The following is a 125,045-nucleotide window of genomic DNA, read 5'->3' as shown; positions in this document are numbered from 1 at the left end:
ACTTGCTGTCTCGGTTGAACCTCAAACCTCTCCTCACCCCTTCTCACGTTCATTCTTGCCTCCTGGGTCTGCCTGCAGTGGCTGCTCGAGAACACCTGTGAGTTGGGTTGGACGCTGCTGTGGGTGGAACTGGCTGTTCTCAGGACAGTGAGTGAGGACTGAGGCCACGGCTCCTCTCGGCACGGGGACCTCCAAGCACTCCCTCTCTTCTGGGACAGTAAAGGAAAATGTCTTCTGCTCTGGTTAAAAAAAAAAAACAAAAAAACAAAAACCAAAGACTTTACAATGGCTTAGAAGGCCATTCTAAACCTCCCACTACTTGCCCTTCTCACCATGCTCCAGCCACAGGGCCTTCCACTGGCCTGATGGCCTTAGCTCTTCGTTCCCTCCGCGTCCCACTGGGCTTACTGTTCACTCAGATGTGATCTGAGCCCCCACGACCTGTAAGCTCCGTCGCAGAACTTCCAAGGCCCTGAATTCTTGCTCTGCTCTTTTGTCCATGGCATAGGATATAATTTACTTATTTACTAAGTTTATCGCTTATTGCCCGTCTCCCCACTGCCTCACCAAGAGGGCAGGGAGATCTGTCTCTCCATGGTCCTCCACGCATATCCCAAGTGCCGAGGAAATGTCAGGTATGATGTAGCGACTCATTTTTTTCATTATTATGTGAATAAATTAATGAGAGGGGCATGGGTATAAAAAAGCAAAAATGCATTAATTTTAATTCCTGTATAAGTGGGACGCCTCAGTGGCTCAGCAGTTGAGCATCTGCCTTCAGCTCAGAGCGTGACCCTGGGGTCCCAGGATCGAGGCCCATGTTGGACTCCCTGCAGGGAGCCTGCTTCTCCCTCTGCCTGTGTCTCTGCCCCTCTCTCTGTGTCTTTCATGAATAAATATATAAAATCTTTAAAAATAAGAAAAAAACCCAAACCTTTAAAAAAAATTCCTGTACAAGTAAATTTCAACTGGTTGTCTTTTCTTTTTTCTGACAAACGTCTCCAACTCTACCTAGTATCCTCATGTTGTTTCACAGCTCAGAGGAAAACTGGTGTTCGGAAAAACAACTGAAGAGTTTTGATTGCCAGGAAGTATAATTTGGACAAGGGATCGTGTGGTGGGGTGAGCATGAAAAGGAGAAGTGGGTGGCACCCCAGATGAAAATATGAGTTGCAGGGAGAGAGACTGAGCAGATAGCCCTGAAGGGTGAAGCCGCAGAATGGCGCACTGACCCACTGCACGGCTGGGCAAAGGGCAGGGAGCAATCCAGGGTGAACTTTGTTTCTGGTTTGCTGAGGGCCCCAGGCTGGGAGGTGTGCTGCTGCTGCTGCGGCTGCTGCACGGGCTTTGCGCTGTGAGGGGCCTCGGTCAGGCCAGCAGAGCCAGAGCCAGAGGGTCCGGAGACTGCGCCAGTTGTCCAGGTCCGGGGACCAGCTGACCTCACGGAGGTTAGGCCTCTCTTGAGAACGTAGCAACACGTTCGCGGTTGTACCCAGGTCGTGCGGCTCTCGGACACTGGGGCTCCTGGGGGTGAGCGTGTTACGGTGTTGACAACCAACTCACCCAAGAGTTGCCTTCGCCTCTTAGCACCGTCTGGCCTGGAGCTTGTCACTCTCAACTTCCCCAAACTGGGAACGAGAGCGTTACTGAGCGGGGAATTGAGCCAACCATTCTGGAGCAGCTTCTCTGTGCCAGACAGGTGCGGGGCCATGTGAGACATGGGCAAGCCATCGGGATGGTAGCTGCCCCCGCTTCTCCTTGAGGGAGAAGACCCCTGTGATCAGCACAGCAGCCATCGGAGATGGTAATAAAAGGCCTCCTGTCTGGTTGTGGAGAGGTTGTTTCTGTCCGGGAGAACCGGGGAGGCTCTTGTAGAGCAGGTGGTGGCTCAGCTGAAATAGGAGAATGGGTGGGACCCTGGTGGGTGATGGGTGGCTCATCCCCGGCAGAGTGGCCCACGTGGGGGAAGACGTGCTGTCGGGAGAGGAAAACACGGCCGAGTCTCATTCAGTGGGAAGCACAGGGCTCTTCACAGTAGAGCTGACAAGGAGAATATTCTCAGGTCCAGCTGCTGTGACGGATGTGGGACCCGAGAAGGTCACCGGGACGATCACAGAAGCCCCCTGGGCCACTCCCTCTGCTCCGAGCTTTCAAGCACTCCAGCCAGGCCTCCCTCGGGCCGCGCGGACGGGCCCCGGCCCTGAGCCGAAGGGACCATCTCCAGGCCCGGGAGGAACTGCAGTCATAGATCCGAAACTCAGGTTCCCCGGATAGATTTTTTACCTCAAATTATTTCTGCCAGCTTGCCGATTTCTTTTTCTGCTTTACATTAAGTCAAATGTTGTGTGTTTTTTTTAATACAATCTTTAAAAGGAAACCTAATAGACATACCAAGTGAAAAATAAGCAGAAGGGAGCTGTAAATCATCTTTCTAAAAGTAGTAAGATAGAATAATCACATCCATTTGAGAATCATGGTCACAAAGGCATCCTCTAATGTCTGATTGCATAGTACCCTTCGAGAAATAAATACAGATGTTGACAATTTTGTTGCTTTCTGTGCATGTCTTCCTAGGCCTGACTTCTTCAGAGGTTACAGGGCACGAGTAGAAAAATCACTCCAGAAATTATCCTCTGTCATTTTTCAATTTTTAAATAAAATTGGTTACTTGGCTCGGAAAGTAGTGCACTAGAAATAAATCACTTTTAAGAAACGCCGAACTGCTATTAAGTTTTTTTCTTTATGTGGTAGACATTCTCACTTTAAAAATAAATATATACTTTACAAATTAAAGCGTAGCAGGAGCATTTGTTCTACCAAAGTTGACAAGAAAACATGTTTAAAGGAGCATACCATCTGTTTCTCTGCCTTGTGTTGACACGTCCCCGTTCCTTCGTATGTACCTACACGCCTCGATGTACATCGTGTATTAATAACAGTGTGACAGATGCTCCCCCCCTTTTTTTTTTTTGCTGCTTTTGGAAAAAATGTAACAGATTGTATTTAGCTCTTCACGATTATATTGTCTAGTGTTGAACAACCACTGTAGATTTACGCTGCTCTGTAAGTAGCCAAAGCTAAGCACCAAGCCATGTCTTCTTACCTTTCCTGAGGGCTCTGGCTGTGGAGCTGTATCCTAAAACCATGAAGACTGTTCCAGTCCATTTGAGAAGCTATCGCAGGACACCTTAGAGCGGGTGGCTTGGAAACAACAGAAATTTAGGTTTCACTGTTCCGGAGGCTGGGAAGTCCAAGATGAGGTCGCTGGCAGATTCTGAGCCTGGCGGGAGCCCACTTCCAGGCTTGCACACTGGCATTTTCCTTCTGTATCCTCGCACGGTAGAAGAGGAGAGAGCGCCATGGGGTCTCTTTCATAGGGATACTAATCCCATGCATCAGGGCCCTAACCTCATGACCTCAGCACTTCCCAAAGGCTCCACTTACAAATATCATCCCATCAGGGGTTGGGTTCCAACATAAATTTTGTGGAGACCCACTATTCAGCCTACAGCCTAAACACATCGCAGCCTGTCTGGCCTCCTCAGACACCTTCGTTCTCTCTTCTGCAGTGGCCTTAGTAGGAATCTGGGGTTGTAAGATTTTTATGTACTTTGGTTGACTGCCATATGTCTGGAAATGCTCCATTCTTAATTTTAAGATGTTGTGTATATGCACATGTGTGCATGCTCCCACACATGCACACACACCAGGATGAGGTTGCATTTTTCCTTAAAGATATTTGGCACAAGTCCACAGGACCATTCCTGTACTGGAGATAAAATGCAGTTTAAGCTTCAATTGAGCTACACATTTTGTTTCACTTATACTCACACACCTTTGTCTTTTCACAGGATATCTCCGGAGTGTTGCTGCTAAGTTAAAAAGCAATGCTTAATGAGCTTCACTGCTTTAACATGGCTACCAAATAGAAGCTCAATGTGTGTCTGCTGGTGAGAATTTATAGAGCTGATTTGACAACTCTGCCCCTCTACAACGTGTAGATATTTTAGAATGTGTTATTGGATTCTGGCTTATTTTGCAGCATAAATGCATTTATTAGTTTACATTAAGGATTCCCTGTTTACATGCAATCATAGTTTTATTTTCTTTTTAGCATAAACACCATGTTTATGGTGAAACATCATGTATCCTTCAGTGAAGCGGGACATTTCCCCGCTTCCCTTCCTTCCTTCCGCCTTGTCTGACTTTTCATGGATCCACTGGCTACTGTTCCACTGCAGGGAATAGCGCTGCCCAGGGCATGACGAATCCACTCAGAGGAGTGTCTGTAGAGAACATGGAAATACCGAGGCCGATGTTCAAGGAGGAGCAGGGGCGTTCGGGAAGCTGGAAGGAAGAAGGAATTAGGGAGCATAGGCCATTCTGACGGGGGCGTGCATGTATTACCCGAGTGGCCTACCTTACAGTTCCGACCCAACAAACCTAGCCTCCAGGGAACTGTATTTTAAACACTCTTTACCCTCCTAGGTGATGTGCAGAGGAGTCTAGAAACTGCCACACGAAGAACAAGGAAAGTGTTGAGGACTCTTCCCTGTCTTCCCTCCCTCTAGACACACACACACACACACACACACACACACACACACACACACAGAAGTGGTCAACAGAAAAGGAGGGAGAAAACTGGTCCTGGGTTGTTCCTGGGAACAAGTTAGTGTCAAAGCAGGGAAGTAGAGAGGGGCCACCTTTAGCATTATAATACTGGCATGGAGTTTGTACGTAAATTTGCCCACTCATGGAACGAATGGGCTCGGGAACTCCATGGCATTGATGCTTCCACAGAAACCACTGCTGTTCTTCTCTATCGGATAGAATTGGCCAAGATCAGTGGGTCTTGTTGCTGGCTGTCCTTCAAAGTAACCTGGAGAATTTCTTTAAACTGAAGATTCCTGGGCCCTACTTCAGACTTACTAACCAGAATATCCAAGGGAAGGCCCTACAGATATGTCCTTTCATCAGCTCCCCAGGGACTCAAGCGTGCAACCAGCATTGGGTGGCGCTTGGAACGCAGAACTCTCAAACACCGTTGTTCCACATTGAACTTCCACCCACATATCCACAACGATTGCAACGGCGGTAACAATCATAAAAATAATACCTCAGTCACCATATATCTGTTCCTCTTTCCAGGCCCAGGCTCTGCTTTCCTCCATCTTGGTTTCGCTTGCTGCCAGGATCTCTCCAAGGGATGATAAACTGACAACCAGCACATGGCTGCTCCCAAGTAACACTCATTTGCCAGAGTCTTATATTTCTTGTAATATGAATAGAGGGATAGAACTAAGCAGGAAGGGATTTTTAAAAAATTATGTGCTGTTAACCTTTGCACTGGCAAAGGCAAATGACGTTTGGTTCAGACACAAAGGCAAGCACCTTGTCACTAAAAGGCATCACACCTGGAATATGCAAACATTTCCTTCCAGGGATCTCTGGAAAGCACGTGGGGTCCTACATGCCCAGAGAGGACTGAGTCTTGGCTTTGGGTCACAGACTCTTGCTACCCTAAATTTTGTGCTCTTAACCCCTCAGTGCATCTGCAACTCCAATAGCGTTTACAGGTCTAGCTCCAGGGTATCTCTCGGATAAGGTGTGTCTGTACCTGGTGCCAGGGGTGGTAACAGTAATGTGACCCAAGGCCTGGCTCCAGTTTTCACAAAGAGCCTTTATTTGCATGTTTTTCTTTGAAAGCAGGGCATGCGCAGATGATTGGACTTTTGTAGTTGCTTTGTTCATTCTTTTAGTACTTAGCTGCCCTTTTTAGAATGAGAGAGTTATTTTTTTAAGGATTTGTTTATTTATGCATGAGAAACAGAGAGGGAGAGAGAGAGAGAGAGGCAGAGACACAGGCAGAGGGAGAAATAGGCTCCCTTTGGGGAGCCCGACATGGGACTCGATCCCCGGACCCCGGGATCACGCCCTGGGCTGAAGGCAGACGCTCAACCACTGAGCCCCCCGGGTGTCCCTAGAATAAGTGAGTTAAACTGGTTTGATTGGCTCAAGGATGTATATCCAGTACCTATAACTTCTGTTCAATGAATAAATCAGAAAAATAATTGGTTTGAATACTGGAACAGAAGGGAGACTAGTGGCCGAATCATAGATGCTGCTTACCTTCTCTGCAGAGACTTCGCATGCACTTGCGCAAGCTGACCAAACACAAGGTCTCTCTCTTTTCCCTTCTGGGGAGAGAAACTCTGGGCAGGCGACCCCCAGAAAGATAAATACCAAAGTTGTAGCAAACGTTATTTCCAAACCTGTTCTAACAGTTAATTTCTTCTTCTCCTCCTCCCCCTCCTCTTGTTCTTCTTCTGAAAAAGGCGTGTTTATTGTCCAGAAATATATATTAAAAAGTTCCCCACAGAAGATGCTGTTCTCTCATTGCCCATCTTCTTCCTCTTCTTCAACATCCCTGATACAAAAAGCATTATTATACCTTATAAAACTTCACCCAAATGTCCGGACACTGCTCCATCTATGTATCCTTCTGAGTTCGCAAGCCGCATGTTCACGTAGCGACCTCAGGTACCAGGCAGCCTGTACTCCACTCCTCACTTGAGTTTCACCGTTCCTGGCTTTCCCGTGAATCCCCTGAGGAAAGGTTTGGGACTGAGGGGCAAGCTCATCTCAATGACAAGCACATGCTGTGGGCCACTTGCCACCAACCCACCTGTCATCTGTCCCTCGTGACTGCGGTAACTGCAGCCAGGCACAAATCCTGTTTTTGCTGTCTTACTTATGTGTATCAGTCACATGTTCTTCTTTGGACATGTTAATGTTGCAAGTGAAAATATCTTACTGCTTTTTCCTACGGAAACTCCAAAATATTGACCCTCCCTTGCCATTTCTAAGATTTTATTTGATAGACAATGTTCTGTCTTCATGAGAAGCAGTTGCAAGAGTAATCTAGGTGGTGGCCTGAGCGCCAGGAGGGCGTAGTTGGGAAACACCATTCCCCGGGTGACCTGTCCTCCCTGGCTGCTGCCAAGTGGCCTTCACTGCTCCAGCACGAATTATTTTTGGATCCAACATTCTATAATTCACACTTAAGCAAGAGACAATGGAATGAACATCCTGAAATTTTTAAAGAAGACTTTCTTTTGCCACCTACCATCTAAACATGACAGACCAAATCTTCTGAAGAGTCCTCAACACCCACAGCCTGGCAACTCAGAAAAAAACTCATGCACAATATACACTTTCAAAAGTATTTTTAGTTCTTCCATGATGTGACATTTTATTTTACTCTTCTTAAAAACATTTAACTGTCAGCAATGGTTCATGCCTGGTAAATTCTGTAATCCTTATGAACGACTCCCTTAGTTCTTCAAGACAACGGGCAGCTTCATCCTAATTTGCCCAAGTTATAGCAGCTCAGAGCAATCCGGTGTGGTTGGGAAACAATGGAAGTTTACCAAGGGGAGAGGTGGAATCTGCTCTTCTACAACAAATGGATCCCAAATCCTAATCTAGAAGAGGACACGCTTGCATCTACCCGGGTTCCCATATATGAGATATCTTAGTGTCCTTGGGGGAAAAAATGGCAGATCTAAAGTAACTAATTTGAGAGTAGTTTTGAAAATGGATGCCTTACAATGGTGTGGGTGGGGGTTGGGGTAGAAAGGAGATTCCCAGGGCCAGCAACAGCAGGGAGCTACCACCCCTGGGCCTTAGAGAGATGGAACAGCTGCAGAAACTCAGGAAGAGTCGTTTTATAAAGGGAACCTGCTAGTCCAGACCTCACCCTCTTGCCCACTGCCTCTCCTTCAGCAAGGCTGTCAGAAGTCAGATGACAAAAGGGCATGTTGACCTGGCCTCCTGAGACAGGACGGAGAAGGGCGGACAACGGATTCCAAGGCAAATAGAAGATACGCAGTAGATGGGAATGGAGGGAGGCAAGGGTAATCACCGGAGAGTTCTTCTTTATCTCTTTGTTCATTCTTTCATTCATTCCCACGTTAGTTAAGCACCGTCTGTACCTAAAAGCACTTTGGAAAACACAAGTGAAGGAGAAGGATGGTAAGTCGTCTCTCCTCTCAAGGAGCTTATATTTTTTATTGAATGTGGGAACAAGACACAGCCATGTGGAATGTCCTAAGACAAAGCTCGCAGAGAGTGATGGTGTGGCCGAGAGCATCAGAGGGGCGTCTGTGTGGGCCCTGAGAGAAGGCAGACCAGGGAAGGCTAGAGGACTCCAACGAGGCTTTGTGGGATTCCAGGGAGAGTCTTGAAGCCTCCAGTTTCCACCTCAGTACCTCTATGAAGTGATGGACTGGCCTAGTGATTTCTCATTGGATTCTAGGCCTATACAAGAACTAAATATACGTACTGTGTTTTTATTGAGTCAGGCATTCAATAATGCCTGTGCCAGGCATTCCACATACAATATCCCATGGAAGCCTTCCAATGGGATTGCTGAAATTAGTGTCATTTTTCATATCTTATGTATGAGAATAAACGAAACTCCAAGAGGTGGAGTGACTTATGTAAGGTCAGATGCCTGGCGTTAGAGGAACGGAGATTCAAAGCCAGGCATTTCTGACATAAAATTCTCAGCTACTAACCTCCTTGAAGAACGACAATAAAGGACTCAGCAGTGGTGCCTGCCTTGGGGGTCAACATTGTCCTGGTAACACCCCCGTGCGTTCTCAGATAACTGGTACTTGGAATTTTCTCCCTATTTGAGGAAGCTGATTTCTTGTTGATCTATTTATTCTCTGCCCACAGGAGGCTCGGAAACTTCCGGTGACTTATGCAACGCTAGATAACTTCACGTCTTGGATAGTGCCTGGATCCTTAAATGGCTGCAAATGAATGAGTAAACTCATGGAGATGAACCCTGGTTCAGAAAGAAAAGTGGTAACGGTGTGCTATATTTATTCATTATTTCATATCACCGGCCTCTCAGGTATTATTTATACTAATACAAGATGAGAAAAGTGACATTTAGAGATGCTCAAGGTCATGCAAGCAACAGAGCAGGGCTACAACACGTACCTTTTGACTCCATCTCTATGGAGCTTTCAAAGCCACTGCTCTGTTTGTCTCAGTTACAGCCCCCAAGTACAGTCTGAAGTGAGGCCAACGCTGATTTTTCTCTCATGTGTTAATATAGAAGTGATTGTCTCCACTGCACGGTGGTGTCATCTCTGGGTCCAGGCTAGCTGTTCCAGTTATTGCCATTCCCTCACCAGAATAAAGGGGGAAAGAGGGAGGGGAGGGCGACAGCTTCTTTGCGAGGATGAATTCAGGAAGCTGTAGGCAACCTCTTCACCAGAACTACGAGAAAAGCTGGTGGATGTAACAGCTGGTTTGGAGAGTGTGTGCCCCATTAGAACTTGGCCAATTCTATCACCAAAGGGAGAAGGGGAGACTAGATATGGAGCACGGTAGGCAAACTGTTCGGTCTTATAACAACCGTGTTAGGTAGAGATTCATATCCTTTTCACTTTATATATGGATAAACTGGGGCTCAAAGAGATTAAAGAACATACCATTAGTCCGAAAAGGTCAGGACTCGTGACAAGATTCCATGCTGTCGCCATTTCATCATTATCTTCTCTCTCTCACTCTGTCTCACATACACACAGACACATACACACCACAGCTCAGCCTTCTGTGCTTAGGTGGGATTTACTCCATTCTCATCCTTGGGATCTCATTTCAGCCTTGACCTACTAAAGAGAGTTCAACCAATGAGGACAAGTAAGTAAGTAGAGGTGAAGATCCCAAGGGCTAGGTCCGGGCTGATCCTCTGCAGCAGAGCTTGCCTTCTCCTAGGTACAGAGGGTGCCTGGGGAAGCTGCTTCCAAGAGGCACGGTGTCCTGATAAGTCAGGACCTGGGTCTTGGGTAGAGGAGTTTTGTAAACAATGAGCCAGGAGTCCCTGACTCTTGAGCGCTAAGATCCAACAGGCCATTAGTAGGTACAGTGGGCACATGTCCTTGTGTACTGGGATAATCTTGTTCACACCCCAGCACGCTCATTAAAAGTATCCCCTCAAAGTTGCCCTAGTTCAGGTGATAAATTATATGGTCACCCTACCAGTAACCCTATGCTGCCATTGGTATTCAGCCTTAGAAAAACTGGGGCAAAAACTATAAAGATGTTGGACAGCTACCTAAGCAGAAGAGGTGCCTAAGTATGAGCCCCCGAATTTGACTGCCATTGTAAAGTCCCAATAAGAAACTGATCAATGGTTTAAATTAACAGTAATTCCATTCTTCTGGATAACCCCAAATAATCTAATTATCAAGGTTAACTTCATAATTCATTCTTAGATTACCAAAGAGAGTAAAAATGTCTTGGGGGTGTTTTATGCTGCAGTATCATTAATGATTAAAATGTCTGGGAACAGAAGCATGTACAGTCACAAATTATTCAAACCACATAAGACTTTATAAAATTCTATCTATGAGAGGCATTCAATAAATAACCCAGAATTCATCTATTTCATGTCTATGCCCTTTGGTTTCAATGACATTCTCATTTTTCAAAACAATATTGAGTTATGCTGCACATGGAGTTTCAGAAAAGTTCTTCCCAGTTAATCAAAATTTACTCAATTTGTAGCACAACAATTTTATTGCCCAGAGGTTATTATTGATGCTCTGTATCTGTGAACCTGGTTGAAAAAAATCCTAGAGGGAGACTTACAAAATGACAGTCCTCCAGTCACTTTGTTTTTGGGGATCAGAAGCATGAAATTAAAGATCAACACATAAAAGAAGTTTCTGCTTCTTGAAGTTAGGATGAAGTAAAGCACAAACCCATTATCTAAGAATAATGGGTAAAGGGAAAAAGCAGCAATCTAAAGCGAGCTCACTTAAAATGGAACAAAATTGTACAGTTAGTGAAAAGAAAAGTTTCTGTAGGATGTAAAAAATTAAAGCCTGCAGAGTTTGGTGTTACTTCCCAACAAAACTATACTTCAGCATATTCCAAGTTGCATTTGAAATTTAAATGACCCTAAAGAGGATCACTTAATAAAAATGGGTGAGGGGCTTCATTGGTCTCCCCAAGGGATTCTCTTAAACATGTTCACAGCCAAGTATTCTCTTTCGGAGGGCTTAGCTAGACAGTCTCCGTGTCCCTCTCTCCTCTTAGCTGTCAAGAAGTCTAACCCTCCGGGGCCTTGGTTATCAAAGTCTGAGCATGTGTGATTTTTAGGCAGTTTTCTAACAACACTTCCATCAACCTCATGAAACCCCACACCTTTGGTACGATTTGCCTTTTCTCTTTGTGGTCAACGTTCACTGTATTAACAATGCATTGTTGGATATTCTAAACGACGGATGATCCTGGAGGCCAATCAACAAAGTCATTGATGTAATTGCTGGGAATCAACACTAAATGGAGCAGAATATTTGAACAGGGAGAAACTTTATGACTGTTTGGTCTGTTAGACAATGTCTTCCTGTGAAGGCCCCCATGGCAGCTGTGTAGCAGCAGGGCCTCAGGTAATAATCTCAGGTAGCCAGGAGTCCCCTGTGCTTTAGGCTTGAGCCCCGACTTCATCAGCTTGTTCTGTGGTCTTGAGCAAGTCACTTCATCTCAATAATCTTACAAGCCCGAGACACCCAGATTCTTTTTCTGGGATCTGAGAAGTTCTGCAAATATTTTTTTAATATGCATGTTCTCAGGGAGTGTGCTAGTATGTTTTTTTTTTTCAATTTTCATAAGAATCTAAACCACCAATCATGGAGTATCTCTCATGACCTCTAAAGTTGCTTCCAGCTTTCTCATTCTCTGACTTCTGATTTTCCCTGGGTAAAATCATCTATAGGGAAAAGTGGAAGATTGGGTTAGGCCACAGGGAAAAAAAAATCTGTAAACTGTTACCTGCAATTAGTAAAGAAGTGCAGGTAGGTAATACATTAATTCTGACCATAATCCACCTCCCAGCAACCTCTGAAGCTTGTTTTGAGAAACCAGATTGAAGATTTTTGAGTTTGTTGTTTCAGAGAAGTCAGAATGCTATATACAAGATTTAATGATGTCTGTGCACATTGTTAAAGAAGTATTGGGCACTCAGCTCAATCTATTCCTAAGGATTTGAGACATCACTAAATAATTACCATCCTATATTAGTAATTAATTATGACTAAGATCATTGCAAATACCAAAACCAGAAAGATAGAAAATGATGCATACTATCTGATGTGGACAGAGCAAGTAGGGTTTCTGAAAGTAGTAGAAACTGGGCCTTTAACACAGCTATTCTAAATCTTGACATCATCATAGCCATAACTTATTACATACTAAGTGCTAAATTTACCTTCCAAATTTTAAACAGACCTTAATATGATATTCTTGTTTTTTTTTAAGATTGTATTTATTTATTCATGAGAGACACAGGGAGAGAGACAGAGACATAGCCAGAGGGAGAAGCAGGCTCCATAAAGGGAGCCCAACGTGGGACTCAATCCCGGGACCCCAGGGTCACTCCCTGAGCCGAAGGCAGATGCTCCACCACTAGCCACCTAGGCGTCCCAATATGATATTCTTGTAATAGAAAATATAAAAGAAAAATTGGAAAATTGCTTTGGTGACATCAGTTCTGTCTCCAAGACTCTTTGGAATCTTCATTAGATTTTTTTTAAAAATCCGAGTCTCATTTATTTATTCATCAGGAATTCGGGATGGAGAAGTCTGGTATGATACTGTTGCATCAGTGTGTAGGCCTAAACTCACGAAATCTTGAATGACGTTATTCGACAGTGGGGAAGATAAGGCCCAGGACTGCAGGAAAATGGTTTATATTTTTTATTTAACATTCACAGGCAAATAGAGCCTAATCCCTCCATCAATGTGGGTCTCAAGAAGGCTATGCAAAGACTTGAAGCACTTATAGAAAGTAAGTTAATTCAAATATAATTAGAAACTAGAATATGAAAATTTGCTAAAATGACTTACTGACAGACTTTCTTAGCCAAGGAAATTTTTTTTTTTGATTTTTAAAGAGCTCAGAGAGACCATTTGTTGGACTTCTGATCAAACCATGATTTCTTACAGGTATGAAAAAAACATATGAACAAAACAACTGAACCTGTCTAAAAAAGACAAAGAACATGGTTTACTAATTCTAGAACATGCTAGGATTTAGATTCAAATTGGACAGAAATGTTAAGTAACTGACAGTAGGCAGAAATTATTTTCTATTGCCAAACTGCTGGGAGCATATGAAAATCACAGATTTTCAAAATTGCACCATGTAGAAGTAAATAAATAGTTTTGAAAGAGATTGGTAGATTTTTATGACCATGTAGCTGTGTATATTTTGGACATTTGTGGACATTTGCCTTCCTAGCTCTCATTTACCCTTCTTTCTCCTACTTTTCCACTGGGCCCCACCGTTCCCCACTGCTAGTCCATTGGTCCGTGGAATTCCATCCAAAACTCCCCGGGTGGCCTTGTGCTCAAATATGTGACTCAGGCCTGACAAACACAGCAGCTCTTCCTGCTGGTCACAGTGATTGGAGGAGTAATGAGTACGACCAAAGTTATGCTAATAATATTGAATGTCTGGGCTGCTGGGGATGCTACTGAAAACAATCCTTTTTCTAGACTCAGATCTAGGAGGGTATGCAGCAGTTTTACCAGGCCACCGTCCTGGGAAGCCTGAGGATGATATATTGCTACCATCTAAGCCTCAGACCTCACTCCAGTTTAATCAAAAAGGTCCACTTCTGAACCATGCGCTGCATTTGTCATGTCTGTGAAGACCCCTTTGATGTAGAACAGTTTCTCGGTTTCTCTCTGACTTTCCTGACCTCATATCTCTTGAAGAGGATAGGCCAGTCACCTTTGGAACTTTCCTCTACTTGGGTTTTTCTGATATTTCTTCATAGTTAGATTTAGATTTTACATCTTTTGCAGGAATATGACAGAAGATCTTCTAGAGGCCCTCTATGAGGTGGCACAGGGTTTTAATGTGTCTCATTATTGATTATTCTCTTTGACAACTTTAAAAGGTGACGTCTGCAGATGTTTTCACTATAAAGTTAACTTTTTTCCCCTTTGCAATTAATAAGTGTTCTGTGGAGAAGTACTTTGAGATTATGTAAAATATTATTTGTCAATCAAATTTCATTTATTTATGTCTGAATGGATTTATAGTTTCCTATTTCGTTTCATGGGTTATAGTTTTTCATCATCATTATTTCTTCTGATGCCCAGATTATCCCGATCTGGCCTATCTCGCCTGCTCTAAGTCTTTGTAACCTACCTTCATCATTTGCTGTTCACTTATTTTTCTGGCTCTGTTCTGTAGACAGAGTCGGAACTCATCCCCACTATGGACACACTGAATCTACAGCTACGTATGGAACAATTTCCTCTGGAAAAGACCTAAACACCAGCTGAACAGCTCCTACACGTGGGCAAACAGGAAGAAGCCCACAGTGAAGGGGGCGGGAGAGGCTGAGACAGGGTCTCACCAGCACAGCAACCCACAATCAGGAGGGAACTTACGAACCCAAAGCCTCACCCTGAGGAGTGAACTGTTCACACCCCACAGCAGACACTCCAGATTTGAAGACCTGCACCCAACAGATGAGCCCCCAAAACATGAAAACCAGTGAGGCTCCCTTCTGCGAGACCCATGGGGCTGTGGTGAACTGAGTGTGATGTCTCTGGAAGGGTTCATGTGTGTGGACTCACTCACCTAAGGTCCAGTGTAGAAGCAGCTATTTGAAAAATGCCCAGACTTTATGTAAAAGAGATTCATTTGCTAATCTTAAAGCATCATCCAGAGAGGCAGTGTCTGTTGGGGTATTTTCCATGGATGAAGGAGACGGCAGGCACCATTTTCATGCCCTTGCTCCACCTTGCTAATGTTGGCAGATGCCTTTTATTTTCTAACTTTTTCCACTCAGCAGATGACTTCTATACCCTCTAGCCAGTGGGCTCCATCTTTGCTCTCTCTCTCTGCATCTTCTGCAGGGGAGCTTTTATAGATGCCTGACGCCCTGGTTCTTATGCCTGGTGCCCTGGCTTTTGTAGCTGCAGCCCAGGGATGTCCCTTGATAATACAGTTCTGTAGGCCACAGGAGCTGAATTCCTGGGTCTCCGGGGACTGTAACAATCAGAAAGATAGTTTTAGCACCCTGCTCCCCGGGCACTGCAGAGATAGCAGACTGAAACACAAGCCCACGCATTCAAATAAAGAGGCCTGTTTGCTTATTCTGGAGCCTGGGGGACAGGCTTCAGGTTTGGTGCACATCTAGAGGCCTAAGGAGGGGTTCCCCAGGAACACAGGCCAGGTGACACACTATCTCTGTGCTCTTCCCTGCCACACTAGAGCTCACCAGCATCTCTAAGAAAGAGAGTGTCTCTAAGAAAGGCTTGTCTGGAGCCCTGAGCTTTGTGACTGTTACCCAGGTACCCAGGGGGTACCTCCAGCTTACCTGGTATGGTAGTCTCGAGGGCTGACACCTGCAGTCCTACAGGAGTGCATCTACTTGCATACTCTAAAAGCTGCTGCCTACAGATCTGACTTCCAATCAGCCTGAATCTAGGTGCTCACTCAGATCTCCCTCTTTGGGACACTGACAGATCTTAGCACACTTCAAGTACTGTCACACTGAAAACCAGATAGGCTGCTTGGACAATCACAAAAGCCTGAGAGACAACCAAGAGGTAGGACAAGGCAAATGATAAGGTTTATCTTCTACATGAGGCCAGTCTAGGAGAGACAGCTGTTCCATCTAATACATAAAAACAAACACAGAGAATCAAGTAAAAAGAGGAAACAAAGAACAAGATAAAACCTCAGGAAAAATATCGTAATAAATGGAGAGATTTATCTACGCGATGAAGAGTTTAAAGTAATGGTCTAAAGACACTGACTGAACTTGGGAGAAGCATGGATAAACACAGCGAGAATTTCTTTCTTTTTTTCAAGACATTGAATACATTTTTAGTGAGCCTTTTAGTTTACATTATGAGGTAAAAGGAAAGTCATTTCTCCTTAACCAATATTTTACATAGCTGTAGTAAAATATTTCAAACTTCAGGGAATTATAATGGATTATATATATTAGAAGTTGGGGATTGAGTAAACAATATCTTCATTCTTGAATTTTCCAGCTGACTCTTCCCTTACAAGAGCAACCAGCTCTAATTAGTTACACAAGTTTCTTCAAGGCCATGTTCTATTGTTGCTGATGTCTTTATATCTGAAGCATTGCTATGTCAGTCAATGTCCACTAATTCCACTTCAAAAATGAGTTTTGCATTTGGCAGAATTTGGGCATCAGGCCGTCCTTTCTTTCCATAAGCCCATTCTGGTTCAATCCCTAGCTGAGCCTTTTCTCCTTTACTCATAGTGCTTCATCCCATTCTCTGATAACTTTGCCTATTTCAACTTTAAAACTTAAAGATTTGGCATTTTTCTTCTTCTTTGAACTCTTTGAACATTGATATCAAAACAGTCCCATCCAACACAGCGAGAATTTCAACAAAGAGTTGGAAAATACATAAAAATACCAAATAGAAGTCATAGAGCTGAAGAATAACCGAGCTGAAAATAGACTAGAAGTGTTCAATAAAGACTAGATAAAGCAAAAGAAAGGATCCCTCGCTTCAAAGACAGGGGAGCAGAATTTACTCAATCAGAGCAAGAGCAAAAAAAAAAAAAAAAGAATTTAAAAAGTAAAGATGGCTCAAGAAACTTATGGGTCAATATCATGTTATAGGAGTCCCAGAAAAAGAAAGACAGAAAGGGACAAAAACCTTATTTCAAGAAATAATGGTTGAAAACTTCCTAACCTGGGGGAGGAAACAGACAGACATCCATATCCATGAGACCCACAGAGTTCCAAGTAAGATGAACCCAAAGAGACCCACACCAAGACACATTTAATTAAAATGTCAAAAGTTAAAGATGATAAGAGAATCTTAAAAATAGCAAGAGAAAAGCAACTTGTTACACACAAGGGAGCCTCCATAAGACTATCAGCCAATTTTTTTTTCACCATGTAACCCTCATGATAACCACAAAGCAAAAATCTAGTAGATACACAAAAGATAATGAGGAAGAAATCTAAGCAGACACTAAAGAAAGTCATCAAACCACAAAGAAAGAGAACAAAGGAAGAAGAAAGGAACAAAGTGGAACTACAAAGAGCCAGAAAACAATTAAGCTGTTAATAACTACATATCTGTCAATAATTACTTTAAGTGAAAATGGACTAAATTCCTTAATCAAAAGGCACAGAGTAGCTGAGTGGGTAAAAACACAAGACCCACCTATGTGCTGCCTATAAGAGACTCACTTCAGATGCAAAGACACACACACACACAGACTAAAAGTGAAAAATTTGAGAAAGATATTCCATGCAAATGGAAAACTAGAATGGCTATACTTATATTAGACAGCATAGACTTTAAAACAAATGCTGTAATCAGAAAAATATTAACAGACCTAAAGGAAGAAATAGGCAGCAGTTCAATAAAAGTGGGAGGCTTTAACACCCCATTTGTATCAATGGATAGATCATTCAGAAAATAATCAATAAGGAAACATTAGCCTGAAACCACACATTAGACTTAACAGATAGATACAAAATATTCCATCCAAAAGAAGCAGAGTATACATTCTTCTCAAGTGCACAAGGAACATTCTCCAGAATAAATTATATAGGCCACAAAATAAGTTGCAATAAATTTAAGAAGACTGAAATCATATCCAGCATCTTCTCCAACCACAATGGTGTGAGACTAGAAATCAATGAGGAAGAGAACTAGAAATTTCACAAATATGTGGCAATTAAATAACTTGCTACTAAACAACTAATGGGTCAATGAAGACATCAAAATATACCTTGAGACAAATGAAAATGAAAATACAACTTAGCAAAATGTATGTGATGCAGCCAAAGCAGTGTGAAAAGGGAAGCTTATAGTGATAAATGCCTACCTCAAGAAACAAGAAAAAACTCAAATGATCTAATTTTACACCTCAAGGGAGTAGAAAAAGAAGAAAATCCAACATACATAGAAAAAAAGAAAAAAGAATAGAGAAGAAATAATTAAAATAAAGACTAAAAAGAAATCCACAGGATTTCTGTGGATCACAGGACCCTCAGAAATCCACAGGACCATAGGAGACTACTAGAACAATTATATACCAATAAATTCAACAGCCTGGAAGAAATGAATAAATTCTTAGAAACATACAACTTTCTAAGACTGAATCATAAAAACGCAAAAAAATTGAATAGACTGATTACTAATAAGGAGATCAAATCAGTAATCAAAAAACTCCTTGATAAATGAAAGTTCAAGACCCTATGTCTTCACTGGTGAATTTTATCAAACATTCTAATAATAATTAATACTAGTCATTTTCGGACTCTTCCAAAAAGTAGAAGAGGAGGGGACACTCCCAAACCCATTTTATGAAGCCAGCATTACTCCGATACCAAAACAAGACAAAGACATCCCCCTTACCCCCCCCAAAAAAAAGAGAGAAAGAGAAAATTACAGGCCCATATTCCTGAATAACAAAGACACAAAAATCCTCAACAAAACATTAGCAAACCGAATTCACTAAATACATTAAAGAAATTATCCACCACGAATAGGTGGGTGGAATTTATTCCCAGGGTAGAAAAATGGTGCAACATCCACGAATCAGTCATGTGATACAACACATTAAAAAAAAATATGATTCCTATGACCAACTCAATAGTTGCAGAAAAAGTATTTGACTAAAGTCAACATCTGTTTATGATTGAAAGTCTCAACAGAGTCAATACAAAGGGAATGTACTTCAGCATAATAAAGGACGTATATGACAAGCCCATAGCTAACATCATATTCAGGAATTCCTAAGATCATGAATAAGACAATAAGACAGTTGTCACTTTTATTAGCATAATATTGAAGTCCTATCCCGGTGAACTGGACAAGACAAAGAAATAAGCATCACATTTGGAAAGGACGTAAAACTGTAACTATTTGCAGATGACATCATATTATATATAGAAAAACCCTAAAGATTCCACAAAAAAGCTGTTAGAACTAATCAAAGGATTCAGCAAAAATTGCAGGATACAAAAATCAATATACAAAAATCTGTTGCATTTTTAATAACAAACTATCAGAAAGGGGAATGTAAAAAACAATCTCATTTCCAGTTGCATCAAAAACAATAAAATACTTAGGAATAAAGTTAATACATTTAATAAAATACCACGAAAGTGAAAGACATGTATGCCAAAAACTGCGCGACTCTGAGGAAAGTAATTGGAGAAGACACAAATAAATGGACAGATATTCTATGCTCATGGATTGGAAGAATTAATACTGGATAAAATATGCATATCACAGAAAGCAGTCTACAGATTCAATGCAATTGCTATCAAAATTCCAATGACATTTTTGACAGAAATAGAACAAACAATTCTAAGATTTGTATAGAACCACAAAAGACCATGAATAGCCAAAGTAACCTTGAGAAAGAACAAAGTTGGGGGGCACCCTGGGTAGCTCAGGCTGTTAAATGTCCAACTCTTGATTTCAGATCAGGTCATGATCTCATGGTCAAAGGATTGAACCCCGAGTCAGGCTCTGCACTCTGCTGGAGATTGTCTCTCTCCTCTTCCTCTCCCTATGTCCCTCCCCCACTTGCATTTTCTCTCTCTCAAATAAATAAATAAAAGAAGAAGAACAAAGTTGGAGGCATTGTGCTCCCTGATAGTCAAATTGTATTAAAAAGCTATACTAGGGCAGCCCGGGGGGTTCAGTGGTTTAGCGCCTCCTTCAGCCCAGGGCATGATCCTGGAGATCCGGGATTGAGTCCCATGTCGGGCTCCCTGCATGGAGTTTGCTTCTCTCTCTGCCTATGTCTCTGCCTCTTTCTATGTGTCTCTCATGAATAAATAAATAAAATCTTTAAAAAAAAAAGCATACTCATTGAAAGGGTACTGTAATAGGGCATAAAACTAGGTACATAGATTGGTGAGACAGGAGAGCTCCAAAATAAACCCGTACGTATATGGTTGTTTAATTTACAATAGAGGAGCCAAGAATATACAATAGGGAAGGGACAGTCTCTTCAATAAATGCTGCTGGGAACACTGCACAGCCACATGCAAAAGAATGTGACCACTATCTTACACCAGACACAAAAATTAACTCAAAATGGATCAAACACCTGAACACGAGACCTGAAACCACAAAACTCCTAGAAGAACACATAGGTGGTAGGCTCCTTGACTTGGTCTTGGAGATGAACTTTTGGATCTGACTCTAGAAACAAAGACAACAAAAGCATAAATAAACAAGTGGGATTATATCAAATTAATCTCCTACACAGCAAAGGCAAACTACTGAAAGAAAAATTTTCAAATCATATTTCTGGTAAGGTGTTAATATGCAGAATATATGAAGAACTGATACAATTCAGGAAAAAACAAACAAATAATCTGTTTTTCAAAATCGAGAGATTTCCTCGAAAGATATACAGATGGCCAAAGGCATATGAAAAGATGCTCAACATCCCTAATCAACAGGGAGATGCAAATCATAATCATGAGATGTCACCTCATACCTCCTGTTAGAAATGCGATAACACTAGCATTTTTCACAGAGCTGGAACAAATAATCCTGAAATTTGTATGGAAGCTGAATAGCCAAAGTCACGTTGAAAAAGAAGACCAAGCCTGGAGGCATGACAATTCCGGACTTCAAGCTGTAGTACAAAGCTGTGATCCTCAAGACAAGATGGTCCTGGCCCAAAAACAGACACACAGATCAGTGGAACAGAATAGAGAACCTGGAAACGGACCCTCAACTCCGTGGCCATCTAATGTTTGACAAAGCAGGAAAGAGTATCCAATGGAGAAAAGACAGTCCCTTCAACAAACAGTGTTGGGAAAACTGGATGGGAACATGCAGAAGAATGGAACTGGACCATTTTCTCACATTGTACACAAAAATAAATTAAATATGGATGAAAGACCTATTCGCGAGGCAGGAATCCACCAAAATCCTAGAGAAGGACACAGGCAGTAACCTCTTTGACCTCAGATGCAGCAACTGCTTGCTAGACACGTCTCCAAAGGTAAGGGAGACAAAGGTAAACATAAGCCATTGGGACTTCATCAAGCTGAAAAGCTTCTGTGCAGCAAAGGAAAAAACGACAAAACTAAAAGTCAAGTTATGGAATGGGAGAAGATATGTGCAAATGACATATCTGATGGAGGGTTAGTATGCACGGATACTAAAATCTATAAAGAACTTATCAAACTCAACACCCAAAACCCAAAAAATCCAATCAAGAAATGGGCAGAAGACATGAACAGATGCTGCTCCGAAGAAGGCTTACAAAGGGCCAACAGACACATGAAAAAATGCTCAACAGCACTCGGCATCAGGGAAATAGGAATCAGAATCACAATGAGGTACCGGCTCACTCCGGTCAGGATGGCTAAAATTAATAAGTCAGGAAACAGCAGATGTTGGTGGGGAGGCAGAGAAAGGGGAGCCATTGCACACTGTTGGTGGGAATGCAAGCGGGTGCAGTCACTCTGGAAAACAGGGTGGAGGGTCCTCAGAAAGTTAAAAATAGAGCTACCCTGTGACCCAGTAATTGCACTACTAGGTATTTATTCAAAGGACACCAAAAGAGTGATCCAGAGGGGCACCTGCACCCCAATGCTCATAGCAGCAATGTCCACAATAGCCAAAATATGGAAAGAGCCCAGATGTCCATTGATGGATGAATGGACAGAGAGGCCGTGGCGTATATATAATGGAATATTAACTACCGAAAAGAATGAAATCTCGCCATCTGCAGTGACAGGCATGGAACTGGAGTGTGTTATGCCACGTGAAATAAGTCTGTCGGAGAAACACAAATACCATGGGATTTCATTCATATGTGGAATTTAAGAAATAAAACGGATGAACATGGAGAAGGGAAGGAAAACTAAAATAATAAGATAAAAACAGAGAGAGAGGCAAACCCACAGAGACTGTTGACTACAGGGAACAACCTGAGGGTCGCTGGAGGGGAGGAAGGTGGGAGGATGGGGTAATAGTGATGGGCATGAAGGGGGCACGTGATACCCACGTGAGCCCTGGGTATTACAGGCAACTAATGAATCACTGAGTTCTACCCCTGAATTAATAATACATTATATGTTAACTAACTTGAATTTCCATTTTTTTAAAAAAAGGAAAAAATACCCCAAAAAATCACATACAAGGAAAAAAAGAAATGCTATTATCCAATGGTAAGAAACAATGTGTCGGCAAGGATGCGGAGAGGAGGGAACCCTTACGGCTGGCGGGAGTGCAAACTGGCGCGGCCACTATGGAAACCGTATGGAGGTTCCTCAAAAATTTAAAAACAGGACCCTCATGAGCCAGCTATTCCGCTTCCGGGCATTTATCTGGAGAATGTGAAAACACTAATTCTCAAAGCTTTACGAGCCGCCGTGTTTGTTGCGGCATTATCCACGGTGACCAACGTCGGACGCGACCCAAGTGTCCACTGATGGGTAAATGGATAAAGGAGATGCGTGAAGACACACACGCACACACATGCACGCGCACACACGGATGCTACTCGGCCGCAGAGAGGAAGGAAGTCTTGCCGTGTGCAACCACCTGGATGGAGCCCCGAGGGCATCATGTCAAGTGACGTAAGCCAGACAGAGAAAGACATAAACTGCCATCTCACCCATATGTGAAATCTGAAACAGCGCAGAACCCCAAACCCAAGAAACCCTCAAGCTCAGAGATAGAAGCGATTCGTGGTTGGTGAGGGTGGGGGAGCCTCATGGGTCCATATGGGGCTAAAGGGTCCGGACCTGCAGGTAGAAAATAACGAAGTCCTGGAGGCAGAGCTGGGTGACTGTGCTTAGTGCTGCTGCGTGTCCGAAGGGTCCTAGTAGGTCTTCAGAGTCCTCGTTCCAGGGACAATAGATCTGCGACCCCGTAGGACAACGAACATGAACTGGGCTTATTGTGGGGACCACTTCAGGACATGGCCAAGTGAATGACGCACGACTCCTGAGCTGCACACCTGCCTGGGGTGTCAGACGTCGGCGGTGCCTCAGTGAGCCCGCGCAGCCCACGGTCTGAAGCCTGAGGACCCGCTGCGGTGAGGCCCGGGCCGGCTCGCTGGGCTCCGGACACGGCCTGCGCCCCCTGTGGGGCTGGGCCAACCGGGAAGCCGGGGAATGGCTAATTAATATCCCGGTAAGGCTGGGGGCCCCAAAATGGCCTGCTCCTTTCTTTCTTTTTCTTTTCTTTTTTTTTTTAAAGAAAAATTTTATTTACTTATTCATGAGAGACCCAGAGAAAGAGGCAGACACAGGCCGAGGGAGAAGCAGGCTCCCTGCGGGGATCCCAACGTGGGACTCGATCCTGGGTCTCCAGGATCACATCCTGGGATGAAGGCAGGTGCCAAACCACTGAGCCACCCGGGGATCCTCCCTCTTGAGGTCTTTTAACAAAAAAAGGAAAAAACAAACAACAGGAATAAAAGATAAATGGAGCAAGGGCATGGCTTACATCCCTGGAAAGAATTTAGAATCACATGTAAGGATTGAAATCAAAAGGAGGGGACACCTGGGGGGCTCAGCAGTTTAGCGCCTGCCTTTGGCTCAGGGCCTGACCCCAGGATCCCGGGATCGAGTCCCACGTCGGGCTCCCCACAGGGAGCCTGCTTTTCTCTCTGCCTGTGTGTGTCTCTCTCTCTCTGTGTCTCTCATGAATAAATAAATAAAATCTTAAAAAAAGAAAAAGGAAATCCTTTGTGCGTTGTCTGTTCCTACTGATGAAACAGTTTGGGGGTCAAGGTCCTCTACCCTTTGGCAGGAGTACAGTTGTGGAGGGCAAACGCCGGCGGCTGCAGGAAAGGGTGGGGCTCAGTCACTTGGAGGCAGGTGTCCACGGGAGCCAGGACTCCCGGCTGAAGAGACCGAGCATGCCCCACGGCCCCCGGTGTCGGCAGAAGGATCCAAGCATCCCAGATTACGGGGGCCCGTTAGGAGGTTCTCAGCAGACCTTGATGGTGCCCAAGACACTTTACCAGCCGGGACAGGAGAAGCTCGGTCAGCAGCAGGTGACTGAGGGAGCAAAGGGGTCTCTAACATTTAGCAAAATCACGCGGCAGGGAGGCACAAAATATTTTTCAGAATTCCAAGGAGCCCCGTTTCTTTTCCTCATTTTTAAAATTCGGACGGCATCTCAAGTTATTCAAGTCTTAACACGGATCAGACAGGCTGCTCCAACCCACAAGGAAGGGTTGGAGCACAGTAAGAGCGAACCCTTGAGCTCTTGAGAACCAGGACTCATTTTTTTAATGTTTTTAATTTGTGAGGTTGGAACAAAACAATCCACCCTGCAGATTCATGATGAAGATGAACTAAAAGAGAGCCTAACACGATGTCTAATACTTAGCACTTCATAAATAAAACTATTCTTATAATGTAAATATGCATTTTTTGAGGGGTGTGTGTGCCTGGGTGGCTCAGTTGGTGAAGTGTCTGCCTTTGGCTCAGGTCATGACCCCGGGGTCCCAAGATCGAATACCACCTAGGGCTCTCTGCTCAGCAGGGAAGCTGCTTCTGTCTCTCCCTCTATCCCTTCCCCCGCACTCTGCTCGGGCTCTCTTGGTCTCAAATAAAAACAAACAAAGAAACAAATAAACAAACAAATAAACAAACAAATAAATAAATAAAATGTATTTTTTTTTCAATGGATTAAGAAGAGATGCTCTTATAATCAAAGGAAATCATACTGGTTTTGTAGAACTTCTGACAGTGAGTGGCTAAGGGGTGGTATCTTTCCATAAAGACCTCTTCCCTCTAATTTTCACTATAAAACTGTATCTTGACTATAAACTAAAAATACAAGATGGAATAAACTGCCATATCCAGGCATGCGGCCTTTGAGTAAAATTATTGGTTAAATTTTGTTTCAGTAAAGTTCCCCTGTCAAAATCTTTCAACTTCTGAGAAGTGATTAAGATGTTTTTATGATTTTCACCTAAGTGTTCATCAGTCCTAAAAAAATAGTGCCAAAATCAAACGATGGAAAGCAACCATATTTCCCATGACTTTGTGTATCGACAAAGGACATTTAAAAAATGTTTTCCCGTGCACAAACAGCAGTACTGAACCTGTAATTTAGATTCATTACTTAATAAAGAGGAAACCGAGAGAGGTGGCGGGACGCGGACGGCGGCAAGGCCCGAAGCTCAGCAGACAACAGTGGGATCGGCTCGCCCAGCGGGGACGGTCCCGGCCCTGCCGGCCACAAGCGCTCCCGCGGGCGGCAGAGCCTGACCCCCCTGGCCGAGCCGTGCTCTAAGGGGCACTGTCAGAGCCAACGCCAGGCTGGCCCCGAGGGGCGCGAGCGCAGGGTGGGGGGGAGCGCGGCAGCCCCGGGCCCGGTCTAGGCCGCACTGCGCTGGCCCAACACCGGGTGACCCTCTTCTAACAACGCAAGCTCCGGCAGCAGTGGCCGGTGGAAGCCCTAGACACTTGCAGGCCCTGGCCCTAGACAAGCGGCGCGCCCGCCGGCCTCTGGGCCCGAGGCTGGTTTTCTAGGGCAATCGCACTTCTCAACACCCACAGCTTCTCAACACAATGCTGTCTTCCGACTGAATGTGCGCGTAACCTAGCAGCACTCCATCTACCCTTCTGCAGAGGTGAGGTCCTTGAACCCTTGGGAGGCCGGAGGAGTCTTCCGCTGCCCCCTGCCCGACCTGGAGGAAGCCCGAGGAGAGGTGGGCCTCGGTCCTGGACTCTGGAGGGTTCCTGCAGTCCTGGGTCAGTGTGGAGGGCGGGCTCTTGCCGAACCCACAGGAGGGCGAAGAGCATCCGGCAGGAGAACCTTCCAGAAGTCCCTGCACCACTTCCCGACAACACTCTCTGACCGGCCTTCTTAGGTCAGAGTTCAACGTCTATAAAATCACGTGCCCGAGAGCCTATTCCAGACTTTCTTAATAGCCGTGTTCTCTGCCATTAACGCCAAATCCCCCAGGGGTTCAGATGTTAGAAGTGAGGTGACTGCACACAATTAAATATTAGAAATGACCACTGAGTACATCCTGTTTATTGTTTATGATTTACACGGAAAATGATGGACTGGGGTGATTGAACAATAAACCAATCATTACATTTAGACCTGGGCTTTTGAAAACTTGCATTCCATTTTAACAGTTCATATATATTTAACAGCTTATATATAAATCCAAATCACAAATAATCTTAAGAGTTAGCTCAGAGATAAACAATTAAGAAACACAACAGAAAACCACATGGATCTACCTTTAAATATCAGCATTCATATTACAAGGAAGAAGAAAATGTTCAAAAAAAATAAAGTCAAGTCACTTAACAGAGAAATAAGAGAAACAGTATTTTTTATCCATATTTATACTTACTCCTAACTTACCTTCATATATTCTTAACTTTTCCAAAAGGACCCAAACAATATTTCAGAGGATCAAACGATATTTTGGAATCTGAACTTTTCAGCCTCTGCTTGTATCAACTTGTTACAATGAAAATCCTAAAGTCTCAATTTTCTTAAAAAAAATTTTTTTTTAAGCCAACTCTTATTCAACTTTTCTCCTTCACAGCAGCTGTTTATAGATAGTAGGGAGCCAAGAATGAAGGATAGAAACAGATGGGAAGCAAAAAGTACAACAGCTATCTTAAGTTCAACTCTCAACACTACTGGTTGAGTTTGGAACCAAAACCTCTTAACAACTGGCAGATAACAGCTAAACCTTAACAGGCAAAGAAGAAATATTTTCTTTGGGACAGCTGCTACTAGGAGAAGAAAACTGACGTCCCTTAATACTGCCTAAATAGAATTTGTGGCTTACTACAGAGCAATCTGTAGCAATGTCAGTTTAACCAGTAAGCATCACAACTGATCGATATTACTTAACGGAAAACAACAGAAAAAGAAATGAGAAAAAGAAAAGAGAAAAATTTAAAACCACACTAGCCACAAAGTTCCACGATATACACATGAGGATTAATTTTAATCTGATTTGACTCCTTGACGCTAACTGCTCATCAGTGAAATATGGTATGGAAATATCACGGAGTAGAAAACAGGCAAAGATTAGTTTATACAACAGTGACTATATACATCAGGGGGGAACATGCTAGCTAATGCAACATTAAGGCCTGAATGTAAGCATTTCCAAAGTCACAGAAGCCCCAAAGAACCCCTAAATTACAAAGTCACCACATTACAGGCATGCAATGTTCAGTTTTGTTTTACCCATAAAAGGATACACAGTATTTTGCTGTAAATACCAGACACACATTTACAATTTTGCAAAAATTAGAATGCAAGTGTTATGTTCCTTATATTTAAGCCTCAAATGTGCCAACAGTGAAAATTCATTTAAGAACGGAGGGAAGAGATGGAATATAAATACTCAGAGAAATTACACAAATAAAATGGAATTTTGCATTTGGGAAGCCATAAATATTCCTCTTACGTGTCCAAACCAAATTATCAATGTACTACTCAGATGGATGTACACTCACTCACTACGTGCTTTACAATTTTACTTGCTCAAATGCGGCATTCTGACACCTATCATTCTCTGGTGCTGATAGCAAATCCCATCTGTAAGTTAAATATTACGTGCACATTTGCACGTATTTGCCTACTGGGTGTGACCACCTAAATGGAAAGTTGTGCAATCTCATTTTGAGGTTATATAATAATGGATGACCCTGGGGGCCAAATTTCCCATTAAAACAACTAAGGAAAGCTCATTTCCTCACTTTTATAGAAGAATCTGAACAGAACTCTTTTAGAGTGCAAATCTGGGGTCAGGATCTTCTCTCTTTCAGAGAAAGGAAAATCAGAAAGGAACCGTGTTACATGTTCAGTTCTGCTCACAGTCACTAGGTGATCATGTCATCACCTCCTTTCACCCAGGGCTTAATTTGGCTTAATTCAAAACAAACCCATTTTTATTATTTATTTTCAGGTGAATAATTTTATCAAAATAAATTAAAGAAACAAACGCTGAAAATGCACTATGAGAAATCCTTGTTCAGGGATACTTTAAAAGAATAAATTAGAACACAGTAAGGTTTAGATATATTGTGAAAAGATGTGGCCAAAATCTGTCCTACACCCCATCAATTTTATGCTTTATACAAGTTGGTACAATTAACCTTCTAGTTTTTTAAGGATTGGATTTCTCCTTGGGATACAACAGAATGAATGCTTAAACACCTGATGTATGTTTTCAGACTTTCCAAAATTACTTTAAACAAACTGTATCTAAAAGTATTTAACAAACATGTCATGAATGTTTTCAAGTATGACGGTAACCAAGTAGAAAGGGAGAAGGATTTCATAAGGCCATCTAATTCATTTCATACCAAACACTGAGCACACAAGATTGCTCATAAGCTTTACTAACTTTATCTCAAGCACCAACCATAGTAAAACACTCATGCTTTACTAACATTACTCTAAGCACATCCACCATTTAGAAAAAGAAAAAAAAAAAGTTTTACTATCTAACCATTCCAAGGGGATTACAACATTTAAGATTTTAAAATTTTGAGATGTTTTAGCCAAAATTTTGGCCTTTTTTTTTTTTTTGGCATTTTAACTTTAAACAGAGATGGAAGAGTAGACACCCTCCTAAAACAAAACAAAAGAAAACAAAAGAAAACAAAACAAAAAAACCTCAGTATTATGAACCAAGAGGTTCTGATATAGCAAAAGCAAAGCAACCAATCAAAAAGCATGTTTTAGAATTCTTTTTATTTCCAATGAAACCAAATTTTACTACTGTTGTGATCACAGTCTTCACATTTGATGCAAATAGGAGAGCTTAATTATAATCACTTAGTGGCAGTACTTCAGACAAAACCAGTAATAGATGCCACATATAGGATTATTTCTTCTGGAAAGAGTTATTAATTGGTAAGCTTGACTTTACAACTGATATCAACATGGTCAACTAAAGAAAATGGATGCACTGCTTCAACATTCAGCTTGAAAATGTTTAGTACTTTCTGCAAACCTAAATTTAGTTTAGAAAGGTTAATATTCTTCTTTCTAAACTATGGCATAGACTATATATAGCATTTTAAATTTATTTATATATAATTATTTGCACATCAGATTGAGAAGGAATTTGCAGATTGACTTTGACAGGGTGATCTCATCCGAGGGTTAAGGTTTAGGGGGCATCCGCCGAGCTGTCACTGGAAGGGGGGGCCTCTTGCTCAGTCTCGGAGGACGCAGCTGCTGATGCCTCTATGACGGCAGGTGGGAAATGGCGGCGGCACACGGGGCACGTTCCCGACTGGAGAGGGAAGAAAATAAGGTCAGAGCCAAAGGAAGAGTCTTTAGGGTGCCACCCAGTATCTTAGCAAACTAAAAAAACAAAACAAAACAGTACTGTTATCCTAAAAACTGAATCAACTCCAAACTCACACAATCCAGAGAGGCAAACTGTGATGCTATTTCCTCTTCATCCCAATCAGATTCTAATTTTTCTGAGGGTGAATAATGTTTCCTAATTGTGCTTGTGTCCTTCAGGTCAGTCATCTTTCACTTGGTATTAATGGACGGTCTACTACACCCCTTGCTCAGCACTGGTGCTACGGTGGAATGTGAGCAAGGAGTCACAGGGCATGTCCTCACCTGAACTGAATTGGTTTTATTATTTACTCCATGATGCCACATACCTAATTAATTCACATATCTGTAACAACAAATGGTCCCCTAAGATGGACTTCCCTATATACTGAAGCCTCACTTAAACACATGGAGCTTAAACTTTATTAACCACATAATTCCTTTTCAAAAAGATATGGAGAGTTAAATGCCTTCTAAATGATGAAGGACATCAACTGTAGACCTAGGAGGGAAGATGGGGCAGGGAAAGCAGTCATACTGTGAGTACATCTTCAGACCAATCAAAGACTATGGAGATGTGTCATCTGGTGATAGATCATTCATTCCCTTGTGAATATATCCCTGCGACCTCTCCCCCACCCCCACGAGAGATAGCCCTGATAGAAATCATGCTGTTCAAAGATAAAGATTTGTATCTTGGGGATCTTCTCCCCAGAGGAAAGGCTTTTTCTTGACAGGAAAGAAACCAAAGAGATTATTACCTTGATAGTCAAGTCAATGATAAATCAAAGCGGTACAACATATATAATATTTACAATTCAAGAATTAAGCAAGCATTTATTGTGCACTTGCCATATGGACTGGGCCCGAGCAACCGTATTTTAGTGTCAGATGAGTGTGGTCCCAATCAACCCCATACTAGCTGTGTAGTCTTGGATGAGTAACAATCATTGGAAAATGGTTTTATCCCACTGTGTCCCAGAGTTACTGTGAGAATTAAATGAGAAAATACAAGAGTCATCTAGCCGTACCTGACACACTGCAGGAACATTTAGATCCTTCTTAAGGCTTAGATACTACCATGAGAGTTTAAATAAAGGGGATATGAAGGCCAGAAAAGGTGGAATTTAAGCTGACCCTACCTAGACCATCTAATCTTACTGATGGTACAGGGGGAAAACTACGCCAGTTAAGCAAACATAAAAAACTGTACAAAGGAAGTAAATATGAGCAGATAGGCTGGGGGCTAGATCACAGAAGGTCTTGAAAGCCAAGACAGAAACTCCAGATTTTATAATGGAATGGTGAACATTTCTGCATTGTATTTTACACATCTTAAGTAGAACTCTGACAATAATGAAGTGGCTGTAGAAGGGGATCAACAGCAAAGAAAAAGAAAGGAAGGAAAGAGAGGGGAGGAAGAAAGGAAGGAGAAAAGGAAAAGAGTGGTTGGAAGAAAGAGAAGGAGCTATATCCATAAGTAAATAGGTGATCAAAGGGATTAGGAAACTTCTACCTTAACTGCCTATAAATATACTTTATGTAAAAACAGAGTTCACAGAGAAGATTTAAGTAAAACTTTTTTTTCTTAAGTAATTCAAATATAGTTAAAAATTATTGGGTAAATATTTAAGGAGAACAGATACAGTTGGAACAGGAGGTATCTGGTAGGTTTTTACATATTTCTCATATACATTTTCAAAGACATTGATTTGTATTAGAATATTAGTAGTACTTTGAATAGTACCAAAGGCTTTTATTTTGCTTGCGGTATTTTTGAAAACACATATTTCAGGGATATGATTAAAGATCTAATTAGCTTTATTCTAAAATGACTTTTTGATATTTAATCATTTCCAGAAATTATTAAATATGTCAAGCAATTAAGTGTTGTCTATATTGTTTTTTTAGCATTGTTATCAGTAAAGTAGTTTCATATCATTAATCTGTAATCATTAAAAGGTAATCAATTTTCAACACTTAATTAAAAAGTACTACAACTATGTAGCTGAATAAAATATGCTTAAAAGACATAATCATCATTAGCTTTCCGGAGCAACTATTAAAACACTAATTTAAAAAGAGGTAAAAATAAAACTCACCTTCTGTAGCCAAATTGAGACACAAGGTTTATGAAAGAAATGATGACAGGGAAGCTCTGTTGCTATATCATCCTTAATATACTCACTGCAACAGATTGGACAGCACTGCTCTTGACCAATTGCTGAAAACAAGAAATCACCTGATCAATCCCATAGCATTCAATTTTAATATAACTGAAAATATATTAACTCATAGATGATACCTATGATAGGAGAACCAGACTTTGGGGCACACTTGTTCTAGACCATGACTTAATAAATTAAAAATAGTCTTCTACTAGGTGAAAGTTTGTCAGAATCTGGTTTCATAGAAAAACTAATGAAAGCTTCTAGTAGCAGTATTTTATGTTTTAGGTGTACTGATATACTTAGACATGCAACGTGTCATTTGACATTAGAGATCAACTTTGCACTTACCAGTGTGGTCTTCAAGAACAAGGGTCTCTGGAAGACCATCAATGCTTTCCTTACTGGCTGGTGGATTGGCCACCTCAACATCCACTGCAAGAGACTCTAAATGTGCCAGCGCAGTCTGCAAAAGAAAAGTCACAGTTCCTTTTTAGAAAACACTTTAAAATAGTAATAGAAAACTATTTTTAAAGGTGTGTTCCAAAATTATATGAACCACTATTCTCTGCTTCAGTAGCCTGTCCTTTTTGCCTCCTCCCAAAAGGAACAACCATCACACCAAAACGTCAAAAAACATACCAGAAAAGGGTACCTTACTTTTCACAAGAACAAAAATCTATCTTGTCTCAATAATCAGCTACTTGCCCATCACACTTTTAATTTCAGAAGAGTGGCTACCTCTTCCAACTTATGAGTTCCTGGATGGAATCAATAACATGAAAGAAAGTAAATATTTTGGACAGGCTCAACACATGAAAGATAAAACGTGACTGAGGTTACTGGATGAATCTTCAAGTCAGAGAAGCAAATAATTTATTCCTGAATGGCTGTATCTACCACTGGCACAGAATCAGCACACCCACATGACTAGCTCACTATTATTACTAGGTTACCTGGGATATGAACTTTTTTTAAAAAATATTTTTAAAAAAATTTTTTAATTTATTTATGATAGTCACAGAGAGAGGGAGAGAGAGAGAGAGAGAGAGAGAGAGAGGCAGAGACATAGGCAGAGGGAGAAGCAGGCTCCATGCACTGGGAGCCCGACGTGGGATTCGATCCCAGGTCTCCAGGATCGCGCCCTGGGCCAAAGGCAGGCGCCAAACCGCTGCGCCACCCAGGGATCCCTGATATGAACTTTATTTAGGGGCTCAGTGTCTATATAGAGTCACTATTCTAAGGATGACAGGAACAACAGATCGTATGACCACCCAGTATAATCCTTTTGTGGCTTGATTAGCCCTTTTGGCTACAGTAAATTATAGATGGGACTTATATTCACAAGACCCAAAGTACCCATCCACAGATGAATGGATAAACTGTGGTTGGTAAAGGTAAATGTACAGTCAAAATCAGAATATTATGATACTGTATGTGGTAATGTGTTAATTGCTTTGAGTATAAAGGTTAAATGACAAAAGTAATTACAATAGCTACAATAAACTGTTGATATACAATATAAAAAGAGGTAAATTATAACATCAAAAACATAAGAGGGGGAATAAAGTAGAGTTTTTGTATGTAATCTAAGTTTAGTTATCAGCAAAACACAGAGTATTAAGATGTTTTACGTAAGCCTCATGGTAACCACAAAGGACAAATCTATGTTAGATTTACAAAAGATAAAGAGAAGGAGATCAAACAATACTACTCTAGATAATCAAGTCACAAAAGAAGGCAGAAAGAGGGAGAAAGGAAAAAGAACTACAAAAGAGCTAGACAATTTTAAGATGGTACCAGTAAGTCCTTACTTCTCAATAATTACTCTAAATGTAAATGGACTAAATTTTTTAGGCAAAAGGCATAGAGTGCCTGGCTGAATTGAAAAAGCAAGACCCAACTATATATGCTGCCTACAACACACTCACTTCAGCTTTAAGGACAAACAGGCTCAAAGTAAAGGATGGAAAAAGACATTCCATGCAAATGGAAATCAAAGAGAGCAGGGGTAGCTATATGTGTATTGGAAAAAATAGACTGCAGACCACAAATGCTAATAAGTGACAAAGAAGGTTATTTTTAAAATGATAAACGGTCAATTCATCAAGAGGCTATAGTAATTGCAAACAAATATGCAACCAATATTAGGGCACCTAGGTATATGAAGCAAATGAAAGCAGATCTGAAGTGAGATTACACAACAATATAATAACAGGAGGGACTCTTAATACCTCACTTTATTTTTTTTTAAAGATTTTATTTATTTATTCATGAGACACACACACACACAAACACACACACACACACACACACACACACACACACGAGAAAGAGGCAGAGACACAGGCAGAGGGAGAAGCAGGCTCCACACAGGGACCCTGACGTGGGACTTGATCCCGGGACCCCAGGATCACGCCCTGAGCTGAAGGTGGTGCTAAACTGCTGAGTCACCCAGGCTGCCCCTAATACCTCACTTTAAAGGATGGATCCTCCAGATAGAAAAAGAAAGAAAACATTAGACTTGACCTACGCTTTAGATAAAATAGATCTAAGAGATATACAGAACATTTCACATGACAGCAGCAGACTACACATTCTTCTCAAGTGCACACAAAACATTCTCTAGGACAGATCATACGACAGGTTCCAAAACAAGTCTTAGCCTATTTAAGAAGACTGAAATCATACCAACTCTCTTTCTGACCAAAATGGCAAGAAACAAAAAAATCAATAATAGGAGATTGGAACATTTGCCAACATGTGAAAACTAAACAATACACTCCTGAACTAGTCACAGAAGGAAAAATATAGTACGACTCCACTTAAATGAGGTACCTAACGTAGTAAAACTCAGAGATGCAAAGCAGATTAGTGGTTGCTGTGGGCTGGGAAAAGGAGGGCACAGAGGAGAAGAGGGAATTGTTTCCGATGTACTTGATGCTGACTAATGGCTACAAGGGTAAATTTCACACTGTGTGTACGTCCCCACAATAAAATGCTAACGGGCCCCCCTGCAGACCAGGAAGATTCGTCCTGAATGTTAACACTGTGCTCTCCTGGATGGCGGGCATCACCTTTGCGCACTCTTCAAGATTTAGCCTGGATAATCTCACAATGAATTATGTCTTTCCAAAAAGGATTTGAGATGACTTACAAAAGAGGATAGGGCCAAGGCCTAAGCAAAGTCAGAACTAAAACAGGAGGAAGCAAAAAGGTTCATCACACGAGTTAGTAAATATAGTTAATAATATGGAATACCAATTAGACTCTGAATTTGCAGAGACTGCAAAAAGAAAAATAATGTGCCAGAAAATGAAGAGCTGACTCTTAGCTCCACATTCACCTTTCATAGATCTGGGCGTTTTGACTATTTTTTCCCTTGCTGGCTAGCATGACCTTAGGTTTTGTCGGTAGAGGGCTCTGGAGAGCCGTCACAGAAGGACTCTGCCTCCTAGTCCTGGTGGGCTCGCTGGGCAGGCCCCTGCCCGACCATGGGCTTCTGCATCACAGATGGCTCCTCCAGTGCCCGGCTACAGAAACACATGCCATTTCTCCAGTGTCTGACAGACGCAGTAGCAGGTAGCCAGCAGTTTCCCCTGGCACCTATCTTGGGTGGCTTTACAGCAGTGTGCTTCCAGTTAGCCACCTCCCTGTAAACAGTCTCTCTAGCACTCCAGAGGGCAGATTTCCAGCAAATTCTGCCAGCAGAGTAGCACAAACACTTCTCTGAGAGCCATGGCTGTGTCCTCCCCAACAGTCTGGATCTCAGCCCTGGGTGGAGGTGGGGGTGGAGTGTGTGTGCTCTACCTCAGTCCTAAGGTTATTCTTTAAATCTGCTATCCCTGCTCCTGGCCAACGGAATGGAATATTATCAATCCAAAGCCTGATTACAAATAATCATATTAACCACAATCCAGCTACCACTGCGGTGCACTGAAATGAAGTGCCGACTAGGACATGTGTCTTGGGAGCCCAGGTATTTGTTACACTTGACTCTATGGTCATAATGCCAACTATAAAAACTAATGTGGGGCGGGGTTCTTGAAGAGTCCCCTGGCTGACCTCCAAAGAGCAAACGACAAACTCGGGTCCATTAACTCTCAGAACCACAGAGAGTGGTAAGAACCACAGAGTTTCCATGATAGCCCTAGAACAAACATCTTACTTCTTAAAATCAACACATTTTTAAAAAAATTTTTTTATTTATTTATGATAGTCACACACAGAGAGCGAGAGTGAGGCAGAGACATAGGCAGAGGGAGAAGCAGGCTCCATGCACCGGGAGCCCGACGTGGGACTCGATCCCGGGTCTCCAGGATCGCGCCCTGGGCCAAAGGCAGGCGCCAAACCGCTGCGCCACCCAGGGATCCCTCAAACACAATTTAATTGTATGAACAGCTGAATTAAAATGAGGGTTTAGTTCTGTCTTGTCAACTTTCTCAAAAGTTGTATGACTGGTTAAATCAGGATTCTGATGCTTAAAATGGGAACATCTCGTTGGACTGAAGAGGAAAGAGACTATTTTGAATTCCCAAGTCACTCAGAGCCCCCTTTCTCCAGTAGAAGTAGCGTGCCCTCTGCAGACCAGACTTCCTCAACTTGAATATCCTGTGATAATCTCACTTGGAGTGTAAATCTCTTATTACTTCTGTGCCCACCAGTGAGATATCAGAGAATGACAACATCCAGAAAAAGGGGGCAGGATGATTGAGAACACGTATCTTCAGGAATGTAAATTTGGGTCACTCCACTAAGTAAAGAATCCTACCCAGCTGAGATTCTTGCATAAGGCAGAGAAAATATGGAATGGGTTACTGATTTTAACAAAAAGGACTATTAGGCTTTGCATGTTTTCTATCTGTTTGTATCTGCTAACCATTTTCTTTCTCTATCTCCTTCCCATTTTTATTTCATACAGCAGTTAATTTTACAAGTTAATCTTCATATAAGAGGATATTCAGTGTGACTGAATTTGTGGAGTAGTTAATATTTAGCGTTGGATATAATGACCCTTGGGAGTCTGTTCATCTGTTGATTCTTGAGAAAGAGTGAAAACTTCTTCATTTTAAGAATAGCTATATTTCGTCACGTGGAAATACAGTTGCACAGCTCTTGGGAGTTCAGATGTGTGAGAAAGGTGTATATGGGATCTAACTGGACCATTCCCCAGTTATCATTTACTGCTCCTCAAATCCAAATTCACTATTTTTGTCAGCTCTGTGATTTGGGCTATTTAAGTATTTTCCTCTGATTGCTGTCACAATGTTAATTAAGCTCTGTTCACAGAAGATGCTGAAGAGACATGCAGAAGGAAAGGGGTTTTGCTTCTAATCCCAGCGTGCCTGCTGGACTCAGACAGGCTTCCATGGCATGCATGATTCCCTCCAGCATCTAGCTCTTGAAATGCACGCGGCCAGGAGCTTCGCCAGCACCCACCTTGGGCAGTTCTGTCGAAGAGTGCTTCCAGTTAGACATCTCCCTATAAATAGCTTTCCAAAGCAGCACCCCAGGGACAATTTCCAGTCAGTTTTGCCAGTGCAGCTCTATACTGACTTCTCTGCCATTCAGTGAGCCACATTTGTGCCATCTCCATTAAAGTGTGGATCCCAGCCCTGGGGTGGAGTGGGATCCTTTATGGGATCTTAGCCCAACATGTGGTGACCATTCCTTCTAAGTGCTTTTTCTATATTCTTCAGAAATATCTTTATTCCTTATTCTAAGTTCTTGTTACCCTAATCCGCTATTACAGTTAATAATTCTTTATATTAAACTTTCCCATCAGGAAAATAGAAAATGGAAGGTGTAACAGCCTATCACTTGTCCCTTCTTTCTCACATAACTATAATCATGAATCTCTTCCCATTCCCTATGTAGACAGACTGCAAGAATTCATCTGTACTACTGCCATAAATTAAAAAAAAAAAAAAAAGAAAGAGAGCTATTATCTAGAGTAAGTACCATTTTTAGTAGGATACTTAGGCTCTGATACATGATTGTCTCAGTAAGTTCATTATTTCTTTCCGATAATTATCTGCACACTTGCAGTGCTAATACATACCTGGAATTTCACGTATGTAAAAATAATTTATTAGCTTGGTACTGACAAATACTTAAGGTGATTTGAGTCACTTATAAGCAACGAGTAAGAAAGCCCACTTTGAAACGACTGCTATGAAAATCTATAAAAATACAAAAATCTATCTATACTTCAGGCTAGATATTTTCATCAGTCAGTCCACATGTCAGAAAGACAACATATAGACTAAACAGCACAACTGGAATATGTTTAGGTTTAAAGGAGCATAATCCTTTGTGAGCAAGCACAAAGTTTAGTTTTTAAAGAAAAAAATCCAATTTTTTTTTAAAGAATGAAAATTTGTAACAAATGATTTAATACTGATTTTGAATGATCACTGAATCCAGGTTTTCTAGATGATTACCACCTGTTTGCTGATTTGAATAAATCTTTCAATATAGCCACTTACTGACAGCTTACCACTATACCAGCTATTCTGCTAAGTGCTTTAACATAATTTCACAATAAGCCATAAGGTATATGGTACTATTTCTATTTTGTAGATAAGGACCTGAAACTTAAGGTGGTTAAGTGAACAATGCAAGGTCACAAAGCCTAAATCAATCAATCTAACTTAAAAGTGCATGCTCTTACTTCATATACTACTTTCCTAAGGCTGATTACTCAGTGTATATGAGGTGCTAAGTGTGTACAGACTTTCCAGAGGTCCATGGGCATGAAGAGTCTTGAGTGACTCAATTTCAATTCAATTAGCTTTCTTTCTTTTGTAACCTTTCCTCAAACTTATCTGCCTAAGAATGTACCTGTCATCAAAGTATCATGCTGGTTCTCTGTTCCCATATTCCTTTTTATACTAACCTTTCCTTTATAAATAAAAGCATACTTCTGGGACGCCTGAGTGGCTCAGTGTTGAGCATATCTGCCTTTGGCTCAAGGCGTGATCCCCGAGTTCCGGGATCGAGTCACACACGGGATGACTTCCTGCATGGAGCCTGCTTCTCCCTCTGCCTGTGTCTCTGCCTCTGAGTCTTTCATGAATAAATAAATAAAATCTTAAAAAAAAAAAAAAGGCATCCTTCCTACCCATTCAAAGGAGCGATCTGAAATACTGGGGTCAAACTGAATGACTGAATAATATATTTTTGTAGGTAGCTTCCAGCACCTGCTTTCAAAAAAGGACTGGAGGATCTAAACAATCTGTCAAGTTGATGTAATTTTGGCAAATACCTCAGAAAAACTAAGTGACATTGCTATGATAAACTCCTTCCATCCCCATCACTTTATTATGTGAACAAGGTTTCTCAAGCTTACATTCATAAAGATGAGAAACAAAACTGATGTTGAACTACATCTCATTTTAAGAATAAATAAAATTCACTCATAAAAGTAGTAAGGAAGGAAAAAATCTCCATCTATCTCATTAAGAGATACACTGCGGGGAAAATTTTACTTTATGTTTAAATACTTATCAACATTTATAAGTTTGTTCTTGATCACAGTCAGATGCTACAAACAATTTTAACCCAGTCTAAACCAATTGTTCTATATTTAAATTCTTGAACATGTTTTTGTTGCAAAGGGAAATGATATGGTCAACAATATGGCTTAGGATTTTGCTAAAAGATTTTAGGAGTCAACATAAATGTGCAAAGGGAAATTTTTTTTTCCCAAAACTTATTCAGAGTTAAAAGCTTTAACATCATTGTATCAAACAGTTAAAGATCTTAAATATTTCATCCTGTTCACTCAAATTTGAGACAAGATATGAGCCAAATGTTTGTCAATATTTTCATCAAAAACCTCTATCTAGAAAAACAGATCAGTCTGGTATTAGGAAAATAATAGAAATGAAAACAACCAGTGCTGAAGAGAGATCAGGCTATTTGAGAAAAAAATAAAAGCACTCAGTGTATTAGTTCCTTTTTTTCATTTGAAGAACACTGTTAAATTTAAAAGGAAAAATCATAAATTATAAATTAAATTACTAAATTATTTCAGCTTCATTTTCAAAATGATTAACTGAATATTAGACATAGAAAAATAAAAATTTCTAGAGTGATAAGAAAATCGAACTGTATAGATTGTCAACTGAATTCAAATAAAATACAGTAGAACACTAAGTCTGAGCAAGCTGTTAAACTACAGCAAAGGGAGACACCTAACACCATTTGCCAGAAGCAGAAGGACAGATGATAGGTCAGAATGAAAAGCGCCAGGTCACTGGGTTCCCTAAGAGCAGCAGCCGACAACGTGGGGACTGTACGTTCCCTGGGTGTACGAACTTCTTCCTTGACTCTGTCTTTGCCTGCTCAGCTCGTGCCTTTACACAGTATGACCCCTACCCACCTGACCAATCTTTCTGCTGCTTCTTTCAAGATGCCAATCAAATGTCACGTTTCCTACTGGTAACAAATAATAAAACTTTTTCTCAAAATTTCTTTTTTTTCTTTTTTAAAAAGATTTTATTTATTTATTCATGAGACAGAGAGAGAGGCAGAGACACAGAGGGAGAAGGAGGCTCCTTCAGGGGAGACAGATGTGGGACTTGATCCTAGGACCCCAGGATCGCACCCGGAGTCAAAAGGAGACAGACGCTCAACCACAGAGCATCCACAGGTGTCCCTCAAAATTTCTTTTTAAACATATCTCTATACTGTAGGAGATAATAAACTATCAGCATAATAATAATGGAAAAAACTGTTTAAGCAATGTGAAACCAGACTCAAGAATGGATATATTCCACTGTGGTCACTTAAAATTTACTAACAAGGAAGTTATCTTTATATATTTCAGATACAAGTTATCACTCTGTACCATTATTTTATGTGTCAGAATTTAGTAGGGCAAGAAATAATCTGGGAAAAGTCCTAAGTATATTGTCTTACAATGATTTTTCCGACTCTTCTAGTACATAGTATTCTTGGTATGGTTACTTTAAAAAAAAAAAAAAAGACACACCAAACAAAGCATAACTGATCAATGATCTACATGCAAGGTTATACACATGCAAAAAAGTCATGTATGTATATGTAGATAGACACGGTCTACTGTCTAATTTATGACTCTAGACTTTCTAACCTCAGAAAATTTCAAGATAAAATGCTGTTATAATGTCCCTGAAAGTTCTCTCATTCATTTTTGTTCTCTCACTTTTGACTCATTCATATTATTTTTCTACTTTGGAAATATTAACTTAAAGAAAAGACTTCTAATAATAAAATGCACTAGTGCACTGGAAGTTCCTAAATGTGAAAAGCTTGGGCTTCTGACCTTAGGCAAATACAATTATGAGTATTTGTGTTTTAGCCAAATAAGGAAAAGAAAGCAAGACAAAATTATGTGCCACACTTATTTAAGTATGTATGTGTATGGAGGTAATGGGAGTAAAAATTTTAACTTCATTAAGCAGCAAGGCAGTATTTAGAAGTCATGAGGACAAAAAAAGAGAAATGATTTGTAACATATCCTTAGAGATCTTCAATTCCATTTCTCAAATACACCTGTGTATTTATATAGACAATCAGAACCACAAACTCAGATAATTCAATAAAGGAAAAGTGTATTTTCTAAATGTAAGCGAAACATTTTCCAATCTGCAGTTGGAAATACTGCAAATTTTAGCAAATTAGCAGAATGTCCATAGTAATTTATATACATGTATTAGTGGCAATCACTATTCAATAAATGTTACTGATGAAAAATTATTCACTTTTTAATAGAAACCCTTTAATGTTTATAATTCTGCATCCCACCAACTTATATATGGGCATCAGAGCCAGTCACTAAAATACCTCCATAGCTTGGGCTAAGCGTTCTTCTAGTGCCATGTAGGTGAGGAACTGAGGATCCACATAAGAAATCGCTTCAGCAACTCCTAATCCATCTGCAAAGCCATCAAATAGGCTGGAAAAGAAAAAAAAAAAAAGCCATGATTTGGGAAATCTTTATGAAGATATATTAGCATCCCAATAAACATACTATAAGCAGAAAATATTAAATATTTTAATGGTAAATATTTTAATATATTTTAAAATAAATAAAATATTTTCATATAAGTCTTATGCGGTGAGGGGCAGGAAGAACCAGCAGGGAAGTGAAATACTAAGCACAAGGAGTTAGGATACCACACTCATGACACAAGTTTGTAGGAAAATCCTACATTTCTGGTTCTAACTTTGGGGACTGCTTAGGCCTGGGATAAAGGTAGTACTTCTTCCCTTCTAATTCTTTCCTATATATTTCCCCTTCTGTTCGTTTGAGTTGCCAACCTAAACTTACATGAGAACATGGTAAAGATAACTGATGCATTTATTTTAAGTCTATCATTAGTGTCAAAGCCTCTTTTTCTTCTCACCTTGTCCTACTTAATTACTTGGCCTTAAAAAATATTTAATTTTCTCAAGTGTTTCTCTTTAATCTCTTTTATTCTTCTAAGTTAGAAGTAGGCCTCCTCCATCATTATTCAGATTGAAAAAGATTTAGCTCTTAAATGCTCATTTTTATTACCTTTTTTTTTCTTTTTTTTCCCCTAAAGGACTGTAGTCTCCTTGAAGAAAATCTGTTTTATTCTGGTCCTAATCTCCTTCCTCTATCCCTAGACATAGATTCCTACTTTCCTCTAGTCTTGGAAATACCACATATTTCAAAATCCAGGAATTCTAAGTATGTCCTCAGTCCTCTTCTTTCTAATCTTGGCTCCCCAAAACTACATTCAAGTCCAGTGTCTCACTTATCCTTTCTATAGGTTGATTTCTTTTTTTTTTTTTAAGATTTTATTTATTTATTCATGAGAGACACACAGAGAGAGAGGCAGAGACACAGGCAGAGGGAGAAGCAGGCTCTATGCAGGGAGCCCAACGTGGGACTCGATCCCAGGTCTCTAGGATCAGGCCCTGGGTTAAAGGCGGCGGTAAATCACTGAGCCACCGGGCTGCCCACTGTAGGTGAATTTCTAACCCTTCACCTAATTCCAAACCCTCTTCAGCTGTTGACCTACATTTTTAGTTTTCTGGGGGGCACATGAGCCCAATTAATTCCCACCACCTCAAATCCACTATCTCCAAAACTGAACTTATTTTGTCCACCTAAAGGCAAACGTCTATTGATGTCCATGTCCCCAAGAGAAGCTGAATACAGTCAGGAACATCCAGTTACACTAGCTAGCTCAAAATAATTTTGATGTCAACTTCTGTGCCATCAAAATTACAGATCTATTGCCAAGAAATACAAAAGTATTCTTATGAAGATTAAAGCTTAGTAGCATCTAAAAATTAGCAGACATCACAGGTTCAAAGAAACATTCTCACGCAATCACAGACTTTAAAATTAGAATTTAGTATATGTGCTGCCAAAGCGAGCACTTAAAATTAGAATTTAAACTACAAATCAGTGACTCCGATCTCCCTTGCAACACCAGAACTCCTTCACCCGGCAGTGAGATATAGTGCAAAGAGGAAGAGCCCCAGAGTCAGTGAAATAGCGATTGAACTCTACATTTAACTGAGTCATAAACAATGTGAAAAATTTATTTAACTGTTACTGTTTCTTCATCTATAAAATAAATCTACACATGCCTGGCACAAAGATGGCGCCAGAGTAGGCATTCAAGAAACAGCAGAATCATTTTCTCCATGTAAAAACATTGCTTTCTGGGGTGGTATGTGCCAGTGTGGGAGAGCCCTATCAGAAGTAGGAAACTTCTGTAAAGTAAGTGCTCTAGTTTTGCCTTTTGAAGTAATACAAACTAAGCCCACTTTTCCTTTGCAGAAAACTCCTTCAAACGGTTAGAGTCAACTATCTCCTAATTCTTTTCTTTTCTTTTTTTTTTTTTCTCTTTTCTTTTCTAGACTACGCAGAGCTAGGCATTCAAAGCAGAATATATATGCTCATAAATTTGGTCACTGCTAAATAACAGCTAATTTAAAAATTCTATTATCATTCATCTAGCAATCACCATGGTAATAGTGTTTCAGACCAAGTGTTTCAGACAAAAATCACTAATGATACTAAAACTAGTAGATGGAGGTTTGATTGAGAAGATTTACATAGTCTCAAAGTATCTTCCCACTAGATGCCTATTACTTATTTAAAAATATGGCAACTGTACAGTGAAGAAATCTGAAACATAACACCTTAACCAACTGATCAGAATTAACATCACCAGTAATTGGACAATTTGGCAACATGTGTCTTCTGATACGACCTAAGAAAAACAAAGTATCATTTCTGTGGTGTTCTTGCTAAAAATCTGTAACTCAAGTCTAATCATGACATCAAATCTAAGAGATATTCTAAAAAAAAATAAATGGCCCAAACTTTTAAAAAATGTCAAAGTTATGAAAGACAAAGAAACACTAAGGAAATGTTCCAGGTTAAAAGTGACTAAAGAAACATGTTAAGCAAGAACAATGAATGGTCTCGGATTGGACAGAAAAAAAATTCTCTACTGGCATTAATTGGACAATTATAAACATCTAAATAATTCTGTAGATTAGAGAATAGTATTGTTAATCAGTGTTAATTTCCAGATTTTGAAGACTTTACTTTGTTATATAAGAAAATGTCCTTGTTCTTAGGGACTTCATTCTAGACCATGGGTAAAAAGGCACCTTGTTTGCAACTTACTCATAAATGGTGGGGGGAAAAATGCCATAAACATAGAGAAACAAAGGAAAGAGAATAACACAAATGCAGTAAATGTTAACATTTAGGGACTATTAGTGAAGAATATATGGAAATTCTTTGTATTATTTTTGCCATTTTTCTGAAGTTTGAAGTAATTTCAAAAGTGTTTTTAAAATTTTGTTATTAAACCATGGTCCTATCTATGGGGAATTAATTTCTCAAAATCTTATTAGGTTAATAATTATTAACCCCAATTTCTTGCAGGAAGATAGAGAAGTTAAGTAGTTACCAAAAAACAAAAAATGGTACAGTCAGGATTTGTATAAATCTGAAACCAACTCCCACCACACTAGTTTATAAAATAGTCTCTGGGTAGTCTGCAGTAACACTTCTATGACAGCAAAACAAATAAATAAACCTTGATAGAGGACTTTTTCCCATTTTCTTTGAAACTAAAGAATCAAAAAGCTTTAACTTTTTTTTAAGTTGTGGTGAAACAAAAATGTTAAGATTTTGGCTTCAGAGATAAGAAGTGCTGTTTGCCATGGCTTTTCCTTTTAGTTGTCAAAATGACATTATTTTAATATGAAAACCAAATCGTATTTTCACTTCATCAACCTGTAACGACTGCCACATAAATTAATATAGTGCCACATACGCAAATAATGAAGTGTTGTCATATCTACATAAAATTCAAAATAGTAACCTTCAAAATTTTTTCTTAAAATCAATGCTAAAATGTTTTCCATATTAAAAAAAAAAAAAGCTACTCTGAAGCTCCCCACATTTGGGGACAATCAGTAAAATCTCTAAAATCTTGACAACAAACAACAGCCATGTCTAGAGGGACTGTCACTGAGTTAGAACCAACACTAAAAAGTCTTCAAGTTTAAGTTAAAATTATATTCAAGAAAGACCTCAATTATTTCTTTAAATTTTTATGTGGAACAACCTTTTTTGAAAGTTATTTAGAAATATATATCAAGATCTTAATAAATACTACTTATCTCAGTGATGTCACCTCTATTAAACCTCCATAAAGAAACCACCTGAAGCACAGAACAAGTTATATGAGGGGAAAGAGTCACTGCACTATTTCAATGAAGAAATGACCAATTAAATTTTAGTGCAACTACAGACTAGAGCATCTACCTAATGGAGCTGTAAAAAATTATTTTCATAAAATTTTGAAAATGTGCAAAAGAAAACATTTCTTCATATTAGACCGTAACTGCCTCCCAACATGCACAGATGAAGCGAACTAAAGCGACAAATCTGTCATCTGCTGAGCATTACAGGGAATGACTTTGCATAATGGAGACAGAAGACAACAGTACACCAAGGAGTTCAGGAAGAGGGGGACAGACATGGGAGTGGGGGCGGGGGATAGAACACCAAGACCAGCAAGTCCAGGACCAGGTGAGCCACTGCTTTGCTACAAAATTTGGGAAGCCAGAAAATGGGTTTTGGAGCCAGGAATGTTTATGATGGAATTATGAACTGTTTGTGTGGCTGTGATGAAACACCACTTTGTACTTCCACAAAATGGTCAATGAAAGTCTGCTTTGTGCATAAAATTATTTTCACCCTGGGAAGTGAGAGATAGGAAACAGTAAGGAGGATTTCAAGGAGATCCTAAGATTCATATCTGGAACAATTTGGAGAAGCACAAAGAAGTAGCTACCCACACAGAAAGAGACACTAAAGATACAAAGGAGGACTCAAAAACAGAAGTTCTAGAAATCTGCAGTTATGGGGGGGGGGGGGCTATGAATGAGTTCTCCTTATCTATACTCTTCTCAATTTTCTGTGATGGAATTTTAACTGGAAAAACAAAATAAATTCTTATAATTGTATCTCTGTAGAGACGGACACAAAGGTAGTACAAAATCATATTTTCTCCAGAAAAAGTAACAAGAAGAGATCAGTTGGACATCAGTTGGACATTATTCTACATCTCAATAACTAGCTGCTTTCAGAGGCATACTGCACATTTGAAAGATAAATCTAACTATAAACCAAAACAGTTAAATTTTGACCATTATATCATGAGACATAACAATTCTATAATCCACTTAATTTATATGCTTCTTTTATTTGAAGTTCATTATTCCTTTCAGTATAAAGTAAACTGAATACTTTCAGCATTTCTGGGAAGGTACAATTATATTTTCCATACACAGAAGGATAACTATTTTCTTACGATTCTTCTCATTTAATCACAGATTCTGAAATTCTTTAAGTAGTATTTATTAAGGATTCTTTTTTTTTTTTTTTAAAAGGATCAAATGGAAGGCTATATTCAGCATTTATACAGCTAAATTTAAAAGTTGGAAACCTCAAACCATGAGCTTATAAATAACAAGGATATAAGGTGGGCTTCAAGAGAGCCAAAAGGCCAAAGAGAAAAAGAAGTCACTGCCTGGAAAAGGAGGAGGGAGTGTCCATGTAGGAAGGGACATCCAGAATGAGATCAGAAGAGGAAGACTGACAGATGGGAAGGTGAGAACACTTCTGAGATCAGAGATATGGTTTCAATTTAGCATCACAAACAAATTCTTCAATGAACAATTAACCACAGGAATTGCACTGTTACATACCTCCAGTCCACATCTAAGTCTTCACTCACGCTGGAGTCATCCTCAAGGTTATTGTTCCCATCCAGCATGAAAGCTTCTGGCTGTGCAAACTCATTGGCAGGCTCATTTCCCTCATCGCTGCTGCTTTCATTGACTTCATTGTACTGTAACCAAGGAATCTCTCCCTCCTCCAAAGATGTCTGTTCCCTAATATAAACATTTTAAGGGAAGAAAAAAAATTATTATTTTTTAAAGATTTATTTATTTATTCATGAGAGAGACAGAGAGAGAGAGAGAGAGGCAGAGACACAGGCGGGGGAAGCAGGCTCCCTGTGAGGAACCTGATGTGGGACTCGATCCCAGGACCCAGAGATCATGACCTGAGCCAAAGGCAGACACTCAACCACTGAGCCACCCAGGTGCCCAAGAAAAGATATTATTTTAAAACATCATAAAATTTTTATCTAAAAAGAGCTCTATTTAGTGCAAATAGATTCTTTATTCTTTGACTTCTAAACTCTCGGTACTTTTGGGATTCTAAAAGTCTGATTTAACTGAAAAGTTATTTAAAAGGGAAGCAATTTGTTACAGGGTCATATGTATACAGAAATAGTTCCCAATTACATGAAAACCTATTTATTTGACATACAAACTACCTATGCTCCTGTATTTCTCTTTACGCAGAAGAAAAATAAGAAAAATTCATTCTAGACCATTTTAATTTTTAAATACTGCTCTTGAGGCCACCTAGGTGGCTCAGTCAGTTAAGCATCTGCCTTGATGTTGCCTCAGGGCATGACTCAGGGTTGTGATACTGAGCCCCGCATTTGGCTCCACAAGGAGCCTGTTTAAGATTCTCTCTCTCTCTCCCCCCTCCAACCCTTCTCCCATGCTCGTGCACACTCACATGCGCTCTCTAAAAAATTAAAAAAAAACAAAAACAAAAACAAAACACCATACTACTCTTGAGTAGTTTCCCCTCACAGTTAAGATAAAGTCCAAATTCTTCAGCCTGGCCTACAAATCCCTACATCATACATGCTTTCTCCTTGGCCCTCGTCTCCAACTGTTACCTCTCACCACTCCTCCTCCTATTTACTATATTTCGATGATTCTTTCTACATTTGGAACACATTCTTTCTACCTTGGGGCCATTTCCTTTACCTGAAATGTTTTTTTTTTCTTTTCTTTTCTTTTAAAGATTTTTATTTAGTTGACAGAGAAAAAGAGAGAGAGACAGAGAATAGGAATGCACAAGCAGGGGTTGCAGCAGAGGGAGAGGGAGCAGCAGACTCCACCCTGAGCAGGGAGCCCAATTCGGAGCTCGATCCCAGGACCCAGTGATCATGACCTGAGCAGAAGGCACACGCTTAGCCACTCAGGTGGCCCTACAGTGTTCTTTCACCAGATTTCTGCACAGCTATTCCCTTCTTGATATTTAGGTCAGAGTAAATATCAGTTCCTCAGAAAGACCTGTCTTAACCATTCATTTTAAGCAGCTGTCTAGTGACTTACCACATAACTCTGCTTAGTTGCATTAGAGAATTTACTTCTACTTTATCATTTTCTTACTTGTTCATTGTTAGTCTTTCTCCCACTAGAAAATAAGCGCACTGGAACAGGGACAGACAAACCAATGGTACAGATAAAACAAAGAAAATAAAAAAGAAGCATTTCAAAACAAAAGAAAAAAGAATTATTCAATAAATGTTATTAGGACAACTGAGTACTCATGTGGAGGGAAGGAGGTTAAATCTGTCATTATTTACCCACTAACAAATTCCAAATCTACATTTTAAAAACGCGTGTGCCCCCCGCCCCCACCATTCCTAAAACAAAGACGTAATGGAAAAATCATGAGAGAAATTTTTACAAAACTCTCAGTGTCATTGTAAGCATGATGTAAAACCTAGATGCCACAGACAGGATAGTTAAATTACACAACTTAAAAGTCAAAACACCAGAAGTATGAACACAAAGATCAAACTGAAAAGAATTACAATACATGAGAAACAAAAGTCAAGGCTTCAATGACTGATCAAAAGGTACTTTGTGAATTTATAACTAAGAAAATTATACTGGTAGGCTTTTCTTATTTATTCTATTTAACAGAAAATACTTTTTAGTATATCAAAAGGAGGTTAATTATTAGAGCATAGTTTTGATGAAGATGAATTTTAGTTCGGATTTTAAGAAGAGGAAATAATATTATACAGTAACATGTAAGTTCTAATTAGAATTAGAATTATAGAATAATAATTAGAATGAGAGTTACAGAATAATAATTAGAATTATACAATAATAATTCTATGTAAAGAATTATTCATTCTAATGTGCAAATTTAACTTTGGGGATAAAAACATTTATGAAAGAGATGTAGATGATGTCCACATACAAGAATCAACACATGTTAAAGGCAGGGAAATAGCATCTCCTTCTACACCTAATCCATAAATGTTTCTTTAATCTCAGGTCCTAAACAACACTTTAAAATAAGAGGATTATAAAATTTATTATCTACTATTGCCTCTAGTAAACTCAGAGAAATTAGGATAACAAAATATGCTTAACTTGTTGAAGGTTTAATATCTAATATATAAAGATGGTAGATATTTTCATGCATCATAACTTGGCCCAATGAAAAATGAAACCCATATGGATTTAAAATACAAAATCAAAAATTCTGTGTTTACATTTTTATGAAAGCACTTGTCATACTGTCTTAGAACTTTTCTGGTGACTCACCAGTTTCCTCCTAAACTGGTAGCTTTCCAAAGGCAAACAGTGCGCTCTATCTCATGGTAACTTCACCCCTTTGCAATAAGTGCTTAGCACACAATAGATACTCTATTTGTGTTGCAAATGTTAACAATAAAACCTTGAAAAGCAATCTTTTAAAAAATAATTTGGGGAAATTTTTGTTATTTCTAACGTATTCCTATAAAAAGTGTTTTCTATTATATAAAATTCAAAATGAGTCAGTTTATATTGGTGAAAATGATTCGGTATAAGAAATACTTATTTTTTTAATTCAAGGAAGAATAATATTAAGTTATTCTGAATATAAATAATTTATAACATGTCATTAATATTCTTTTACTATATAAGCAATTCTTGGCTACGTATTTGCTTAAACATTTGATTCTGTCTTTAATGACTCATAATAACGTAGTCATAGAGATAGCAAATAACGAGTATATGGTATATGCTTTCAACATATTACATAAGGTTCACATCAATTCTTACCATTTAACACAAAATTTACCAGGCTAGTAGAGTGGCACTGTGCTGGGCCAGAGTTGGCTTGATATTGTAACAAAAGGAATATTGCTCTTTAAAAAGAAAGAAAGAAAGAAAGAAAGAAAGAAAGAAAAGAAAAGAAAAGAAAAGAAAAGAAAAGAAAAGAAAAGAAAAGAAAAGAAAAGAAAAGAAAAGAAAAGAGAAAAGAAAAGAAAAAAGAAAAGAAAGAAAGAAAAGAAAGAAAAGAAAAGAAAGAAAAGAAAAGAAAAGAAAAGAAAAGAAAAGAAAAGAAAAGAAAGAAAAAAGAAACATTCTTAATAGAATCAAAAGTATCTTTCATTTTCTGAGCTAACAAAAGAAACATGTACCCCCATGGGAATGTAAGCATATTATGTAAGTTTCAAAGCTTCAAAAACCTTGAAAATATTTAAAGCAACATCTCAGTCTTCTCTCTCTCCTTATACATACACATTTACACACACGCCAGACATACCATATGTAACACATTCACAAAAACTTATACATTCAGTGTCATTTCATTTTGGTAATTCAAAAATTAACAAAATGCCATTATCAAGTTATACAGTAATTTACAAGATTTAAAAAGACATATTGTCTAATCTGTCTCCAAATGGTCAATTCTGAAAAGGGTTCCAGTAGATGGAAGATGTGGAAGCATGTGCCTACCACAACCACCACTAAATTCGCAAGTATTTCAACTGGGAAGGGAAACTGCTGATTTGTCCTTTCCTTCTGAGCGTTTCCAGCAGAGCCTGGAGGAAATGAATGCTGCTGCCAAGAGAGGAAGCTGAAAATGCTTCATGACGAATCCCCACAAGCTACTACTCCCAGTGAAAATCCTAGAAGTCCATCAGCATCATCTAATCTCTTGACCACAGGCTACACTTAAACTCAAAGTTTCAGATACATAGACTGATGTTTCCTTTATGATATATAGAATATATATATTTCCTTAATGATTCAAGATCCCTATTCCTCAGTAATAGAAACTAAATTTAGTAATATGTGAGTAGCAATATTAAAATCATCAAAATATATTAATAAGCCAAGCCAATATGGAATATTTTAAAGAAATTTTCATTAAAAAGTTTTAGAATATGCTATTATATAACCATGCATCATAAAATTTTCTGAGAAATGAAAGGCAGACAAATCAAATAAAATCTCTGAAAATACTAACTACTCTGATTTTATATTCTGAGTGGTTCCTTTAGCTAACTGATCAGCAATTTGAGTATCCATTATTTGCAGCACAAAATTTAAACCTTTGGGTCAATGCCAACATTTTAAAGGGCTAAGGCTTTCATAAAATAATCTATATTATAAGAAATTTCATAAAATCCTGGACAGCATTATAAGCATTCCTAATTAACTGGTATTTAATTAACTGGCTTTCATTTTATAAATCAAGACACATATTAATTAGTTGCTAAACTTTAGGCATAGGCTCATTTTTAATAATTCTAATTGTATAGCAAGTTTTTCAGATTTCAAATCCTCATCTTGGAGTTAAAGTACAAAGGAAAATAACTGAAATTTGAATTAAAAGTCAAAAAAGCTTCAAAAGGAATTATAGTTTAGAAAATCAATGGTACCCTGTTCCATGTCATTTAGTCACAAAGATGGAAGAACTGTCTTCCTAATTTGAAGAACTGTCTCTTTATTCTAATAAATTCAGTGTTCACAGGAAAGGCAAAATATTAAGTTTTTATTACAAAATTTGAGTATTTATGTAAAAAGTTTGTAGAGTCACTGAAACAGCAGGAAAAACTTAAAGAAAAATACACACGTGTGATACACTACTTTAACTTCAAAAATACTGATTTTAAATGGACATTCAATACTGTCCAGCAATTATTCAATATTTACCTAATAAGTTTGTTGTCTAGCTCTGTGAAAGCCCATTTCCCACCTTTTTTTCTTTCCTTCAATTTTGCAATCTTCCTATCTTTCCCACTCTCAGTATCTAGTAATAACAAGAATACTAAAGGCATCAGAGACTCACCTTCCCACTGTGAACCTACAGACTTACTTACCTACACCTGTACCTACCTACTGCCTTCCCGCTAGGTACAATGGAAGTCTCTGCTCCTAAAAGCCCTCTCCTTGAGATGTGGATCCTAACCCTTCTCATCTTAAGAGTTTCATTTTATCTCTCCTGTAATTGTTACTCTCCTCTGGAACATTCTATAAGCCAACAGTCAGCTTCCGGTTTTGGGGGGTGAGGACAACATTTTCCTAGGCTCAGCATCCATCTGTGGCACCTTCCCTTTCTAAAGAATTAGGTATGGTGACTGTCTCTACTCTCTTTCAATTCCCTTTCATTTTTAATTCCTTTTTTTCCCCTCAAATGTAATATATACAATCTGTTTAAGTTATAAACGTTCTGTTGAACACCTATAAAACCCACCACCCAAAGCAGGAACTAGAATATTATCACTGACTAGTATACACCTTGTGCCCTGCACCTATCCTATCCCCTTAGCCTCATCCCCCAGAGAAAAGATCTGGATGCTATTGTATTTCCATTTTTTGAAACAAGTTTTCACTAGTTTTATATACTTAAGATATTTAACTTGTTTTTAAGCTTTGGGAAACAGCATACACATTAATTTTTCCTCAGTTGTTTTCATTCAGCACTGTATCTCCAAGATTCCCTTGTGTTTTTGCATCTAAGCGTGGCTTATACATTCCCAGAGCTGTATGATACTCCATGTAACTTTTCTCTTATTATTTAATATTTGGGTAATAGCCAGTTTTATAGCTTTCATGAAAAATACTGTAATGAACATTCTTGTACATAACTCCTGGGCCACGTGGGGAGGTTTCTCTTATACACTTAAAATACATACCTGATATGGCATGATATAACCATGCAAATGTTAAAATTATTACATGATTTCAGTGAATCTGACCTACTTCACCCCTCAACAAGCATTCATATCCTCCAAAACACCTGACGTCAAATTTCCTAATGTTTGCTAACCTAATGGGTGGGTAAAAAAATGCTACCTCCTTGTGATCTTAATGTATGCTCCCTTGATTACTAATGATTTAAGTATCTTTTGATATTTTTATTCACCATTAATATTTCCTCTTTGGTGAATTATCTACAAAATGTCTGAACAATTTCCAATTAGATGGTTTTTCTTCTTGATTTCTAGGAGTTCTTTATATCCTGCATTAACATTTTATATTCTATAAATATTTTCTACTAGTTTCTTTCATTTTCAGTTCCCTTCTTTTTGTCTTTTTGTCCTTTATTATTTTCCCATCAAGGCACGCCCACCAAAACCTCCACCAAAGATGGATGGCTGTTGAAATGGTGCTATGTGCACTCTTGATTTGATTTTTTTTTTTTAAAGATTTTATTCATCTATTCATGAGTGACACAGAGAGAGAGAGAGAGAGAGAGAGAGAGGCAAAGACACAGGCAGAGGGAGAAGCAGGCTCCACGAAGAGAGCCTGATGTGGGACTCGATCCCGGGTCTCCAGGATCACGCCCTGGGCTGAAGGTGGCGCTAAACCGCTGAGCCACCCAGGCTGCCCTTACTCTTGATTTTTAAGAGGAGGATTTTTTTTTTTTTTTTTTTTTTTTTATGATAGTCACAGAGAGAGAGAGAGAGAGGCAGAGACACAGGCGGAGGGAGAAGCAGGCTCAATGCACCGGGAGCCTGATGTGGGATTCGATCCCGGGTCTCCAGGATCGCGCCCTGGGCCAAAGGCAGGCGCCAAACCGCTGCGCCACCCAGGGATCCCAAGAGGAGGATTTTTTTAATGCTTTGTTATTAAAAATGATGTTTTTTGTAGATACCTTTTATTGGGTCAAAGAAATTCTGTTCTGATCCTAGTTTCTGAGTGTTTACCATGTTGAGGTATTGAACATTAATAAGTGATTTTTTTCTTGTATTTACAGAATCTATCATATGAATTTTCTCCTGCATTCTGTTAAGCTGGTGAATGACACTTAAATGTTAAAAGCTGGTGAATGACTATATTAAAACACCTTTACATTTCTGGAATAAAATCAGATTGGAAATTGAGTTTTATCTTCAAAAAATATGTACTTACATATTCAGATTTCCAGTACTGTTTGAGATTTTGATATGTATTTAATAAATGTTTTCCTTCACATACTCTTTCAGTATCAGGGTTAAACTGGCCTTGTAGAATGATTTGGAGAAATAGTTCTTTTTCTATTCTCTTGAAGAGTGGAGTGACATGATCCTTGAAAGTTTAGTTTAGGAGAATTTAGTTCTAAAACCATCTGGAGGGATCCCTGGGTGGCTCAGCAGTTTGGCGCCTGCCTTTGGCCCAAGGCCTGATCCTGGAGACCCAGGATCGAGTCCCACATCAGACTCCCTGTATGGAGCCTGCTTCTCTCTCTCTGCCTCTCTGCCTGTCTCTCTCTCTCTCTCTCTCTGTATTTCTCATGAATAATAAAATCTTTAAAAAAATAAAAAATAAAACCATCTGGATTAGTTGTTTTCTCTACAGTAAGATTTTTTTTTTTTTTCTACAGTAAGATTTTAAACTACTGATTATATATCTGCAATACTTACAATATTATTCAGGCTTCCAATGAGTTTTGGTGAATGACATTTTTCTAGGAATTTGTCAATTTCTTCTAAGTTTTCAAATTTACTGGCAAAAAGTTCACAGTACTCTTTTTACCCTATCCAGTTTTTATTGTACTGTGGCTTTTTTATTTCAGTATTGTGCCTTGTCTTTATTTCTTTTGTTCACTAAGTGGATTGTCTATTTTTCTTAATCTTTTCAAAATATCACCTTCTGGGATCCCTGGGTGGCGCAGCGGTTTGGCGCCTGCCTTTGGCCTAGGGCGCGATCCTGGAGACCCGGGATCGAATCCCACATCGGGCTCCCGGTGCATGGAGCCTGCTTCTCCCTCTGCCTATGTCTCTGCCTCTCTCTCTCTCTGTGACTATCATAAATAAATAAATAAAATTAAAAAAAAAATCACCTTCTAATTTCTTTGACCATTTCTATCATAACTGTTTTCAATCATACTGAGTTTTGCTTTTGTCTTTCCTAACTCTAATTCTGAATTTCCTTATTTTCTTTATTTTAATAGTCCTTTTCTATTTTAAGTTAAATGCACAGTTTCTCCATGTTCAGGTTTTCTTCTTTTATAACTTTATTTATTTATTTATTAAGATAAATTTCCCTTTTTGAATTTCACTGCATCCCTCAAATTTTAATTGTAGTAGTATTCGCATTATCAGTAAGTAGAGAGCATTTTAGACTTTGGTTATAATTTCTTTTTTTTTTTTTTTTGTCCTACTGGTTATTTATAAGGATGAACAATATAAAAATGTATAGATTTTTAAAACTTTTAGATTTGTTTTTTATTTCTAAGTTAATTACATTGTGGTCAGAGAATATAGTCTGCAGGATACTGAATCTTTGAAATATGTGTATCTGTGATTTGTAGCCTAGTTCATTCTCAGTTTTTGTGTGTGTGTGTGTGTGTGTTTATTCCATAGGGTGGGGTGTTCATTAAACCATGCTTACATGAGTTGCTCAAATCTGCTAAAGACAGATGAATTTCTTATATCCATGAATTATAGGTAATTGAGAAAGACATTTTAAAACCTCCCAATATGACAGTAAATTTGTCACTATTCTCTGGTTTGGTTAAATTTTGCTTATTTTATTTTATTAGGTATATTCAAGCTTAAAGCTGCTGCATTTTACTGATAAACTAGACTTGTAACATAATGACCTCTCATGCTATCCAATAATGCTTTTTTATCTTTAAATCTACTTTGCTAATATTAATTTAACTGTTCCATTTTTGGTTAGTATTTGCCTAAAGTATCATTAACTATCCTTTTACTTTCAGTCTGTCTGTATATATAAGCTTTAAGTGTATCTTTTATAAAAAGCATTTAAGTTAAAAAAATCAAACTGATTGAAGCTTTGTCTTTTACAAGCAGAGATTAGGAGGCAATTTATATTTATTGCAGCACTTGTTCCATTTTACTTTTACCAATCTCTTTCTTTCCTCCTTTTTAATAATTTTCTCCCTTTCTTTACTTCTATTTGGATTGACTTTAAATATTCTTTTTCCATGTCTTAATTTTTCTTATCTACAGGTTTCCAGTACATATAACTCTATATTCTTTTGGTGGTTACCCTTGAAATTTTACCATACAAATTTAACTTAAGTCCAAAGTTAACTTTGAACCCTCTCCTGAACAGTATCTTTCCACTTTGGTGTCCCCTCTTTCAACTTAAATACTATTGCTGTCTAGTACTTTAGTTCTGTCCCCATCCCCCCTCACTTTTATCTTTTGAAAACAAATTATGGAGCTTTATTATTATATGGTATCAACCCAAGTAACTGATAACTTCCACATATGTTTCTCTGTTGCTACCCATATATCTCTATTATCAACCTACAATCAGGGACATTTCCCTTAAAACTTAAAAATTAAATATCTATGCATCTATTTACCACCTGTATTACACAGTCTAATAGGCACTTAAAAATTCTAGAAAGAGTTTGTACTTTCCATTCTTCTCCTCAGACCGTCCCATCTAGGTCAATGACAATAACAACTACCCAATGCTCAAACCAAAAAACCCAACCATCATTGATTCCTCACTCTCCCTCATCTCACACTCAATCCCTTCTATTATTTATAACTCAAAGATATTCTTAAACCTGTTTTTTTTTAAAAAGATTTCATATATTTTTTCATGAGAGACACAGAGAGAAAGAGAAAGAGAGGCAGAGACACAGGCAGAGGGAGGAGCAGCACGCCCCTTGCAGGGAGCCCGACATGGGACTGGATCCTGGGTCTCCAGGATCCCACCCTGGGATGAATGCAGCGCTAAACCGCTGAGCCACCCGGGCTGCCCTGTTTACTTTTTTTAATCCTCACCACCCCTAGTCCAACAGCCTAGTCCAACTTTCTTCTCTCTTTTGTACTTAAATACCTTTCTAATCTAATTCAATCTTTGGAACAAAGCAACTAGAGTGGTCTTTTAAGTTTCTGTCAGATTGGGGCACCTGGGCAGCTCAGCAGGCTAAGCGTCTGTTGTCTTCAGTTCAGGTCATGATCTCAGGGTCCTGGGATCAAGCCCTCCATTAGGCTCCCTGTTCAGTGGGGAGTCTGCTTCTTCCTCCTTCCTATGCCCTTCGCCCCTGCTCCCGCTACCCCCTCTCTCAAACCAGTCAGTAAAACTTTAAAAAAAATAAATATAAATAAATAAATAAATAAATAAATAAATAAATAAATAAATATCAGATCTTTCCACTCACAATCTCATTGTTCTATAAATAAATCCCAGATGCTATATATCCTGCATAGTTTGGTACCTACCTGCCCACTTCATCTCCTACCACTCTTCTGTTCACTCATTCCCTTCAGCCCCACTACCTTTATGCATATCAAGCCCTTTGCTTTTTATAGTACCTCTGCTCTTACTATCTTTCCTTTTGCCCAAAAAGCTCTTCCTCAATCATGAATTATCTTTTAGATCTCAGCTCAATACTACTTAGTAAACTAATAGTGATTCAAGAAGATCAAACATAAAATCAGAAGGAGAAAAAAAACACCATTTTCAATCACTGTCAAAACCAATTATGCTTGCAAATTTCTTTCTTTACAGATTCTCTAATATATTTTATTCCTTACAGAATTAATCTCAAGCTGGAAATTTGTACCTTTTGCGAAGTTCAAATTTTAATGTTAGTCCAAGCTGAAAGAATTAAGAAAACCAAATCTACCAAAATAGATTCCATTAGAGACTAAAAATTAGAACCCACCAATTATCAGAAAAAAAATTTAAATTAACAGATACTAACTCACAATAAAATACAAACCTAGGTTTCACAAGAAAATACTAGCAACCTTTAAAAGAATAAGCTATTTAAGTAAAATATTTAAACGTTTGAAAAAATAAATAAGCTAAACATCAAGGGGTTAAAAAAAAGTATACAGATTGTTTTAACAAAGCAATTATCACACTGTTATCTAGACAAAGAGACAATCACACTTATGCATCTCGACATAAAAATCCTATGTCAAATATCAGCAAACAGAATCCAGCAGCTCATTAAAACAACAACAAACCATGACCATCATATTTATTTCAAGAAGTAAGGGCAACTGACTATTCAGGAACTTAGTAACAAAATAATTCCTCATGATCATTAGGTCAAAGGTGAAAAATCACTAAGATCATTTCAACTGATGCTAAAAAAAACTATAATAAAATTTAACAGACATCTTGCTAGAAACCTATAAAAACAACAGCAGCATATTTCTTTAGTGTGATTTAGAAGAAAAAAGTGTGTGTGTGTATATGTGTATATAAAAAACAACCCAGAAGTCAGAATCATTCTTACTTAGGAAATATTAGAGCCAGGTTATAAACCATGGCCCATGGGTTATTTCCAGCCTGCTACCTGTTTTTATAAATAAAATTTTGTTGGAAGACAGCCACACCCATTCATTTACATATTGTGCATGGCCACTTTTATACTACAACACGAGGGTTGAGTAGCTGCAATGGAGACAGGGACACAAAGTTGAAAATACTTATTATCCAGCCCTTCACAGCGTAAGTTTAACAACCCTGTACTAGAGCATCCCCATTAAAGTAGGGAAAAGATAAAGGTGTTTACCAGCAATCACTGATTTCAGAGATACCATCTTATGCAATTAGGCAGAAATATTAAAACTTCAACTTTTGCAACTTTCTCAATTTCTATGAATACATCACTGATTTCCCTCCAGGCTGCCCCTTCCCTCTTGCCATCATCCCTGTTGTACAGGACTAGCAGCCCTAATCCACTCACACCTAACTCAACCAAAATAATCTTTAATTTATTTTATTTTTATTTTTTCAAAATAATATTTTGAAGTTTTCTTTAATGTGAAGTGGAAATACATACTGTATCTCAATAGAAGATAATGAAATTACTAGAATTTTTAATTTTATTGTGCTTTGTAAAATACCAAAATCATAATTTAAAAAATCAGTAGGACTTACTGGTCCTACATAAGGCTTATGCTTATACATGCAATTAACAGCATACCCAACATCTGAATGTGATGTATGCCGTCCTTGGGCAATACACATACAAATAATAAATCTCACTGTTAAACATACCCTTCCTGTAGAGACAGTTCTTGGTTTTCTTCTTCAGGACCACTGCTATCACTCTGTAGTTCAGGTTCATTTTCATCTTTTCCTGGCAAAGTCTCCCAGCTTTCATCACTTGATGACTGATCTTTTTCCGTACCAGAAAACCGATGAGGCAAAGAAGCAGACCATTCTCCATCACTGCATTCTGAACTGCAAATTCAGGACAGAAATACAATAACTGTCACTATTTATGCATTTGTCATTTGGACAAATGCATCATAGTAGACAGTGGATGACTGATCCCACACATGCTTATAAATCAAGTGCCAAATCCATTTTAAAAAAATTTAAAAGTAAATAGAGAAATACATTCAGCAGAATGTAACTTTTTCAAATGAATATAGCATATGGCCAAGTTATAGATTTATCAATTTATTATTTTCTTCACTGAAGTAATTCCATAGTGGTTAGATATAGGTTTATTTTTTTAGACCTATTTCTAAATAAAAATTTTAAATATAACTTGGTAATCATAAATTAAATGCTATCTGAAATAAATAATAGATTTATTACTCATCTGACCCAACTAAGACAACTTACTTTTTTTTTTTAATTTTTATTTATTTATGATAGTCACAGAGAGAGAGAGAGAGAGAGGCAGAGACACAGGCAGAGGGAGAAGCAGGCTCCATGCACCGGGAGCCCGACGTGGGATTCGATCCCGGGTCTCCAGGATCGCGCCCTGGGCCGAAAGCAAGCGCCAAACCACTGCGCCACCCAGGGATCCCCCTAAGACAACTTTCTAATTACATACTGACAACTGGGGACATACCCTCTATGAATAAAAAATTTTCACTATTATATTTTAAAAGCTTAACGATTTTTTTCCTTCCTCTTTTACAAAAGACTTTAAAATGGAAGGAGATTCAAATTCATAAAAAACTGCACTGACAAATCTTTACTGAAGTCCTTTGGTTGGACTGTGAATACAAAATAAATTTCAGCTAAGAGAATATTTAGATAAGGAACCAAAAGGTATGATAAAAAGGTTAATGAAAAACCTCAGAAAATGACTTTTGGTTATATTTTTTAGTTAATTCGGTTACATTTAATTACTTTTAAAGACAGTCATCTTGTACCACAACAAAGTTAAAATATTACATATTGATGGTGAGAATAAATCTTAAATACCCCCTCCAACTGTATCAACCATTCTGGTTAAGAATCCCCTTAAAGATTTCTCTTGCTATGATTTTTGAGAAACAAAAAAATTAATAAATTTTAGTTTGTTTCTGAAGGACGTGATAATTAGTGAGAAATAACTTTTCTTTATGATGCTGTATTACTAATGGTCATATTATTAATGATATATTAACTAGACTAGTAAGTTCCTGATGAATCCAAGAGATCAAGATGCTATTAAGAAAGAATAGCACTAATGTAAGCTCTGAGAAATTAGAAGTAAAAATAATAAAATCAACTTCCAATTTTCAGTAAATGAGAGGCAGCAGGGGCACAAACATTCCGGAGAAGGAATGCTATATAGTTCTGGTATAGCAAGTATTCCTTCAGTTGGATAGGACCCAAATTGCTTTTATTTTGTAAAATTTTCTGTAACCCCCAAAATAATCTAAGGTGAAGCAAATCACTTCTTGACTTGTGCCCGTGTAAAAATCTAACACAGAAAATAGTTTTAAAAGACTTCTTGAACTGCATTTCCTTGACTATGAAGCCTCTCAAATTCAAAGCTAAATTACCAGCTCCAATTTTGGTATGTCTTTAACAATTAGGCTAAGATTCCCTTATTAACTTATGGCAACTTTACTTACTTAAAAGAAAACCTTGTATTTTAAACATTGTTATGATCCTGTTCAGGAAAATAATACGTAAAAACTTCTGAATTTTTTTTACTTAATGAAATAATTGATGGACTATCTCCAAATTTTAATATAAAAAGAATGCCTATGATCAGTAGTCAATATATTTAAGAAGCCTGTATCACAGATTGGTAAACTCAGCCTTTCTGCCAAATGTGGACCTTCTACTTTTTTTTTATGGCCTCTGAATTAAAAACTTTTTTTTACAAGTTTATCTTTAATTCAGCTTCTTAGTAAAATACTAAAATACTATTTGGCCCTTTAGGGAAAAAATCTGTAGATTGTTGGCCTGTATCATTACTCATTATATATCACCCTCACCTCTAAGTTGGTAACTTTTAAATATATATCCCTGGCCTTGACCATTTAGCTTTCATAATCACTAACTGCCCTCCAATAAGTTTTAGATTTTCATAATCTTTTTCAAAAATTATAAAACAAAACTTATCTGACAGACAAGTCTCTTCTTGATTTTTCTATCTGCTAATAGTATTTTCCTGTTCTCAAGCCAAAATTCATGTATCTTTGACTCCTCACAAACTCCTATGTTTAATTCTTTTAAACATTCTTTCTGTAAAATGTCTCCTTTCTCTCCATTTCTAAAAACCCTGGCTCCAATATTATTCTCCAAATCTATACTTAGACAATCAATTATTAACTGGTGTCCCTAAATTTAATCTCAGTCCCACAAGTCACCTTTCAAAAGATGCATTCTAAATACCGCTATTGCTACAACTTCCATCAAATAGTACATACATAATATTACTCCAAAATCCTTCACTTTTTTTTTAACTAACGCAGTATTTCACAGAATTAAGCCAATATATAGAGAAAAGGAAAGAAGCTTAATTTAGTCTCATGCCTACTGCCCTCACAGTTTTTGCCACAGTCATACATTAATATTGTTCTTAGAGAACAGTAGTTAAGAACACAGGTTCTAGAGTCAGTCTGCCTGGATTTGAATCCACCAATTATTAGTCGTGAAAAAGGTACTTCACGTTCACTTTTCTGTGCCTTTATCACTTCACACATCAGGTGAATTTAGTAACAGTATCTAATAATTGAGTTCATTTGAGAAGTCAATGCATTTATACATAAAAAATATTTTAATAGTGCCAGATAAATAGTAAGCCCTCAATAACTGTTAGCAAATCTTTTAACAACTTTTTTTTTTTTTACTCAAATACCATATTTCCTTTTCAAGTTTATGGAGATGTTTAAGTGAATACTGTAGATAAACATTTAGAACAATTTTTGGAAAATGCTAAGCATTTAATAAAGGTGATAATTACTTTATTATGTAAGTTGTATGCTTAGTTTCAACTGGATTTCCAACCAGCACACTATCATTTTCCTCTTTTCTCTACTGAAGAAAATCTACTCTGAATCCTTGGTTTGTCTTACTGAATGGCAAGATCAGCCTCCTGGTCAACAAAGGCACTTCAGCCTTAGTCTCTCTTTCCACCAGTGGTCAGCAAACTATGTCCTCACCCATGAGCCAAATCTGGCCACCTGTCCTTTAGTGGTCTGGAAGCTAAGAATGTCTTTTTGTTTGTTTTGGGGGTTGGCTTTTTTCTCTTTTTTTGCATTTTTAAATGGTTATTTAAGTACCTATAGAATATCCTTGATTTTGCCTTTTGGTCCACAAAGGCTAAAGTATTTACTATCTGGACATCCTTTTTCAAAAGTCTGTAGATCCTTGAGAGGATCCTTCAGAGAAGACTCCGCAAAGAAAAAACAAATATAGGTCAATGGAAGAGAAATTATAGAGAGTGAACAAACTTGAGTGCTCAACAGTAGCACTCAAGTAAAAAAACACGGGTACCAAGGCAAGTCAACTGGCTGTGAGAAGGAGGAGGTTACTGCTAACATCAGAGAATAGAGAAATAGTACTGTAAGTTTCAAGGCCTTTAAAAGTGCAGACTGCAGGAATAGAAACAGTGGGTATGGAAAACTTATTTTGAAAATTCAGCAATGGAAGAGAAGACAAACAGGCCAGTTGTTAAAGGAAAAGCAAGATCAAGTGAAGATTTCCCCTCAGGATTTAGAAAAATACAGAATGAGGTGGACAGAAGCAATTCTGGTATAAGAATAATAAAGTCAGGTGTAAGATATAACTATAGACACAGAATGGACGAGTCATCTCTCTTCACTGAAGAAAAAATTAAAAACAGGAAAGGATACTAACATGCTGCAATGGTGAACAGGAAAACAAGCTCAGATTTAATTATTTTACTACCCCAGGAAAGCAAGAAACAAAGTTCTCTCCTAACAGTGATAGGAGTGTATGGAACTTAAAGTAGAGTGAGAAAAGATTTAAAAATAACTTTTCAAGTAGAATAACCAACAGAACAAATAGGACACAAAATGATCACAGAGGGGCGCCCAGGGTCCTGGGATCAAGTCCCGCCTCAGGCTCCCTGCAGGGAGCCTGCTTCTCTCTCTGCCTGTGTGTGTCTCTGCCTCTCTCTGTGTGTCTCTAGTAAATAAATAAGTAAAATCTTTTAAAAAATTTTTAAAAAGATCACAGAATAGTGAGGACCCATTTGCCCTTGAATATAAAAGGCAATGAGTTAAATGTTTTAAATTCTCAAAATAAAAACTAAGGACCACTTTGATTTTCATATGGTCTTTTAAGTATTGTCTCCCGTTAAAATTAACAGCTATATTCAACAGCAGACAACTATTAACTTAAATGTTACATTTTCACATTCAATTGTGAACCAAAAACACTTTTTTCACATATAGAATAAAATTAATATGATTTCTAGATAAGATACTTTGTGTAGTACAAATCTTAGATAGAAATAAGATGTAAAAGGATCCAAAAGCAACCCCTTATTCCTTAAATTCCCCAACAAACTGTTTTGTTAGTCTTCCCTGGCATTTACCACATCCATAAAAACTGAACTACTATGAGCCTAGAAAAACTGAAAATCTGGATAATTTTGTTATCTGACTAGCTGAGGATCAAAAATACTTTCTGAATTTTATTGAAAATACTCTGGATGGAAATTATGTTGACATATCATTTTCAGACAGTTATTACTGCATTTTCAGACAGTATAGTAAGTCTAATCTAAGCAGTCTGGGACATTTTAGCACTATCAACAACAAACTATGTTGTAACATAGTGATACAAATGGTAGTTATTCAAATCTATAAGGTGCTTAATTTAGTAAATAAGGCCCAGATGGTTCTGAATTGCACCTGCCTTTTACAACTTTCTGGTCTTTTCCCTAAGTATCAGAAAACAGTAATCTGTAACTCCCTAGCATGTCTAAGGAACAAAACTCTTTATCCCTAATTTACTCCTTCTAAACTTCTATGAATTGGAAACAAGATAAAAAGATTTGCTCAAATGTTACAGCATATGCTTTAGGATCTTTGCTGGCTGCTCAGAGATGCTTTATTTGTTGGGATACAGGGATATCAGAGAAGCTCCTGCTTGGCTCTTAGCTAATTTATAGAGAAGAGGAAAGAAGCTTAATTTAGCCTCATGATAATTAACTATAGGTCTTAACTTCCTCAAAAGCCTGGTGAACACCAAGAGAACAGGAATCATTATTATCTGCATTTGCAGAGTACCTGGGAAAAGTCTGACAGGAGGATTTCAATAAATCCTTTTTGAATATATCAAACTGAAATCAACTAATAGCTGATATTCCTTTTATTTTCCCAAAATCATGAATAACAAAAAAGGTGTCCCGACATTTTTATCTTAGGTAAGGACTTTTTTACCTTTAAATTTTAAGCAATGTCAAGGCTTAGGGACAGAAAAAAAACTCTGAAGGAAACCTCAAGTGCTCTAAGAAGCGCTCAGTGGATGGCATATCTCTTCCTCCAGTTAGGCCCAAGGTTAAAATGTGCTGGCATGGTTAAAGGTTCTTTTAAACTCAAGATCTTGTCCTCAGTTATTAAAGCTCTCAGGGTGTATTTCCAAAGAGCGGTATGTTAACCTTAGCTCTTTGGTCTAATTCCAAGTCTGGTAATTACATACTGCCTATTAAATTCCCCTCGCAATTCTAATTTAATAAGGTGGTGTTCAGTTCCCGTCAAACAGCTCAGAGCAATCCTACCAACTGCAATGCTTATTCCATAGAGTGTAAAGTTTCAGATACGATTAAGTGATCATTTAAAAGTTTTCAGGGAGGAAACGGATCAGGCATTCATTCAAATACTTTTCACTTTTAAAGTATATATATTAACTATATATTTTTTTGAATTATATTTTTTAAAAGTGGCCAAAATTCCTATAACTAAAAATGTCACCGAGGTTTTAGTTTAAGTTCTGGACATGACGGTTCTATTTGTAGCTATTATAATACAAACGTGACAAGAAAAATTTTCAAGTATAGCATCTTTAAGTTTTATAAAGCAAAGGAAACCCAAAAAGAACCTCAAAGACTCAAGGCAAAGGGTATTTATACTTTATCAAGACACTTATTGTAGAGGAACTGTTTCCCCATTTCTCCAACCTGCTATTATCAGAATTAAGCAGGACTATAGTAAAACATCAAGTAGATGAACAGGAGATAAAAATGAAATTAAGTGTGAATGTATGATTATTAAATTTCAACCTTTTTCTGACAGCATATTAAAAAACATTCTGGCAATTGTGATCCTTTGCAGGGAGTTGAAGATAGAGGAACTAGAAACAGTAGCACAGAAACAATTACTCAAACTGTCCAGACTATTGCAGTGCAGTCCTAAACCTATCTCAATACTATCAACAGATGCAAATGTGAGTGGAATTCTAGGTAAAACCGTCTTCCTTGAGAACTTATTCTATGATGGTAGTCTTTTTTTTTTTAAATTTTTATTTATTTATTTATTTATGATAGTCACAGAGAGATAGAGAGAGAGGCAGAGACACAGGCAGAGGGAGAAGCAGGCTCCATGCACCGGGAGCCCGACGTGGGATTCGATCCCGGGTCTCCAGGATCGCGCCCTGGGCCAAAGGCAGGCGCCAAACCGCTGTGCCACCCAGGGATCCCATGACGGTAGTCTTAAACAAGCAAACAAACAAACAAACAAACAAAAACCCTGTTTCTGGCCATTTCAATGTATCTTAATGACTGCTTCAAAATTAGTTCCATCATTTAAGCACAGCCCAACTTCAGGTTTTATAAATCAATATATTACTTTAAAGTGAAAGAAAAAAAGTTTCTGTTTACTGTGTTCCCTCCTCTATATATTCTATTTGTAAAATATCCTATCATTGTTTAGAATATTGACATATCACTTAAGGAAAAATGCAACACTCTCACACTTTCAAAGAGGTAAGTTATTTAAGAGTATTAAGTTGATTTTTTTTTTAATAGTAAGCTAGAGGTATAATGAAAATTCACAATCCAATCCAAAAACCTTAGCACTGAGTATGTTTGGAATTCAGATTTTCCCCCTGAGATTTAGAAGTAAGCCAAAAAAACTCAGTAATCAAACACTTTCATATTTCTGCAGCAAAATGTTAGGAATGCTTCAAACAAAGGCCCATGTCAGCTCTGATCCAGATCTGCATCAAGCAAGCTAACAAGCAACTCAGGTTTTGTCGTCAATTTCCATTTTAAGAAGTCTGCGGATTTTACATAAAAGATTGTGGACCCAACCTAAAAAAACAGAAATAGGTTAGGCAAAAGTTCTTAAGTAATTTTACCCTTAAGCTTAAAAAACAGGTTATATAAATATTGTCTGCTAGCTCTTGAATTTTATTTTTTAAGATTTTATTTATTCATGAGAGTGACACAAAGAGAGAGAGAGAGAAAGAGAGACAGAAAGAGACACAGGCAGGCTCCATGCAGGGAGCCCGATGTGGGACTCGATCCCGAGACCCCAGGATCACGCCCTGGGCCGAAGGCAGGCACTAAACTGCTGAGCCACCCAGGGATCCCCCATCCCTGAAGTTTATAAACTTCAAGATAGTAAAAGAAACTATATTTCAACTGTTTAAGTTATTTACATTGTATTATAGAAGCTTTATAACCATATGTCCAAAGAAAATAAAATATATTTTATTAACTTTATGGCATGAAATATACAAAATATATTCATACTCAGAAGGAAAACTGTCTTCCTTTGTAGTACTTTCTGGTTAAAGAAATTTTTTCCATTTCTCTTCATTCTATAATCTTACAGTGTTGGGGGCGGGGAAGATTATATACTAGAAACCAGCATGCTTATTCTAAGAAAAATTGTTGGGCACCTGGTAACTTGGTTGGTTAAGTGTCTGATTCTGATTTTGGCTCAGGTCATGATCTCAGAGTGGTGAGATCAAGCCCCACATCCAGCTCTGTGCTGGGCATGGAGCCTGCCCCTAAGATTCCTTCCCCTTCCTACTCTGGACCTTCCCTCTCTAGTTCCTTTAGTCCCTTGCCCCAATCATGCTCGGTCTCTCTCTTCCCCTCTTAAAAAAAAAAAAAAAAGAAAGAAAGAAAGAAAGAAAGAAAGAAAAAGAACAGAAAAAAAAAGTTGTTATGTTCTCTTGAAAACAGTATATTTGGATTGGGCAATAACAGAAATGCAAATTCCAGCTCCAAAATTTACTAGCTTTGTTACCTTGTGAAGTTAACTCTCCTGTGCCTCAGTTTCCATGTCTATAAATGGGGGAAATGATAATATGCACCACACTGAGCTGTGACCAACAACCAAACACTACATAAAAACAGGTAAAAAATAAACCTAGTGATAAAAAAGAGCAACAAGAACAGAGAAACAGGGGACATTAACAAATACTAGCAAAGTTAATACAATATTATCAAAATTTTCTGTGATCTTAATCACTTTAAGATTTTATTTATTCATGAGAGACAAAGAGAGGAGAGAGGCAGAGACAGGCAGAGGGAGAAGCAGGCTCCATGCAGGGAGCCCGACGTGGGACTCAATCCCAGGTCTCCGGGATCACACCCTGTGCCAAAGGTGGCGCTAAACCACTGAGCCACCCAGGCTGCCCTCTTAATCACTTTTTAAGCCCAAGATGGATTAACACAGAATCTTTAAAAAAAAAAGAATGTTTACCTTTTTAGAAAAAAAAAATGTTTACCTTTTAATTACAATAAACGTTGCAGCATTTTATTAACTGAAGTACGAGTTGACATACACAGTATTTCTATTTTTTTGTAATAACTAATAATCATTGTCTGAACTTACAACTTCTATCACTCCTGAAATGCCTCCAAGAAAGTTTCTGTAAAAAACAAACCAGGAATTTGCACATGTGTTTAGCACCCAGAAAATCAGAATATCTGGTAAGTCAGTATACCTAATTCCCCGACCTGGCACCAAACATGACGGTTACTAGAAATAAACTGCTGTGCTGACTACACAATCCGACCAGGTACTGCATGAAATCTTACCTATCCTCATCTTTGTCGTACAGTTGGTAATAATCTCCACAGCCATTCCAGAAGGTGTTATCCACGACTTCTTGCCTTCCCGCGGTGGCCCCACTTTCTGCCGTGACTTGGTTATGTTCTGTTTCTCTACGAGTCACTCTTGAATAAGGTGGATCCAAGAACATGCAGTCATGTTCTCCATCATAGTCATCACATTTTATTAAGAGGTCATCTGAGCCATTTTCCTCAACTTCCAAAGCCTCCCTCCATCTCTGAACACTTCTTTGTTTAGCCTCATGCCTATTAAAACCTGTTTCTTGGTCCACCTGGCTTGAGCTTATCAGTTTTCTAACTTTGGGCCTCACTACCTGCTCAGGAAAACTTCCCTGGTTCTTGTTCTTCTCACTAGTATTTTGTTCACGGCAGACATGCCCAGGGGCACATGCTGCATCTTCAGCTGCACTTTCTCTCTGATTCTCCTGGCTAGTACTATTTTGTTGTTTCTCTCTAACAACTTCATCTTCAGAAGAGGACCTCTGAAATTCTTGATTGTTCTGACTGACAAACTCAGGATCAGCAGCAGAACTTTTGACTAACGGTGCTGAATCTAACTCTTCAAATTCATCTCTTATTTCACAGTTGAAAGCGGGAACTGGTGGTGAAAGAGCAGTGTATGCCTCTACCTCTCCATTTGCCAACTCAAATATTGTATTGCCCAATGTTTCCTGATATCCACCACCTTCCACAACCTCTGCAGAAAGCTGAAGACGGTCATTGGCTTCTCCATGTGGGCCGTTTGGATCGTAAGAGTCCGTCTGAACCAGTGAAATTCCATTCTGTACACTTGAAGCACTGCAAACTTCTGGAGTATATTCTCCCTCAGAGTGATTATGAAGATCGGTACTGCTTCCTAAAGTCTCCCTGCCCTCCTCACTATGATGCACTGCAGCGAAGGATGGACTGCTCTCAATGGTTTCATTCAATGTTGTATCACAAATGGGAACTTCAGTTTCACTTTTTTCAAATAAAGGGTCATTGGGTAAAGAAGAATGAACTTGATCCAATGGACTGGAACCTTCATAGAGAACAAAGAAAACATATTTGGAGACATTAGATATAATTTTATTTAATAATGACTATTCAAGTAGAAATTATGCCAATTATTACCCACTTGAATACAAGTGAGTTTCTCTGGCAGGACTTCTGTTCTCCCTACCTTAACTGAGAGGGCACCCTGGTTACCCTACGAGATGATTTATGCCATTGTGTAGCCCCTCAGTAACCTCTCCATCAGATGTCTTTGGAAGTTTTCCATGTAAATCCTTATACCTAAAACATTCTGTATAGGATATTAAAAGGAGAGGCTAGTGAGAAACTACACAATGAGAGGCATAAGTCAAGTCACAGGGTAACCAATCTGCCCTACCAGCTGCTGGGGCACACAATTCAAACTTAACTTCTTTTATTACATGCAGGTAAAAAAACTTCAACAGTACTTTTGATAGATAAAAGAATAGGCTATAGATCTAACAGAAATGAAACTCTATTGGTTCGATGTCAATTCAGAAGATTATATCTCAGTCTCCAGATATATAATATTAGATTTGTATCCCCCAAATGGATTTTTTTATAATACATCTATAATAATGTGTTAACTTTAGATATGTGATAGCTATGATTACAAAACAAAAAAAGGACAACATGCTGAATTTCTCTGCCATCGTTTGTTACAATCTTGAGGCAAGAATAAAATCATTTCTACAAATCACTTTTAAGCTTGACTACCTTTTATGACTACCATTGTAATAATAAAAAATGAAGGTATCTGAGAATTATTGTAATAAAAATTTGTAAGTTAGAAATAACTAAGGATCAGTCTTGTCAAATCACAGAAAGGCTACTTTAACAGAATGAACTTATCAGCTAATAATTTTGACTCTTGTTTATAAATGACAGTAAAAATAATGTAGAATTATCAAATTTATTCAGAATAAGAAGACCACACTCCAGCCCCAAAATGTACAATTATAGTACCTGGGTATATGCAAAATACTTTCTCAAACCACTGAATATTAAGAAATTTTAATTAAATAACTATTACTTGATATTTGTATCTCATAAAATGATTTAAAAAAAAAATCAAATTAGCCAAGCTAAATTATTTGGGGCTACAATTAAAACAAAAAAGCTATTCAACATAATATGCAAGAAAAATATATTCAGCTCACACTGCAAATTTTTTTGATTGAGAGATGAAGATTTCCACTGGCCGAAGGATGTGAGAAGGTAATCACTGCCAAGGCAGTATAATTATATTTTAACAACTGGCTGTATTCTATTTTCTTCTAGGTTTAAATGTATATAGTATTAATATCAAATTCAATTAAAGTATCAAAACTGAATTTCTTGATAGGAAATGTACACGAGGGATCCCTGGGTGGCGCAGCGGTTTGGCGCCTGCCTTTGGCCCAGGGCGCGATCCTGGAGACCCAGGATCGAATCCCACATCAGGCTCCCGGTGCATGGAGCCTGCTTCTCCCTCTGCCTATGTCTCTGCCTCTCTCTCTCTCTCTCTCTGTGACTATCATAAATAAATAAATTAAAAAAAAAAAAAAAAAAAAAAGGAAATGTACACGATTGTACTCATAGACACATAAAGCTCACACACAATTTCAAATATTGCAAGATCAATTCCTACATGCTACTAACAGCTCTTATGTAATTCCATGTCGCACACCTGTGGAATTTTCCTTTGGAACATCATCTAGTTCCAACACTTCGTAGTCATCACCAGCTCGACCTAAACTTCTTTCGTGCCTGGTCATACACGGTTTAAAACTGACGTAGGCATGTCTTCTTCCGTATCTCCTGCCTGTGATTGTCTGATACCCTCCTGCTGGTTTGGGCCAGGCAGCCTTGCTGGATTCTTGATCCATTGCTGAAAAACAGAGTTGAAAATAAGAGAGGCACACAATGATTTTTATTCATGTGACCAGCAGGGATATTAGTTCAACATATATCCTATTACTTGCTACTGAACATCCTGTATACTTTACTAATACTGTAAAACATACATGAAAGTAGACATGAAACATTATGTTAGAGAGTTATGTGCCTCTTTATCCCTCCAAAAAAATAGCTTTTAAAGTTTGGTACTTTTAAGATAGTCTAGATTTTTATGATGTGACCTACTAAAAACAATTTTTCATATGCCAAATTCATACACCATACTAAAAAAGCTCATTAACGATTGTGACAATAATTCTCCAAGTTATCTAAGCAAAGTACCTTATGTATAACTGCTTAATACTTATTTGTTGAATTACTAGCACATGAAATGCTGATTTTAATTACATTAAGAGTGAATACATTCCTACCCAAGATAACAGGTAACTTCTTTAACTGGCAGTTGTACTATCTATCATGAAGAACCAACTGGACCATAATAAAACATAGCCCAAAGATTAGGGTCAGATAAAATTCTCCAAAAGAACACAGTGATGAGCCAAGTCAAAGACATGCTACCTCAATGTTCCAAAACTACCAATGGTATACATTACGGTAGGAAAAGCCAGAAACACTTGCACAACTTAAATACTAAGTTCTGATGGCTGAAGGACACATAGCAGTAAACAGCAGCACCTTTAACTAAGAACATTACCATATTTATATAGAAAAAAGTTCAACTTTCTTTAGACAATTAGATTTTACATATATTACAAAAGAGCTAGATAAAATATTTTGCAACAGTATATGAAACAGTTAATAGAACAGTTACGTATTTTTGTTGTATTGCATTGAAATAAGAAATATAATTGCCTTCAAGCACAAATGAAAAACATATATGTATTTATAACATACAGTTCTCAAGTTTTATAGTTATTTAATCCCCTCAATAACCTATGAGGTAGATACTGCACTTCATTTTAAAGATCAAAAAATTAAAGTTAAAATTCAGTATTTAGCAACTTGTCCAATAACTGAATAGAATGACTTCAGAACCAGTGCCCTTAATTCCTCCAAAGGAACAGTCTCCAAAATGTAAAGCACAAGAGAAGTCAAGGAAGTACGGAAAGAAAATATAAGAATTACTTACTTATTACTTATAAGAATTACTTATTTTCATATCAAAACTTAGAAATTAAGCTTTACAAATATTCAACATGTGGACCAAAAATGCCCTTAAATAAGACCATGATCCCACGTTATATACTGTACTCCAGGTATCTAGAGAGGAAAACACAAAGTCCTCAATGCAGAACTGACATAGACACTTCACTTACCTGCCGGCTCTTTTTCAGTATACTGTGACATATATGGCAGTTTTCGTGGGCCCAGTTCAGTGCAATTATGGATGTGATTTAGTTTTTACTCACACAATAAGCTGCAGACAATTCCTACAAAGAAACAATGGATGAAACAAAATAATACAAAAAGCACAAAACAAAAATGACAAAACTAATACTCCTATCCTAGTGAAGCTCTTTGTTAGCCCCATTATCAGAAAAATATAATCTGATCTGACAAGGCCATCAAAAAACCTTTAGACTACCAAGATGGCTATTTGAAAAAGTTACATCTCCTCTTGAAAAACCTTGTTGTAAATATGTATCATCCTTAAGACTGACAATGATAACAATGATAAATGATAATTTAAAAGTAAATAAGCAAATACACTGGGATAAGCGTTGAATGAAGTATCTGACCAAAATATCTGGGAGTCTACCACACTATGCTATCTTTGCTTCTCCAATCAAGCACTATAGCTCCTTTAGCCCTGGCACTGTTAAAAGAAGTTAACCCTAAGAATACAGACTTTATTTTAAAAATGTATAATTGAGACGCGTGGGTGGCTCAGCAGTTAAGCATCTGCCTTTGGCTCAGGGCGTGACTCCGGGGCCCTGGGACCGAGTCCCACGTGGGGCTCCCCCCATGGAGCCTGCTCTCCCTCTGCCTGTGTCTCTGCCTCTCTCTTTCTGTGTGTCTCTCATGAATGAATAAATAAAATATCTAAAAAATGTATAATGGCTTATGACGATTAAAAATTAATGTGTATAAATAATGATATTTGGGCAGTCCCGGTGGCGCAGCGGTTTAGCGCTGCCTGCAGCCTGGGGTGTGATCCTGGAAACCCGGGATCGAGTCCCACGTCGGGCTTCCTGCGTGGAGCCTGCTTCTCCCTCTGCCTGTGTCTCTGCCTCTCTGTCTCTCTCTCTCTCTCTCTGAATAAATAAATCTTAAAAAAAAATGATATTCTTTACAATAATCAATTTACCATTCAGATATTTTTATCCCAAATAAGAACCTAAATTGGAAAAACTAAATATTATCATGTAACAAATATAAAAAGACCTTTTTTTAAATGAAATTAATCCATTTATTATTTCATGAATAAAAAGCAAACTGTGCTTTTTAGAAAACTGTGGTAAGGGCTTACGTTTCAATTTAAACACCTTATTTACTTAAACACTGGAGCTATTGCTAACTGACCATCACCACTTATTAGAAGATGGTTCTTTTACAACCACGAGGATGGAACTAGAGGGTATTATGCTAAGGGAAATAAGTCAATCAGAGAAAGACAATTATCATAAGCTCTCACTCATATGTAGAATTTAAGAAACAAAACAGAGGATCAAAGGGGAAGGGAGGATAAAATAAATCAAGATGAAATCAGAGAGGGAGACAAACCATAAGAGACTCTTAACCAAAGGGAAGAAACTGAGGGTCGCTGAAGGGGCGGGGGGAGGGGATGAGGTAACTGGGGGATGGACATTAAGGAGGGCACGTGAGGGATGTAAAGAGCCCTGGGTGTTATATAAGACTGATGAATCCATGAACTCTACCTCTGAAACTAACAATAATACATTATATGTTAATTGTGTTCAAATTTTAAAAGTAAAAAAAGCATACAAAAAAAGATAGTTCTGCAAATGAGCTTAACCATATATGTTATGTGTCTAGTCATAGATTATTATGTATTAATATACAACTAGGAGTACAGATATACACTCTCCCATTAAATTATAAATTCAGTAACAGGTTGTGATGCTCTAATATATCTGAACCAAGTCACACTGTTAGCAACAGCTAACGGGTAAATAATACCAATAATAATAATAAAAAAAAACTTACCATACTGGCAAAAACATAAACCCTAATTTTGTTTTAGTACTAAGAAAAGCGACCTGAAATAACTTAAATCTTCACATATTCACAGTACAGTATGTGGCAATTGTAAAGGATGACCAAAAAAAGGATTTAAGTTCACAAGTATTTCACCCTAAGTCTTTTATTTTTTAGGGATTTTATTTATTTGATAGAGACAGTGCATGCACATGCACAAGTAGAATGGCAGGCAGAGAGGGAGAAGCAGACTCCCCACTGGGCAGGGAACCTGATCCAGGGCTCCATCCCAGGACCCTGGGGGTCATGACCTGAGCCGAAGGCAGACACTTACTTGACCCACTGAGCCATCCAGGCGCCCCCAAAGTCTTTTCTTTAGAATAAAGCTTTATTTCACCATGTTCCAGGCACTATTTCCAGTACTGAGGATACAATAATGAACAAAGAGGACAAATACTTGTCCATATTCCTGCCCTTCTAAAATTATGGTATTAACACTATACAAAACAAGAAGTAAATAAATAACTGAGTGAAATAAGTCAATCGGAAAAGGACAAACATTATATGGTCTCATTCATTTGGGGAATATAAATAATAGTGAAAGGGAACAGAAGGGAAGGGAGAAGAAATGGGTAGGAACTATCAGAAAGGAGACAGAATATGAAGACTCTTAACTCTGGGAAACGAACTAGGGGTGGTGGAAGGGGAGGAGGGCGGGGGGTGGGGAGGAATGGGTGACGGGCACTGAGGGGGGCACTTGACGGGATGAGCACTGGGTGTTATTCTGTATGTTGGCAAATTGAACACCAATAAAAAATAAATTTATTATTAAAAAAAGAAGTAAATAAATCGACAATACATACTACGGAGCAAAATAAACCAGCGAATAAAGAGTTGCTGAGGGTGTGCAACTTAAAATAGGGTGGCTAGGGAAAACCTCACTGAGAAGGATCATCTGAGCAAACACCTGTGAGGGAGAGAGCCATGTGTCAATCTAGGGAAAAAAACATTTTGGGCAGAATAAAAGAAAGTTCCTGAGTTGAGAACTTCCAGATGTGATCACCACAAGAAGTCTGAAATAGAATGAACAAGAGAGCAACAGGTGAGATTAGAAAATTAATTAGGGTGGGTGTGATGGGGGTGAGGTGCAACAGACAGATCACATGGGCCCTCACAGGATGATGCAAGCAATGTAGGTTTATTCTGAATGAGCTGGACCACCACTGAAGAGTTCTGAACACAGAACAGACATTACCTCACTTCTGTTTTAAGAGGAATACTCTGGCTACTGTTTTGGATAGACTGAAGGGGAACACGGTCAGAGGCCAGGAGCCTGGTTGCAAAGCTATCGAAATCATACTGGCCAGAGACAATAGTTTAGACCAGGGTAAAAACGGAGGTGCTGACTGCGAAAGCAGTGTCGGAACTGACAAAGGTTATAAAATAAGGTAAGGAGTCAAGGTCGATTCTAAGTTTTATAGCCTGGCCGACTAGAAACATAAGAATTACCATGAACTGAAATAGGAAAATTTGTGGAAGAAGCAAGTTTGGAGAAGGTATCTTCAGTGCACTTTTTTTTTTTTTTTTAAAGATTTACTCATAAGAGACACACACAGAGAGAGAAAGGCAGAGACACGGGCAGAGGAGGAAGCAGGCTCTCTGTGGGGAGGCCGATCTGGGACCCCAGGGTCACGTCCTGGGCCAAAGGCAGACACTCGACCACTGAGTCACCCAGGGGCCCCAGTCTCTTCAGTTTGGTTTTTTTTTGTTTGTTTGTTTGTTTGTTTGTTTTTTTTTCAGTTTGGTTTTTGATGTATAAATTTGAGATGCCTATCAGACATTCTAGTAGAACTGATAGGAGTCTGCAGCTGACTAAACACTGAGCTGCCAACACAAATGTGGGAGTCATCAGTATATAGATAATATTCAAAAAGGCAGGAGCCTGGAAGACAGGACATCTGAGTGTACTTGGAGAAAGAAAAAAGTTTAAGGACTGAGCCCTGTGAGGATCCAACACGAGGAGACCAAGAAAAAAGAAGTATCAGAAAAACTGACAGAGGCCAATGAGAGAAAAGGAAAATCCCGGAGTGTGGATGCCAAATGAAGAGTGCCTCAGACAGAAGAACTGACAACTGTGCCAAATGCTGCTAAGAGATAGAGTATGAGAAGGATCTACAACTGGCCGCTGAACTTAGCAACATGCAGGATACTGAAGATCTCGACAAGGGCACCTTGGCTAGAACGGTGGATATAAAAGCCTAATGAGAATACTGTCAAGAGACAGTGAGAGAAAACTGGAGCAGAAAAGAGTACAGGAAAACTGGGAATCACGGTTTCTGAATAACAGGGTTTTTTTGTCTTTTTTTTTTTTTTAAATACGCTCCATATTCAGCATGGAGCCCAACTCAGGATCTCAGGATCCTGAGATCAAGCCCTCAGCTGAGATCAAGAGCTGGTCACTTAACCAACTGAGTCACCTAGGTGCCCCTGAAAAATTGTTTAATGCGATTCCACTTGTTTCCTAAAGATATTCTCTTCTGAGCCCTCCAACATCCTCATCTAAACTTAGTCTACTTGTTCTCAAGGCCTGTGACCCCTGCTCTGATAACTTTTGGTTATACTTCTAAGTCTCCTGATTTGAATCCCATGTTCACAATGGGACACACAATATGGAGGTGTGTGTCTCTGTCTTTCCTAGAAGATCAAGTAATTGTTTCAGAAATTTTATGTAAGAAGGTAAACTCTGGGTCCTTGCATGCCTTCCTCACGCTTTAGGTTAGGGCAAGACAACACCTTTTCCAAACTCTGAGAGGCACTGTTTTTTAGCATCTCATGTTGCATACAGCATCCCATCCTGCTTATTTAGTTCTCATTTTTTAGTAAGTAAATCAATTTTTCTTCCTGGAATATCTTAATAAATGATATTCTATAATGTCACAAGGACTGTTTTAGGGGTAGGCCATTTTAAAATTTCTCCTACAGAGGCCTGATGAGGTTTTAGACTCCTGTCAATTTGTCTCAAAGATGTCCTTTTTTAAAATTCCTATTTTCTCTGTATTTGGCCTCTGTAGATGAATCCTTTGTCTGTAAACCTGTAAACTTATCTTTCTCATTTTCACCCTGAGATGGTAAACTTCATCTACTTTTACTTCCAGCCTTCCAATACTCTCTGTAATAATCTTTTAAATTTCTTATACTTTCCAGGGATTCCTGGGTGGTTCAGTGGTTTGGCGCCTGCCTTTGGCCGAGGGCAATCCTGGGGTCCCGGGATGCAGTCCCATGTCGGGCTCCCTGCATGGAGCCTGCTTCTCCCTCTGCCTGTGTGTGTCTCTGCTTCTCTCTATCATGAATAAGTAAATTTAAAATATCTTAAATAAATAAATAAATAAATAAATAAATAAATAAATAAATAAATTTCTTATACTTTCCTTTCTTGTTCTCTGCTTTTTCTTATTATTGTTATTACTATTACTTTCAATAGTGGTTCATGCGTTATGAATGGAATGTAGACTAGAACCTCTCTGCAGATACTAAATGTTTTTATTTCCCCTAGGGCCAGCCATAGTCAAGTATCTACAAAAGTGCTAATCTCATTTCGATATAAAAAAGAAAAAAGCAGAACAGGAAGGAGAGAGGATGAATAACAAGAAACAACCACCACAGTGGTGTGTCAGATAAATATTCATCAGTTCCAAATTTGTATCACAACTGAATCAGAAACATTCGGTCTCTGAGTTCCTTCCCTCTGAAAAGATGTTTGCTTTGCTGAATTAGTCTCTCGCTCCTTGTACTATTATTCACTTGATAAGTAACCTATGATTCCCCTCTACCTATGACAATTACTCAATTCAAAATCTTTGGGATTTTTATATATTCCTAATTATCATAAAGCAAATTATATACATGTGTTGTTAAGAATTAAAGGAGTCAATCAACAAAGTATTAATTCTAGATCTTATTAGCTTAGAAGTCATCACCTTATCATTTTAACTAGCATCATTATGCAAGCAGCTATAAAGAGACAACAGAAACAACCCTCAAAAGAATAGGTAAAGGGAAAGCAGTAGGACTTAGAGTGGTAATTTTAAAGACAAATGCTTTATTTTTACTTGAATGCACTATGTCTATTAGATGCACTGCTTCTAGTACATGGTCTAACATAACATGTATGTAAACGGCTGAACAAGTGGATAAATGAACAATTTTGTTGTATGAATTCTTTGGTATTCTTTCTTCAAAAACCAGAATCTGTACCCCTTCAGTGTGGATTGTACTTAGTGATTTGTTTCTACTGAAGACAATGTGACAGCAGTGACAACGTATAATGCACAAGATCAGGGCATACAGGGCATTGTGGCTTCCTCCTTGCTCTCTTAGCTCACTCTCTGGAAGAAGCAAGCTGCTATATCATGAGCTCATTCCAGTAATCCTAAGGTCCACGTGTTGAGGAACTGGCAGTTCCTGCCAAGAGCCAGAAGGAACTGACGTCTTCCAGTAATAGCCATGTGAATGAACCACACAGGGAAGCAGCACCTTAAGTCCCAATCAAGCCTTCAGGTGACTGTAATCCCGACCTATATCCTGACTGCAACCTCATGAGGCTGTGAGACAAACCACTCAGCCAGGCTGCTCCTGAATTTCTGACTCAGAAAATATTAGATATAAATGCTCAGAGCTGCTAGGTCTATTGAAGCAAAACAAATTATCATGTAATAAGTAAAAAATACAAATAATTTAAACTACGTATACTTAGATATTAGATTTTCTCATACTTCTACCTTTTACTAGAACAAAGATTTTCTAATACCAACTCATAAAAGTGTATTTTCTCCCTTTTAAAAGATATGCCCATTCTCAGCATAGGAAGTGCCATGTTAGGGTTGACAGTGTCAAAATAAATTATACTGGTGTTTTGCTTGCAGGCAACGTCAGAACTGCCGCTTAGCTCCTATATTATGTTATCTAATGAATATTTACTAAAAAGCTACTGAATTAGGAACACTTACTTTTAGAATTTAAATCTGGCTGATTTAAGTGAAATTTTAGCCAAAGAGAAGGAGAAATCAGTTAAATTTCCAAAAGAATTTCACCTGAAAGCTTGGATCTATACCCCTGTGACCTTATGTGCTGGGAGCCAAAAATAACACACTTCAAAAAAACCCCACACACACACACACACAAAATAAAGGTATAACTGACATATTAGTGTTGAGTATATATCATAATGACTTGATATTTACACATACTGCTAAATGATCATCAAAGTAAATCTAATTAACATCCATCACCATAAACACTAATAAAATTTTTTCTTGTGATGAGAACTTCTAAGAGGTTAGGTTACCAACCTTCAAATATACAACACTGTATTATTAACTACAGACACCCATGACTTATTTTGTAACTGAACGTTTGTACCTTTTACCCCTTTGCCTATTTTGCTGGCCTCCCACTCCCACTTCTGGTGACCACCAATCCGTTCTCTGTATCTATGAGCTTTATGAGTTTTTTGTTTTTTTTTTTTTTTTTTTTTTTTTTACTAATTTCACATATGAGATCATATAGTATTTGTCTCTCTCTGTCTTAGTAAGTATAATGCTCTCAAGGTCCATCCATTTTGCTGAAAATGGCATGGTCTCATTTTTTATGGTTGAATAATACTCCATTGTGTGTGCATGCAAGGACACACACACACTGCATCTTTTTTCTTCTCCAGGAAAATCTTCCCTCCTTCCTGCTTTCCTTTTTCTTTTCTTTCTTCTTCTTCTTTTTTTTTTTTTTTTTTTTTTTTTGCTTAAAATGACAAATTTATTCTCTCATAGTTCTGAAGATTAAGGGTCCAAAATCAGGGAGTCAATAGCACCATATTTTCTTCCAAAGGCTCTAGCAGAGAATCCTTTTCGCACTTCTGGCTTCTGGTGAATGCCAGTAAACCTCTGTATTCCTTGGCTTTATACCACATTTTCTTTATCCATTCATCCAAGAACAGACACTTAGGCTATTTCCATATTTTAGCCGTTGTAAATAATGCTGTAATGAATATGGGGGTGCATATATCTTCTTAAGTTAGTATTTTTGTTTTCTTCAGATAAATACCCAGGAGTGGAATAGCTGGATCATCTATTTTTAATTTTTTGAGAAACTTCCATTCTGCCTTCCATAGTGGCTGCACCAGCTTATATTGTCCCCAAGAGTGCACAAGGGTTTCTTTCTTTTCATATCCCCATCAACACTCATGATTTCTTGCCTTTTTGATAAAAGCCATTCTAACAGATGTAAGTTGATATTTCATTGATTTGCATTTCTCTGATGATTAGTGATGTTGAGCATCTTTTCACGTACCTGCTGCCCAGCTATATGTTGTCTTCAGAAAAATACCTACTCATATCTTCTGCCCATTTTCTAACTGGATTTTTTTTTTTTTTTTTGCTATTGAGTTGTATGAATTCTTAATATGTTTTCGATATTAACCCTGATAAAGATGTATAATTTGCAACCATTTCCTCCCATTTAGTAGGCTGCTTATAAATAACTCATTGTTTAAGTGTCCTTCCTAGAAACAGAAAAGTTAAGAAGCAAATAAATTTAATCCAACTATCTGAAGGGCAATGTTTTGATTACTCTTCCAAATTCATTGGAAAATTTGCTCCTTATTCTCTCATATTTATGTTCTAAAATTATTTCCTAAAACTCCTCATAAAACAAATTTCTAAAATTATCTAGCCTGATTTTCTTTCAGGAAAATAATTATTTAGTCATACAAAATTCTGGTAATTATTATCAAACTTGAGCTATAAATTCAACAATGCAAACTGACAAATGCTGCTAGCAGGCTGTTTTGTATATGTTAGAACCAATTATATTTTAACTTAGTTTACTAACATTATCTCATCTATTTTTAGCTGCTAAGGCAAAGTAAATATTCTAAGAGATTAATAAAGTATCTATTTTGAATAACAATCTAAACTTGTACTTAAATTATTTCTCATACTCACATATTGTTTTTAATCTATCTCTGGATTTTTCATATCTTTTCTAGGCACAAGCACAAATGGCTGCTTTTACATACAGACAACTGCAAAATATTCCACTAGATATAACCAGCAGATACATAATAAATAAGGATTAAGGTAATACTACTCCCATATATTGCTATAAACAAGTGGACACATTAATAAATTAACAGAGTCAATTGCAGCAAATCAAATAATGTACTAATAATCACTAGACTTTGAAGTCACAGGCTGCTACATAAGAAAACTTCCAGGATGTGACTACTAGATTCTGTAAATGAACAACTGTTAAATTTCTGAGGTCAAATGGGTTTGCTATTCCTAGTAATACAAAGATAAAAAGCTAAGCTTACTTAAATACTATCTTTCTTGACAACTTTTCTGTAAATTACTGGAAAATAATGAACTCATTATTGATACAGTGAAATTTTCACTAAAAAACACAAAATATATGTAATCAGAAACAAACCTTTAGATAATCCCAAATTCTTATATTTAAGTAATTTAAAAACTTTACTTCTAATTGATTATGGTAAAGCCTCTATCTCACCAAAAATTGTTTAAAAAATTGTTACAAAATGGGGCGCCTGGGTGGCTCAATTAAGCGCCCACCTCTGGCTCAGAGTCCTGGGATGAAGCTCCATGTCAGGATCCCTGCTCAGCAGGAAGTCTGCTTCTCCCTCTCCCTCCCTCCCACCCCTACCCCCACTTGTGCTTTCTCATTCTCTGAGCAAGCTCTCAAATAAATAAAATCTTTAGAATAAATAAACAAATGTTACAAAATTCTGTTTCTAAAAGACTCCCATAGAGAGAAATCTATGAAGAAAGAAATGAATGAACATATAGCCCGCACACTAGAACAAAGAAAATCTTCTATGGTTCACTGGAAATATAATCAGCTAGGGGGAAAAAAGATTAAAGTCAAAGACAAATTGAGATGAAGAATAAAATAATCAATCCATTAAAGAATACGATGAAGAAATATTCCTCAAATTCACCTCTTATTTAGATGGGAAGATCTGTTTCAGATGTGAAAAACTAAGAAGGGCCCTACTTCACCCTCCTCTGGGAGGCCAAGTCAAATCAGTTCCAAATAAAGAAACACCATATATTTATTTCCATGTCAATGAGCTAAGAAAAAAAACGAAGAGTAAGGGAAAAAGGAAAATAGAAAATTCAATGTTATGCATACCAAATGTAGCAAATTTCATTTGATAAAAATTCATAAAACATGCTCAGAATAAAAAATTAATATACCTCTGATATTTAGACACTTGGATGTGTTACCTACAAAAAAAAAAAGCTCACAGAAGTAGGTTTGGAGAGACAAAAAAAACAAGCATAGCAAAATGTTGATGCAAGATACATAAATGTGGTTTCCTTATACTCCATAGAAATGTGATTGGAAATTTTCACGAAAAATATTTTCAAGTACTTTCCTTTTCTCTCCAATCATTCGTTGAAAAACTAAAAAAGTACAAAACTCTTGAGCACACATCATAGTTCAATGAATTTTTACACAGGTTATATATCTGAGTAACTACCACCTAGATCAAGATAGAAGACATTACCATCATTTCAGAAGGTTCTCTTTTACCCCTTCCAAATGATTAAACTTAGCTCAATCCAGAGGCAATTACTTTTTGGACTTCTACTACCCCAGATTAGTTTTTCCTGTTTTAAACTACACAACTGGAATCATACAGTATGAACTCTTTTGTGTCGGTCTACTTTCACTCAACACAATGTTTCAGGGATTCACTCATGTTGTTAGAAATAATCCTATACATATTTTTTACCTTTCTTGGGAAGTACAACCTGGAATTACTGGGTTACAGTACAGGGCTATGTTTAGCTACAACAGTTGTTTTACCAGTTTTCCAAAGTGGCTGAAACAATTTACATTCTCATTAGCAATATATAATAGTATCAGTTGTTTCATATCCTTAGCAACACTTGTTATTGTGAATGTCTACCTGGCCATTCTGGTAGGGGTGGGATGGTGCCTCACTGTGACACTTCCCTGATGAGTAATAATGTAGAGCAACTTTACCTGTGCACATTGGCCTTTTGGATATCTTCTTTTATAAAGAATCTGATCACTTTTTTGCGTGTTTTTTAAAAATAAGTTGTTTGCCTTTTTCTTTTTGATCTGTAACTTATGTATATTTTCTGGATAGAAGTCCTTTACTGAATTTATTTGTTGCAAATATTCTTACAGTCTGTGGCTTGCCTTTTACCTTTTTTTTTTTTTTAAGATTTTATTTATTCATAGAGACACACACACACAGAAAAAGAGAGACAGAGACACAGGCAGAGGGAGAAGCAGGCACCATGTGGGGAGCCGGATGTGGGACTGGATCCCGGGTCTCCAGGATCACGCCCTGGGCTGCAGGCGGCACTAAACCGCTGCACCACCGGGGCTGCCCTGCCTTTTACCTTCTTAATGTTATCTTGATAAACAGAAATTTTTAATTTTATGCAGTCTAATTTATCGATTTTTTTTTTAATTTATCGATTTTATGTTTAAGAAATTTTTGCCTAGGTGATGAAGATAGTCACCTAGGTTTTCTTCTACAAGCTTTATAATTTTAGCTTTCACATTTAGATCCATGATCAAAAACTCAAACGAACTTTTGAAGATGGTACCAGGTATAAATCCAGGTTCATTTTATTACTATGTGGATATCCAGTTTGTCAACATTATTTATTAAAAGTAAACACATTGTCTTCTTAATTTCAGTGGAGCTTTTGTCATAAACCAAGAATGGTTTAGGTAAAGGTCTATTTCTACATGTTCATATTCTTCCATTGGCCTTTTTATCTACCTTGTTCTAATACACACGGTCTTAATGACTCTAAATACATAATAAGTATTAACATCTAAGACATTTGTATTTTGATATAAATTCCAGAATCCAATTTGACCCCCTCCACCCCACCAAAAAAAAAAATTCTGGGATTATCAGACTGTATTAAACCTATAGTTCAACCTGAGGGAAACAGACATGGTAACAATGTTGAGGTTCCTACTACAAAAAGATGGAATACTTCTCCATTTATTTAAATATTTTAAAATGTCTCTGGGAACACCTGGATGGCTTAGTCAGTTAAGCATCCAACTCTTGATTTCAGCTCCAGTCATGATCGAGAGATAGAGCCCCAAGTCAGACTACATGCTCAGCACAAGCCATCTGCTTGAAATTCTCTCTCTCCCTCTCCTGCTGTTGCTCCATTCCCAGACTCTTTACCTTTAAAATAAAATTTTAAAAATAAAATATTTCTGAGCAGTTTTATCATTTTCAGTATAGAAGTTTTCCCCAATTATTATTATATTTATTCTTAGATTACACAGTTTGATGCTCTTCTAAATATACTTCTCTAGTTTTATTCTACACATTTCTGGTTGCTAGTACACAACTTACAATTCTTTTTGTCTTTTCTTTTTTTTTCTTTTTGCATACTGGCCTTGTATAACACATATTACAATATAACAGTGAATAGAAGGATATTGGACATGAAAAAAGGTTTTTCACTGAGTTAGTTAGACATTTTGATACTTTAAAAAAAAAGAATTTATTGATTTGAGAGAGAAAGAACACAAGCAAGGAGGGGAGGGGCAAAGGTAGAAGAAGAAGGAGACTTCACACTGAAAAGGGAACCCAATTCAGGGCTTGATCCAAGGACCCTGAGATCATGACCTGAGCCAAAGGTGGATGTTTAACCAATTGAACCACCCAGGTGCCCCCATTTTCTGATACGCTTTAGGAAGTTAAGGAATTTCCTTCTATTGCTTCTAGTGCTAAGCTGATAAGGATTTTTATCATGAATGGATGCTGAACTTTGTCAAAGGATTTCTCTGCATCTATAAAAACGATCTCATTTTTTCTCTATGTTATTCTGTTAAAGAGATGAATTACACTGATTAATGTTAAAAATATTAAAACAACCTTGCATTGTTGGAAAAATGTGTAATCTATAGTATACATTCTATGTCACCGTATTATTTCAGTATCTGTGTTCATGATAAATATTGGCCTATAACTTTACCCCTTTTGTCAGGCTCTTGTTAGGTTTTCCTATCAAGATTATGCTAAAATCATAAAATGTTGTCAAAGATTTTTTTTTCTCAGTAGAGCCTGGGGTTGTCTGTGGAAAAGTTTTTGATAAAGTCAAAAAAAAAGTTATCAAATGTTAATATAAAGTTGTTCATAACTTCTCCTTATTAACAGTTTAATATATATAGGATCTGTAATAATGCCTCCTTTTAAATTCCTGGTATGGGTAACTTTTGTCTCATTTTCTCCTTCTCATTATAGACTTACTACTTTTGAAAAGTCCTCTCAACAAACTAAAACCTTTGTAGTTCCTTAATTTCTACTTCGATATGTACCATTTCCTTCTTTCTAAGTTGATTTTGGTTTGCCATTCCCTTCAGTTGCAAGCTTAAACAACTTCTAATCTTTTTTTTTATTAATATATGCATACAAAGCTACAAAGTTCTCTCAAAGTACTGCTTCAGTTCCATCCCATAAGTTCTGATGCAACATTTTTTTCAGATTGAAATGTTTTCTAATTTATACTGTGACTTTGTTTTGTATTAATTCACTATTTAGAAATATCCTGCTGAACCTCCGAACATTTGGAGCCTTCCTAGTTATTTTTGTTACTAAGTTGCAATTAATTCCACAATGATCAGAAAACATATACTACTCTGTAAGTAGAAAACATGCACACCCCAGCAGAAATCATTTTCAACCTGCTATAAAAACCCAACAATTGGGAACCCCGGGTGGCTCAGTGGTTTAGCACTGTCTTCAGCCCGGGGCGTGATCCTGGAGACCCAGGATCAAGTCCCATGTCAGGCTCCCTGCATGGAGCCTGCTTCTCCCTCTGCTTCTCTCTCACTGTCTCTCTTATGAATGAATAAAAAAATCTTAAAAAAAAAAATAAAGGAAAAAATTTTTGATGCAGAGGAATGAAGAATTACAACTGACTTCTCATCAAAAACTGTGGGAGCAGAAAGACAATACACATGACATCTTTAAAGAAAAACAGCACGAACAAAAAATTCCATACTCAGCACTCTCCAAAAAGAACCAAAACAAAAAAAAAGGGTACATTATAGCCAACCCAAGACACATGTTGCCAGTAAACTTGAACTGAAGAAAGAGTATAAAACAGACATTTGATTCTACAAAGAAATGTGGAACTTTAAACATAAGTGAAGATATATGTAAAACATAGCTTTCCTTATTTTTAATTACTTCAAAACAGAAGTATGTGAAGGAGCACTCACTGTTTGATTGAACTTTCTGGGATGATGGAAACAGTCATCTTACACGGTTCAATCTGAAAGCTAAAGGCTACATGTGGCTACTATGCACTTAAAAATGGCTTGTATGCAAAGGAAATTAATTTAAACTTAATATTAACTACTCTAAATTTAAATTAAATAGTCACACTGGCTAGTGACATGATGGGCAATGCAGGCCTAAAGCAAACATAGTTAGCAAGGTGTTGTGAACTTACAGCATAAAATAGATGACAATAACTGTGCAAAAGATAGTTAAGAAGAAACTGGCGGGATCCCTGGGTGGCGCAGCGGTTTGGCGCCTGCCTTTGGCCCAGGGCACAATCCTGGAGACCCGGGATCGAATCCCACGTCGGGCTCCCGGTGAATGGAGCCTGCTTCTCCCTCTGCCTGTGTCTCTGCCTCTCTCTCTCTCTCTGTGTGACTATCATAAATAAATAAAAATTAAAAAAAATAAAAAAAATAAAAAAAAGAAGAAACTGGCAATATAATGTTGAGGAGCTCTGACACTATATAAAAAGTTGTGTAATATTGCCTGAATATAGACTGGAATTAAAGATGCATGATACAAAACACAGACAAACCAGTATAAATTTTTTAAGGAGTCAAAGTAAGTGTAAGTACTGAGCTAATAATAAAGATAAACAGAACATACAGCAGACAAGTTAAATAAAAAACTACTAAGTTGATAGATTTAAATCCAATCACATCAGTAATTACACTAAACATAAATGGTCCAAACAACCTAATTAAAAAGCCAGACTGTAGGGATGGATTAAAAAAAAAAGAAAAAAAAAAAGTGAATGAAAAAAAAAATCAATGAAACCAAAAAGGTTTTTTTAAAAAATGCAATAAAACAAAAAACTAAATCTTTGGAAAAATTAATGAAATTGGTAAACCTGGACACAAACTAATAAAGACAAAAGAGAGGAAACGCTGCCAACATAAGGAATAAATGAAAAGACATCCCTATAGTAGCTACAGACATTAAAAGGAAAATAAACAACTCTGGTGATGAATAGATGAAACAGATAAATTCCTTGAAAGACACAAACCGGGATCCCTGGGTGGCGCAGCAGTTTGGCGCCTGCCTTTGGCCTAGGGCGCAATCCTGGAGACCCGGGATCGAATCCCACATCAGGCTCCTGGTGCATGGAGCCTGCTTCTCCCTCTGCCTGTGTCTCTGCCTCTCTCTCTCTCTGTCTCTGTGACTATCATAAATAAATAAAAATTAAAAAAAAATTAAAAATAAAATCTTTAAAAAAAAAAAGACACAAACCACTAACGCTCATATAGTGAGTACAAGTGATTCATGTAGTCGAAAACCAAAACCTTTCAAGAAGTAGTGGATAATCCTAATCATCTTACAACTATTAATTTATCTTTTAAAACCTTTCAAAAAAAAAAAGAAAAAAAAAAAAAAAACTCTGGACCCAGATGGGTTAACTTACAAACTCTAACAAGAAAGATTTATTAAAGAAATACTACTCTTGGGGGGACCCTTGGGTGGCTCAGCAGTTTAGTGCCTGCCTCAGTCCAGGGCATGATCCTGGAGACCCAAGATCAAATCCCACATCAGGCTCCCTGCATGGAGTTTGCTTCTCCCTCTGCCTGTGTGTCTGCCTCTCTTTCTCTCTGTGTCTCTCAAAAATAAGATCTTAAGAAATAATAATACTCTTATCCAAAATTTTTCAGAAAATGTAAGAGGAAGAAACACCTTCAAAATCTATGAGACCAACATGATTCCAACACAAAAAAATTACACAAAAAAAGCATCCTAAGTGAACATAAATACAAAAAAGTATTCAATAAACTACGATGAGTAAATCAAATCCACAAATTTATGAAAATGATAATATAATGCTAAATGAATGCAAGGTTGATTCAACATTTGAAAAAAAGCAATGCAATTCATCTTAACAGATCAAAAAGATAAGCAATATTTATTATCTCAATAAATACAGTAAAATTCAATGTTCATTTGATAAAAATTCCCAACAATCAAAGAAAAGGAATGGGAACATCCTTAACTTGATAAAAGGCCTGGTATACTTAATACGGTAATATTCAATATATAAAAAGTACTAAAAAAAAAGTACTTAATATATAATAATAACTCGATAAAGGCCCTATTATACCTAATAAAGAAAGCTGGAAACCAGTAAGTCACTTCTAAAAAATTTCATGGAAAAGGAAAGAAACTAGAATAGCCAGAATGATTTTGAAAAATAGTTAAGTCAGAGAAAGACAAATATCATATGATTTCACTCTTAAGTGGAATTTAAGAAACAAAAGAAGGAAGCAAAGGGACAAAAAGGAGACAGAGGGCCAAACCAAGAAACAGATTCTCAAATATAGACAACAAACTGATGGTTACCAGAAGAGAGGTGGGAAGGGGATATAGGGTTAAATAGGTAATGGTGATTAAGGAGCGCACTTGTGATTAGCATCAGGTATTGTACATAAGTGTTGAATCACTATACCATACCCAAAACTATTTATTAAACTTTAGGCTAACTGGAATTCAAATAAAAACTTCAAAACAACAAAAAAAATAGACTTAAAAAAAAAAAAAAAGAATAAAGTTGGGAGTACTTGCACTACCTGACTTTAAGACTTATTATAAAGTAACAAAGTAATCATGACAATGTGGTATTGGCAAAATGACATAACACAGATCAAGGGTTAGTCAAGAAATAGACTCATATGGTCAACTGGTTTTTGACTAAGTTAATTCAATAAGGAAAGTGTTCCTAACGAATGGTACTAGAACTGAGAAAAGGAGACTTAACCCTTCTCACACCAGATACAAAAACTAACTCAAAATGCAGGATACACCTTGTCATAAAAACCATAACTATAAAACCTGTAGACGAAAACACAAGAGATCTGTACAACTTTGCATCGAGGAAACTTAGAACACAAACACAAATCATAAAAGAAGACTGATGAGCTGATTTTTTTTTAAAAGATTTATTTGAGAGAGAGAGAGAGAGAAAGAGCAAGTGCAAGCAGGAGGGGGAGAGGAAGAAGGAGAAAGAGAATCTCCAGCAGACTCCTGGCTGAACCCAGAACCCATCACAGGGCTGGATTTCACGACCTTGAGATCTTGACCTGAGCTGAAACCAAGAGACACTTAGACTAAGCCACCCAGGTCTCCCTGAATTTAATCAAAATTAAAAGCTCCTCTACTTTGAAAAGTTAGGAAAATAAAAAGGTAAGCTTCCAACTGCACTGTGTATGTATTTGTCTGTGTGGGTAAAAGGACTTACACGAAAAAATACATAAAGAATTCTTTCAACTCAAGGAGACAATGTTTAAAAATGGGCAAAAGATTTGAACAGATATTTCACAAAGGAAGACACACAATGACCAAGACCAAATTTTCAGCATCATTAATCATCAGATAAATGCAAATTAAAATTACAGTGTGATACTACTACCTACCCACTGGGAGGGCTAAAATTAAAAAGACTGAAATACCCAAGTGTTGATGAGAGCATAGAGCAACTGGAACTGTAAAATGGGAAACAGTATGGCAAGTTTTTATATTTAAACATCCACTTACCATACAATGCAACAAATCCATTTCTAGGTATTTACCCAAGAGAAACAAAAATCTGTGTTCACACAAAACTTCATGAATGAATGTTCATTGCTAGCAGCTTTATCAAACACAGCTCCAAACTGGAAACAATCAATATATCCATAAATAGGTGAAATGGTCAACAAATTGTGGTTAATCAATACCATGGACTACAACTCAACAATAAAAAGCTATGAACCAGTTAAACACAAACAAAAGCATGTATGATTCTCAGAGACATCAGTCAAGGGAAAAAAACTAAATGCAAAACAGTACATTTTACATAATTCCATTTATATGAAATTTGAGAACAAATGAAACCAACTTAGAGTGAGGAAGAGAGGACAATGATTTCACGGGGCTGAGGGGTACAAATGTCTCTTACTGTAGAGCGCAGAAGGGAACTTTTGGGAATGACAGAAATATCCTCTATCTTGACCATGGTAATGCAAACATTCTAGTCTTGAATGTGGTCGTGGTGACAAGGATATACATATGTGTCAAAACATACTGAACTGTGTGTTTTAAATTAAAACATTTTATTACATGCAAATTATCTTCAATGAAGTTGATTCTTTAAAACGGAACGCACTTGGGAAAATACTAACCAGGGAAATTGGTGATGCCCTTACATAACCACTCAAAAGTCAAAACCACCAATAAAATTCAACACCCACTTATACGGTTTTTAAAAACGTCATCAGAAATTAAAGACAACAACAAAATCATCTTGGAAAGCCAAAAAGAGAAGAAAATATTTTAACTTAACAGAGTTAAGTTTAAGTTTCCGTTTAACAGAAAGTTTCAGCAAACATCGTTAATTGATGCTAAAACATCAGAAGCAGTCCCTCAAAGTCAGAAACAACACCACATTTTTAGCCACCACTGCTATTCTTCAAAATTACACCGCAAGTGTATGCTAGCCAAAGCAATGAGGAAAATACAGGTTATAAAAAAATGAAAAGCCAGAAAGTTGTGAACACTTCTAGGTAATCACCAACTCAAAAGTGATTAGATTCATGATAAACAAGAAAAAAAAAATCCGTAAGTTTTCCTATAACCAGAAAGAGAGAGAGAGAATGTTCCTGCAAGTTTTTATCCACTAGAGCAAATCACATCACACTCTAGCCAGGATTACTAGGAAGGAATGCCATAGTATGGGGGGCGGGGACACAACTACTATAAAACCCAAACTAAGGATATAAAGCCAGATGTGAATAAAAGGGAAAGACACACCATACACGCACATATTTCTGGGGGAGAGGCTCAGTATTACAAAGGTCAGTTTGCCCCAAATCCATCTAAAATTTCAATGTCACATTCAAAAAAAGAAAACAAAAAACTAAGGATTTTTTAAAATTTATAAGTTGCGTCTAAAGTTCATCTGGGGAAGAAATGCATAAGAAACAGTCAAGAATAATTCTGGAAAGAGGGAGAAATGGTCATCAAAATTTAAAACATGCATACCATTTAACGCAGGAACTCCACTTGGAGGGAATCTATGCTCCAGAAGTGATCACACACAGAGGACGTTTCCCTAACAGGTGACTTTTAGAATAAAAGCAGGACCAGAAGGGAAAGTGGGTGCTGCACTATTTACCTTACGTTCATTCCTCCAACTGTTGGAATTTTTAAAAAAATGTTTAAGGTTTAAAGTGTGCAACTAAAAACTAATCAATGCATTAAAAAGTTGGCTTCAAATAAAGCAGTATTTGACAGCGAAAAGAAACTAACGGAATGTCTTTCAATAGGTCAATAATCCTAGCTCCTCCAAACCAATGAAATACCGCTTACCCTTTACAAAGTTATCAGAGAAAGCCCTATAGAACAAACCAAGGTGGGCCAGACACGTGGGCAGGTGAGAGGAAGGAGGGACACAGCGATGTGTTTGGTATTCCTCCCGCCTCGCCCCTGAACCCCGACTTTATATGTATGTGTTTAAAAATGCGTTTCTAAAACTGCCCAGTAAATGGCTAACTTCAGAGACTGGAGTAGGACAGGAGGATGACAAGTGTCCAAGTCTTGCTCCATAGTCCTTTTCCTTATATCGTCAAATTTTACATCGAGCTTGCGTGTCTGGGGCCAATTTTCAGGACTTAGAGTCATCTCCTATTAAAATGGGATGGATGCTATGAGACAAAAAAAAAAAAAAAACCTACAAATCGTTAACACGCTTCTTTCTGTTATTTTCATATTTACTGACATGCTCTTGGAATGATCTGGAGTCCTCGGCAGAGGGGACTGCCATTTTAAGGAAATTTGACCAAATAGGTCATGATAAAAAAAAAAAAAAAGCAAATACAGTAAGCCTTAAAAAAAAAAAACAAACCCACATAAACATAAAGTTCACAAAGGCAGCAGACTCAAAGCAGGGCCCGTGCATACGGGAAGCAAAAAAAAAAAAAAAAAAAAAAAGAATTTTAATGCCTGGCGAGGGAAGTCTCCTCAACAGATTATTCTTCCTCTTTGCAAAAAAAAAAAAAAGAGTATTTTACGTCCTCCCTTTTTTCTTCAACTTGGTCCTCGGGCGGCTTTAAACTCAGCATTTCGAAGGTGCGCAAAATGATTTAGCAAGCAGCCATCCGCGGGAGGCCGGCCTCCAGGCGGCGGGCGCGGGGGGCGGGGGGGGCGGGGGGGGCGGGGGGGGGGGCCTGACACTGCGAGCGGCGGAGCACCGGGGGAGCACGGGGGGGCACCGGAGGGGGAGCTGGGGAGGGGAAGCTGGGGGGCGGGGGGAGCACCGACGGGAGCTGCGGGAGCATGGGAGGGCACGGGGGGGGGAGCTGGGGGGCACGGGGGGGGCTGGGGGGAGCTAGGGGGAGCACTGGAGGGAGCATCAAGGAGGATGGAGGGAGCTGGAGAGCAAGGAGGAGCACCGGGGGAGCACCAGGGAGCACAGGGAGCACCAGGGAGCACGGGGGAGCACCGACGGGAGCACAGAGGGAGGAGCTGGGGGCACGGAGGGGGGCTGGGGGGCACGGAGGGAGCACCGGCGGGAGCACGGAGGGGGCTCGGGGGGACGGGCCGCGCGGGGGTCGGCGCGGCCGAGGGCCCCGGGAGGCAGGCCGGCCCGGCGGGGAGCGGCCGCAACGGCAGGCCGGGCGGGGGCGGCGGGGGCGGCGGGGGCTCCGCGGGCAGCCGGGCAGCACTCGGCGGCGGCGGGCAGCGCGGGGCCGGGGCCGGGCCCGTGGCGCCGCCAACCCCACCCACCATGGCCGGCGGCGGACGCAGGCCCCGCGCCTCCCCCGCCCCCCCGCGCCCCCGCCGCGCCCCCGCCGCGCCGCCACCGCCCTCGCCCCGACCCCCGCGCTCCCCGCACCACGACAAGCTCGGCTTGAGGAAAAAGGAAATACGCTCACCCAACAGTGCAGCGGCCCCGCAGCGACGGCAGCGCCCGAGCCTCAGCGCCACCACCGCCTTCTTCTCCGCCCCCGACTCCTCCCCCGCGGAACGCGCAGCGGCGGCGGCGGCGGCGGCAGCGGCGGCGGCGGCGGCGGCGGAAGCAGAGGCGGCGGCGGCGGCGCGTCCCGCCCCCAGCGCCGCGGCGGAGGCGGAGGAGGCGGGCACGCAGGCCCCGCCCCCGGGCGGCGCCGGCCAATCGGCGCCCAGGGCCTCTGCAGGAAAAGTCCACGCGCCCAATGGGGACCCGAGGAGTGGGTCACGTCACCGGTTGGAACGTGGCAGAGAAAGGGGAAGGGACTCGGCCCGAGCCGGCGCCGCAGACCGCCCCGGGCCAGGAGGGCGCCGCCGATTGGCCGGCGGGCGGGAGGCTGCGGCTGCGCTCCCCGCCCCCCCCCGCCCCCGGCCCGGCCGGCCGAGGCCCCTGCGGCACTGCGACGCGCGGGGCGGGGCGGGCTCGGCGCGCGGCCTTTTGTGGTTCGGGCTGCGAGACAGGGCGGGGCCTCCGCGGTGGGGCGGGAGCGCCCGGACTGCAGGGTCTCGGCGCCCCCCCGGCCGCGCGCTCCCGCTCAGCGCTAAGCCGCGAGGCCTGGCCGCCCGGTGACCGGCTCGGGCCCGAGGCCAGCGCGCTGCCGCTCGGAGCCGGGCGGGGCGACAGGCGAGCGCGGGCACGGCCGCCCTCCCCCGCCCCCCCTGCCCCCGCGCGCTCCGCGGGCCCCGCCCCCCACCCCTGCGGGGACGCTCCGGCCGCCGCGCACCCGCACCAGGTGGGGACGGGGTGGGGGCGGGGCACTCGGCCTCCCAACCCCTCCCAGTCCCTCCCCTCCCTCCTCCTCCCCTTTCTCTGCCCCGCCCCCTCCCCTCCTCCTGCCCCGCCCCGCGGGGACGCTCCGGCCGCCGCGCATCCCGACGAGGTGGGGGGCGGGGACGGGGCACTCGGCTCCCAGCTCCTTCCCCCCCCCCCTCCCCTCCTCTCCCCCACCCCCTCCCCTCCTCTCCCACATCCCCCTCCCCTCCCCCTCCCCGCGGGACGCTGCGGGCCCGTGCGCCTCCCGCCCGGGTGGGGACGGGGTGGGGGCGGGGCACTCGGCCTCCTGCCTGCCCCCCTCCGCCCCCAGCCGGGTCCTGACCCGCCCCCACTTTGCCCCGGGAGGCTCAGGGGCTGTGCAGCCCAGAAGGACCAGCTCCCGTCACCTGCCCCGACATAAATACAACAGCTGTAGTCCCTGGGCCTTCTGCTTAATTTAAACACGGGTAACAGTGGACTGCATCGTGTCCGTGATGCTAAACGGTTGCTTCGGCCCGCACACTCCTTTTTTTTTTATTATTTTTTTTAAATTTTGTTGTTTCCCCCCTCTCCTGAACGTGTCTGCTTCTCCGGTTACGGTCCTGCTCTCCTCCCGCCTTAGTCCCCAACCCAGCCCCCTCCGCCCCACCACGTACCCGCCCGGGCTCGGGAATATTGATCGCATCCCAACCCCCAAGAACGAAGAGCCCCACTTCTTTTTTTTTTTAATAGAGAAAGACTATTTATTTATTTATTTATTTTTATTTTTTTAATAAATTTATTTTTTATTGGTGTTCAATTTGCCAACATACAGAATAACACCCAGTGCTTACTTCTTGCGCTGCCCCTGGCAACTGCAAAAACCGGGACTTTTGTGATTAAAACAAATTATCCAAGGTTTACTATGGGAACTTCAGTTACGACGATTTGCTATATAGACATTTTGTGAAATCAAATCTAATTCTCAGCCCACCCTTGTAGTTCTTTTTTTTTTTTTTTTTTTTAAATCCAAGAAAGCATTTCCCACTTGGTATTTCTATGCTTTACACATGTTGCTCTAGAAGCTGTGGCTCTTTTTCCATCCAAGTCTCTCCCTCTTGGAAACACAATTTATATTTTAATCACACTTCCCTAATCTCCCTTTGGGATGTTGCATATTGATCCATTTGGATATACTAATATGTTGGTTGGGGCAAGGTTTCTCAAATTTCAATCTTTTTCATACCATGTCTGTGTATACTATTCGCAGTATTATTTATTATTTTCTTTAAATAAATGTATTTTTCTACAATTTCTTTAAGAGGGGAAACTTTGTAAAAGGACTATGATGGAAAAGTGGACGAAACAATCTTTTAAATGACAGCTAGAAACTGTTGCCTACTAATGTCTCTGAGCCTAAACTCTAAACCTGTTAAAACAGGGAGGTTACCAAGCATAAGAAGCTTGGTATTGAAGATAAGCATGCAAATGGCATTTTTATTATGATGTAATCAAAGGATAGAAAAATAGAGCTAAAATAGGAATCACTTTCTCACTATATGAGTCATTGTTTTGAATCTTGCATGCATGTTCCAATTGAAGTCATCCAAGGCATTAGGGTCTATGTTACTCTTTGGGAAACACTGCCATGGAGGCTTAAAGCATGTACTCTAGAATCAAACAGACCATATTCTTACAATAATTCCGGCATTTATGTCTGTGTGCCTCTGGGCAACCTATCTACCTTTCTGGCCTTGATTTCCAATTTAAATATGGGGAAAGCAATAATGTCTATTCATGAGTCATCAGATGCATTAAAAAACCTAATAAAGGTAAAGCATATCATACCTACCATGTTGTAAGTACTAAATACATATTACCTTATGTATTATTTTATTATGTATAATGTAGAGATAATAATACATATTACTGGCTTATACATATAATTACTACTGATTCCAGAGTCAGAAGCACCCCCTAAGGCAACGTGTTGAAGGAGTGGTGTAAAACAGTGGTTCTTTTTTTTTTTTTTAATTTTCATTTATTTATTATAGTCACACAAAGAGAGACGGAGAGAGGCAGAGACACAGGCAGAGGGAGAAGCAGCCTCCATGCAGCGGGAGCCCGACGTGGGATTCGATCCCGGGTCTCCAGGATCGCGCCCTGGGCCAAAGGCAGGAGCCAAACTGCTGTGCCACCCAGGGATCCCTGGGAACTTTCTAAGAATGCACGTTCTCAGGTCCATCCTCAGACCTGAATTGGAAACTCTAAAGGTGGAGCCCAGCAATCTATAGCCTAGTGAGCCTTCCAGGTGATTCAGATGCATGTAAAGTTTTATGACCACAGGTATCATAGACAGAGGACTGACTGGTCAAAGAGTTAGAGGGCCTGAGTTTTAATTATATAGCCTTAAAGTGACATCAGCAAAACGGAGGCATAAAGACCTCTGAAAGTTCTTTTCTCCACTAAAGCAGTAAGAAAACTGGCAAAATTGTCAGAATAAAGGTTTTCCAAATTCTGGATATTAACCGAAGCCTTGCAGCAATCCAGGAAGCATTTATTCAAGAAAACAGCTGAGTCTCTCAGTAAAAACAACAAGCTTTTGTGCTGTTTTGACTTTTTTTAACCCAGTCCCCCCAGTTACAGCTCGGCTATTGCATTGAAAAGCAGCAGCCCACGATCATGGTGAAAACCAACAGCCGGGCAGCCACCTAATGAAGCCGAGTGAGATTGGAGTGCCTTCAAAATCTAATTCTAAGAGAATAATTTCACAGAACTGGTGGTTCCCTTGAAGATCTCACTTGCAAGGCTGTCTTCATTTGATTTGATTCAGAGCCAAACCAGTGCAAAAAGCCTTTTCCCCAGATACATTTGTCAAAAACCGTGAATGAGAGGGAATCGATTAACTTTCCAGTCACCTTAGGCAGTGGAAACAGTTGGGACAAACAACAGATTAACCAAAAAGAGTGAAAAGTTGGAAAATGTCTGTAGGAATTTTGAAAAACTCCAACATATAGGAATCTAGAAACCCACACACATTAGAAACCTACACACACGCCCAGGGCTGTGCTAAATTGTGCATAAGATCAGGAAAAACCCAAGATGGCCCGAAGCATTCACCATATGCTGACCTTGAGGCTCTGTAGAAGCCAAAAATGAAGGTTAAGGGAGAGCTGGCAATGCCTGGCCTAGGGTTGAAGCCATGCCCATGTCACAACACACAGAGACCTTCAGTAAACTCTGGGGGACACACTGGTTCCAGACATGTAAGGAAATCTCTCTAATCACAGGCTGAGCACTAAGCTAACCAAGCAGAATCTTTCCATGGCCACACACAACAAAGAATACAGACTTTATGCAGCTAGTTCAGAAAAGTCACCAAACAAGCCAAAAGCAACTGCAACAAACAGCAAAAACGAAACACCCCCAGGAAGAAGAAGAATCTGATTTTCAGAGTCTCCACACTATGTTTTTTTAAATGTCCAGTGTTCAACAAAACCAAAAGTTGGTTCTTCAAAAAGATCAACAAAATTGACAAACCTTTAGCGAGACTGAACAAGAAAAAGAGAGAATACTCAAATTACTAAAACCAGGGGACGTTATTACTAAACTTACAGAAATTTTTAAAAAAATTATAAGGGAAAACTAAGAACATGTGCATGCTATCAGATTAGAAAACCTCTGCAAAAATGGACGAATTTCTAGAAAGACACAAACCACAAAAACTGACTCAAGAAGAAATAGAAAATGTAATCTTAGCCTTGTCATTTATGAGCGGAATGACCTTAGTTTACATTGGTCATTCCATTGTCTTGAGCCTAACTTTCTTCAACTAAAAAACCAGATATAATTAAACTATGCCATCCATTTAAATGAGGTGATAGAGAGGTTATACGAGGTATATATTAGGTTGTTTAAGATACCCTAGCCACTGAAACAACTAAAATCCTTAGGACTCAGTAGTACCTATGTAAGACTATGTAATAAATTAATTTATTATTAAACGCCCATTCAGTAGGACAGGCAGGAAGCTCTCCTTCACATTTAGGGACCTGAGCTCAATCATCTTCAATATGGGGCTTTCATTTAAACTTTGAGTACCAACATCTAGCCGATAGAATAAAGGAAGCATGGAAGAAAAGAATGTGAAGGATTTCTGAGTTTTTTTATTAGGCTAGCATTGACACAGTTATTAGTGATCATGATGTACCAGCAGGTCACCTTGAACCTGGAAGCTCGGTCTTAAGCTCTGTTAGACTACTCCACTTGGGTTTTGTCCTTCCTAGTAGGATGTAGCCCTTATGCGTTGGATGTGGTTCTGACTCTTAGGGTGTTACCTTTTGGGGTCTCAACGGGAGACCTGGGATATTTACTAAGATCTCTGTCTTTTGGCAGGACTTACATTCCTGTCTTTGACTCCCATGCTGCATGACGACTGAAACCTCTCCCTAGTTCTTTATAATCTTCAGTCACTGTTTTCTGCTTGGTTTCTTGGAATCTTGCTCTTTGCCTGCATCATTTAAGAGTCAGCCAATAACTTTAAGGGAATTGATATGAAGATTTTGAGGTTCCTTATTTGCAGTTCCTTCCTCTTGGGGACTTTCCATTCTAGTTTCACCATTTTGGCGACTTTGTACTCTGACCTCTTGTTTCCACCGTGCACTAAGAGAACCAAATTCTGCTTGGACTCTGGTCCTTGATACTACAATTTGATGTATATGCTCAGGAGAAAAGCCAGAGTAACGTGAAGTTCACCTTGGGGTTTAAATTCTCTCAAGAATCATAGGCTGTCAAGTTCTACTTGCTTTGCTAACTCTTCAATGCCTTCAAACATTTGTTTTACGTGTTTCCCCAGTTTTTATAATTGCTTTAAGTGGGAAAGTTAGTCTGATGGAAGTTAACTCGTTGTGGTTGCAACCAGAAGTCCACCAAATGGTTGTTTTAAAGTTTGAACAGGGAAATGCATTTCTAATGTAGACTCAATAGTTCTTTATCAATATAACTCCTTCCAAATCTTAACAAAAGTTCTGATATTTTTCTTCCAAGCAGTTTTATGATATAGGAGCCATTATCCAAAGTTCTGTGCCAGATTTAATTCTCAAGTCTGGTTTAATCTCTGCATCTTAGCCTCCATGCTTCTCTTTCAATTTAACAGTGATGACTGTCAGGTTTAGATGGGAAAGCTATATTCTTAAACTGGATTTCCCCCCCTAAATATTAGTCTGAATTGTCCTGTGTCGATCAAAACCTTTCTTAGTCTTTTATTTTTATTTATTTTTTATTATTTTATTTTATTTTTCTTAGTCTTTTATCTACAGTTCAGGGTCTGGTGGAAGTTCATTTTTCCAATCATTTGCAGCCCCCAAATTTCTGGAATTTCTCTATTTTATTCCTATTTGCACACAACCATTTCTTGTCTGAGTTCATCTCTTTAATCTCATACTTTGCTAAACAATCAGTAATAACAATATACACCTCTAACATTCTGTTTTCAAAACATTTTTCCTGGAGCACTTTGTCCACATCCCACATTACCACAGTGATAGCTGTTTGTTTAATCAAATGCTTTGACATTGCATAGCACGGATCTCCATCTTTCCAGCGTCTGAAATCAGTTGCTTCACCACTCACTGACCAACCGCTAAGCCAGTACCATGAATTTACAGTATTTTGTTACAAAAGGTCATCCTAATTAAGCAACCCTAAGTGATGTAACAGATAAATACTAAACTGTCATGAAACACTCCCTGGAAGTGTATTTCCTGAAGACATAAGGTCCACCTAGTGGTGAAAAAGGTGACGGGGAAAGATTTCTTTTAAAGATTTTAATTAATTTATTATTTCTTTTAAAGATTTTAATTATTTAATTATTTAATTATTTAATTATTTATTTATGAGAGACACACACAGAGAGGCAGAGACATAGGCAGAGAGAGAAGCAGGCTCCCTATGAGGAGCCCCATGTGGGACTCCATCCTGGGACCCCAGGGTCACGACCTGAGCCAGAGGCAGATACTCAACCACTGAGCCACCCAGTGTTCCGAGGTACTTAAGTGGGATTCAATGACCCATGCTGGCCGAGGAGGAGCCGTCTACAATCATGGGTTCCAAGTTTATGCTGAGAATCCTCACAAATAGTCAAAGAGCTTTGACCAGCCGCATCCTCATTGAAGGAAAAGAACATGAAATAGGTACTTGAAAAAAGAATTTATAAATGCTCCACCAATTACAGCTGGTGACATTATTTATTCTATGATTTCCACCTATGGTTTTCATACTATTGAAACTTTACAAGCAGCATCACCTAGGAACTGAATTCAAATTTTCACATTGTATCCTAGTCTTACTGAGTCAGAAACATGGGGAGTGGGTTCCAGCACTGTGATTAATGAACCCACTGGGGGATTCTAAAGCAGGCTAGGATTTGAGAACCATTGGGTGTCTGGACATCAACATAGGACTGAGAAGCAGGTGTGGTGATTGATAAGATGTTGGTTCTCTCCTTTCCCAGAGAAACTAAATGGCGTTATATGGTAGCTGTTTTTGTGTAAAAGTTTAATCCTAAAATGAGCGTGGGGCCATACTATGATGGACGATAATGACTGGCTTCTTCAGCCTTCAGCCTTTATTACAACCTTCTAACATATCCCTCTATGTTGGAGAAACTAGAACCTTTAGAACTTCGCTTAGATCCTGTGGCTGCTACGGTTACGGGTGTGATTTGGAGTCTGCCAATTAGACACATCCATGGGAGGTTTGCAAGGTGAAAATGAGGGTCTTAAGTCAATGCCACTCTTCTACCATTTTGGTTATTTCTGCTGCAAACTCAGATTGGAGGAATTGAAAGGATCACTGTGAGCTGTGAGCTGTGAAAAGATACTAGTGCCTGGTCTAGAATTCTGTGGATCGTGGTGGAAGTGATGGGGTTCTGGAGCTGGGGTTACAGTGATGGTTTCCTTGGATCACCCAGCAGCTGTTGGTGCTGTGTTTCTGCTGATGGCAAGAACAGATGTTCTCTCGGTGGCCCACTTTTTCGGTGTGGTTTGGGAGATCATTCTTGGATGACCAGATTAAATCTTATTTCATCAGCTCAACCAGCCATTTTATATAATGCAATAAATCTTTTTTTTCTGCTTAAACTTGCAAGAGTGTATTAAATTTTCAGAAACTGATTATGAATAATAACAATGGATGACCTGCTTTTTTTCTCTCTCTGGAAGCTTTTAGCACATTTTCTGTATAATTTTTGTTCTAAAATTTTGTAACAATTTGTTCTAAATGTGGGTTTATTTTGATTCATCTGTTTAGGCATTAAGTAAAATTTTTTCTGTATAAATATAGAACTCAATCTTTGAGCCCAGAGAAATTTTTCTATATTATTAGATTGCTATTTCTTCCCCTCTCTTTTCTTTGCGTTTTAGATAGCTTGCAATTCTTTTCTCTAACCTTTTCATCCTCTCTAGTTTTCTTCAGCTTTCTTAGAGTTTTTAGACTTTAATTCTTTACATTGAACTATTTTTTTCAGCCATCATATTTTTAATTTCTAAGTTTTATCTCTCCTTTAGGCCATACTGCCCTTATTTTTTTGGATATAATCTTTTCTTGAATCTTCCCAAAGTTTTTCCCCCTCCCCAGTTTTACTGAAGTATGACTGACAAATGAAATTATACATATTTAAGGTATACAATGTGATATTTCGCTATACATACACATTGTAAAATGATGATCACAGTCAAGCTTTTTAACATTTTTGTCACATCATACAGTTACCTTTTCTTTCTTTCTTTCTTTTTTTTTTTTGAGATATACCCTCTCAGCAGATTTAAAGTATGCAATAAATTATTGTCAACTATAGTCACCATGCTTAGGTCTCTGGAACTTGTTTATATTAAAATTAAAAATTTGCACCTTATGACAAATTTACCCTGATTCTTTCATCCTGATAACCACCATCCTGCTCTTGGTTACTATGAATTGATTTTTTTTTGTTTTTTTTTTTTTTAAATTTTTATTTATTTATGATAGTCACAGAGAGAGAGAGAGAGAGGCAGAGACACAGGCGGAGGGAGAAGCAGGCTCCATGCACCGGGAGCCTGATGTGGGATTCGATCCCGGGTCTCCAGGATCGCGCCCTGGGCCAAAGGCAGGCGCCAAACCGCTGCGCCACCCAGGGATCCCTATGAATTGATTTTTGAGTTTCCATATATAAGTGAGATCACACAGTATTTGTCTTTCTGTATCTAGCTAATTTCACTTAGAATAATATCCTCCAGGATCATCCATGTTGTATAAAAGGCAGGGTTTCTATGCTGTTTTTTAAGATTCTTTATTTCTTTATTAGAGAGAGAGAGAGAGAGAGAGAGAGAGAGAGAGAGAGAGGCAGAGACACAGGCAGAGGGAGAAGCAGGCTCCATGCAGGGAGCCCGCTGTGGGACTCGATCCTGGGACTCCAGGATCACACCCTGAGCCAAAGGCAGACGCTTTAACCGCTGAACAACACAGGAGTCCCAGGATTTCTATATTTTTAAAGCAAAATAATATTCCATTTTTCAGAGGTACTCATTCACTATGTTCTCACTTTCCCCAACGGGAAAAATTGTAGATTTAAAAGGTTTCTCTTGGCCCTGAGCTGTGCTGCCTTGGGGAGGGATGTCATGGGTAAAGTTTCTTCTTAACCTCTTAAATGCACACATTCTTGGATTTTTTGCTCCAGTGTCTCCCCTGGCCTCCTAGACTCCTACCAAGGTACTCTGATCTATGGATGGTTGTCAAAAATCAGTGTTCTGTGGAGGAAAGATAAAACTCCTAATACTGCCATCTTACTGAGCCCAAAGATTCTAATTAGAGGTTTATGTTGTTTTTAAAGTTCCCTTCCATTCTTTGAAGTATCTCTATTTCCTTCAGTTGTTATCTACAGTATTTTAAAATCAATATTCTTTTCGTAACACAAGCTTTCTTCATGTGCACGATAACCCTTGATTTGTGCTCTGGCTTGAAAGTAATAAGTAAATTATAAGTTCAATGAATGTGAATGGGTGTTGTCGAGGGGAAGAGCTCACCTTGAGGAGCACTAGCTGTTTTGCTGAGAGAATTGTCAATACTAAAACGCCAAAATTTTGCTGCAGGGCCGTCCAGTTTCTTCAGGGTAATAGGGGGAGAGAGGAAAAATAAAACAAGATGAAATCAAAGAGGGAGGTGAACCATAAGAGACTCTTAATCATAGGAAACAAAGTGAGGGTGACTGGAGGGGTAGGGATGGGGGGATGGGGTGACCGGGTGATAGTAAGGTGGGCACGTGATGTCATGAGCACTGGGTGTTATGTGCAACTGATGAATCACTGACCTCTACCTCTGAAACCAATAATACATTATATGTTAATTAATTGAATTACAATAAAATTTAAAAAAACATGGTTAACCTTTTTGTCTTAGAGAGAAATACTTGACTATTTTATTTATCTTCATTCTGTAGCTTTCATATAGACCCTATACTGTGCAATACAGTAGCCATTAGCCACATGTGGCTACTGAGCACTTGCTTTGTGGCACCTCTGAATTAAGGTGCGCAGCAGTGTAAAGTACACAGCAGATTATAAAGATATAGTTCAATACAAAGGAAAATATCTTAAAAATTGTTAAACTTTTATATCGGTTACATGTTGAAATCCTATTTTACATCTGTTGGGTTAATTAAAATATATCAACCTAATTTTACTGTTTCTTTTTATTTTTTCAATTTGGTTTCAATAATATTTCAAGTTGTAAATGTGGCTTAAAGTGTATTTCTATTGCTCAGCACTTAGGGTTTTCAGTGATCTTTCTTCAGTACTGTATCTTCTGCTTTTTGCAGTACTAATGCCTAGTTTTCTGAAATATCAAATATCTCTGAGATTAAATTTGCTCCTTTCCCACCTCAACTTTAATAATTCTTTCCAAGTATCCTTGAGTATTTAGCTTTTTTTTTTTCTGCCTGGCTCCAATCAGTTAATTCTTGCATTTGATCTTTGTTTTCTAAAAATTTTGAGATCTCACATGTGCTATGTCCTTCCTTCAATTATTTTTATAATTTACGACTTACACTTTTAAATTTCTTGATTATTACTTTCATGTAGATTCAGGAGGAAGGGGAGATAACATACTGGCTCAAACATACTCTTTGACGCAATAGATCATTCCAGCCTAGAGGACATCCTGTGGATCATACACCTGGGTATGCCTTTAGCATTGCCTGGCACAGAGCACGAAATATAGTGGAGTTTACATTCCTAACAATTCTCATACTTTTAAAGGGAAGTATATACAGTTCAACAGAAATCGATAGATCCTATTTTCTTATGACGGGGACTGTATCAGTTAAGATTGTAATTCACCAAAACTAGTTAACTAAGGGAAAAAAAAGAAAATTATGGAAAAAATATTGGGTAACTGTAGAGACATGTAGAGAAGACTGGAGAAGCAAGCTTGGGAAACTGGTGAGAACAGAGGCTGGGCATGCAGAATCACAGCCTGAGGCATGCGACATAACCAGGCTGGGGAGGAACTGCTATGACCCCACTGAGCACGGATGATACAGCCTACAGCAGCACAGGATGGTGCTTGTGGCGATTCTGCAGTCAGAACTGGCTGCTGTTGCTGCCAAACAAATTCTTCCCTGACTGCTTCTTTATAGCTACTAGCTCCTGAGTCAAAGTCCCTAGAGAGGGCACCTGGTTAACTGGAGCCCCAGTCATGTGCCAGTGGAGAGTAGGAAAGCAAATACCTGACATTTCTGTGTCTACAATGGAAAGCTCTGCCTCCCCTTAAGATATGTATAGTAGGGAATTCCTCAAATAGGAAGGAGGTTAAGATTGTGGCAGCCAACAGAAAAGACAGAGGCTTCAAAAGAAATGACACTTCAGAGCCCACAGCCAACGTTTGGAACCAACATTCAGTATAACTTTTGGAAATGTGAATGTTTAGATACCTTTGGAAAATACATTCTTCTAAGTCTAGTAGTTGGAAAATGAACAAACAGGCTTTGAGATCTACAACACTGTCACACAATTAGTGAAAAGATACAAAAAATCTGAAGGTTTAGAAGGGAGAGCTGATACCAACTGGTTCAGCTTCCTACTTGATGCGGAAGTCCTTCCCCAAGATCCACTTCAACATTTATAGTATTGGGAGAGCTCATTGAAATAGGGTTTCATTTCAATTCTAAATTGTCAGAAGTGGAATATTAGAAATATTCTCCTTTTTTTTGTTTTTTCGTTTTTTTAGAAATTTTCTCCTTAAATTAGATGAAAATTTTCTTCTTATAACATTTGCCCTTGAGACTTAGAACTGATGACTCTAGTTACTCAGAACAGAGCAGAGTAGTTAAGAGTAGTTAAAAGTTTTATTTTAACTGCTGGGGTAAGACCAATATTTGACCTCGGCTTTGTTTCCTAGTAGCTGAAAGACCTCTTTACTTCTTGTTTTCTACATCTAAAAAATGAGATTGTAACAGCACTTACCCTAAAGAGTTATTGTAAACTATAAGGAGATAATTTAGTGCTTAAATCAGTAATCAGCACATAGTGAGCATTCAATAAATTTAAGTGATGATGATCATGAGATTGATTGATTGATGACAAAAGCCATTTTGAAATCGGAAACCAAAAAAAAAAAAAAAAAGAAATCGGAAACCAGCTGCAATGGAAATTTAGAATGATATTGGAGAAAGAACAGTGACTTGTGAGATTTCAGTTGTAATCCTGATTCCTCTACTGACTAATTCCATAACCTAAAAAAAGTTATCATATTATTCTTTTTTGCAAAATGAAATATTTGGACTAAATTATCTTAATAAGATCCCTTTCATCTCTAAATTTCTGAAATTCTATATACACTTATGTCATCTATTTTTATTGCTGAGCATTACCAGTTTCATCAACTGTACCTCATATATCTTGATCAACAGATTCACCATAACCTCTATCTTTTCCTCAGCAATGCATGTCAGTATTCAGGCTTCTATTTTATTAGCAAGTTTGTTTCTTCTACGAAATTCTTATCCATATTTAAAAAATTGAAAACAGAGCATATGGCTATACATACAAAATACAACAATATAAAGCTATGAACCATATGGCTTGCATTAACTCTTCATGAAAAGAAAGTAATCTTACAGAAGCAAAATTTGACAATTGGTGTTGTAATGTTTTATTTTTATTTTAGTTTTCAAAAATATTTTATTTATTCATTTTAGAGATGGAGAGAGGAGGAGTTCGAGTGGGGAGAAGTAGAGGGGGAGAGAGAGAGGGAGAAAGAATCCGAAACAGATTCCGCACTGAGTGCAGAGTTCGACACAGGTCTCCATTCCGCAACCATGAGCTCATGACCCAAACCAAAACCGAGAGTTGGAGGTTTAATAGTTTGAGCCACCCAGGCATCCCCATTAGGTTTTATTTTTTTTTTTTTATTTTTTTATTTTATTTTATTTTTTTTAAATTTTTATTTATTTATGATAGTCACAGAAAGATAGAGAGAGGCAGAGACACAGGCAGAGGGAGAAGCAGGCTCCATGCACTGGGAGCCCGATGTGGGATTCGATCCCGGGTCTCCAGGATCGCGCCCTGGGCCAAAGGCAGGCGCCAAACCGCTACGCCACCCAGGGATCCCCCCATTAGGTTTTAAATAGAGGTCTCAGATTCCTTGATATATATGTGTATGTATTTTATATATAGTTTACATGTTTAATTCCACTCATCTTTAAACTCTATGAGGACAAGATAACTATCTACTTTGTTCACCACTGTACCCTGGTATTTAGCAGAGTATACATGCGTGTACACGCACACACACACACACACACACACACACACACACGATAAATTGAAAACACGCAGCATTTGGGCAACCCTAACTCCACCTCTAAGCAAAGACTGGCATTTTCCTCCTCAAGTGCTGATCTTGCTTTGGGGGAGTGGTGTTATTTAGAATTCTGAATGGCACTTCAAAAAAAAAATGCTGCTATATGTTTTGCTAAATTAATTTAATCCAACCTTTTCAGCCATCACCAAACCTTCAAAAAGTCAATGTTGCATGGACTTCCTATTACCAAAAGTTTGGAAATGTTGACTTAGAGCTGGGAATAAGTAGCCAGAAATTGCTCTTGTAGAATACCCCCTAATTTTGTTTTGGAGAGAGACTAAGTGTGGATGAGGACACTGAGAAAGAGAGATATTTTGGACCACAGGGCCATCATTACACAGATAATATTCAGCTTTATTCAGCCATACATCTCCCTTTCCTCTAGCCCAGATGGTGAAATGACTCATCTATTCCATTGGCCAGGAAAACAAGGCAGAAGAACTGTTATAATCCAGATAAAAATGGATGATGTTTCAGAAGCAAGGGGAAAATATTTCTAGGTAATGATGATGGTACATTGGTAGTACTTGTTAATACTTTACATTCCTTTTCAGATTCGCAGTTTGAGTTTCACATTGCTTCTAGGATTCCTCAGGAGTTCTGACCAGGATTTCTTTTTATCTTCATCATGTATGTAAGTTGCAACATTTTTGACCTTCAAACAACTTACTTCACTAATTTATCTTTTTAAAGCCTAACCATCAAACTTCAAATGTATGACTTTATTATTTTCCTTGAAAATCATCTTTAATTTTATGTGGAACATAGTCCAGTTGAAGATGTGGCTACGATGAATGTGTAATTCTTTTACTAAATAATGGGATAATGGACTCCGAAAAGGTGGAATAATTAGGTAAGTAATTATGGGATCTGATGGACAAAAAATGGAGAGAGGACCATAAAGAAGGTTTTGTGTGTGCTTGTTTTTGTGGTCGCTATTGTAGGAGATTATGCTGAGTCTGTGTAGGGGTTGTTAGATATATCATCACAGAAAATCTTGAATCTTGCATCGTTCTCCAAAGATCTGAAAAAAAAAATAATTGGTTTCTAGGAAATCAGACTTGTCTTTCACTAGAAATTCAGCTCCTAATCCAAGAGAGAGCAAAAATAACTAGGTAGGATTTGTTTTTAACTATTAGGGGCATAACCGTATCTCTGAATCTGACTTCCTATTCCATTTGCTCCCAAAGCCATTAACCTGAGCTTCCTTAGCTAGTTTCAATTGTATTATTCCTCAATCCTAAAACATTCCATAGCTGCATATTCCCTATGACACTAGGTAAAATCTTTCACATGTGCACTCAGGAGCAACGCTACACAGCTGAGCCCACTTTCCTGTTGTAATTTTTGCAAGTGCAATTTCATGTTCTATGCTAGACAAACTAAACTTTTTTTTAAGGATTTATTTATTTACTTGGGGAGGGATAGGGACAGAGGGAGAGCATCACAAACAAACTCCCAGCTGAGTGTGGAGCCCGATGCAGGGCTCAATCCCACCACCCTGAGATCATCACCTGAGCCGAAATCAAGAGTTGGATACCCATCTCCCCAAGCACGACCCAGGCACTCCCAATTGGAACTTTTTCATAAAACATACAATTTTTCATGATTCTATAACAACATAGCTGATACTACAATTATTACCTTTTCCTACTATAGTGGGCATCTCCTGTTTTGTCTCCCTAACATATATTTCTCCTTCTGATAATATCTAGGTTTTTTTATTGGAGAAGAACTTCCTTTCATCATATACAATCTTGGTGGGTCCCTCAGTCAAGATGTTCATTCCAACTCTGGCCGAGGAGTGGACACACTACTCAAGGTAAACCAGTCAGATTCTATCTTTCCCTGGAATTTGAATCTTGAGCAGCATAAGAATAAAATATAGTTGGAGCTGATTCGTTTAGATAATAATGTCTATTAAATATTGTCTATCACCTCCTACTTTCTAGATATCCAAAGCTGCTATTTCACATCTTTTCCAACGCAAAATTATTCAGCTTCTCTGTAAGTCTATTAGCTAAACCTCTATCCACTTTATAAATCTCCTATTTGCTTCAGTTAGAGACAATTTCTATTGCTTGTTAACAAAGAATTCATAATGGACCCTATGTTAGGAAGAGTGATGGCTCCTCAAAGGAGTCCATGTCCTAATTCCCAGAACCTGTGAATATGTGATTCTACATGGCAAGGGGGACTTACAGTTGCAGATGAAATTAAGATTCAACCGACTTGAAGATGAAGGGATTATCCCAGGTGAGACTAATGTCATAACGTGGTACTTTAAATGGGGATGAAGGAAGAAGAGGCCACAAGAAAGAGAACACATCTTGAGAAAGACATGACCCATTACTGCTGGCTTTAAAGATGGAAGGGGACTATGAGCTGATGAATGTGTGAGCAGCCTCTACAAAAGTTAGAAAAGGTAATGAAATGAATTTTCCCTTAGAACCTTCAGGAAAACACAGCCCCACTGACATCTTCATTCCAGTACAGACCTATATTGGACTTCTGACATTCAAAACTGTAAGATAATAAATTTGTGTGCTTTTAAGCCACTAACTTTGTGGTAATTTATTACAGTAACAGTATGAAATGAAAACAAACTGATAAAATATGACTGTGTAAATAAATCATATATCTTTCAAAGCAAATAATACTTTCTCCATGAATTCTTTTATTTTAAATTATTTTTTGTTATGAAATGTCTCAAGCATTTGAATGAGTTTAGAGATATTTATCATGAATATACATGTTTACCACTGAGTTTTGCCAAATTATAAAATTTGCAATATTTGCTTAATATTTTCAGAAACAAATAAAATATAACAAAGTCCTTTGAGTACTGTTTTACCATCTTCCATAAATGTATCTCTTAAACTGAATGTAACATACTGTGTATACCTTTCATAATTTTATTTTATATAAAGACTATAAAAACTTATATTTTATATAGAAACTAACTTTCTCATTCACATTTTCACTTCTATAAACCTTTTAATCGTTCAGCAACTTACTTCTTTTCACTAGAAATTGTATTTTTTACTTTTGTTCATGATGAAATATATAAATCTAACTTATTTTTAAAATTTTGCTATCTGACAGTACATAAGCTAAATAGTAGTAACAAAACCCCTCAAAATAAAGTGGCTTGGGTGCCTGGGTGGCCCAGCTGGTTAACCACCTGCCTTCAGCTCAGGTCATGATCCTGGGGTCCTGGAAATGAGCTCTGCTTCAGTCTGCTTATCCCTCTGCTCCCCCCTCACACTGTCTCTCTCTCCCTTTCAAGTAAATAAATAAAATCTTTAAAAAAATTAAGTAGTTTAGTATAGTATGGTATAGTATAGTATAGTATAGTATAGTATAGTATAGTATAGTATATAGTATAATTAAGTATAATTCTTGCTCATATAGTAACCCAGAGGTGGGCGGTATAAGGCTCTTCTCCCTTCTTCAATATGTGGTTTCCATCTGTGGGATGAAGATACCTCTATTCCAGCTCTTCTCCTCTTCCCAACAACCGAGAGGGTAAGGAAAAAAGTAAGGCAGTTGTGTTGTTTTTTTGGTATAACTAGGAAGTGACATACATTACTTCAGCTCATATCCCATTGCCAGAACTTAATCACGAATTCACACTCAACTGCAAAGAAGCTAGGTGATGTGATCTCAAGCTAGGCAGAGAAAGGCCCACTATGATTTACAAGTTTTGTTTCTAAAAAAAAAAAAAGAAGAAGAAGAAGAAGAAGAAATGTCGGCATTCTCCTTTCAGTAAAATATACCTAGTAGAAAAGGAAATCATCAAGGACAGAGGGAACCTGAATCCTATCAACCAATCCAGTTACCATTGGTAAAGCAAACTACCCAAAACCAGCAGAATACCATTGTTTTGAAGTGCACAAACACTTACCAAGAAAATCATATTCTGGGTTGTCAAACAATATTAACAAAAGAGTGGAAATCACACAAGTACATCCTCTAGCCATAATGGCATTAAACTAAAGAAAAAATGACAGAAAATCTTTAAGCACTTGGGACTTAAAATACACTTCTAAATTCATCAAAAGATAGTTCTCAAGGAGAATAAAAAAATGTTGAACTAAATAAAAATACAATACATAGCAAAATCAATGGGATACCACCAAGGCAGTACTTAGAGGGAAATTCATAGTATTAAATATTTATATAAGACAAGTTTCAAATAAATAAAGCCTCCTCCTCGAGAAACTAGATGAAGGGGGATCCCTGGGTGGCTCAGCAGTTTAGTGCCTGCTTTTGGCCCAGGGCGCGATCCTGGAGTCCCGTGATCGAGTCCCACATCGGGCTCCCAGCATGGAGCCTGCTTCTCCCTCCTCCTGTGTCTCTGCCTCTCTCTGTCTATGTCTATCATAAATAATAAGTAAATAAATCTTTAAAAAAAAAGAAAAAAAGGAAACTAGAGGAAGAACAAAATAATTCAAAGGAAGTCTAAGGAAATAAGTAATAATGTTAAGATAAGACATGAATGAAATTGAAAGCATAAGACAATAGAGAAAAATCAATGAAAATAAAATAAAAGAACAAAATAATTCAAAGGAAGTCTAAGGAAATAAGTAATAATGTTAAGATAAGACATGAATGAAATTGAAAGCATAAGACAATAGAGAAAAATCAATGAAAATAAAGAAAAGCCATTTCTTTAAAAAGATTAATAAAATTGATAAATCTCTACTAAGACTGACAAAGTGCTAAAATGGACAAATTCCTTAAACTAAAAGATGAAATATACAATGAACAGTCCTATACCTACTAAAAAAATTGAATTAGCAGTTTAAATAATCATCCAAAAAAGCTCTATGCCTACATGGTTTTAATTCCCAAAGCTGGAATAATTTAATTAACTAAATAAAATAGTATTGTTTAGAGTATAAAATAAACATCTGAATCCATTCTGAAATAATTATGTGATTAAAGTAAAAAATGGGAGAGAATACACGAATCTGTGCAGAGAATTCTAAATAATTTATGATGAAACTTAGAAGTTTTGGGTTTTTGAGTGAATGGCTAAGAAAGAATTCTTGAGATGTTTTTGGTGCAAAAAATATGTTTTTATTCTAGCACAGGGGTATGACTCGTGGCAGAAAAAGCTGCACCTGCAGATGGGATGGGTGGTTGATTATATATTTTAAGTTTTGTGGACAGAAGGGAGGTGGAGATAACGTAGGTTTCTAAGGAATTTTTGTACACTGAAAGGAGAGTCTTACAGGACCTTGAAGATTTAGGTATTATCAAGGTTGAGTTTAGTCTTTGATGAAATAGACACATTAAGCCATTAAGGCAGCCATGAACTCCTTGATGAACATCATGTTCTGCAGGTCTCAGGTATCTATCGGTAGGCTGTAAACTGTAAGGAGATTTAATTGAAACTGCATTTTTTTTTTTTGCCTTTGTTCTCATCAATTTATGTAGATACTCCACCCCCAAGGACAGGTAGCATAACTCCCCACTCTGTAGATGCAGGCTATGCACAGTGACTTCCTTTTAAAGAGTGCTCCAGAAAAAGTGGGGAATAAAGTGTAACTTTGCAATGGAGAAACCTGACAAACACTGAGTCAGCCAGATAATCAAGGTCAATATCAATATTCATAGATTATTTGCTGATAGTATGCACCCTTGTTACGATGTTATGAAAATGATACTTTACCTGAGTGGTCTTCCTCCAAAAAGGAACTGTAACTGTAGGACTGTAGGACTATAACTCCAGTCCTATGAGTAAAAGAGAAGACAAAAAAAGAAGAAAAAAAAGAAACAAACAAACAAAACAGAAGACAACTAATCATGGTGGGAGAATTTGACTTCTTCTTTGCCTATTCAGATGTTTTTTATTTCTTTTTGTTGTCTGATTGCTGAAGCTGGGACTTCTAGTACTATGTTAAACAGCAGTGGGGATGGTGGACATCCCTGTGTATCAGATAAAGGGCTAGTATCCAAAATCTATAAAGAACTTATCAAACTCAACACCCAAAGAACAAATAATCCAATCAAGAAATGGGCAGAAGACATGAATAGACATTTCTTCAAAGAAGACTTACAAATGAAAAAATGCTCAACATCATTCATCAGGGAAATACAAATCAAAACCACAATGAGATCCCACCTCACACCAGTCAGAATGGTTAAAATTAACAAGACAGGACACAACAAATGTTGGCAAGGATGTAGAGAAAGGGGAACTCTCTTAACACTGTTGTTGGAAATGCAAGCTGGTGCAGCCACTCTAGAAAACAATATGGAGGTTCCTCAAAAAATTGAAAATAGAGCTACCCTACGACCCAGCAATTGCACTACTGGGTATTTACACAAAGATACAAATGTAGTGATCTAAAGGGGCACCTGCACCCCAATGTTTACAGCAGCAATGTCCCCAGTAGCCAAACTATGGAAAGAGCCCTGATGTCCGTTGACAGGTGAATGGATAAAGAAGATATGGTATATACATATACAATGGAATACTATTAAGCCATCAAAAAGGATGAAATCTTGCCATTTGCAACAATGTGGATAGAACTAACGGATATTATACTAAGTAAAATAAGTCAATCAGAGAAAGACTATCATATGATCTCACTCATGTGGAATATAAGAAACAAAACAGAGGATCATAGGGGAAAAGAGGAAAAAATAAAACAAGATGAAATCAGAGAGGAAGACAAATCATTAAGAGACTCTTAATCATAGGAAACAAACTGAGGGTCACTGGAGTGGAGGGGGATGGGATAGGCTAACTGGGGGATGGGCATTAAGGAGGGCACATGATGTGATGAGCACTGGGCATTATAGAAGACTGATGAATCACTGACCTCTACCTCTGAAACCAATAATACATTATATGTTAATTAATTGAATTGAAAACAAAAGAAAAAAGAAAATCAATTTAAAAAAAGAAAACAAATGTATCATACTAATGTAAAATGTTAATAATAGGGGAAACTTGGTGTGGGATTATGGAACACTCTGTGCTATCTTCTCAAGTTTTCTGTAAATCTAAAATTGTTCTAAAACATGAAGTCTATTTAAAGAAAAAGAAAATATAGAGGAGAAGAACATCAAAATCACTAGAAAATGTGGGAAAGATAGAAACAGGCAACTCTCAAAGAGGATATAAAAATTTCCCTTAATTACATGAAAAGCTGTTCAACTCCATTCACATTTAGAGAAATGCAAATTAAAACATTGCTTATTTTGTCTTTCCAGAACATTTTTTTTTTCTCTTCTGGAGACTATGGCTCCTTTTGTTAAAAAAAAAAAAGTGCTTTTCTACCCAGCTGCATCCCTGTAGTTCTAGTGAAAACTGTCATAACCCCTTGAAATGTCCTCAGCGCTCAGTCATTGTCCGTTAATGAATCCTTATCTGACTTTAGCAAAGTCCACACTTGAGAAAATGTCTATTCGTGGATGGCTTGAAAGTGGAGCACATCCTCCCCCAAGGTCTGGGAGAGGGAAGGCGCTTAACAGTCACTGTGGTGGTCATAGTGGAGGCGGCACTGCTGACAGAGGGGTCACACAGCTCTCGGGCTGTTTCCCTCACACACGTCAGGACGCTGTATGGGGTCAAGCCCAGGACATGTGATTGCAGCTGCGTGGGAGCCACCCTGACGCTGCTCTCCCTTCCCTACTCACCTGCTCGATACCTATTAGAGTGGAAAGTCTGGACTGGCATTAGTTTGATGTATAGGCCAGCCACCAGGAAAATCTATGGAGGGACTCCTCCCACCCCTCTTTCCCTCTACCTCTGTCTCTGTCCCTCTGTCTCTCACACAGACACAGTATTTATTCACCATAAACTTAAGACATGTGGGGAAGAATAGGGTTCACCTCAAAGGCTGCTTGGGCCACATGCGTCTCTGGCCTACAGGCTCTGAGAAGGTGTTTATTTGTAGGTTGTGCATACTCGGGCCATCTACCCAGTGGTGGATGTCGAAGCCCCACTTGCAATATCATTCACCCTCAGTCCTTTTTTCCTTGGTAAATTATAATTTCTCACTTTTCTTAGACTTTTTTTTTTTTTTTTTTTTTTTTTTTGCTTTCTAGTATTATAGCCATGGTGGCTTAGTCTTAGATTCCAGCATAGAAATCTCTGGATAGATGAGCCTTTGCAAGTGGGCTCAAGGAAAAGCCTCTAATAACGGTCACTTTCTAGAAGTTCTGTGATGCTGATTAAGCCCAGGCAGCCCAGGAAACTGAAGGAGGTATCAGTGTGAATTTATTGACTTCAAATGAAAAATAGTTGTCATAGTAGTTAGAGGACCCCTAGTCAGAATGAAAAGCTTATCCCCGCTCTGTGGTCAAGGTACATGTGATTAAAAGGTCGTCTGGTGAACACAGAAAGCTTAACAAGAGTCATTAGATCAGTCAGATGTTTGTTACTCTCAGGGTTGATGTGTCCATGTCTCCATGGACGGACGTGGTTTTGCCATAGGGACTGAGGGATTGAAGACATGATGCCTCAAACCTCCCCTCATCCAGAACCAACAATTGCCCTAAAATCCTTAAGTCATATTTGAGTGAAAGACCCAAACACATTAAGAATCCCACAGGAACTGTATTATCAACTAAAAACTACTTGGATACTGTTGTCTGCATGTTATTTTTCTTTTCTTACAAGTCCCACATAAGAGATTGTGAGAAGTCTCAATTATTTTTCAATTAAGCAAAGCTTAAATTATGAAATGTCATCAACTCATCTGCAGTTTATATTTTGACTATTCGCCAAGTTAACTTCATTTCTCACATGGCTTTTATTTTAGAACATTTTCCTGCAAGCTCACAATATGTTAGTCGTACGAAGTAGCTTGTCTGCCGGAAGGGTTCTAGAAAGGGAGACATCCTTCTATCTTGCTTCTGGTTCATAAACCGACATCCTGACTCTGTAGGGTGGAGTAAAACTATGTTCTTGGGCCCAAATAGGGCAATTGGGTCTGTATTCAAGCCAGTAACTCCTGGACTGTCACTCTAGGGGGTCCTGGGTCGGAAAGAAGGAGTGATTTAACCAATGCAACAAAATATCTACAACTGTTTTATAGAAATTCAACCCAGGGAGGAATAGTCACGTGCCCGAGATGTGTTTACTGATCACTTGGTCAGGTCAAACTTAGGGAAGCCAATGGCTCCAGGAAGGAAGGTCTGGGAACTGGTTTGGCTGGGCAAGATCTGGCTAAGATATATGGCTTTCAGGGTGGCAGTAGGTGCATCGTTGACCTTCTGGCCCTGGAGTGACCTTAGGACCAGCAGCATTTGAGCTCTCCGCACCAGTGAAAACATAGCCCCCTCTGCTGGTGGCGGCAGTGGGACAACTGGTGCCAGTTTCTTTATATCGTTGTTTTTGGAAGCTTGGCTGTGGGTCTAGTTCTCCAGCCTTTACCAACAATCCTGTAGCCCTCCCAAAGCAGTCCCTTAATAAACTTCCTTTCTGGTCAGTCCTCAGAGTCTGAGTCTAAGTAAGGACTCTGACTATAATGTAAAACTGGTAGACCTGAAATTTCAGGGGTTCTGACATGAAAATAGGTTGTCTGAAAATGAGGTTAGCAGAGAAGAGATGATGGCTCAGAGATGCTGAATTAGAGACAGGCTGAGATTTGATGAGTGCTGGGTCCAGACTTTCCTGGAGCTAAGATGAATAGATACATAAGCCAATAAATATAATCTTTTTTTTTTTTTTACACACATCCTTTTGGGTTGGGTTATCTGTTATTGCCATTGAAGGCATTCTGATTAATATAGGTTCTTGGTTAATATCCATGTCTATATATTTATGGAGTGTCAAAGAATTTGTGGGTGTTTTAAAACCGCAGCAATCACATGACTGGTCAGTGATAGTGTGCCAAAAATCACAGGCATTAAAAATGATGAGGAGCAGTAATTTTTACATTTTCTTTTTAGCATCAGAAATCTTTATTTTATTTTATTATTTTTTAACTTTATTTTTTATTTTTATAAATTTATCTTTTATTGGTGTTCAATTTGCCAACACATAGAATAACAGTTGACGGGATGAGCACTGGGAGCATCAGAAATCTTTAAACAGAAACTATATCATCTATCTATCTATTATCTATCTATCTATCTATCTATCTATCTATCTATCTATCTATCGAGAGAGAGAATAGTTTTCAAAAGGCTCCCATTGATGAAGATGGGATCTGGGCTCAAGAGGTGGAGATGGAACTCTGTCCATTCAGCCACACGCCTAACCCTGAAGACCCCTCAGGCATCTCACAGAAAGTTCTAAGTCTCCCTAGCTTGCCCATTTGAAACTGTCTCTTTGCACATGAAAATCCAGGGATAGGTAAAAATGTTCAATATATAGTGTTGGAAAGAACAGCAAGTTAAAAAGCAGTAGGTGCTTCATTTCTCACTTTGGTCTCATCTTTGTTAAAAAACAAGCATCCCCATTCATATCTGAAAAAGAATTTAAGAAGACTCATAAAAATATTCATGGACCAGTGGGCTTGCAGGTGACTCTAATTTTTAAAAATTGTATTTCTTCTTTATCTGAATTTACTAAGATTACCTTTGTGTAGAGAAAATGAAAACTTTTTGTTGTTGTTGTTGTTAAGTTTAACCTTTCTGCAAGATGACTTCCCCTATACTTACGCTCTGATCTCATTACCTTAAAGTAAATCTTTGATGCTAAAGCAAATTAATTTTACAAAGTTATGAGCAAACTGAGAGACATGGCGATGCCTGGGAAGTCATGCATTTAGCATTATTAGTGGCATGCTGAGACTCAGGGGTATTCCAATTCTGAACCAAACTTAGTACTCTCGGTTGCCTTTTTTTTTTCTTCTATTGACTAGAAACCCCAAATTGGCTTCATATTTCTTGAACTAACCAAGGAATTCTTGCCCCTTTCAGAAACATGGCATCTGAATAGACACCATGGTTTTTTGATGCAAATAGATAATTTATTCAATACGGAGGCTTCATCGCCTCTCATCTCTCTCATCAATGTCCTTTGCAGTCTCACTGAGATAGAGTCATTGGATCTGTTCTGGTTCAGTGGTGGACAAAATTAGCCTATATGCAGATCGTGTCTTCCACATTTGCATGGGGAAGAGAAAATTGTTATCAGGCCTTTATTAGCGCCACTCAAGATTTTGCCTATCAGATTGAAGACTGGTTTTTAAAACTCACGGACACAGACTGAGAGACTCAAACTCCATTCTATTTTCCCCCTCCACACATTCCATCAGGATTTCTATATTTATTTATTTATTTATTTATTTATTTTTATTTTTTTTTTTTTTAAGGATTTCTATATTTAAAGAAAGCTGTAATGAGAAAACTTCCGGCATGATGGAGTGTAAGGGATGTTGGGAATCCTATAGACTGGTCTTGCTGGTCAAGAAACAAGTGCCACAAAGGCTGTGGCTTGTCAGGGTCACACAGGACAAAGCAGGATTACTCAACTCCAGCTCTCCTCCCTTTGGGGCCATTTTGTTCAGTCACACCACACTACTTGCTATGAAGGAGCTTCCTGAAACCTTCCAAAAGGGCTCGAGACCTCTGGTATTTCCATGTAATGATATTTTTTTCTTCTGGGAACATAGAATTATTAGCTCAAGACCACTGTCCTTTGGCAAAGTATATCAGGGTCACTGGGCCCTTTTTGAAAGGAAGGCTGTGCGTCCACAGTGAGGGTGTGTGAATAATGTCTTCGTTGTTCCTGCAACGAAGCTATAATTGAATATCTCATTGAGGTCATGGTTTTGCCTGGTGGAAAAATAATACAAAGGGTCAGAATACACCCTTCTTCATGCAGAGGTCCCACAGAGACTTAGGAAAAAATCGTCTGTCATATATACTCCCCTACTGCCAAGCTAAGGGACCTCAGTTTGGGGCTCGGCACAGCCCAGACAGATGAAGATTCTATTCTCCCCTCCAGGCAGAAGAATGCAGGTGATGTGGCTCCTGATTGGGAACTCACCGGGTTTGAAGGAAGTGTGCAAGGTTCTACTGTATCGTGCTAATTCCTTCTCACAGCAATAAGGATAACCCATGTAACCCAAATGGGACGTAACTCCAAGTTTAGGCGATCCCTACGGCAACCGTATGATACAATTATAGGACTTAACAAGCAATTTTAGGGGCACCTGGGTGGTTCGGTCAGTTGAGCTGCTGACTCTTGATTTCAGCTCAGATCGTGATCTCAGGTACAGGGAGGGATGGGCCCTGCGTTGGGCTCTGTGCTCAGTGGGGAGTCTGCTTGAGATTCTCTATCTCTCTCCCTCCCAAATAAGTAGAGAAATCTTTTTTAAAAATTTAAAAAGCAAAAAGTAGTTTTATTTCATATGATTCTTTTATTGGTTCTGCGATGTGGACGCAGATGAGGCCTACGAAGTGCAGAGTGATGAAGTGACAGGCCCGGATCACAGTCCTGGCTCTCTGCAAGGAACGGCTCTTGCAGCCTTAGTCCGTTGCTGATGCAGCTCAGCAATCTTGCAGATACAGAAATAATCAATTCAGGAGGACATAAAGATTAAGCCACAGAAAGTATTCTATTAAGGGCAAAAATCCCATCGCCTAAACAGTCAGAATGCTGTCCTCACAGGGGCAGGAATGTTCTTCAGCTAAATTTACCAAGTGGCTTCTTTTCACTCTGGCTTTTGGGCAAAACTTTGTAACTTTGGGGGATTATTCCATTCTCTCGGGTGGTGTAAAAACAAAAAAAAAGGAAAATGTTTATTTTTTTTAATTGTTTCCAAAAAGGGAACAAATGCTTTCCATACTGTTTAATGTGTCATTGGGGTGTTACGTTAGAAAGCAACTGGGTTGTGACAGGCCCTCATTACGGCTGATAGACTCAAAACACCGCACAACTGGAAGTGAAGGCTTCCTCCCTGTGGAGAAGTGTAATTTCAGGTTCTGCCGCAAAATCTTTTAAAGCATCTGGAGACAGGTTCACAGACTGGCAACCTGTAAAGCAGTCTGGGTGACCTCGCCACACAGGAGCGGCTTACAGTGGGGAGAGATGCTGGTCATAACCCGCGGATGCGATGTGAGTGTGCTGGCCAGGGCTCGTGCTGGCTTTCCCTTCCAGCCACACTTCAAGTCACTCAGACCCAGTTCTTTTAGGTTCATTTTTAATTTTTTAAAAAAGATTTTATTTATTTATTCATGAGAGACACAGAAAGAGGCAGAGACACAGGCAGAGGGAGAAGCAGGCTCCCTGCAGGGAGCCCAGTGTGGGACTCGATCCCAGGACCCTGGGGTCACGACCTGAGCCAAAGGCAGGTACTCAACTGCTGAGCCACCCAGGTGCCCAGTTCTTTTAGGTTTAATCTCATTCAGTTTCTATATTTCCATGGGTGATTTAGTGAAATAATTACTTTTGTTCTGATGAAGGAAGTCCTTGAATAGTATTCATTCTTTCATTCAATATTCACAACAAGTATTTATTAAGTTAGACATGGAGCTGATAGCTGTTTGCAAACCTTGCCCCTCTTTCATCTGTTTGTGTTTTCTCTGGATGCTTCCTTCCATCTAGACGTCTCCCCCCACCTTTCTCTCCTACCTAACGCCTCCTTATCCTGCATACTCTTCCCTTCTGAAGAGATGTTTTTAGCACACAAAAGTACTTCGATGCCAATACTGTTATTTACTCCCCAATGGGAATAGATGAAATCACTTGGGAAGAACATGTCATGTGAACACAGAAGAACTGGTTTATAAGGGATGCACGGAAGAAGCAGTGCCCACAGGGGAGATGGAGCAGAAGGGGCTAGCGAGGTAGAAGAGAGACGGGTAGAAAAGCCTGGAATGACTGTTTCCGGGTGCAGACTGTTCACTGCTGCAGAGAAGAAAGGTAAGCTAAGAAGTGAAAACTGTCATTGGTCTGTACGTGTGTCTGCCTGTACGCACGTGGAGTACTGCTGCAATGATTCACAAACGTCTAAGATCGTGGTTATCTGCAGAGGACTGTAGGTCCCGGGCAGATGAGGAATATGGGTAGAAGATGGACTTTATTTATTTATTTATTTTTTAAGATTTATCTATTTATTTGAGAGAGATAGACAGCATGAGCAGGAGGAGAGAGAGGCAGAGCAAGAGGGAATCACGAGCAGGCTTCCTGTTGAGCATGGAGCCCAACTCAAGGGTAGAGAGATCTCCTGACCCTGAAATCACCACCTGCGCCCAAATCAAGAGTCAGATGCCTAACCAAATGAGCTACCCAGGCGCCCCGGAAGATTGACTTTTATATTTTGCATGCCTTCTAAAGTTTCTGAGTTTTGAATTATGTAAATGTAATACATATTCAATAGATTGGATTAACATTGATTAGACTAACTTTAACTCTCTTATTAATGTTCATACCAAATTAGCAAAATATACAAACTTCCAAAATTTTCATATGAAATTAAAATTGAGTTTAATGGGTCAAATGATCTATTCAATGCTTATATGAAATCTGTGCAATGAAGCCTTTGTAAAAATTGGTGAAGTATACCAGAAATACCAGATTTACAGGTATCTAATGAGGGATCAAATCTTTATGTTTTTCATGGAGTTTGTCTAAGAATTAAGAATGTTTTAAAAAGACAATTTTCCATTTGGGGAAATGAATTGAAGAAAATATACAACCTTTTGCTTTCCAACGAATATTTGTCTAAGTGTTATTCAAAAGTTCCGATCAGGTAGGCTTAGGATTTTTTTCTTGTTTATATGTACTATATTCTATTATTATGGATTCTTAGTACTGCCTATTGAAAAACTTCTTTCAATGTACTGGTTACATGTGGTAATTTCTGTATATTAAAGCTTTCACCATGTTTCGATTCAATTGTTGTAGTTGCTATTACTTTCTGTATCAAAACCCCCTTGTGGGGTCTTGGGATGACACCCAACCCGTCATATTCTCCTTTCTGGGTGTATTTGTACCTAAATAGCAAATGGTTTTCCACTGATTTTAGTTGAGCAGTCTGAACTAAATTCCAATTTAAAAAAATGTTTTTTTAAAATAAAGATCCAGAATTAGGAAATTCAGTAAAAAGAATTAGATCCAGAATCAGGAAGTTCAGTAAAAATCATAGTACCTATTCTTTTTAAGAAGTAGTAAAACATTCTCTTTTATATGAACTTTTCTGAGCTTCCAAAAGGATTTTCCAAGAACCTAACAGTTAACTTTTTAAAAGTAAGATTTTCTTGCGATGGTTAAATTTCATACTTCTACCTAAGAGAAATCCTTAGGGTGTATCAATGGATGTGTATTAGATTTCAATTTAGTAATTCCAAAGGGTGATAAAGGGACCTACTCCATCTTCAAACAGTTTTGAAGCCTGGTTGGCATATATGAGTCCATAAGAAAAAAAATATCAAAAACCCAACGTGTGATTCATTCACTATTTTAAGCATAATAACAGCATAATCTACATTTTGTTAACTATAAGAGAAAAACAAAGTGATTTTCAAATTTTGTTTTTCTCTTTAAGATAAAGCCCAATTAAATCATTTTTTATACTATTTATATTGAAAATTTGTTTCCTCAGTTGAATTAGGACAGGCTATGATACCTTGCAGTAACAGACGAATCCTGGAATCTTTAGAACTTAACACCACAAAGGTTTATTTCCTGTTTATAAAAATTCTAATGCAAGAATGATACTGTCAGCTGTGTAGTAACTCAGGAATTCGGGCAGCTTCCGTCCTGTGATTCTGCTGTCTCAACATGTGGCCTTGATTCCTGTGGCAGAGGCACCTTTACCTCTCCTTATAGATCAATGGCCAGAATCAGTCGCATGGCCACAATCTAACTATAAGAAAAGCTGTAAAATGCTATTTTTCTGGTGTTAGAAAGAGAAAAGGAACACAAAGCATTGCCTTTGCTGCAGGGTTTTTAAAAAAATATTTATTTACTTATGAGACAGAGAGAGAGAGAGAGAGAGAGAGAGGCAGAGACACAGGCAGAGGGAGAAGCAGGTTCCCTGCAGGGAGCTCGATGTGGGACTTGATCCTGGGACTCCAGGATCACAACCTGGGCTGAAGGCAAGGGCTCAACTGCTGAGCCACCCAGGCGTCCTTTTCTTTTCTTTCTTTCTTTCTTTCTTTCTTTCTTTCTTTCTTTCTTTCTTTTCTTTCTTCTTTCTTCTTTCTTTCTTTCTTTCTTTCTTTCTTTCTTCTTTCTTCTTTCTTTCTTTCTCTTTCTTTCTTTCTTTCTTTCTTTCTTTCTTTCTTTCTTTCTTTCTTTCTCTTTCTTTCTTTCTTTCTTTCTTTCTTTCTTTCTTTCTTTCTTTCTTTTTTTTTAAAGATTTTATTTAGTTGGCTGCGGTTTGAAATGCAAATCCTTTGAAAGGACTTTTTCTAGTACCGAATATCCTTGGTAAAGGATGAACCTCCAATGACTGAAACCAAATCAGAGCTTTACTCATCTCTGATTCCTTCTCTTCATGATGGAAATGTTACAATAACCACATACTTACTGAGAGCTGACCATCCAATTATGGGACTTGGGAAACTCCCTGGCTTATTATTGCCTTCAAGATTTAATGTTACCATTTGTTTTATTTTGATTGGATATTGTAAATAAGGAGGGACCAGAGATGTAAGAATGTACTAGTGGATAGTACTGCCAAGCAGAGAGAGTCTCTCATGATTTTAGTTTCGCTTTTGAAAATACTACCATCAAAACTGATGCATGCCTCTGATAATAAAGATGGTCTTAACACTTTTACTGCATTAAGTATTTGATGGAGTTGAGAGCCTACGTTAACAAAAATGAAATTATATCTAATAAAAATACTCTATAAATGTCACAGAGATAAATGAGGTATTTTCATAACTTAAAATTCTCGCTCTTCTGGGAGCATTTTTAATGTAAAATAAGAATCAAAATCGTCCCCACATTTTATAGTTTCAGGCCACTTTGAACTCTACCAGAATGCATTTTTTTTAAACAAAACTTTCCTTTCCAAACTTCCAAGTGTAGTCTGAGAAGGTTGAAATATTTGCTGTTGGTTTGCTTTATTAATGCGAAGACATACTGGGTACAAAAGAGAATCAAAAGCTATATATCTAACATACCTAGACTTTTCCTTGGCACACAGGGCACTTGGAACAGACCATATAGCTGTCATTTGAGGTCTTTGGGTTGACCTACTGGGTACGACATAAGGGTTATATATGGTAGGTGGCCTGGCAGGTCTGAGCATTGGTACAATATTTATGAGTGCCAGCTTTGCTCCTAGACTCTTTATGGTCTCAAATAAGTAACAGGTGAAATCCCAAAAAGTAACTTTATTGTTGGAAATGATGCAAAGTTTCACTTTAGCGAAAATAATAAATGCACAGAGAAAGGAGCGAGAAAATAAAGCTTTTTAAAAATTCCATGAAAGAGATTTCTCATCTCACATTGCTATTAACAACACTGATGATGGGACACCTGAATGGCTCAGGGGTTGAGCGTCTGCCTTTGGCTCAGGGCGTGATCCCAGGGTCCCAGGATCGAGTTCCACGTCGGGCTCCCTGCAGGGAGCCTGCTTCTCCCTCTGCCTGTGTCTCTGCCTCTCTCTGTGTCTC

General features: G+C 38.7%; 1 protein-coding gene across 1 annotated transcript; it reads right to left on the bottom strand.

Annotated features, from left to right (window-relative positions):
* Positions 1-26,079: 26,079 nt before the first annotated feature.
* Positions 26,080-93,940, bottom strand: PJA2 (praja ring finger ubiquitin ligase 2). The gene is made up of 10 exons (XM_041752131.1): positions 93,799-93,940; positions 72,684-72,797; positions 71,138-71,338; positions 68,422-69,475; positions 59,217-59,402; positions 46,833-47,018; positions 41,400-41,511; positions 31,920-32,034; positions 31,503-31,624; positions 26,080-29,344 (listed from the first exon to the last, which is right to left on the bottom strand). Exons 2-10 carry the CDS (start codon positions 72,712-72,714, stop codon positions 29,219-29,221), a joined length of 2,133 nt encoding a protein of 710 aa, XP_041608065.1. The 5' UTR covers positions 72,715-72,797; positions 93,799-93,940; the 3' UTR covers positions 26,080-29,218.
* Positions 93,941-125,045: the final 31,105 nt, after the last annotated feature.

Source organism: Vulpes lagopus, chromosome 4, assembly GCF_018345385.1.
Source record: "Vulpes lagopus strain Blue_001 chromosome 4, ASM1834538v1, whole genome shotgun sequence".
Classification (NCBI taxonomy): domain Eukaryota; kingdom Metazoa; phylum Chordata; class Mammalia; order Carnivora; family Canidae; genus Vulpes; species Vulpes lagopus.
The sequence above is the reverse complement of the archived record's forward strand: the minus strand, read 5'-3'. Positions and strand labels throughout refer to the sequence as shown.

Bases quoted from the DNA above. Each gene is read 5' to 3' on its own strand.
- PJA2 (XM_041752131.1), bottom strand. From the start codon at position 72,714: ATGTCACAGTATACTGAAAAAGAGCCGGCAG. The intron at 59,403-68,421 runs GTAAGATTTCAT...CTGAATTTGCAG, and splicing joins TACGACAAAGATGAGGATAG to TTCAGAATGCAGTGATGGAG. The intron at 29,345-31,502 runs GTGAGTTTTATT...TTCCCTCTCCAG, and splicing joins TCTCAATTTGGCTACAGAAG to TCGGGAACGTGCCCCGTGTG.